Source organism: Ictalurus punctatus, chromosome 1 (assembly GCF_001660625.3).
Source record: "Ictalurus punctatus breed USDA103 chromosome 1, Coco_2.0, whole genome shotgun sequence".
In the NCBI taxonomy this organism is placed as follows: domain Eukaryota; kingdom Metazoa; phylum Chordata; class Actinopteri; order Siluriformes; family Ictaluridae; genus Ictalurus; species Ictalurus punctatus.
In genome coordinates, this window is record NC_030416.2 from 6,020,879 (window position 1) to 6,165,057 (window position 144,179).

Consider the following 144,179-nt stretch of genomic DNA (forward strand, 5'->3'; position numbering starts at 1 on the left):
CTCGGGTTGGATCTGTTTGGTTTTGTCAACTCAAAACTTACTCTGCAAATTGCTTCATGAAACAGGTCTCACCACCATGGTAACCTGCCAAGCTAACTTGCTCCGGAGCAGGTTTTATTCTCGGTAAGAAAACTTTAACCCAATTTGGACCAATCAGCTGCGAGCAAAGTGATATAAATCTGATGCATCAAAGTTAACCCTTTAGTTGTTGTAGAGGTGGATTCACCATTTGTGTAGCTCAGACTGAAAATTATTTTAAGAACAGACACAATCCACTTGCTTTTCCCGATGACTGTCTGTAGGAGAGATATAGATTTTCAGCAAGATGGCATAGTTTATCTATGCCGACTTCTTGAGCGAACAGTTGTCATGGCAACGGCAGCTCACGTAAACACTTACAGACACATACACATATAGAAATCAAAGATACACAAATTGGCCAGTGAAAAAGTGTGGGAGATGAATTTACGTTTTATTAAAAGCGAGTGGGACACATCCCCCCACAGATTCTATTAGCCTGCCTGCAACTGCTTCTGTCTACACCTCTATTATATGACACTGGCTGATTATTTTGTCAATGAGACATTGAAACAGAGCCAAGTCTTCAAACAAACCAAAATGAAGCATGAAAAATTGGTGTAGAACAAAAAGAGTAGAAAAGGCAGCTTTTTTCTCCAGACTTTGTGGTCAAATGAATCTGCCAATAACCATTAGTTAAATCTTGTGTTAAATAAAGGCAAACTGTGCCTAATCAATTGAAAGTTTCATTGGGTACTGGACCACTGGACCAACCCTTCAAGCTTGGGAACCAAAAGGGAAATCAGAAAATTCTATCAGAAAAAAAATATTGGCTTACATAACATTGAGCATGATTTCCAGGCTTTTGTGCAGTCACCTAACTTGTTTTATTGTCAACACAAACATTGCACTGTGTGTGTGTGTGTGTGTGTGTGTGTGTGTGTGTGTGTGTGTGTGTTCTCTGAACTTCATGTTCTGAGCTTGAAATCTGTGTCTTTTCATGAGGGTTATTTGCACCGTCACTTGTTGGTTATGCTCTGCCTCAGCCACCCCGTGCCACACCTTTATACATGCCTCTGCCTGGGATTCGTTCCGTTGGCCCAACTCAGTCCATGTCAGTTATTTTGAAGGGCATCTTGATTAATGGTAATTTGTTCCCAAAAATGAGTCCTCAAAACACAATCAGTTTGGTCCAGAAATTTTATTAGGATGGGCACAAGTAGATATTTGAACATCCTACATGGAGTCAGGCTTTATTAGATTCAGGTATTGTTAAAACATCAAGGCTTCAATAATCACTGACTTGCCAAAAACTATGTCAGGAAATGCCTGGCTTTCCCTCAGTGTCAAAAGAGTGGTCCTCTGCCAGCTGTATGGCTTCATTGAGGGAAAGGCCAGTGAAACTGGATCCACTCTGCTGTTTTTCCTGGGATTCAGTGAAATGCTGCACAAACATGAAAGGCCGGACAAACTCCACTAGCTTCAGGGTCTCGAAGCTTCAGCAGTGTTCCTCCAGTGTCCGACTGACCCACTGAGGTACTTTTTTGTGTCCTGGTACTCCAGCCACATCCACCGTGGCAACTGCTGGGCGGCAAGCTGGAATAATTTAAATCCCAGAAGGAATTCTGAGCCATTTCCACCCTAATCCCACAATGATTGTTGTTTGTACCACTCATCCACAAATTTATGCTGTAAAGTCAAACAGTGCTAAGTGTGTTGAAAGGATCACAGGTATGAACATCAGAGTCTTTTTCAGGGGAGAATTGTGGATTTTGGGATTGTGAGGACTGACACTCATGGCGTGGCAAAAAGTTGAGCTGGTTTCAGATTTATGCAAATTAGAAGTGGCAGCTATATAGTGCTCACCAATCATGATTCAGAAGAAAAGCGCTGTTGTCTGACTGCAAATCTGTGAAGTCATTTCTCCCAAGGCATGGAAAAAAAGTTATTCAAAAAAGCAGTATTCAGTGAAGGTAAAACAGACAGCAGATGTGCTATTTTTATCACCCACCTAGGAAGTTAGGTAATATAAATAAAATACACTCACTCACATTGTAGCAAAGTGTCATTTCTTCAGTGTTGTCACATGAAAAGATATAATCAAATATTTACAAAAATGTGAGGAGTGTACTCACTTTTGTGTGATACTGTATATATATATATATATATATATATATATATATATATATATATATATATATATATATATATATATATATATATATATTGATATCCCACACTTTCATTATGAAAATTTTCATATATAAAACTTGTAGACATGCACGTCTCTTAAGCAGGCTTGGGGAGTAATGGAATACATGTTATTATGTAATCAAGATACAAAAAACTGGTAATTGTAATCTGTTGACCATACCTCCTCTTTTTCCCGGACATGTCCTCTTTTTTGGACTTTAAAAAATCATCAAAATTTGGAAAATATCTGGGATTCGGCTTTAGTTTCATTATGATGTGCCATGGTAACTTGCCAAGCTAACTTGCTCCGGAGCAGGTTTTATTCTTGGTAAGAAAACTCTAACCCAATTTGGACCAATCAGCTGCGAGCGAAGTGATATAAATCTGATGCATCAAAGTTAACCCTTTAGTTGTTGTAGAGGTGGATTCACCATTTGTACAGCTCAGGAAATTATTTTAAGAACAGACACAATCCACTTGCTTTTCCCGATGACTGTCTGTAGGAGAGATATAGATTTTCAGCAAGATGGCATTTAAACTAGATAAACTAGATAAACTATCTATGCCGACTTCTTGAGCGACCAGTTGTCATGGCAACGGCAGCTCACGTAAACACTTACAGACACATACACATATAGAAATCAAAGATACACAAATTGGCCAGTGAAAAAGTGTGGGAGATGAATTTACGTTTTATTAAATGTGAGTGGGACACATCCCCCCACGGATTCTATTCTCCCTGCCTGCAACTGCTTCTGTCTACACCTCTATTATATGACACTGGCTCAGTATTTTGTCAATGAGACATTGAAACAGAGCCAAGATTTCAAACAAACCAAAATGAAGCATGAAAAATTGGTGTAGAACAAAAAGAATAGAAAAGGCAGCTTTTTTCTGCAGACTTGGTGGTCAAATGAATCTGCCAATAACCATTAGTTAAATCTTGTGTTAAATAAAGGCAAACTGTGCCTAATCAATTGAAAGGTTCATTGGGTACTGGACCACTGGACCAACCCTTCAAGCTTGGGAACCAAAAGGGAAATCAGAAAATTCTATCAGAAAGAAAATATTGGCTTACATAACATTGGGCATGCTTTCCAGGCTTTTGTGCAGTCACCTAACTTGTTTTATTGTCAACACAAACATTGCACTGTGTGTGTGTGTGTGTGTGTGTGTTCTCTGAACTTCATGTTCTGAGCTTGAAATCTGTGTCTTTTCATGAGGGTTAATTGCACCGTCACTTGTTGGTTATGCTCTGCCTCAGCCACCCCGAGCCACACCTTTATACATGCCTCTGTCTGAGATTCGTTCCGTTGGCCCAACTCAGTCCATGTCAATTATTTTGAAGGGCATCTTGATTAATGGTAATTTGAGTCCTCAAAACACAATCAGTTTGGTCCAGAAATTTTATTAGGATGGGCACAAGTAGATATTTGAACATCCTACATGGAGTCAAGCTTTATTAGATTAAGCTATCGTTCATCATGATGTGCTTATGATCTAACACTGCATCATCCATCCATCCATCCATCTTCTACTGCTTACTCCTTCTTCAGGGTCGCAGGGGAAATTGGAGCCAATCCCAGGGAGCATCGGGCACAAGGCGGGGTACACCCTGGACAGGGTGCCAGTCCATCGCAGGGCACAATCACATACACATTCACACACCCATTCATACACTATGGACACTTTAGACACGCCAATCAGCCTACCATGCATGTCTTTGGACTGGGGGAGTACCAGGACTCTGGAGTACCCGGAGGAAACCCCTGCAGCACGGGGAGAACATGCAAACTCCGCACACACATGGCCCCGGCGGGAATCGAACCCCGATCCTGGAGGTGTGAGGTGAACGTGCTAACTAAGCCACAGTGCATCATATGTGGGCATATTTGCATTACTTTAACCCCCCTCTGTAATTCCTGCATTCTTGCACACCAATTGGTCGATAATAAAAGGCTTGCGGCAACTGTTGGCCAAATTCCTGCCTCTCAACCACTAGCTTACTCTCAGCGAACCCGCAAAGGTGATGCACTGTTGTGTACGGTGTCCCAGTTGCTTGACAATAGCAGCAAATGACAACTGTCCTGAGTCGAAACAATGCCCATGGCCATATAAGGTCATTTTTTATTTCATGTTATCACATTGCTTGGTATTCCATGGTCATTCAAATGTGTAAAAGATGGCAGAAGGTACATTCGTGGAATCTGATATTTTATTTTCAAAAGAGTTCAAAAGAGTGTAGGAAAATTTTTTAAACGTGGGCAGAGTGAAACCAATTTTATTTATATATATTTATGTGATGCTGTCACGATTTCCGCTCGAGCCACCGCTGCAATACTGCAGCGTGCTCGGAAAACCGAACGCACGCTTTCCGTTCTTCAATGACGGTGACTTTGTTTACTTTGGACACGTGTTTTTGTAATGGTTATGTTCCCTTCCCCCCCCTGTTTTGTCATTGGTTGTTTCCCGAGTGTGTGTCATCATTTTCAGCTGTCCGTGTTTAACCCATGATTACGTTGGTCATATAAACCCCTCGTGTCTCTGTGCACACTGCGTAGTATTCAGTATTCAATACACAGTAGTATTCTTTACCAAGCGGTTGTTCCTCATTTCTCGGTTTGATTGTTTATTGACTTTGTTTCTCGAGTCTGATTCTAACCTCACCATATTTATGCCTGTTTGTTTGTATACCTGACCTTTTGCCTGTTACTAGACCACACTTTGGATTACCGTTTTGGATTTGTCTGCCTACCACTCTATAATAAACGTATTTTACTGCACTTGCATCCGTTTTTCAGTGTATTAAAGTCTGCATTCATAATAACACTGTTTTTAAAAAAAAAAACATCTTTATAAGTACTGCAAATCAACAAAAGCAAAAGACACTAAATATGTGTTCGTGTTTTAATTGCCGGTGATTTCATAGCCTCGCCATGGGAACTAAGTGATCATACATACAGAGTTTAGATTCTTCAGCTATGTTCGTCCTCTTTTTGTATACAATTAAAACTTCACTGAGTTCATCGCTGACATAAGTTCATGCTAAAATTTCTGCTTATATTCATAACACTTCTGTTTCAGCCTTTGGTTTAGCTTAGCCTGATTGTTAGCACAGCAGCGAATGTATGTTATACTACAACATATTTATAAAAATTAATTTGGGGGAAAAAAACAAAATAATCGTAATTTAACAAAAGCACCTGGAAATACACTCCATCCTACATCCGCTTATACGGTCACTGGTTCTGCTAGATACCAGAAATTTAGCACATAACGATTTCTCCAGTGGTGGATAATGCCAGAAATATCAGGGGGGTTTTCCCCTAGTGTTCGGGGGCATTTTCCTGGTGTTGCTGCTTGATTCCTTTGTGTTGTTACCTTATGTTTGCTTTTTAAAATTCGTTGTGTTGTGCACTACTGGGCCACAGTAGAAAACCTTATTGAACATATTTTTAAAACTGTGAAATTTAAAAAACAACCACAAAAAAAAAAACCCCACATTTTTATCACATGAAAGTTGAAGGAAACATCCTGGACTAATCTCAGCTACACACAAATACACACACACAAAACACACATACCGACAGAGAGAGAGAATCTGGAGCTGCAATGATGCAAATGATGATACAAATACAAATAATGTAAATGATACATTACAGGAAACTGATCTGCCCAGCTGTCTTTTCCACAGTGCAAGCATAATACACTCTGACAGACCTTATAGAAGGACACTGTGTGTGTTTGTAAATGATCACTCATAGGAGGCTAAAGTAGGGGCAAAAAAAGAGGGGAGTGTAATATACAGTGAGCTTCTCTGACACCTGTTGGTGAGGGATTTTTGTTAAGCCTGGCATCACCATCACTTATTTTAGCAGACCCTGGGAACACACACATACGTCAGATGAGGGTTTTGAAAGAGCTTTCTTTAATTAATCTTGCCGGTTGTAGTCTGAAACATTTCGTAAACCATTTTGCTCTTGTGATGTGAGATGGGCTGGAGATTTAACCTGTAATTCTTCAATCTACTAAATTGTCTTGCTCAAATGGATATAACTGACGAAAGAGGGGTAGTAGTGAAGTGCAGAAGTAACCTGCCTGATGAAGGTAATGACTGCTAGAACATGAAGTAGCTTATATTGTAGCCACAAGGCTCTGTTGTTTCCATAGCACGTATATTCACTGGTTCACTTTACCAACTGGCTAGAACTGGTGTGTGTGTTGTTTATAAATAGCTCTAGGAAAATGCTTGCTGTGTTATGACACTGACCTTAAAGGTTTATCAAACACATTAACGCTGTAATGACTGCTTACAGCTTTGTAGCTTTGGTTAAAACCCCAAAACTCTAACAAATATCTCAAATAAACAGTATTCTATGCTGGCTAAATACAGTAGAAATGTGTCTTAGCTGATAATATTGGTATCATGAACCTTCCTGGCCTGAAATGCTGGATTGGGATATCGGTCTGGATACAACATAAATCTTGCATAGGAACATGGCTTGTCTTCAAGCTTGCCAGCATTTATCGTCTAATTTTTAACAAAATAGAATTTGAAAACAAATTAATTTTATTCATTTAATACAATATTTCAATTGAAGCTTCTTAAGAAATAGTATAATAGATTATAAGGAATAATTCCTTTCTCTAAAATCCCTCAGGGATATTTATTAATTACTGTAATTCTCCATGTGATTATAACCTTCAGCTGCCCTTTGCAAATCATTTGACAATAATAGCTACTTTTGCCAAAAAATGATTGAGAATTACCTGTGAAGTATTTTACCTAGTGCATGTCATGTTTTACTCTCTGGCTAGGAAGACTTGTTTAATCATGCATCCTTTTTGAACAGCAAATCACAAGGGAGGTAGGGAATAAAATCAGCAGTCAAATGAATGATAATGCTTGTAGCATATGTCTGCTACTAGTGCTCTATTCATGTTTGAAATACGATATGTACTGTATATAGTATAGCTGTATATTGCCCTATCAGTATAACTTTCCTGTGAGGTGAAAACGTCATGTGAATGAAAATGGAAGTCACATGAATGGAAACTAATTTCAACATGGTGGACTGTGTAAATTGTCAGAGACCCTTAACTAGTCATCTTACATAGTTGTTTGTTGATCTATACATAGTTGATTACAACGGCTGGATATACAGCCCCCTCCCATTGGAACAGCAAGGCCAATTCAATTGTTTGTGCTATACACCAAGACATTTGAGTTTAAGATCAAAAGATGAATATGAGATGACATCAGAATTTCAGCTTTCATTTCCTCATATTTACATCTAGATGTGTTAAACAACTTAGAACATGGCACCTTTTGTTTGAACCCACCCATTTTTTGAGTGATCAGAAATATCAGACATTGTGACTGATAGGTGTTTCTTGCTGCACAGGTGTGCCCTGTTAAATTGCTTGTTCAAAGAATTAATAGCTCTGAATGTCTACTCTTGGGCTGAGCCATAGGTTTCACCTGTGAAGACTGCATTTTTTGTTAAAAACGATAAACCAACATGAAGACCAGAGAGCTGTCTATGGGAGAAAAGCAAGCCATTTTGAAGCTGAGAAAACAAGAGAATCTATCAGAGCCATTGCACAAGCATTGGGCATAGCCAACACAATTTGGAATATTGGAACAAGAAGCAATTTGGAACAAGAAGCACTGGTGTACTGAGTAATAGACACTGAATGGGTCACCCAAGGAAAACAACAACAGCTGATGACAGAAACATTGTGAGAGCCCCTGGTTGATCAGGATGATGAGCATGAAAGTCTCTGCATAACATGGGGTCAAGATGTCATGGGCTGGGACCCAGCACCTTTCCTCTAGGGCTATCGCCCTCACGGTCATGAGGTATTGCAATTGAACTTTTTTTGTCGAGAGTTGAGGATTTCCTTGAATGTGGTGGTAGTCCTTCAGAAAAAGGACTTGGTGTGTCTGGTTTTAGTCTTGAGATGTAGGAAGATGGGGGTAGGCCTAGTTTATATGTAACTTCATTGATTCACTGGTAGGCTTTTGAATGGGCAGATGTATCAGTGCAAGAGCTTTCTGCATCCCCGGGTTATGCACATGTCTTTAGTGGTCAGCCATACTCAAACACTTCTTAGTGTGGAGTCTCCCTCTGGCATCGGTCTGCAAATTCATTGGTCACTTTAGGCTGTATGTGTGAGGTGTTGATGTGCCATTTCCCACACCTGTTCACTCCTTCAAGAACCAGTTGTCATCTGCTGGTGAGTTCGTTGGGTCGTCATTCAATGGGAACAGAGGGGTTTGTAGCCAAGGATACATTGGAATGGGGTTAGCTTAATTGTTGAGTGTTGCAGAAGGTTTTGGGCATATTCTGTCCATGGTAGGAATCGTGCCCAGTCTTCTTGATTGTCAGCACAAAACGTCCTCACACACCACTCCATATCCCTCACTCTGGACGTGAATTGGGGTCAATGGTCACACACAATATACTCTGGAATGCAAAAGTATCTAAAATGTGGTTAAAATAAACTCTGCAACCTCAAAAGCTGATGGAAGCCCTGGGAAGGAGTAGTCATAGGAATTTTGAAAAACATGGTCTATGATAATGATAAGTTTACTGTTAACTCAGGTACAGACAGATAAAGCCCCTTACCATTTGCACATTACTTTATCTCCCTGAATACCATTTGCATGCATTTACATACCTTCCTGTTTCATGCAAATATGCCCTTCCACCTAGCCAACCCATTGTCTCTGTTGTGTGTCAAGCATGATATATACGCTGCCTTTCTTGCAATAATGAGAGATCTTGCCATTTGAACTTTGTGTGTCTATGTGTCATTTGGCAAACTCTCCCAAGGCCTCGGTGTGGGAAGTGTGTTGCAGGGCGAGGGCGCCTTATTTCTTGTGTACAGTTGCAATCAAAATTATTCAACCCCCATTGTAAACAGGTTTATTGACAAAATTTACAGACTTTCAGCTGTTTGCAATGAACAAATCAAGCAAAAGCAATTGAAATTGTTCAATACAACGAATGCTTCAAGTGGTTTCAACTGAAAATGCATCTTATAATGATTTCTCCAGTTTCAAAATTATTCAAACCCTTCATGACATCTTTGGTACTCAGTACCCTTTTGCTGTTATGACCTGCTTAAAACGAGATGCATAGCTTCTGGCAGCATTCCTGAGGAATCTTAGGCCATTCCTCATGAGCAATGGCTTCCAGTTCAGTAATATTCTTGGGTTTGCGTGCTACAACCACCTTCTTCAAATCCCACCAGAGATTTTCTATGGGGTTCAAGTCAGGTGACTGTGATGGCCCTGTAGAATCTTCCAGGAGATGTTTGATGAGAGTTCAATCTCTTTGCAGATTTGATGATCTAATTTGTAGGTTCTTATGGTTGGTACAAATGATGAAAGTGTCAAGAGCCCCTTCTAGCCAATGTCGCCATTCTTCCAGAGATAGTTTGACTGCCGGTACTTCTCAGCTGCCAACGTTCTAGTTGTGCTCAGCAGGTGATAACTTCTTTGAAAAGAACGCCTCAGGGTGAAGCTAGAGTTTCTCTCTGAATCTCTGTGACAAGACCAATCCTACCTTGGTCTCTGAACCATCCACCACACCTATGAAAGGTCTGGAGGCTCAGGATGTTTAAGGATTGATCTGAGCTAAAAGTCTCCTTGAGTTAGAATGCTTGGTTAATTTTGGGGTTCCAGTGCAGCACTTTGGGTCCCTACTTGAGCAGGTAGGTTAATGGTGAAGTGATGTTACAGAAACCCATGAGGAAGCTTCTGTAAAAGTTGGTGAACCTACTGTGGTTGGTACAGGCCAGTTGGTTACTGCTGTGACCATGTCTTAGTCCATGAATACACTGTCTGATCTGATGACATAACCAAGAAATGAGACCTTTGGAAGACATTTAAGACATTTATCTCACTTTAATGACTTGACCATTCCAAAACATTAACATTAACATTAACATTTTTCTTCTTTAACCATTATTTGGTAGAATGACTTGTATGCTTAGCGTTGTTGTATTGCTGTATGATCCACTTTCCACTTGAGATATAGTTCACAGATAGATGTTCTAACATTTTCCTTTAGAATTTGCTGGTATAATTCAGAATTCAGATCCCGTTGTGCAGCAATAACTGCAACTAAATGTTTCCAGTAACTGTTAATCAGTCCTGCACATCGGCTTTGAGGAATTGTAGCCCATTCCTCATTAAGGAACAACTTCAACTCTGGGGTGTTGGTGGGTTTCCTCAAATTAACTCCTTGCTTCAGATCCTTTCACAACATTTCTTCAGGTAAGGACTTTGACTTAGCCATTCCAAAAAATTAACACTGTTCTTCTTTAACCATTCTTTGGTAGAATGACTTGTGTGCTTAGAGTCATTGCCTTGCTGCATGACCCACTTTCTCTTGAGATTTAGTTCATAGACAGATGTTCTGACATTTTCTTTTAGAATTCGCTGGTATAACTCAGAATTCATAGATCCATCAATGATGGCAAGCAGTTCTGGCCTAGATGCCGCAAAAAGGCCCATTACCACCATGTTTCACATATAAGATAAGGATCTTATGCTGGAATGCAGCTTTTTCCTTTCATGTGCTACAAACATTACTCTTTTCATTTGAACCAAAAAGATCTATTTTGGTCACATCTGTCCACAAAACATTTTTCTTTGGCAAACTGCAGATGGGTAGCAATGCTCTGTTTGGAGTGCAGTGGCTTTCTCCTTGCAACCCTGCCATGCACATCATTGTTGTTCAGTGTTCTCCTGATGGTGGACTCATGAACTTTAACATTAGCCAATGTGAGAGAGGCCTTTAGTTGCTTACCCTGGGTTCCTTTCTGACCTCACAGAGAATTATTTGTTTTGCTTTTTGGAGTGATCTTTGTTGGTTGACATCTCCTGGGGAAGGTAAAAATTGGCTTGAATTTCCTCCATTTGTACACAATGTGCCTGACTGTGGTTTGGTGGAGTCCAAACTCTTTATGACCTGCTGATCCATCCTGTTGCCCTACTTCTAGTTGGAGTTCTCATCAATTGGAAGTCACATGCTGCTGCTGAGGATGGCCCCACATGGTGCAGCACATGGTGCTGCCTAAAGATCATTGAGATTACTGAGGATGGTACCACTTAAAAACCATAACGATTTTTATGGACCTCAATTCATATGAACAGTTTTGCTATGATGGCTAGGACTACAATTGCTATGATAGCTTTAGGACTGCAATTGCCACAAAGTGTTTTACATTCAAGTCTCCATCAGTGAACAGTGGAAATTTCAACAAAACAGACTTCATGTAAAAACTGTAATGATTTTTTCTGGTTACACAATTGCACTATTCGACCATATAGTATTAGGACATTTATAGAAGATATTTATTTATAATTTCACCAGTGTCACCCAGATGAAGATGAGTTCCCTTTTGAGTCTGGTTCCTCTCAAGATTTCTTCCTCATATAGTCTCAGGGAGTTTTTTTTAGCCACTGTTTCCTCTGGCTTGCTCATTAGGGATAAATTCATACATTTAAAATCTATATCCTGAATTTATATAATTCTTTAAAGCTGCTTTGGGACAATGTCCATTGTTAAAAGCACTATACAAATAAAACTGAATTGAACCAAATTTATGGTTTGGTTTTATAACCTTTTATAGCCTGATGAGCACGAACAACTCTTTTTCTGAGGTTCTCGGAAATCTAATTTTTTCATGCCATGATACACTTCCACAAACATGTGATGTGATTATCAGACTTTCATAGATCCTTGTTTAAAAAAAATAAAACCAGGTGTTCACTCACACCTGATTGTCATCCCATTGTTGAAAAACATCTGTCTCTAATTTCATCTTCAATTTAACTGCTAATCCAAGAGGTTTGCATACTTTTGCCACTCATAGATATGTAATAGTGGATTATTGTCCTCAATAAGTAAATGACCATGTATAATATGTTTGTCTCATTTGTTTAATTGGGTTCTCTTTGTCTACTTTTTGTACTTGTGTAAAAATATGGTGATGTTTCAAGTATTTATGCAGTAATATAGAAAAACTTTCAAGCACCACTGTAGGTGCTGTGAGATGGCAGCCCACTGGCTCTGATCTTGCTGAATACTTCCTTAAGTTCCAGAAAATTAGTGGGAATCTTCACTTTAGCAGTTTCCAGGTTCTCATCTAGCTGCTACACACCTAGATGGAACCAGGAGACAGTGGAAGAGACACTGAGATGACCATCATGTTTTGTGCTTGCATCCATAGTAATTCTAGCACTAGAGTGATCCAGAGTCAATCAGGGTTGAAACAATAGAAACACTCTCTGAGTGCCTGATCTGTACAGTTATGAGAGAGTTTCATAGAGAGAGAAATTTGGTATGACTCACCATGGATGAGTGAGATGAGGGGGCTGCTCACTTGTGGGCCAGTTGTGCAGCCTTGGCTAGTGGTCTGGAATGTGCCACTTGGTGCATTGGGTTGTGAAAGTAGTAGCACAGTCTCCTTCTGATGCCTTTGGCACTCCGCAGATGTTAGCCATACTTGACTAACCTGTTTGGGTTCAGTGATGGAATTCTTGGACCTGATTTTCTTTCAGTTTAGCTTCCCATCAGTTTTTTAGCAATGAGTCTAGACAAATGGACAGATCAATCAAGTAATCCAGGGATGCCTGATCACCCTGACATGCCAGCTCTGTGGGGCTGTTGACATTTAATCCCTGATGATACACATCTTTGAGTGCCATCTCATTCCAGCCACTACCAGTGGCTAATGTGCAGAAGTTAAGCACAAACTCTACAGATCTCAGATTACTGTGCTTCAGGATAAGAAGTCTCTTTCCAATCTCCTAGCCCTCTGGGGAGTGAGTGAGTGAGTGATTGAGTGAACATCCATTGAAAGAGCTGGAGGAATCAGTCACAGGATGATAGGTGCTCACCTCCTTGATTCCAGAATATGGTGGCCCAGATTAGGACTTTATCTGTCAGCAGATGCATTGAGTGATTTTGGTTTGCTTGGATGCTCCTTCTTGGCTTGAAAAGTACAAAGAGAACTATAGCATGAAGCTCTTTCATCCAGTGGGATCACTTGCATACTGCTCTGGGCATGCTATAAGTGAAGACGCAGATACAGATGGTGCCACAGAGGAATCTAGCATAGAATTCATCATGGAGTGGAGCTGTGCTAGCTGTGAGTGGATCATGGCTATCTACTGTTGCTGTTCACCAATGAGGCAACCCTGAATCATCACGGGTTGATGCCAGTGCAGATTACTTGCAAAGGTTAGGCAATCAACACACAACATAATCTAGGCAAAACTATGGGGAAAGTCTAGAAAACCAGAAACACCCTGATTAAAGCCCCAGTTCCAGCTGAAGAAAAACAACCTCAAAGTATGATGAGGCCACCACCATGCTTCCCTATGGGGATGGTGCTCTTTTAATGATGTGCTGTGTGTTTTTTTTGTACCAAACATGTCTTTTGGTATTATGGCCAAAAAGTTTAACTTTTGTCTCATTAGACCATAACACATTATTCCACATGGTTTTAGGAGACTGGATGTATTTTTAAAATTTAATTTTTCGGTTAAAAAGGCTTCCTTCATGCCAGCCTACCCCATAGCCCAGAGATGATGGGTTAGGGTTAGTGTTAAGAATTTGGGAGATTGTTGTCACATGTAGAGACCAACCAGTATTTGCCAGAAATTGCTGCAATTCTTTTAATGTTGCTGCTTGGCAGCCTTCCTGGCCAGTTGTATCCTGATCTTTTCATCAATCTTAATCATCAATCATATTTTCTCCACTTATTGATTATTGTCTTTACAATGTTTCATGGTATATCCAATGCCTTAGAAATTTTTTGTAACCCTCTCCTGATTGATATTTTTCAACATTGAGAGAGCGTACCTGCTTTGTAAGCTCTTTGCAGTCCACAGCTTTTCCAGTTGCATGTTAACAAGATGTCAGGAAAATCCTATAGGAACAGCTGTACTTATTTTGGGTAATCAGTCACTTTAATTGATGGCAGGCATATATTAAGTATTTAATGTGATTAGATGATTAGATGTTTTATTTTAATTTATTTGGTTACAAATAAAAGATCAATACACATACAACTGTCATGATTTCCCCTCGGGCTAGCGTTGTAGCATGCAGCGTGCTTGGAAACCCGAAGCGCGAGCTTGATGCACGCTTTTGGGTTTTCACGCTTTTGGGTGACATTGACTTTGTTTACTTTCGACATGTACATTTGTTATGGTTTATGTGCTGTATCCGTGCCCTGTATTGTCATTGGTTGTTTCCTGTATGTGTCATCACTAGGGTCAGCTGTTTTGTGTTCACCCTTAATTACGTTTGTCATTTAAACCCGTCGTGTCTCTTTGCACTTTGCGAAGTATTGTGTTATCACCGTTTGTACCCTGGTCCTCATTTTGTTTCATAGTCTTTGATCTTGTTTCTTGTTTCTCATTACGTGCTTTTGCCTTACATAGTTTATGCCTGTTTGACAATTGCCTGAGCTATCGCCTGTTTTTGACCACGCTCATTGTCATCATTGTCTCATGATTTGGATTTGTCTTCCTGCATCTCTTTAATAAAAGATCTTATCTGCATTTGCATCCGTCCTAACCTCCATTACGTGTAATTATGTGACAGAATACTTCGCCTCACCATGGATGCAGCAGGAAGAAGGAGGAGACATCATGCTAGGGAAACCAAGGAAACTGTGCTAGCCTTGGATTCAATCCAGTTTCCTCAATGGACTGCCATTGAGCTCCGAGATCCTTATGATGGATTTTTTGGCTATCCTGAGTATTTTCTTGTGGACTGCCAGTTTTATTTTGTTAGCCTAGCAGACCCCAAGCCGGAGGAGAAGCAATGGCTCAGGTTCATGTGGTCCCAGTTCTGTGGACTCACCTGCCAGTGGGTGTGGCTCCTAGTGGCCAAGGGAGCCAGGGAACTTGGGAATGTCACCCAGTTTGTGGGAATATTTGTGACGGCATTCGGGAGTCCAGAATCTAAGGCTGACCTGGAACATCTTTTGGGGGGGTCAGCCTGGCAGATAAATTTGCCCTGCCATTCACCACCTATTATATGCAGTTAAAGAGGGTGGCCCGCACACCAGAGCTCCAACCTTAGACCCACGAGGTGGTCTCACCTGCCGAGCTCCAGCCGGAGGTCAACGTGTTGACCCCCTCCCCAGAGCTCCAACCTGAGACCCATGAGGTGGTCTCATCTGCCGAGCTCCAGCTGGAGGTCAACTTGGCGACCTCATCTCCAGAGTTCCAAGCTGAGACTCACGAGGTGGTCTCATCTCCAGAGCTCCAGCATAAAGGTCCTGTCTGAGGTTGATGAGATGGCCTCCAAAGCCATGTTCCTGTCCGAGGTCAATGAGACGTCCTCTCAAGCCAAATTCCTGTCTGAGGTCGAAGAGACTGCCTTTCAAGCCATGTTCCTGTCCAAGGTTGAAGAGATGACCTCTCAAGCCAAGTTCCTATCCAAGGTAGAAGAGACGGCCTCCCAAGCCACGTTCCTGACCAAGGTCGATGAGGCTACCTCCCATGCCAAGTTCCAGTCTGAGATCGACGAGGTGACCTCCCATGCCAAGTTCCAGTCCAAGGTCGCTAACACGGACAACCAAGTTCTGCTCATGCCTGCGTCTGCTGGCACGGCCAGCCAAGTTCTGCTCACACCCGAGTCTGCTGACATGGCCAACAAAGTTCTGCTCACGCCCGAGTCTGCTGGCATGGTCAACCAAGTTATCACTATTATTCACTATGTGTCTTTGATACCAGTTAATACCAAGCGTTTGTATTTTGCTATTTTATTTATCTGTTTTTTATTCTCGCCTTGCATATTTTGTTTTTTGCCAATCACCTGAATATTGTTTCCTGTTCCTGATTTTTGCTCAGCTTTTTTTTTTTGCTGTATTGGATTTGTTATAAGCATTTCTAATAAAGCTTTTGTGTGCCTGCACATGCGTCCGTTCCTGCCACCTAACAAAATACTTCACTTGCTCATGGATGCAGCAGGTAGCCTCTAGTGGTGTCAGGCATTGGCTGTCCAGGACTGCCTTTTTAATGAACACCAGCATACAGCCATTCTCAGCACACAGCTAGCACAGCTCCAAACCATGATGACTTCCATGCTAACTCCTTTGGCAGTACCCTTTCTATCTGCTCCTCCTCTCATTGCATGCTGTGACAAATATGCAAGTAATCCCAACAAGTGTAAAGGCTTCATGCTCCAGTGTTCATTATAACTTCTCCAGCCTAGCAGGGGTTTCTGAGTGAACCAAAGTTGCTCAGTTCATCAACCTGCTAACTGATAAAGCACTAACCTGGGCCAGACTGGAGAGAGACTCCTAACCCTCAAGCAGGGCAATCTAAGCACTACAGGGTTTGGGGTCAACTTCAGCATATTAGCTGCTGGTTGTGGCTGGAAAGAGCCAGTCCTCAAAGCCGCTTATCATCAAAGTTTGAATGCTAACATCCTCACTGAGCTGGAATGGCAAGATGATCAGGCATCCCTCAATACTCTCACTGACCTGTCCATTCGTCTGGACTTCCTACTGAAGGACCAAGGGTAGACTAAAGTGGACTTGAATCCAGCCTAGGAATTCCACATCACAGAGCCCATGCAACTAGTTCAAGCCAGACTAACCACCATGGAATGTCAAAGGCATCAGAATGAAAGCTTATCGTGGCAACCCCAAGCACCAAGTGGCACACTGCTCCTCAAACCACCTGTAAAGGTTACACAGCAGATCTTTGAGTGAGGTCCATCCACATCTCCATGTCCACTGTGCTATAGAGCTACTGGCAAGTGCCATGACTCCACATAACTGCATCTACCTCCTGTCTGCCAAAGAAACTCATGCAATGGATTAATACATCAAAGAGGCCCTGATACAGAGGTACATTCACCCCTCCACCTTGCCAGCATCCACATGCTTCTTCTTTGTGGTTAAAAAAGGGGGTGGCATATGGCCTTTTACCAAGGACTGAATCAGGTTATGGTCAAGTATCATTACCCCCTGCCACTGGTCCCCTCTATTTTCTCTAAATTGAAACGACATAGTGCCTAAAACCTGGTGAGTATCTGCAAGGGTGATAAGTGGAAGGGCTTTTCTTAGCACCACCTTTGTCACACTGAATACTGTGCGATTCCATATGGGCTATCTTCAGTGCCAGCAGTCTTCCAGTGCCTGATAAGTGATGTTTTCTGAAATATGCTGGGCAAGTTCATCAAAGCATTTATTGATGACATCTTGATCTACCCCCCAAGCAAAGAGCACATATCCACCATGTCCAAAAGGTCCTGTCACAGTTGCTAGAGAACCAATTGTACATGAAATGGGAGAAGTACAAATTCCATGTGTTAAGAATCTTGTTCCTCAGATATATGTCATAATCCTTGAAGGTGTGTTCATGGACCAATACAATGTCACAGCCATCACCAACCCCAGTAGTTCCTGTTCCTACTACTACAAAGGTGCTGCAATGATTCCTTGGGTTTACCAATTTCTACAGGAGGTTCATCGGGTGTTTTAACACCATTACGTCACCCCTGATATCCCTGCTCAAGAAGGGACCCATGGAGCTTAAATGGAACCCTTAGCAAACCAAGCATTCAAATGCCTCAAAGAGGCCTTCACCTCATCCCCCATACTGAAATACTTGACCCCTCCAAGCCTTTCATAGTAGAGGTGGACACCTCTGAAACAGGGGTAGTGGCTGTTCTTTCACAAAGATTTGGGGATAAGAACAAACTCAACCCCTTTGGCCTTCTTCTTGAAAAGCTTTCCCCAGCTGAATGGAATGGAATGGAATGACTTTGGCAACTGGAAACTCCTTGTAGTGAAACTGACCAAAGTACACAAACCTGCCTGCAGGTAAGCTACTAACCTTACCCATGCAAAAGTGACCATGGTCAAATATAGCCATTGGCTTTGTGATTGATGTGTCCTCAGCTATCAGCCCCCTCTGTTACCCTGAAATGCCAACTCAACTGACACACCCCCGTTAGACAACTGGTTTAGGTATGGGAAATAGCATACCAGCACTTCAAACGCAATGCCCAACTAACAAAGGAGTCCACTGATCAACAGCAGTGGGAGACCTCCCAAAATTAACCAGCCGATGGGGTGTAGTTGTCTATGAAAGACATCAGGGTCTTTTGGATGCAGAAAACTAGCACACCACTACATCAGCCCATTTAATATTCTCCAGAGAAGCAACGAGTGAACCTACAAACTTGACCTGTCACTGCCGCCTAGCTCCATTGTTCCATGCCTCCAGGTTAAAGCCAGTCACACCAGGTCCCCTCATTGAAGGCCACCCCTCCACTCCCCAAAAATCCTTGACATTGTAGGAGAATCTGGATACACAAACAAGGAAATCCTCAACTCTCAACAAAAGGATGGAAAACTCTAGTACCTCACTGAGTGGGAGGACTACGGATATGGATACGGATAGTAGGAAGATGCTCGGTTCCAGTCCACAATGTTTTGACCCAGTGCTATGTCAAGAATTTCAAGCTCACCTCGAAAATCACCCAGGACTTAAACCGTGGGGAGGTGGGGGAGGCCTATAAAAATGCCTCTAAATAAAGCTTTTGTGTATCTGTACTTCTGTATGTCTCTGCCACCTGACAATGATCAAAAATATAAACAAAATATCCAAATATCAGATATCAATATTAGATTTCAGTTGAAATTGCAAAGGGAATCATGCTGAAAATGGAGTAAATATATATATAAAACATGAATTATGTATAAAAGCACAGTGGTCACACGACATAATGAGCCTTTATAGGTCACGTACACATTACAGCACAGTGAAATGATTTTTTCTTTGCATATGCCAGCATGTTAGGAGGTTGGGGTCAGAGTGCAGGGTCAGCCATGATACAGCGCCCCTGGAGCAGATAGGATTAAGGCCTTGCTCAAAGGCCGAAAAAGGGCAGATTGGCAGTGCTGGGGCAGGAACCCCTGACCTTCCAATCAGTAACTGAGAGCCCAGCAGTGTTGGGCTTGAACCCCCAACCTTTCAATCAGTAACTCATAACCTTAACCATCAAGCCACCACTACCTGTGTGAAGGTGGTGAAGGTGAAGATTGACAAAGTCTTACAAACCTTCTAGATATTTCCAGTTATTTTTTTAACAGTTTGCTCTGTGTGTAACTCTTGTTAGTTTTGTACAGAATTTGCTGTAAAGTAGATATGTCAGAATTAAAATATGACTCTCAAAGAAGATGGATAGTTATGTGAAAAAATTACTACATCCCATGGAAATTGTTGGCTTTTTTGACATATTTGGAGAAGCAAACATTTGATCCTCTTTAAAACAATGCTTATTAATAAAGTTGATAAACTATCAAATGACATAGTAATTTTCACAATTTAAATGAACAAAAAACAATGACTGCCAATTTGTCCAGGACTGGCAGTCCCAGCAAATCCAGCCAAAGAGCAGACTGATGCAAAAAGAAGTCTCCAAGAACCCCAAAATTTCATTTGAGGAACTTCTAGTAAGTCTTGCAACTGTTGTCAACTGGTGTGAAAGTGCATGCTTCTACAATCAGAAAGAGATTGAGAATTTGACCTGCATGGGAGGCATACCAGGAAAAGGCCTTTGCAAGACTACAGTTTGCCAGTGAGCATATAGGCAAATACCAGACGTTTAGGAATAATGTGCTCTGGACAGATGAATCAAAGATAGAGTTGTTTGGCCACAGTGACAGCAAACATGTTTGCCGCAGGCCAAAGACAGCTTTTCAAGAGCAGCACCTCATACCAAACGTGAAGCACGGTGGTGGAATTGTTATGGTTTGGGGTTGCTTCACTGCACAGGGACTGGACAGCTTGCATTCATTGATTCAACTATGAATTCTGTATTATATCAAACGGTGTTTGAAGATAATGTGAGGCCATGTGTTCAAAAGTTGAAGTTGAACCAAAAGTGAACCTTTCAACAAGATAATATATAATGATCTTAAGCACACTAGTACATCCACCAAGGAATGGCTCAAAAAGAAGAAATGGAGCGTTATGGAATGGCCTAGTCAAATGCCTGATTTGAATCCCAGTGAAATGTTCTGGGATTTGAAACGGGTGGTACATGCAAAATAAAAACCCTCAAACATCTTGCAACTGAAAGAATATTGCATGGAAGAGTGGTCAAAAATTCCAGCAAGCCTGGTGGACAATTATGCAAAATGCCTACAAGAAATTATTTCTGCTAAATAATTTCTGGGGCAATACTAGCTTCTGAGGCCTAGGGTGTACTTACTTTTTCCTCAGAAGAATATCACATCTATTGATATTCTTGTTGAACATATGATTGAAAAAGCTAATTTTCATTGTGGTTTTGCTCAAGTATTTCAACTTCATTAATAGGCTGTTTAAAAAATTACCTTCCAAAAGGTCTTCTCATTGGCAAACTCTAATCTTGCAAAGGCTTTTTCCTGAAATGCCTACGATGCAGCTCAAATTTGTACAATCTCTTTCTGATTGTAGATACTTGCACTTTGACACCAACAGTTGCAAGACTTACTAGCAGATCCTGTGATAAAATTTTTTTTAGAGACTTCTTTTTTCATCAGACGGCCTGCTCTTGGGCTGAATTTTCCAGGACTGCTCGTCCTGGATAAATTGGCAGTCGTTTGAAATCTGTGCCATTTGTAGATTATTTTCCTTACAGTAGAATGATGTATTTCAAATAATTTGGAGATCTTTTTAAATCCCTTGCCAGACTCATAACCATCCACAATCCTTTTTACTAAAGGCCTTAGTTCCGTAAGGTCTTGGCATGATGACACCACACACCTCAATAGCAAAGGAAACACCAGACACTAGATATGAGCGTGGTATAAATAAGACTGGTTCCACCTGCACTCCCTAAGCAGGTTCTAATCACTGGCACCCAATCTTGAACACCTGATTCTAATTTTATGGATTTGAAGGTGTGATAAATGTAGGGGTGTACTTACTTTTTCCATGTGACTGATCAGTTTTTGGTTTAAATTGTGAAAATTACTGAATTTTTTTTTGTGTCACTTGATAGAGTGTATCAACTTTATTAATAGGCACTGTTTCAAAGAGGATCAAATGTGTGCTTGTCCAAATATGTCAAAAAAGCCAACAGTTTCCATGGGGTGTACTTATTTTTTCACATGACGGTATATGGAACTGGTTCCCTTTTATTTGTCGATGATTTAACTGCTGACAAAAGCAGCCAGATGAATTATGATGTGTGTGGGGCTATATTATCTGCTCAGATTCAGCCAAATGCTTCAAAACTTATTGGACAGCGCTTCACTGTCCAGATGGAAAATGACCCAAAGCATACTTTGAAAGTAACCCAAGACCTTTTTAAGGCAGGGAGATGGAATGTTCTCCAATGGCCATGTCAATCACCTGACCTGAATCCAGTAGAGCATGCATTTCAAAACTGAAGGCAAAATGCCCCAAGAACAAGCAGGAACTGAAGACAGCTGCAGTAAAGGCCTGGCAGAGCATCACCAGGGATAACCAACACATATATAAAAAGTGCTGTAATTCCTACACTGTTCACCCAATTTGAATGTAAATACACTTGAATTAGTTGAATTATATACAAATTATTTATTAATTTGAACTCCAATAGACTGTGGTAGACAGCTAAAATAACAATAACTTGTTTAATTAATAATAAATCTATTAGAGTCAGAGAAAATGTAATAAAATAAGAAGGAATCTGGAGCAGTGAAGAGTTTCAGTTCATGAAATGCTGAGCATGCTACTATTCTTTAACTGCCATAAAAAATTTCAACTACATAAACAAATCCCCTACAGATCTACTTCATTATAATTTCCTTTCTCTTATTTCCAGAGCATCTAAAGGACAATCACTTGACATCACTTAAAGGCACAGAGCACCTCCACAGCAAGCAGCTCTCAGGTGGTGCTGTGTTGTGTGCCAACGAGTCCGGTCACCTCAAAACAAGTCACAATGCTGTGCCTTGTCGTCCCTTGTCAGTAGGAGGGGCAAGGAGCTCACAGGAGATTCTGGCTATGCAGCCCTCAGATATGGACAAGAAGAGAGAGGCCTTCCTGGAGCACCTGAAGCAGAAATACCCTCACCATGCCTCAGTCATCATGGGCCACCAGGAGAGACTTCGAGAGCAGGTCAGAGCCCAGAACTCAGATACCCACCACCTTATACCATATTTCTTATGGTAAGATCCTCTATGGATGAGCACTGCTGGTAATGCCTATAATAGGGCAAAATCTACAATACATTTCAGAAATTAGGCTAGTTATAGGAACCTCTATATTCATATATAACAGTGACATGGCCAGAAATTCATTTCAGTGGGTGTAAGGAATATATTAAATGCAATTCCTGCAGGTTCTGTACAGTTATATTGATAAGTGTGATCTGCGCATGTATTTTGGGTGGATAGTAGTAGAAGTGGTGGTGGTTTTCAGAATTTGTCATTTAATTATTTAAGGCAAAATCCAAAGTCTGGCCCCAAGGCCAAATGTGTCCCATAGACAGATGATAACTGGCCAGTGGATTTTCTCTTAGAAAGTATGATTTTTTTCTCTAAGAATGTATGAGGTGGCCTGCAGGCCAATATGTTACAGTATTTCCTTTCACCCGACAGTGGCAGCAGACTGTGTTAACACCGTTAGCTAAAATGTAAGAGGTTTTTTTTGCAACTTATGCAACTTTTTTTTCTCTGACTAGACCTGCAAATTAATATACCATTTACTGGGGTCATGGGTGATTGGTGGGCGTGATATAAGGTCATGGGGAAAAGAAAGTACACCTTCCTTCAAATCTGTTTTATTTATCATGGCCTAGTTAACAATTGTGTAGCATTCAGCAGCTTCTATAAACAAACAAACAACATCAGGTGACAAAAAAGACAGGGTTAGAGTTAGATTTCAATATGTAGTAATTTTTTTCAAAAAGTAAATCAACATTCAGAAACCAGGTGGGAAATTTTAAGTACACCCTTCCTACATCCACAGTCAAGAGAGTCACAGTTAAGAGAGTAATGAGCAGCAATGTGTTAGTAATGAAATGCACAAGATTAATGAATCATCAATAAGTGTGAATACCTTTATAAAAGAAGAACATTTGGCAGTTTGGTGCTCTGGAGCACTCAGATGACCAGGAGTGGGTGTACCAGCAAAATTCAGTACAAGGTCAGACTGTTTAATGCTCAGAGATATAAAGGAAAAAACCCAAGCGCTACATCGTGTGACCTACAGGCCTCTATAAACAAATTAAATGTTTATGTTCATGATAGCGAAATCAGGTCTCTGAAAGCATATTAAATGTTTATTTTTCAGAAAAAAAGCCCCTTCTCTCCATAAAGAATATGGAGCATGACTTTTACAAAATTACATGTAAACAAACTACATATGTTCTGGAACAATACAGTGCCCTCCATTGGTAAATATGAGCAAAGAAGGTTGTGAAAATTTGTCTTTAATGTCTAACCTTTTGGCAAGGCCAAACACAACATCTAACCATAAACACCTCATACCAACTGTCAAACATGGTGATAAAGGGTGATGAATGCCCTCAAACATCAATGAACAATGAACTCAAGCATTATCGTAAAGAAGACTGGGCCAAAATTTCTTCAAAATTGATGCTAGAGACTGATAAACTCCTACAGAAAACATATACTTCAAATTATTGTTCTTAAAGGTGTTTCTACAGGTTACAGAATTATAGGGTATATTTATTTTGTCCCACCTGGTTTCTATATGTTGGTTGACTTGGGTTTTTTTTTTTTTTGGGGGGGGTCCTCAACATCATATAGCCACTGATGGAATAGGGTCAAATATGTAGAAGATGCTGGAAAAGCAAAGAATGCACAGGATGTGGAGGATTTTTCTTGAAGAACAGTGGGCAGTTTAACTGCTGACAAACATGGGTCTCATGAACAATTATCACAAAACATAAAAACAGTTGTTGATCATCCAGGTACAACACACAGTATTAAGAATAGGGCTGCATGATTATGGTCAACATTTTAATCACGATTATTTATCACAATTATTCATTGATTTTAAGGACAACACTTTTTTTTTTTTTTTGCACTTTCACATTTAAAGAAACAGACCACTGCTTTCACCTCCATGTTGTGCTACATTCCTGCTAATGTACAAATCTTTGCCTCAAATTAAACTGGTCTTTAAAGTGCAACATCTCATAGAAGCAAAATATAGGATAAGTAAAAATAAAAATGCCATCAACCAAATGAAAATATGAAATTTGATATAACAATAGGCAACCAAATGAAAACAATTCAGGCCTATGCAGAAAAGGCAATAACAGTGTTTACAGGAGGAGAGATGCAGCCAAATCACCCAATAGAGAGGTGCAAGGATGATGTCATTTTGTACCGGAACCGGAATTTGGCATCACACTGGTTCCCTCGACAAAAATACAATAGGAATTTCCCATAGGCTTTTTGATTATCGCAAAAAATAATCTCTGTGATCAACAAAAGTTTACAATACTAACATGTTTTGTCCATCAAGATAATTTTCACAAATGAACACAACTTTTATGAAGTTTGAAGCCTAAATACAATCACCAGAAATAAAAAGGAGTTGGAGCTTGCGTGAAGGGGCCAATTGCTGCAAGAGAACCACTCCCACACCTACATCAGATTCATCAAACTCTATGATGAAAGGTTCCTTGGAACCTTGGGCAATTGGATGACCAGGGAGCTTGTAAGCCTCCTCTTGAGCTCTTCAAATGCCTCCTGAGCCTCAGTGGTCCAACAAAAATGACCTGGGTTCTTCTGGGTCAGTGTGGTTAGAGGGGCTGAAGTTTTGGACAAATCTACAGAATTTGTTAGGAAACCCCAGGAAGTGCTGGACCAGTCTGAGGGAGGTGGGGTGGAGCCAGTCTGCTCTGATTCTAGTTGGATCCATGCTCAGCATCCCTTGGAGATGATGAATCCCTAGAAGGACAGCATCAAAGACCGTGGGAGCGTTTATTAGCCCAAAGGACATGACCTGATATCTGTAATGCCCAAAAGGTGTAATAAACCCCATCTTCCATTCATCCCGTTGCCATATGTGTATCAGATTGTAGCTGCTAAAAAACTGCTTGCTGCAGGGCCTTGAATGTGGTGATCATGATTGGCAGGTTATGGTGGTCTATGATGGTTATGCCATTGAAACCATGATAGTTTATGCAGGCCACAGCAGAGTCAGTAAAGTCAATAAAGGCCTGAAGAGCTGCCTGCTGCCTTTGTGGAACCGAAATGGATGGAATTTAGCCAGGCTTGTTGAAATTAGACTAATTTATGGAGTGAACTCGCTTCATAGAATACCCCCTGGTCATCTTTAAAAAAATCCTCAAATTTGAGCTGGATAGGAATTATCAGATCTTAGCTCCACCCACTCTGTGATAGCCCCATGCCCCCAAACTTCTCTGAATCTTGAGTTTAAAATTTGGTGTGAATCCATGGAGATAGGTATAAACGGAGGTCAGAGCCAGCTTCAAATGGGTGGGACTTTAACTCCAAGTGGGTTGTACAAACCACCAGAAGACTTTGATTGGTTACTGAAGTGTCTGTCATGTAAATTAAGCTGTAGGACATTTACACCGAAGCATTTTAACTAGGATTGTACAGTTTCTCATGCATGCTGAATTCCCAGATTATTTATAATCAACAAAAGGAAGTGTATTGTATTTGTTAAATGACTTTTTTTTTTTTTTTTAAATCCGTTTTATAATTTGCTTGCTATGTATCCAACAGGTTATGCTGGTAAGGGCAGAAGAGGCAAGCCCCAGGGCTTTTACACCGAAGCATTTTACCCAGGATTGTATAGTTTCTCATGCATGCAATCAAACTGCGCTAATGAGTAATGTCACTGTATATGTAGAGAAAATACATGGCACCTTTTATCACTATAGACTATACATATATGTCAAATTTTGTTTTTATTTCTGAGTAACATATATTTTGTAGTAGATTGTGTTTACCTAAAAACAAAAATCACTGAGCAATAAAAAAAAAATGGTTGGTTATAATGTAGTTACTCATTTACCTCACAGAGTGCAGTTATATCTCGTTTTAAGTTTGTTTCCATCTTGATACTGTTGAATTTTATCATTTATATTTAATATTAGACAGTTATTATATAAACTTCAATCTTCAAATAGAATGGCATTGGACATGCGTACAATAACGATAAAGCTGTAAAAAATTAAATTAAAAGTACAAGAAAAAGTGTTGTTAGTTTTAAATCGGTGCATCATCTATCAACGCACTCCTTTGCACTTGGAGTTGACTGGGCATTTCCGCATACTTGCATTACTTCTGGATTTTCGACTAAATCCCGCCCATTTCTGAAGTCCCGCCGACATGCGGCGTAAGTACCGCCCACTAGGAGGCAAGTACCGCCCACTTGGAGGTCTCTGGGCTGCAGCAAAACATCCTTGAATCCATACAACCGTCCATGAGTTATAGTTGTTTGAGTAAATCAGACTCCTACTCACAAGAACTGAATGGCATGTGGTGACCCTATTGTTTACAAATCTCAACATGATCTTGATTATTGAGGACCAAATTGTACTGAGTATGCTGACATCATTTTTGTGAAAATAGGGCAGGTTTCGCAAAAAGTTTAGCAAATTACCAAAATAAATATCAAAAAGCGGGCATAGCTAAATGGCGCTTGAGACTTTTTTTTGTTGTTGTTGTTGTTAAGGAGAACCTAAGAAATGAATGGAAAAGATCATTTTCACTGGAGAACTGTAGGGGCAGAACGGCAAACACTTCGCTATATCGCCACCATTAGGTCGATCGGGCTCATCTCTGTTCCCTGAGCAGCGGAAGGGAGTAAAAAAAAATATTGGGCACTTCAGATTTTGGGCGAGTTTCAGCTTGTGGTAACCCTGCACACATGCGCGCGCTCTGTAGGTCCTCGCGAATTTTCCGGGAACAAGAATGAGAGCGACGGCATGGCGCATTACTCTACACACGCGTCTGCAGCGGAAAAAAGTTTACAGTCTTACTGAGGAATTATTGTCAAGGTTGTGAGAAAAAGTAAAGGTATAGTGACCATTGTTACTTTTGTGTCTCTTTAATGTGCTGTTCGCGCGTTGCCTGGCTGGTAAGCGGAGAAGAGGCGGATATTTGTAGCTTTTGTTATAGCTGTTGTTGATAAAGCAACCCGAGAGCCACACGACGCGGGAGACGAGATTCACCAAGTCACGGCATATTCCCGTGCGGAAGATAACCTGAATACAACCGCATTACAATCATGTCAGAAATAACACGGCGGAACGTAAAGACATGCAACTTGTTGCTAAGGGTCCAAGTTGGACGAAAACGAACTTTTGGCTAACTTTACCGAGCTCTGCCGTATTAAATAATATGTCCGAATAGTGCGTTACTAGTGGCACAATATGGTCTCGCACTAATTTTAGCACAATATTTGTAGCTTGCGGGTGTCTTCGGACTGGGACGTGTCCTGAAAGTTCCCAGCTCCAGTGTGCAGTGAGCGGCGTCTGTTTAGAATGCCCTGTCCTGCGCATTTCCGGTAGTTAGGTGCACGCAAGCTACGCCACGCAGATATCTTGTATCTTTCTTTTTTTTTTTTTTTTTTGTCTGTCTAACAACAACAACAACAACAAAAAAAAAAACAGGGGCAAAACGAAAGGTTTCAAAGAAATATATCGCATAATGTTTTTTGCATGCAGTTGCTAATTTGATGTCATATTCGTAGCAAAATAAAAAGTGTTTCACATTATGTATTACGAACACTAATGTAATTTGACCTGCATAATCAAATTGAATGTAGGAACTTTCACTGAATGAGTGCTCAATGTTTCCGATGTCCCCCACAGACCAGCATATAGGCCTACAATTTCACACACATGCGACAAGATATAGAATTTTCAAGATATGAGTGGTCACAACAATGCATGCTTAATGTCATATCATGGCCGCCAAAATGAAAGCAAATCATGAATTGAAAAATTAAGCCCTTGACCTTTATATATATATATATATATATATATATATATATATATATATATATATATATATATATATATATATATATATATATATATATATATATAAGTATTTGCACCATCCTGATTTCTTCACAGGTGCATCTCAAAAAATTTGAATATCGTGGAAAAGTTCATTTTTTCCCCGTAATTTAATTTAAAAAGTGGAACTTTAATAATATAGATTCATTACACATGAAGTGAAATATTCCTAGCCTTGTTTGTTTTAATCTTGATGATTACGGCTTACAGCTCACGGAAATCAAAAATCCAGTATCTCAAAATATTAGAATAAAGAATTTATAATATAAAAATGTCGACCTGAGAAGAGCTGTAATCAGCTAATTAACTCAAAACACCTGCAAAGTTGTTCATGTCATCTGCTCATTGTAAACAGCTGCAAAGTCTGTAAATTTTGACAGTAACCCTGATTTGCAATGGAGGTTGAATAATTTTGTACACACATATAAAATAAAATAAAAAAAATTTGTTTCAGCATTTTTGGGGAGAAATAATTGTATTTTATCACTTCAAACAAATTTTCTTATATGATTATTTGATTAATTGACCATAATAATCAAATAGTGGAATACTCAATTACAAAAGTAAATTATAGTTTCAGCCACAAGTTCACAGAGGATGATGACCTATGGCCTATGATAAAAAAAAATCCATTAAGTCCAGTTCTTAATATCCTTGCATTCTTCATATTTTTGCGTTTAGAGCGCTGTAATTTTAGCAGTTTGGGACATACAGCCCCAATTTCGTGGTAAGTATACTGTCAGTCCCTGGAATTGGTGATCATGGTGTTGTGTCTGGGCTTGCATTTATGACTCATGAGTGTAACAAATCCAAGATATAAAGATGAGCAAGTCTTTCGCTACTATTAAATACTAAGGAACATGTTGATAATTCACTACTTGTCCAGTTTGTGTACACAAAATGCAGCCAGCACCTCAGCTGTACTGAATTAAAGTTGACTGAAATTCAGATGTATACATTTTAGTATTTTTAGAGTAACCACTCTTCTTTCCTTCTTTTCAGGTGGCATACCAGTTAAATGCCATACATTTGCATCAGTTATTAAGCTCAAGCTGTGATTTCATGACAGTTGACACGTGCAGTGACAACTGCCGCTGTTGGATTTCGGTACATAAGGATCTCGGTTTAAAATCATTACAAAAGCATGGTTGCAAACACCCATCAGCACTCTTCCACGCTTCTTGCCTATGTTCTGTGGGGTTTCTTTATTGTTTCTGGGAGTCTGTTAACATTGTGTGAATAGATATGTTAGAATGCTTGAGGGTTATTTTGGGTTCATGCACTCTCCTTGTAAGCACCTGTAGGTATAAACCAGTCTTATGTTTGGCTGCCCAATTCTCATGCATGGGTGCATTTCAGACTGGCCTGTGATGCTCAGTTAAGCATGCTGTGTTTGCTACTTTTAGGCAGAAAAAAGTAAAGAAAAGAGCATGCAAGGACGAAAGAACAAATATATTTGACCTCAATCTCAGAGTTTGAAAGTAGGGCTGGAATAAGATGAAGAATTCATATCATAACCCAGTGTCATGTTTTTTGGTATGACATTTGTCTGCTGTGGCCTCAACAACTCTTAATGACATGCGAAGCATTTTCAGTGTGTTGAATTGACTCCAGGGCTTTGGGGTTGACAATTAGTTTTCAATGCCTAGAATCAGTGAATCGACTTTTTTAGGATCAACTTTGATGTGAACAGAAAGTAGAGTGGTGACCCGATGACATGACGCACAAAATACTCACCATCGATTTTAATAGGAACAATTGTACACCTGCTCATTTATGCAGTTATCCAATCAGCCAATCATGTGGCAGCAGCAAAATGTATAAAATCATGCAGATACGGGTCAAAAACTTTAGTTAATGTTCACATCAAACATCAGAATGGGGAAAAGTGTGATCTCTGTGACTAACCGTAGGTTGTTGGTGCCAGATGTTGGCTGGTTTGAGTATTTCAGAAACTGCTGATTTCCTGGGAAATTCACACACAGTCTCGAGAGTTTACCCAGAATGGTGTGAAAAACAAAATATATTGAGTGAGCAACAGTTCTGTGGGTGGAAATGCCTTGTTGATAAGAGAGGTTACATAAAAATGGCCAGATTTGTTTGAGCTGCCAGGAAGGATATAGTAATAATTAGAGCTGCAATAACTAAACGATAAAATCGATAATAATTGATTATGAAAATCTTTGTCAACGAATCTCATTATTGATTAGTTGGTCTGCGCGCGGCATGGGGGAGATTTACTCATTACGCTCTGTTCCGAAAACACTCTTCTGAGACTAAATAGTAAAGCTGTGTCCCAAATGAATTACTGTACACTTACGCTGTGCACTCTGCACTACCGTCTATTGTGTGGATTTTAGAAAGGTAATATCATCTCAAATAGAACACTAGCTTCTTTTTTTTTTTTTTAACTATGCGGAAGTATAAGCTGCTCCCTCAATTGTCCAGCTATAGACCAATATCAAATCTCCTGTTCATCTCTAAGATTTTAGAAAAGGTTGTAGCAAAGCAGTTATGCTCGTACTTAGATAGGAATAACATTCATGAAATGTATCAGTCAGGATTTAGACCTCATCATAGCACAGAGACAGCATTAGTTAAAGTAGTAAATGACCTTCTACTGACCTACGATCAGGGTTGTGTCTCGCTGCTTGTGTTACTCGACCTTAGTGCAGCTTTTGATACTATAGATCACACTATTCTCCTTGATAGATTAGAAAATGTTGTTGGTATTAAGGGAACAGTCCTCTCCTGGCTCAGGTCTTATCTGACCGATCGTTATCAGTTCGTAGATGTAAATGGTGATTTCTCCATGCGTACTGACTTTACTTTTGGAGTTCCACAGGGTTCTGTTTTAGGCCCACTGCTCTTTACTTTATATATGCTACCCCTAGGTCAAATTATTCGTAAACATGGAATTAGCTTCCACTGTTATAATGATGATACACAGTTGTATGTTTCAGCGAAGCCAGAGGACAGACAGAAGCTTAGTAAAGTTGAGGATTGTGTAAAGGACATTAGACGTTGGATGTTAATTAACTTCCTTCTACTTAATTCTGATAAAACCGAAATACTTTTATTAGGCCCACGTGTAGCTAGAAGTAATCTTTCTGATCACATGGTTACTCTGGATGGTCTTTCTGTTTCATCATGTGCAGCAGTTAAAGACCTTGGAGTGATTATTGACTCCAGCCTATCATTTGATGCTCATGTAGATAATATTACTAGGATAGCCTTCTTTCATCTCAGAAATATTTCTAAAATAAGAAACATATTGTCACTACATGATGCAGAAATACTAGTTCATGCATTCGTCACCTCTAGATTAGATTACTGTAATGCCTTACTGTCTGGAATGCAGAATGCAGCTGCTAGAGTCCTAACTAGAACTAGAAGATACGACCACATCACACCGATATTATCAATACTGCATTGGCTCCCAGTGGAATCCCGCATTAACTATAAAATACTTTTATGAACCTATAAAGCACTAAATGGTCTCGCGCCACAATATCTAAGCGACCTTTTGGTTTTCTATGATCCGCCACGCCTACTTAGATCAAAAGATGCAGGCTATTTGACGGTACCTCGAATAGTGAAGGCTACAGCAGGGGGAAGAGCTTTCTCTTATAGAGCCCCACAGTTATGGAACAGTCTTCCTATTAGTGTTCGGGACTCAGACACAGTCTCAGTGTTTAAGTCTAGGCTTAAAGCGTATTTGTTTACTCAAGCCTACCCTGACTAGATTCTGTTCTACTACTTCGCAGTCATAATTATCTTTTTTCTCCCTCTCTCCTTTCGCCGAGCCCCACACGAATTTATGGAGATACTAGAGATCCAGATCCTTTCTGCCTCTGGATGGAGCTCAAATCTTCTCCAGTTCCAGACTGCTGGGACTACGGCTGCTCCTAACGCCATACAGACTTCATATAAATCCATAATGAACTTTTTCACACTATCTGTTGTTACCCAGATGAGGATGGGTTCCCTTCTGAGTCGGGTTCCTCTCAAGGTTTCTTCCTCTTAAAACATCTTAGGGAGTTTTTCATTGCCACCGTCACCACTCAGTGGCTTGCTCAGTTGGGATAAATTCGCACCTTTAATATCTGTATACCGTGTTGATATTTCTGTAAAGCTGCTTTGAGACAATGTCTATTGTAAAAAGCGCTACACAAATAAAATTGAATTGAATTCCTAGGCGACAGCGCATGATGTCATACGCACGTTACCATTAGCAGACACCCAGAGTCACCAACAATGACTTTCTTAAGTTTACTTTCTGTCAGCGTTACCTTTTATTCCCAACATGACCTCAGTCACCATCAGGCGGAGGCGAAATTGTCACGTGACTGAGGAAGAAAGTCCTCTAAGGCAGGGGTGCATTTTATATTAAACACCGTGGAGATCAAACAGTGCTGCATGAGCACAAACATGTTTATATCCAAAATGTTCCACTGTGTGCAAGGGATTGGGGAAACTGGAGCATGCTGCTCAAAAGGTTTAGTTTAATTTAAGTTTGTCATTATATGCTGTATTTGCACGATTGCAGTGTAAATTCTGTCGTTTATTATAACGGAAGTGATGTGTTAGTAACAAGGCCGCGTTGCTGATCACGTGCTGTGTAGACGTGGTGATACAGAGTGTAGCGCGAGTAAGATCTATAATGTCTCATTAAAACATTATGATCACAAATAAACACATGTAAAATAATATGTCTAAAGACTATAACAGAAACCACAAGGTGCGCTGAAAGTGAGTTTTTATTATTAATTTAGGACTATGATTTAATTGTGTTTTTTGTGCATCCATAAAAAATAATGTATAAATACTATAAAATAAGTTTATATATATATATATATTATATATATATATTTTATATATATATATATATATATATATATATATATATATATATATATATATATATATATATATATCTTTTATTTTAGTTTATATTGTATATAAGACCTTAAGCATTATTTTTTATGGATGCACAAAAAGCACCGAATTAAACTACAGGCCTAAATTAATCATATATTTGTGTGTGTGTGTGTATTGGGTTCTTTTCTGTTTTGGACAAACAGTTGTGTAAAGTTTTTGTCTGAAGTTTATATTTATAACACTCAGTTTGGGGATTTTATTTTAAATAAACTAAAAAAGGGGCACTGAAAGTTTGCCCCACCCCATCTGATTAATCGAAAAATAATTGTCCAACTAATCGATTATGGAAATAATCGTTAGTTGCAGTCCTAGTAATAATCACTCTTTACTTCGTGGTGAGCAGAAAAGCATCTCAGCATGCACAAAACTATAGAGCCTTGGGTTGGATGGGTTACAACAGCAGAAGACCACATTGGGTTCCTCTCTTGTCAGCCTTGAACAAGAATCTGAATCTATTGTGGGCACAGGCACACACAAACTGGACAGATTACAAAGATTAGATTAGGAAAAAAATTTTGCCGGTCTTGACCTATCCAGGTTCAGTGAGCCAGTGCGCGTGATAGCCTCAGATTCTTGTTCTTGGCTGACAGGAGTGGAACATGATGTGGTCTTCTGTTGTTGTAGCCTCAAGGTTTCTGAAATTTCTGAGATGATTTTCTGCTCACCACGGCTGTAAAGAGTGCTTGTTTGAGTTACTATAGACTTCTTGTCAGCTCAGAGCAGTGTGTTCATTCTCCTCTGTTCTCTCTCAACAAAGTATTTTAGCCTGCAGACCTTCCACATACAGGATGTGTAAACTCTCGAGAGTTTATGGATATTGCGCTGCTGCCACATGATTGGTTGATTGGATAACTGCATGAATGTACAGGAGTTCCTAATAAAGTGGACGGCGAGTGTATATTGCTTGATGAATTCTTCAGCCAGATTTTACCGTCAGTACAGTAGGGCTGCACAATTAATCGAATATTGATCGCGATTACGATTTTGACTGCCCACGATTACATGAATATGATCGACTGCAATATTGACGTTTAACGTTCGTCCTCCGCTCATAGAAAACTCCACTGCATATCAAATCAAGCGCTTCCTAAACTTATAGCCAGTCACCATAGAGTGGCGTAGGGATGACGTCATTTTGTAATGCCAAAACCCGGAAACAGTGTTAGCATGTTAGCGCTCGCGCTGCCAGCTTTGCTTCGAGAACCAGCACTATTGCAAGGGGAAATCGTGACGCTAACAACTTGCTAAATGGGACTACATACATTGTTGGGGACGTTAAACGTCATCACGCCGAACAGGAAAAAAAAAACTTTGCAGATAAACTAGATCAGGTTTGCTGTGCACAATTCCCAAAAAAAAACATGGATGAAGATTCATCCACAGAGTCAATCTGTATTATGGAAAATGTTTTTAAATCAAGTTTGGTAAAGTTGTCGGAAGCTTGGTGATGGTGACATTGAAATCAAGCGACCGTGGTGTAGTTCGTTTATAGCGTACGGTTAGTTTTTTATTTCTGGTGATTGTATTTAGGCTTCAAACTTCATAAAAGTTGTGTTAATTTGTGAAAATGATCTTGATGGACAAAACGTGTTTGTTTCCCTTCAGTACATTCCGGTTGATGGGCTACTCGGGTCTTTATGCAACCAGGATGTGTGCATATTTCTTTGTTTACAAACACCAAAGATGTCTAAACATGACAAGAATCTCAGGATGTTTGCAAAGTTTTGCGCAATAATAATATTATAATATTGGCAATAAAATAATATATTTTATATAGTTATAAAAAATAATATAATTGGCAATAAACATAACTGGATCATGGCAATGTAATATCAAAATAGTAGGGATGATATCTTACAATCCTAGACTTTTGCTACCATGTCATTAAATTTGCTGGTAAAATTGTTCCTTGGACCACCAATTGGTATTTAAATTATTCTTTCCACAGTAATCTGCATAACCTCTAAACTATTCTTGTTCTAATAACTGGTAGGTGTTGCAATGACTAATCAACTAATAGATTAATACATTCACTAGAGATCCCTGTGGGGAGCTAACCCCCAGCTTGTCCACACAAGTGCATTCTGAAAACTGGTATATGCACTCAAATATTGTAGCATGATACAGTGTTCAAGCACACAGGACTAGATGTTTAGTACAGTACTCTAGTATTTGCTGAGGTGATGTGGGAGACGTAAGGCATCTCAGGACTTGGTTGTGCCTCCATGTGTATCTCCTATGGGTGTATCTCCTATCTTGCTGCTTGAGAGGATGTTAGCTGATTTTCCACAGACTGGGCAATCTAGGTCTTCACCAATCCACTGATTGAGATTTTTGGGAGTTGGGAAAACATCATAAATGGTTCTCACTAGGAAACTAATCTATCTTCCTTCTTTTCCCCACAAATCTCTCCAGCTGATCAGTGTTTTCCCACATTGTCCACTTTCCCTGTTTTTCCTTAGCCACTGCTGTTGAATATCTCATCAACTCCTCTTGGGGCTACACTTCCTCCACTACCATTATTCATCTTTGTTGTTCTGTTGCTGACTTACGCCAACGGGTCTTATTGAGCCTGTGCCAGATTGCATCTGACCAACACTGTCTACCGGACACTGTTTTCTCATTGCTGAGATCTTATCAGTTGGCTGGCAATACTGTCCCGAGATACTGTACTGCTTTAGCACTGTACTGTCTTGTGGTGTTTGCATACATTTGCTTGTGCACTTTATGTAAAAATGTGTAGGTCTTATATAGTTCTATGTTGTCTCATGTAGTTAGTTTGTTGTTTTATGTAGCACCATAGTCCTGGAGGAATGTTGTTTCATTTCACTGTGTACTGTACCCAGCTATATGTGGTTGAGATGACAATAAAAGCCACTTGACACTTGATGATAGATTCAGAGGGAGTCATTTCAAGGCTCACCTTAATGCACTGGAATTCTTCAGTCACCACCATGACAGGCAGCTCCAGAATTCCTTTGGTATACAGATGTTGTTTAAAGTTCTTTGTAGCCCCATCAGTCTGAGCTATGGATACTTTTTTTATGAGCCAGTGGCCACAACTCCAAGAGAGCAAGCCAAACTATAGGCACCAGTGCTTATGGTTTCTTGGCAGCAAGGTCTTATTCATGATTTTCAGATTTATTATTTTGCACATGTATTGAAGCATGGAATGCTTGTAATTGGAAGCATGGAAATGTATTTTCTAGGCTGTATACAGCTGTTAACTAGTGCAGTTTGGCATGTTCTTTGCTGCTAACAGACTAAAAAACACAAATTGGTTTGAGATAAAGCAGTGGTTTAAAATTGGCATCAGGACCTTGTCTGTAAGAAAGGGTATAAAAACATCTAGCAAAGAAACTGCACATTTAACTGTATGTGGAATTTCTATTTTCTGAGGCATAAACATTTTTTTTCACATTGAGACTAATTTAAGTCAGTTTTTCATCTGGGATATTTCTGTTCCTGAGTTCCAAATATCTTTATGCTTCCTTTCCAGTTGCTATTTTCTGTGACTGTACCACATCCATTTTGCTTTGCAAAGGTTTGTGTAGTGACTGCTGTCTCAGGACTTTCTCCCATTTGCTCACTCAGGCACAAGTAAGATTTTATACTTCAGAGAGATACTCATACAAACACTCTCTCCTTACATTGTGAGTTTTTCTTTTTTCACTGTCCTTCTTTTCCTTCCCCCCTCTTTGATTTACATTCAGCATATAGCAAGGTCAGCAGAGAACAAAAATAAAAGAAGCGTTTTCTCCTCTGAGAATGAAAGGCCAAGGGCTGACGTAATGTGCCCTTGAAAGCTGCAACACTTTCTTTTGCTTTTTTTCTTCCCCAAATTCACGTGTTCATTAGTAGCACAATGATAGCTACTGTAATTTTAGCTGTTCTAAATTAAATATGCTGTCATAGTATTTTATGCACATGTGCCTGCATACTGTTTTAGGAGGAAACCATCAATATCAGATTGTACTGTACTCTGACAATAGAGATCTGAATGCTGGTGAAAACGTTCTGTTTCTACATGTATCTAATATATTTATTAGTGTTTACATCCCAACAAGAAGATATACTATATGCCCAAACGTTTATGGGCACATGACCATTACCCTCGATTTTTGAACTTCCCATTCCAGATTTAGTCCCCCTTTGCTGTTATAATATTCTCTACTCTTCTGGGAAGCCTTTCCACTATATTTTGGATTGTGGCTGTGGGGATTTGCCCATTCATCCACAAGAAAATTAGTGTGTTCAGGCATTGATGTCTTGTTAGGAGGCCTGGGGTCAACATTCCAGTTCATCCCAGAGGTGTTCATTGGGGTTAAGGTCAGGGCTCTGTGCAGGCCACTCAAATTCTTCTACTCCAACCTTGGAAAATCAAGTCTACATGGACCTTGCTTTGTGCACAGGGGCATTGTCATGTTGGAACATGTTTGAGCCCCTCAGTTTTATTGAAGGAAAATTGTAATTCTACAGCATGCAAAGACATCATATTCAATTGTGTGCTTCCAACTTTGTGGCAACAGTTTGGGGAAGGCCCACATATGGGTGTGATGATCAGGTGTTTGGGTCATTCCATGTCAGTTTAACCAAAATATTGGTTGCACCTTTCTGTTCATCACAAAGTTTTGCTTTTACATACAACAGTTTTGTTGCTTGGCTCAATTGGTGAAATTAAATGGTGACAGACCCATGGATGTAAAAGCTTGTTGATACATTTTCTAGAGACATATCTCATTTCTAGAGACATAGTCTCTACTTCCTTTGGTCCACCCCAGTACTGGGTTCCAAATGGCAGCCTCAGACATCTTGGACATAATTTCATTCCAGGTTTCATAGCTGCATTCATTCTTTTTGTCAAGAAATCAGCCAGTTCAGTTGGAACAGCACAGGATCCAGCAATCATAAAATCCCTGTGATGCCAGATCTATAATTTAAACAATTGTTTCTACATAGATATTTTGTGCAGTATTTTAGGTATATGGTTTTACAGAAGTTGAAACCATAGCAAATATCAGACTATAACCCAAACCATAACATTTCCACCAAAATGCTTCACAGATTGTATGAGGTCCTTCTCCTGAGGTGCTTTGGTCTGCGCCAAACATGTCTGCTGTTACTGTGGCCAAACAACTCTATCTTTGATTCGTCTGTCCAGAGCACATTATTCTAAAAGCCCTGTTTTTGCCTATATGCTCATTGGCAAGCTGTAGTCTTCCGAAGGCTTTTTCCTGGCTCGCCTTCCATTCAGGTCAAATTTGAGCATCTCTTTCTGATTGTAGAAGCATGCACTTTGACACCAACAGTTGCAAGACTTACTAGCAGGTCCTGTGATTAAATTTTGGGGTTCTTAAAGTTCTTTTTGCATCAGACTCACTTACAGAATTCTTTAGATCTGTGTGAATTCTTTAGACCACACACCTCAATAGCAAAGGGAACACCAAACACTAGATATGAAAGAGGTATACAGTAAATAAGATTGGTTCCACCTGCACTCCCTAAGCAGGTTCTAATCTCTGGCACCCAATCTTGAACACCTGATACTAATTTTATGGTTTTGAAATTGTGATAAATGTAGCGGTGTACTTACTTTTTCCATGTGACTGATACACATGACGTAAAATTGTGAAAATTACTACAAAATGTCAATTTTATGTGTCGTTTGATGGTGTATCACTTTTATTAATAGGTACTGTTTCAAAGGGGATAAAATGTTTGTTTGTCTGAATGTCAGATAAACCAACAGTTCCTATGGGGTGTACCTTTTTTTTCACATGACAGTATTTGTGTAACAGCAATAATAATAAATAAAATTAAATACTTTTGAAAAAAAAAAGACTTGAATTTTGTTAATCACTTGGCAGAGTAACACTTCCTCCTTTGAGTACATTGGTGGGATTGACACAGTTACGCCCAAAATTTCACGTAGCTCATCGTAGAAAGGCCAAGTGTCCTTTATGTCAGCAGACTCTCTGTTTGCTCTTATATTATTGCACATGCTCATGTATATCTGCTGTAACTTTTTTTTTTTACTTTGACCCAATACTGCAGACCAAAAAATGAGCAGAAAATGTTTTTTATTGGTCGTTTCAGGGCGATTTGAGCTTGTTTGTTATGCTCACATATGCATAAAAAAATGCTGCTTCATCGAACTGAGACCACTTAAAAGGCTGAATTGGTCCAAGTGTGGAAACACCCTTAGTGGGGTACTGCCAAGTTTTTTTTTTGTTTTTTTTTTAAACTAGTCTTCCCATGTGCTTAATCCTTCCCTATTACAAACAACAGTCATCAACTTGTGACTGTGACTCCAAATAGGTATCCTGTAACAGGCCCACACTGTGTATGTTTGTCTTCTGGTCATTTGACCCATTGACCCAGATGACCTGGCAGTCCTTGGCCATCGAACCATGGTTACATAATTAATGTTAAATTTTATTCTTATATTACATTTTGTACTGCCATTTTCCTTTGTATCTAGTTGATACCTTAGTAGAGGGTATGATATAAGCTAGTCAACATAATCCCTTTTCAAAACCTTCAAACTGACTGGTGGAATGAACTTCCAACCTCAATCCAGACAGCAGAATCTTGTTACTATCAATAAAACGGCTAAAGACCCACCTCTTCCGTGAACCCCCTTATTTAAGAAAAACAACAAACAAGCAACAACAAAACAATTCTGCATTCACACTGGTTCTTGCTTCTCTAGAACTCAATTAAAAGATATCGTACGGTAGCACTACTTGTATTGTTCTCTGCTTGATGTATCGCTTTGCCTATATTTCCTCATTTGTAAATCGCTTTGGATAAAGCGTCTACTAAATGAATAAGTGTAAATGTAATTTTGAATGGCTTGTATAGCTGTTTTGAACTCTCCAGTATTAACAGACAATACTTGGAAGCCCCACCCCTACCCCCTTTGTGTGTCATGGTCTGACATTTGTGAAAATGTCATCAGCTTTATACAATGGGAGTCCCAAAAATTGATGGTATCATTTTCAGTGAACATTCAGTTTCAGTCAAGCCAAAATATTATATGCATCAGATTCATGCACATTTTTTAATAGCAATAAAGTACACAATACCCTTGATCCGTAATTTTGAACATTTGAAGATGGAAAGACAAATTGTACAGTGAAAGAGATGACCACTTTTACAATAGATTTCTAAGAAATATTAAGTGTTATTTGCATTAATTTACTTCAAGACTTATCTGTTCCTATACTTTTGCTCACTTAAAAAATGGGTGGTCTGATACCAAAGGTTCTATCGTTTTATGTTGTTTAACACACCTAGATGTAAATACCTGGAAATAAAAACTGAAATCCTAAACTCTCGTCTCATATCCATCTTTTGATCTCAAACCCAAATGTCTTTGTTGTATCACACAAATAAATAAATTGGCCTTGCCGTTCCAATAGTTTCACAGGGATATGTGCATTGACTCTATGACCACATTCCTATTAACAACTGGTGAAATTAGGAAACACTTTTAATAGATATACTGAACACTGCTGAGTTTGTTTAAGAATTTCCTTGTATATCTCCAGTTGTCACATTACACTGGTGCTCATTAGAGAATTGGAATTATTAAATGGTTTGTTCATTTTGTCTTATATCTGTGATTTTTTTTTTTTCTCCAATAAACCATTTGTCCTCTCTCTCGCTCTCTCTTGCTGTCTCGCTCCTTCTTTCACTCTCGCTCTTGCTCACTCACTCCTTCTTTCACTCTCTTTGTCGCTCTCTGTATCTGTAGTGTTTGCAGGGGATGTTGTCTTCGCTGCAGTGTGAACTTAACATTCAGAGATATCTGCTAAAAATTGAGTCACTTCATCAACCCAGAGTCAGTAATTGCCAGGGCAGTGAAGTATATGCACCCCAGTTAACCTTTGTGTATGTGGGCATGTGTGGGTGTGTGTATCCATCCCAACCCATGATATGAAAGAAACCAATGCTTTGTTGTCCATGAATGTGTTGTTTGCCTGGTTCAGGGTCCATAAATCTGAGTTCATCACCAAAAACAGTTTGTATTTTGTTAAAAGTTAAACAGTAACGTATTTAATAAGTCTATATGACTCAATAATCAGATTTCATTTAGTTTAGCCCCATGTTCTAGAGTGAGATGGTAGCATCACTACTTCAAGTACCATCAGGCAAATAGGAGAGATGTGCTGATAGATACTGTATTATTTCATTTTCTTACACAATATATTATTATTCTAATGAACACAACTAATTTAAGGTTACCAGTTGCTCTCTAGTTGTTTTAATTGTAAATATTTATTTGGGAGTTTATTTTATTGGAGCTGTCTCTAAAGACAGAGGCAATCTTTGTCCCCTAATTGGTTCAGTTGCATACATGCCTCTGTATAAAAATGAAAGATATCTAATGAAAAATATACAAGTGTGGAATAACCTGATTATTGGGCTGAAATGCTGAAATTGGCTTCAATACGATTTAAGATGATATTGCAGCGTTTCCCAACCTTTTTTCAGTCACGGCACCCTTTGAAAATTAAAAAAAAATTTGTGGCACCGTACACAAGCACCTAATGCTATGCTACATGAGGATGAAGTTGATGGTCCAGAAGCATCTGGAGCTTTTCTTTTAAGAAATCTGTCCATATTCTTTTGCACTACACAAGCATCGTCACGCTAATTATTAGGATAAAACACACACATACTGACATTGACAGGTCAGTGAGGGGGGTCGAGGGGGAGGTAATTAGTCTTTTTTTATATATATATATATATATAGTTTATTATTATTATTATTATTATTATTGTTATTATTATTATTATGCATATGTCTGTCTAGCTTATTATTTCTGTGTCTGTGTTATTATTTCAGACATCAGATATTTATCATGTATATTAAATGTTTTATACACATTTTAGTAATTTAGAAATGTTTGAAGGATTTTTACACGGCACCCCTGCTCTTATCAGAGGGCACCCCAGGGTGCTGCGGCACCGCGGTTGGGAAACACTGATATATTGTATGCCATTTACAGGCCACACGATTAATCTAGTAAGTGCTTAAATAGAATTAAGATGACTTGATTTATGAGTTGAAATAATGAGGACTGTTGTTGGTTGTGCGCTCAGACCTTTTCTCTGCTCTATGTTTGGATGTTGCACTGATTATGATGACTGATTAATGGATGGTTGTGTTTTGCCTCTCTGTTGATGACTGTTATTTTATGCTACTGTAAATGGTCTCTAGGGTGATGTAAATGATCTCAAGATATATGTATTGAGTTGTATGTGTATTTGTGATGGGCCTGTGCATTTTCACACCAGTTTGGTTTTGGAATTAAATTATTAGTGTATGAAATTTGGGTTGAAAGATAAATTTGTTGTGGTGAACTGGATTGCTGAAGCAATGCCTTTCACACTGCTTCCATTAGAATGTTAATAAATGTTAAACTGTATCATTTCTATGTGTCTTTCTCTGTTGTTGCTTTCAGAACCAGAGTGCCAGGGCAGGTGTGGTGTGCTCAAATCCAGTAGCAGTGTTCAGTGATCAGCCAGATCTCAGCTCATTGGTGCCTCTGGACGCTTTAGAGGTCATGTCGGAGTGTGAAGTGCCTGTTGCCTTCACTCGTGGTTCCCGCTCCCGGGCCAGCCTACCTGTGGTGCGCTCTGCTAACCAGACCAAAGACCGCTCACTAGGTACATACATACATACATATATACATACATACACACACACACAGAGTCAATCAAATTGTGTGACATCGCAGGTAGAACTGCAGTTTCATTAAAACACAGTCACTGTAGTTAGACACTGGAAAATTACTAGAGAAGTACATATTAGTAGAAAGTGCAGGACATTCAAATTTAAATATAGATTAAAGTTTAAAGTATACAGTGTATATAATATATGTATACATTATGCAGCCAATGTTCACTTTTCTCTGTCTCTTTCAAAAATGATTTGTTTGTTTGTGTGTGCGCGCGCGTGTTCATGAAAGTCATAAGGGTGAATGCAATTTTGTTATTTTCCATCCAGCCAGTAAGATCAGAGGCTCTACTTATGCACAAATAGGCACATATTATGGGCTAGAGCTAGTTTGTGGTTAGGCACACACACAAGAAATCATTCTGAAGGAGACTGAGGAACATGAACATGAGCTGGTACACACACAAACGTTTCACCCTCTTTCAGGTTTTTATCGTAAGTGCTCAAAACACACCTACCTTCCTTTGACCTTTCTCCATGCACGCACACACATACTTTGAAAGAGAAGCCTCCACTTGGCCCAGAAGCACTGATTGGTTAGTTTAAATGAACAACATCTGGAAAGAGACAGGGAGAGAAAGAGGGAGAAAGAGAGGGAGGGAAGTGGGGGGAGAGATTTCTTCTCTAAATAAAGCTTGTGAAAGAACACTGTGGTGAAACAGACATTGTGGAATCACAACGCTTTGAACAGATAGAATGTCTGTTTTTCCTGCACTGCAGAGAGCGACAGTAAGTGTGCTTTTCTCTCTATTCACTGAAGTTGAAGTTTAGATGTATGCATTCATTGCATAACTATTAACTTTAACAGTCTTTTAAATTATTATAATTTTTTTCAAACTTCAGCTGCATTTTGTTTGTTCTGTTCTAAATCTGGTCTGTAGTAAGTTGTTTGGAGATATGGCCTGTTCCACTCTGACTTTAACATAAATTATCTTTATTGTAGTCTTCAGACGTATTTAACTTTTTGAACTACAGCTTTTAAAACATTATGGTTGCTTTGTCAGGAAAATAACTATTAAGAGTGCAGAAACTGTAGATACTCAATGATCTTCCATATTTTAAACAATAGTCTATTGTGAAGTATTGTTTGGCTGCTCTATAGAAAAAGTTTGTTAATTTCCTGAGCTCTCTGGCTTTTTCCCCCTAATTAATTAAAACTGTATTTTAGATGCATCTGTGATAGGATCCTGAATTACTATCCTGTCTAAGCCTGTCTCTTCAAACAGCGTTTCCCATTTGGCTGTGCTGAACATTTGTTTCTCGTTTATAGAGATAGCAGGAGCACACGCAAGCTGCAGCCTGCAGTCGTTTTGAATTTGTTTCTGATCGTTATGTTTCTGATCTGGCATAAAAGTGTACTGCTCACAATTCTGCGAAATTTCGAAATTAGCATTATTTTTCTGTTTTTTTCTCCCCAGGGTTTAGTTTTATTATCTGTTGAGAAGGCTGTGCTTGAGTAAAAGCATATTTTATTCTGCATATTTGATAGTTTAAGTACAAGAAGTCTATTAGACGAAAATTATTGCACCAATGGCAGCAGGAATGCAGTATCAGTTGTAGGAATAGTGTGGGGAAAAAATGTATTTCCTTTTAGTTTTCTTTCAGGAAAGTTTCAGGTTCATCAGTTTATCATTCGTCAGTAATATGGCGATGGTAAAAGTAAAACATCCAAGTGCACATGGAAGTCACCAGAAAAAATCCCTCAAGCACAGAGAACATGGGAAATGCCAAAAAATAATATGTAGAATAATAAATTGCTATATAATTAACTAATTAGTTTAAATCATTTTGTGTATCAGTTTATTTTCTCTTTTTGTTCATTGGATGTAGGGCTGGAAGACTCGAGTCCAAACGTGGACTGGAGTCTAGTCTGAAGGCACTTTCTGTATTGACATTTGTCTCGCTAAATATTGTCTTGGTCTTGGCAGAGAATTGGTCAATTTTTGTCTAGTTTTGTGTACTTTTGACGTGCACAAAGTTTGACAAGAAGTAATTTCTTCTGGCATGGCTGGATTTATGCACAAGCTCACTTGAGCCGTTATGTAGAGCTCCACTAATGCACTCTTTCACTAAAATGGTGGATGCTAGTAAAGAGCCAGATTCCTAATAACCATTTCACATAAATGCTTTTCAAGGGTTTAGTTGCAATAGTTATTAAATACCACAGCTACATATGGAAGTTTGCATGTTGAATGGCATTGTTTTGTAATAATACAGCTGAAAAATTTCATGAACTTCCATTGCTTCTTGTTTTTAGCAGCCTGTCCACTCCGGAAATCATCCTCACGCTTTTTCCTCATGTATGTATCTCGTAAGCTTTTTTCTCCTTCTTCGTCTTCTTCTACTTCTTCAGATTTCGACGTGTGCGCAACAAGACAGTTTTGGCTTGAGCGCCACCAAGTCGTGGTTTTTATGTAACATCAGCGGCTCCGGGCACGTCAACAAAAGTGCAAATCGCATTGGTCAGCCAGTGTTTAACACGGTGCGTCAAAAAAAAAAAGCAATCCCCGAGACGTGAAAAAAAAAATTGCCGCTTTAACGCCAGGCGGTTTACACGTGGGTGTGAACACTCTTGTTGACAGCCATTGATTTGGTCACAGGACTTTAAACGGACCGCTTAACGTGCTAAAAAAAACGTCCTGGTCTGAACCGGCCTTAAATTAGAGGTTACTGAATGGATAGACAATGCAGGTGTAGCCAGAAGCAAAGATGTGGAAAACGATTTTTATGGTGCATTTTATGATTGACATTTAAAAGTGCATATGGTTTTTGTTAGGGATTAAAGTTATAAAAGGGACATATCTCTTGATCTGCAAGGAGGGATGTTTTTGTTTTTTGCAAACTGGATGTCCGTCCTCGAGGACAACCCCTCTTTCGTTTTTGGAATATCCAGTAGTAATCCCATGCTGATGATTTTAATTTCTTTTTTGGCAGAGGACTGAGATTGGTGATATTAGCCTCGCCTTTCTCTAACATTTTCTCTGCTCTACCACCAAAAGTACATGATACTCGATACCAAAGTCGATATGCCATATTTATATTTTTTTTATACCATATTTATATGGTATTAAAAAATAAAATTAAAAACTTCTGGTGGACATCCTCTGGCTAATACTGGCAAAAATAGAGAGGGGGATTTTAGTTATCAGACACTGTCTGACAATGAGTAATAAAGTGGTCATTTTATTAACTTGTAAACTTGTACAGGCTAAGGTGCACTCCTAAGCACGTGCACACACACACACCTTATACACTAAATGCAAGCATTAGTTTAAATTCACTGATATGGTGGCAGGCCAAAAAGATTTATTAAAAGCATGACCATTTGAATAATTATTAGTGACATTAGGCTACATTTAGCTGACAGGACACGGGCTGAATGGCGATGCATGGTGGACCATTAGGAGGTAGTTTATAACATTGCAATGCGTTAGCCGGTTATTGTTAATGACGCTATCACAAACATTACATGGAGCATAACGTTAGCTGGTTTCATGGCTACAATGCCAGCTGCCTCAAACACACATGATATAGGGCCGTCTTTCAGGTGCTTTGCCAAATTCCAGGTGTTTCCGGTTACACACCGGCCTCAGAGCATCAATTATATATTTGTTGTCATCCACCTTGAATGTGAAGTATTTCCAAATTTGACTCTTACCACCTTTCCTCTCAACGATTCGGGGTGGAGCTAAACTTGTCACCATCTTCTGTAGTTTTTCCTAAGCTATCTAGCTAAACTATCTTCTGATCGCTAAACTATCGTCTGTAGTTTTTCCTGTGTGCTTGTAGGCGTTCTTCTTCTTCTTTACCACTTGTGGACCAACTAAAACACTTACGTATTTGCTGCCCCCTTCAGTTCTGGAAGAATTGCAACCTCTGTACCTTTGCTACCAACGGTACCTATGCTACTACAGAAAAACAAGTACCGTCACGTTTTAAGAATGTTGGTGCCGACTTGGTACCGAAGTATCGGTTCTCGTGATATCCCTAGTGTGTAGCAAGTTGACAAGTGTGATAGGCAATTGAGGAGTAAAAGAGATGCGTATGCACAGGTGCGATTCTTCGACCGGTTCCTTTTCTTTTCTTTTTTTTTTCCATACTGTAAATAAGCAAATGTACTTGGTACGATAACCATCAACTTTCATACTATGGTTTACTGTAAAACCGGTAGACCACTGCAACCCAACCAGAAACATTTAGTTGCAGTTATTGCTGCACAGGGGAGTCACACCAGATACTTAAAGCAAAGGTTCACATACTTTTGCCACTCACATATATGTAATATTGGATCATTTTCCTCAATAAATAAATGACCAAGTATAATATTTTTGTTTAATTGTGTTCTACTTTTAGGACTTGTGTGTAAATCTGATAATAATTTAGATCATATTTTTACAGAAATGTAGAAAAATCTAGTTTCACAATCTTTCAAGCACCACTGTATATTTTTAATATACTTTGGTATATAATGAGTAAATAATTGAGGAAACGAAAGAATAATATTGGTCAATCAAGGACGCTTGCACTAAAGCCACTAAAGCATAAATGACACCCATACATTTGAGAAACAGAAGAGAATTTTGGATTTTTTTAAAGGGGTCATGAATTGAGACATCAAATTTCCTTGATCTTTTGACATATAAAAAGTCATTGTACTATAAAAACATCATGTACGTTTCAGAACTCAAACCTTCCTCATTAGTCCAAAAACAGCTTTTATTAAGCTTTTTACAAAGCTGCCAGAATGGTTCGTTTCATATTTCGTCTCGGTATGACATCATAGTGTGATGGAAGATGTACATCATTGCCTCTTTAGCCCCGCCTACCAATTCGCACATGTAGTTGGAGGGGAGTACTGTAACTACGAGAGAGGGAGAGAGACACACAAACATAGGATTACTCCAGCAAAAAAAATGATAGAGATGCCCCTGAGGATTACAAGACCTTGTGCAGTGCCAAGTTGTGGAAAAACACAGACACACATCTGACTCTGGCTCTGACATGTATGGCTCTATTTCACTGGTTGCCATTTTTCAACATTGGAAGTTTTCAAAACAATCCACACGTGTAATGGCGGGGCGTTGAAAATTACCCAATCATAGCAGTGGCCGTTTACTTACAAGTCTTTAATGTGACACATCTATCAAAATGGAGTGTTTCAAAGACAGTGTTTGTGAAAATTTTTTGTGCATTTAAGGACACTGCAATGAATAGGAGCTGTCTTTGTTTCTATTGTTCACTGTCTCACAGGAATTTCTGAAAGGTTTTTACATGCGTTTCTATGGAATCATAAATATAACGGGATGTATTAATGTACATCTAAAAAAAAAAAATTAAATGTTTGGAAAATTTATTCTGAATATCTCCCCCCCCATTCTCCCCCCTCCCCTCCCTCCCCCCCCCTCCCCCCCTCCCTCTCCCCCTCCCTCTCCCTCATTCAGGTGTGCTATACCTGCAGTATGGTGATGACACAAAGCAAATCCGAATGCCCAATGAGATCACAACTGTAGACACAGTGCAAGCTTTGTTTGTCAGCGCCTTCCCGCAGCAACTTAGCATGAAAATGCTTGAGACACCCAGCACAGCCATCTACATCAAAGATGACATGAGAAACATGTACTATGAGCTGAGTGATGTCAGGTATGTAGTGTATGTGTTATTGATATAATCATTTACCATGCAACATTATGATGCTATACCATAATAGCGAAATGTGAAATACTCACACTGTTAACCTTATGCAATGCTTGTGCTTTATTTGTGTAACACACTAGCTATATGATATTCCAAATGTAAATTTGTGGGGGTAAATTTGTGGAGGCAGCTGGGGTGGTTTACTAGAACTCTATACACCCATGAAATCCCCAGATGCTGATCTGTAATTCATCTAAGATGAAAGCTACTTAACAAATTGTCTGACCAAGCAAATATGTCTTCAACCTAGACTTTACAGGCTAAGACTGTGTCTGAGTCCCAAACACTAATTGGAAGGCTGTTCCACAGCTGTGTGGCTTTGTAGAAGAAAAATCTATGACCCCTGCTGTAGTCTTCATTCTTCATTCTAATTAGGAATCGATGCAAGTGTGGAGGATCATAGTCATAAACCAAAATATGCCTATGTATATTACTGTGGGGTGAGACCATTAAGTGTCATTTAGTATTATTCTGTTATCTGTGAAAAGTTTTACGGGAAGCAAGTGTAGTGTGAATAAAATATGTAGTGTGTAGGGCTGCAACTAATGATTATTTTCGAATACTTGGGCGATGCTTTATTCATTTATTTATTTATTATTAATTTTTTTTTTCCTGATTAATCGGGGGGTTTGAGTACCCTTTTTTCCCCATTTATTTAAAATAAAATCCACACACGGAGTGTTACATATATAAACTTCAGACTAAAACTTTACACAACTGTTTGTCCAATTAAATAAGACTGAAAATAAGCCAGTACACACACACTATTAATTTAGGACTATTTAGTTCAGTGCTTTTTGTGCATCCATAAATACTTGTGTGTGTGTGTGTGTGTGTGTGTGTGTGTGTGTGTGTATATGTGTATGTGTGTGTATATATATATATATATATATATATATATATATATAAGTTTTGTATAATAGTATTTCTGCATTGTTTTATGGGTGCACAAAAAGCACTGATAATAAAACTCCTAAATTATTAATAAAAACCTCCCTTTCACTGCACCTTATGGTTTCTGTTACTCGCTGCCTTTAGACATATCGTTTTACTTGTGTTTACTTTTGATCAGTGTTTTTATTAGACTTTACAGATCTTACACGCGCTCCCACTGTGTATCACCACAATTGAGGAGCAATGTGGCCTCATTACTAATATATCACTTCCGTTATAATAAACGACAGAATCTCCACTAAAAGCACCAAATAGTGGAACCAAGTGTGCAAATACAACATATATTGACAATAAACTTAAATTAAGCTTAATTTTAATTAATCTAATTAATTTTAAGCAACTTTATCAGTTTCCCTTCCACACAGTGGAGCATTTTTGATATAAACATAAGTTTGTGCTCGTGCATCACTTTCGTGTGTCCGTGCTACACAAGCTCCGCTTTGTAAAGTCTTCTCCGCAGTGTTTAATATAAAATGCTACCCTGCCTTAGAGGACTTGGAGGTTGCACACTTTTTCCCGCCGTCACTTGACAATTACGCCTCCGTCTGATGGTGACTGAAGTCATGTTTGGAATAAAAGGTAACATTGACATAAACAGTAAACAAGAAATTTATTTTTGTTGACTCTGGGTATCTGCTAAAGCCAGCGGCGTCGCATTGCATGCGTATGACGCCATGTGCCACTGACTGGGAAACGTCTTATACTTCCGGTTAGTTAAAAAAAACTCCAGTGTTCTATTTGAGATAATATAACCTTTCTAAAATTCATGCACTAGACGGTAGAGTACATAGTATAAGTGTACAATACTTCATTTGGGACAAAACTTTAGTCAAATGTTCTAGTTCTAGTAAGAATCATGGCTTATGCATTTTGGACTAACTGAGGCTTGTTTATGTATTGCTTCTGAAATGGAAATAAGATATGCAATGATATCTTCTGTTAGGTTCCAACTAGAGACTGCATCATTAATCACACCATGGTCTTTACCTGCTGCATATGGTGCAATCAGAAAGCTTTCTTCTAGATGCCTGTGGTCCTTGTGGAGTACTTTTGTCTTGTCAGAATTAAATAAGAGGAACATACTCAGCATCCAGTATCTAATGTCTTAAACATGAGCTTAATAAATAAGTCATCTGGTTTTGCTATAACATATGCATTACTAATTGCAAATTTATTTTGGTCAGTCAGATAAGTCCTGAACCAGCTTCTGTTAACTCCAACTAGTCTATCTACCCTGCCTTTCTAAACATGTCCTCTCTAAAACATTCCACAGCATTTTCTCTAAACAAATGTAATATCTACAGTGTTACTGTTAGCAGCAGATCCTTTAAGTCCTGTAAGTTGCAAGGTGGTGCCTCCATGGATCGGGCTTGTTTGTCCACAGATGCTCGATCTGGGGAATTTGGAGGCCAAGTCAACACCTTGAACTCTGTCATGTTCTTCAAGGCATTCCTGAACATTTTTTGCAGTTTGGCAGGGCACATTATCCTGCTGTAAGAGGCCGTTGTCTTTAAGGAATACCATTTCTATGGAGGGGTGTCCTTGGTCTATAACAATGTTTAAGTAGGTGCTCCGTGTCAAAGTAACATCCACATGAAGGCAAGGACCCTAGGTTTCCCAGCAGAACATCACACTACCTCTGCTGGCTTGTCTTCTTCCCATAGTGCATCCTGGTGCCAGCTCTTCCCCAGGCAAGTGACTCACACGCACCCAGCCGTCCATAAGATGTGAAAGAATGCATGATTCATCGGACCAGGCCACCTTCTTACATTGCTCCATGGTCCAGTTGTTATGGTCCATGTCCAATGTAGGTGCTTTTGGCGGTGGACAGGAGTCAGCATGGGCACTATGAGCAGTCCGGAGCTACGCAACCCCATTCACAGAAAGCTGCAATGCACTGTGTGTTCTGACACCTTTCTTTCATAGCCAGCATTAACTTTTTCACCAATTTGTGCTACAGTAGCTCTTATCTGGTATTGGACCAGACGGGCTAGCCTTCACTCCCCACGCGCATCAATGTGCCTTGGGTACCCATTAAACTATTGCTAGTTCACCGTTTGTCCTTCCTTGAACACTTTTGTTAGATACCAACCACTGCTTAGTGGGAAGAGCCTACAAGAGCTGCCATTTTGGATATGCTCTGACCCAATCGTCTAGCCATCGCAATTTGGCCCTTGTCACAATACGCTTGCCCATTTTTCCTGCTTCCAACACATCAAATTTGAGAACTGTCTGTTCACTTGCTGCCTAATATATCCCATTCTTTGACATTAATATGTGAATACCCAATTGTCATGGCCTGTATTTTTATGGTCACAGCTCTGTAACATCATAAACACATGCGTGTGTAGCAGGAAAAAAAAAATGGTTATAGCTGCACAGCAGAGATAGGATTGCTGCTGCTGCACTTAAACTTCTCAACAGGCACAACACACACACCTCTTTAATCTTTAATAAGCTGGCAACCACCTCGTGCCTTATATAGTGATGCAAGTATGCATGCCATAGTGATCTAAGCTGAACTTTGAAATGCACTCCCTTCTCTCTCTCTCACTTTTTTTTTTTTTTTTTTTAAATTTCTTTCTTTTTTTTTTTTAATCATCAGCCAGTGATACTGAATTATGGTCACATGAGTAGAACCTACCACATAATTACACACGCATGCACACACAGACACGTAAACACAGACAAACGTCTGTCAGAAATTAGAAATAGCATACACACACTTTATTATTGAAAGTGAGAGTTTATTGTACTCTTGCTTGGAGATAGTGGTAAATCACTTTGTCACACAGTTAATGTTAGAATGATCAGAAAGCACGGTCACAGGGCTTTTTAGGGACACTTAACTCATGGACTCCACCTTCAACGAAGAGTCTACCGTTTCGTCTCTCTGCTCTGTGCCTGATGGAATGTTTTGTCTCCTCTCACCTTGTCTCTCTCCTCTTTCTCGCATCGATGTGCCCTCATACTTTATTCACCCTGCAGTAGACAAGTTCAGGAGACAAAATTATTTTCAGCCACATTCTGATGGCGATGTTTGGGAGGCATTTATGGACAGTTTGGATCTCTCCTTCTGCAGGAACATCACAGATCAGTCGTGCCTGAAGGTTTACCACAAGGACCCAGCACAAGCCTTCAGCCATGCACCGCGGCCCAGCAATGGAGACGGCAGGGTGAGTGCTAGCCCTGATCAAATAACCTTCATCAGGAAACAAATGGTGACTCAGTGGTTGCTCATGTCCATCTGCCACGGGGCCCAAAGGTCCAATATCAAGATTGCATTGCTCTTAACAAAAAGCTATCACGATGATGATGCATAATTCATAAAGGTCTGTCCCAATTTTGTCACTGTGACAGCATTTAACACTCCAGATTGAGAAAGAATGTTTCAGGTCATTTGGAACATGTGTCTGTATCAATTTGGAAATATCAACTGGTATGTGAACAGGGTGTATTGAGGTGTAATTTTAATTTCATAGTCAGGGCATAATCAAGCAGCTAAATAATTTTGTTTTGTATGCACTAATGTGTTCTTGTTTCAGTAACTTTTGAAATAATTAACATTTATAGATTACACATTGCGTTTTTAGGGGATTCTGGAGCAAACATGTATAACTTTTCCCATGTACATTATATCTTCTTTGTGTGACATTCGATTCAAGATTTTTTTTTATTTCCATTGGATTTTGGTCACTTTTATTTCCACATTAATAGACTTTCACTACCCTGCAATAAACAGGCCCTCTCTTTGCTCTCTCTGTAAAGAATTTAATTATCAGACTCCCCAGACATGTACTGCTTTGTTTCCTGGGTCTAATTTCAGGGGGATTGGTGTGGACCATGGTTGTCCTCACTCTGTGCTCAGGATAAAAGTCAGAGACCTTTCTCTTACTTTATTTATCCTCATAATCCTCCCTAATCTCCCTCAGTGCTTGGGACCAGTATAACCATTTCCTGGTGTGTGTGTGTGTGTGTGTGTGTAATCTGCAGTGTGTCTAATCTGCAGTCTGGTTTTGACCTAACCTGCATTAATATGTGTTTGATTAAAATTTTGTCTTGCTATATATGTGTGTTGCTGAGAGGAGTGAGCTGTTGTGCAAATATTTGTAGTCTTGTGACTTTACAGGCAGTACAGCCAGCTCTGGTGTTTTATGAAAGAAAACAAATAAGAGGAAGCCTTTGTTTGCACATATACATTACAATACAGTTAAATTCTTTCTTCAAAAATCCTAGCTTGTTACCAAGCACGGGTCAGAGCGCAGGATCAGCCATTATACAGAGCAGATGGCGCAAACTCAAGTGCCCAACAGTGGCAGCTTGGTGGTGCTGGAGCTTGACCCCTTGACCTTCTGATCCCAGAGCCCACTGAGCCACCATTGCCAAGCAGAGACCCACCCAAGGAGATCAGCAGTGTAACAACATAATGAAAGTCTTTACTACAATAGTAACATTGTCTTCTATTTGGTTTTTTTTTTAAGCAAAACAGGCCTTTTTTTTCTAGACAAATCAGCTTCAGGATATTAGTGCAGGTTTAACATTCAGGCATGATGTTTGTACTTGGATCCACATTAAAATGATCATAATCATATCAGTGTTCTACTTATTATCTGAAAATGGTCTTGAAAGCTTTAAGGCTGAAGGTGAAGATTCTGATGAATGAAAGAACTTTTGTGTACTTGTTGCTGGGCTGGTACCATCAAGTTTGCATGTTTTGTATGTTGATTTTATGGATTTTTTTTTTTTATATAAGAGAGTGCATGTAGTGTACCTTTTTAATTAGCTTTTAGAGTAGTCGTCCTTAAAGTTTAATTAGCTTAAATATTTTTTTATTAATTGTTATTTTTAATTTATAAATAATTTACTTGCCTTAAAACAAGAAATAAGGCTCAGAATTTAACAAGATAAATAGCATGATAAGAGACTGACAAATAGCAGAGTATACATTGACAAACTAATCAAGGGTTTAATGCAGAACAATGCATGGTGTCTCATTTATACACGTGGATCGAAGAACTTGTAAATTTGTGTACAGCCAGTACTGCCAGTATGCAAAATAAAATTGCCATATTCAAATGTACAGCATGTGCATAATGCACATTGATAAATCAAATAAAATTATGAACCTCATAGGCAATGAAGTAGATATACAGAATAAAGTACTTCCTCGGGCGCATGGTGGCTTAGTGGTTAGCACGTTCGCCTGTGGTCTGTGTGTGGAGTTTGCATGTTCTCCCCGTGCTGCAGGGGTTTCCTCCGGGTACTCCGGTTTCCTCCCCCAGTCCAAAGACATGCATGGTAGGCTGATTGGCGTGTCCAAAGTGTCCGTAGTGTATGAATGGTATGTGTATGTGATTGCGATGGCACCCTGTCGAGGGTGTACCCCGCCGCGTGCCCGACTCTATCCTGGGATAGGCTCCAGGTTCCCCATGACCCTGAAAAGGATAAGCAGTACAGAAGATGGATGGACTTGAATGTCTTGTCTAAGAAGTATATAAGAAATAAAATAAGTCAACCATCTTCAATAGCACCTTGCTATTGAAAGAATTATGAAAGAATTATGTGTGCTTCCTGACCACTTGGTGACAATGTTTTAAGAAGCTCAACCGTGCGCCATAAATAACCTATACAATAATGCAGTGATAGTATTTTCTGTTCACATATGAAAAGTCCTCATAGCTGAGTGATTTTTGTCACTATATCTGTGCAGTCTATTCTCCAAATTACAATTAGAAGCCCTGTGATTGTGTGAAAATTCCTCATTACTGTTTTCTTTTCTGCCACCATATTTGGAATTGTAATGTGTTGCACCATGAGAGATATGAATGTACGTGTTTTGTTTGCCTCTCCAAAAGTAGGAGTAGTTGCAGGCAGAAATGACTAAAATTGCATGGGAAAAACAAAATGGGCTTAATGACCTGCTCATCGCTCACATCAAAGAGGTATCTGTACCGGTTTCAGTAAATATGCTGTAAAAGTAATGCTTTCTGGCTTAAAAATAAATCACACAACATCCCCCTTAAAAAATGGAAGATTACATACTGTATGTAAGCGTGGATCTGTGACTGAATGTAACCTCACCATAGAACTTTACTGTTTCCACTCGGTCATAGAAGTATGGTTAGATATGTACATAACATTCCTTTCTATTTAATTTTGTTCTTCCCCTCCAGGGCACTTTCATTCTATCCCCTAGATTCAAGTTAGCATAAGTTTCTTAACTGCAAATCAATATATTAGTCATCAAATGTTAAAACTTCCTGATAACACACTTCACCAGATACTAATAGGTAGCACTACTGATATCTTACTTTATTAAGAATGAGAATAATTAAAATGCTGAACCTGCTCTCGACTGAGGAAGAAAATCATTCAAGTGCAGTTGCTGTACTCTGTGATGTGTTTGAACTCATCACAAAGCAGAGACTACATGTTTACCAATAATCCTTGCAATTCACAAACTCTTCAGACTATAGTCGTGACACCTTCATATGCTTTTGTTGCAAATGGCAGTTTGTACAAATTTTTTCGCACCAAATCTTGATTTAAGTGTGTGGAAATGTTATGGCGGTTGGAGGCGTTACATGCCTTTTGAGGATTTTTATTTATTTATTTATTTTTTATAACTAGTTAATGCACTCCCAGTGACAAACGGTCAAGTAGTCTCCAGTGCATAGGCAAAGCAGCCATGCATCTTTAGGGTAGACCAGAAAGAGATGCGTCTTAGTGTATAACCAGTTCACACCAAAAGTCAGAATGTTCCCACTTGTTTGCATACAACTGGGATGTAGATAAGCACACACCCTCTTTAGAGAATGTCTGACACTTGCAAGCAACATGCAAGTATGCTGGGGTTGTTCTCAAGGCCAGACCCATCATTTCAGATTGAAGTGCTGTTCATCTACGACTGCAGGTCTGGGGACTGTGGTTTGTTCATCTCAAGTGGTACACTGGATACATTTTCTGTATTTATTCCATAGCTACCTGCTTATAAATTGGCCAATAATCCTTATGCAGAAGTATGCACAGACCCTGGTGTGGCAGTGGGCACTAAGCTGACTTGTATACCCTTTGGGGATACCCAAACCCAAAGGGAAAGGACTATGAAGTGGATAAATTTCCTGTATTTTAAAGAAATTAAAATGTGGATCTGTGGCCTCATTAATTGTGTTTGCTCACTGCTTGCATTACACTTGATATTCCTAGTGGACAGAAGGCAAATATTTTAAGAACGCTTTAAGCTTCTTGTATCCAGAATGGTGGGGTGTCTACATGCCTTTTTGGAATCAGAAAATAACCCAGCCAGATGCACTCGGTCCCATGTACTGACTGTATTGCCTGTTTCTGTATTAGGTACTGCACTTGAGTCATTATTGCCAGTTGCATGGCCCTCGTGCCTCACATCAACAAAGAAACTTCAAAAGAAATGTATTTTCAGATACAATACCCAGATGCCTCTGTACTTTCAGTGTATCATGCTTTGAAAACGTGGTCACACCCTAATCCGACATAAACCATTTTGGTGTTCTTGGTTTGCCCTGTGGAACTATTGTGACTCACGCTGTAGCCTGTATAACTCCAGCCAGCTGCTCTTGTGATGTCTGAAGCACACATTTGCAGGAATAATGTGATGGCTAGGTACTAAGGGAAACACATTTGTATGGGTCACTGTTTTTCACTGATTTCAGTGAGTCCTGTTTGGGCTCATTCTGATCAAGCTGATGATTTTCAGTCTCTCAATACTGCAACTGTGGTGTTGGGCTACATGATTGGGTTGCAAATTTAGGCATATTGTGTAGTGGTGCAATCATTTAACTTTAAGTTGAGATGATTTTAGTAATGACAGACAATAGTTTGTCTCTGTATATGAAGCTGCTGTACTAAGCCCTTCCAAATTCTGCATGCCACGCCGCCTGACGTTCCCTCCAGAATTTCACGTATTAACATACAGTTCGTCTTCGTTATGGGTGTTTTCATTTTTAATTTTCGAAAGCTTCAAGTGCAGTTAATTATTTGTGAACTAGTGCTGACTGATTTTTATTTGGTTAATTCAAATTACTGTTTTAATGCGATTTTCAAAATGTTTTAATCGAGACTGTACATGTTTATATATACACACATACATACATACATACATACATATACATACATATAGATATAGATATAGAGATATAGATATAGAGATATAGATAGAGATATAGATATAGAGATATAGATTTTATATATATATATATATATATATATATATATATATATATATATATATATATATATATATATATATATATATATATAGAGAGAGAGATGATTTTCTTGTGCTTTTGGGTCAGTAGTGGTGTACGTCTTGGAGTTCTGGCATGGAAACCTTCTGTGTTTAGTACGCACCTTACTGTGCTCACTGAAACCTCTGTGCCTGTCACCACCAAGTCTTGCTGCAGGTCTTTTGCAGTCACTTGAGGGTTTTTCACAACCTGTTTTCTCAGAAATCTGGTTGCAGCCGTTAATAGCTTCCTTTTTCTGCCCTGTCCAGGTATTTCATTTATGCACCTAGTCAGTTCAGGTATTTCATGTGTTGCAGCTCAAGCACACCTGGTGCAAATAATGAAGCCCTTGATTAGTTGCACTAGGTGTGCTTGCGGCAACACCTGTTTTGCATAGTTTATATATATATATATATATATATATATATATATATATATATATATATATATATATATATATATATATATATATATATATAATATATATAATATATATATATAATATATATAATATATATATAATATATATATATAATATATGAGATGCACCGATACTAAATTTCTCAGCCGATACCCATAACCGATTATTCAGAGTGATATCAGCCGATACCGATAGTTCTGCTTTTTATACCTTCGTTTAAATTAATAATAATTAATTTAAAAGAATTCTGAATGAAATGCAAATACAAATGTTATTCTCTCCATTTCATTAAGTTGTTTGACAGTAACTGGTCTCATAAACAGAAAACACATTAATTAACATTAACACGTGAACTACATTCTGAAGATTAAAGTAAGATTTCTTAACTTATTAAATGTTATTAATTCATATTAACATTGACTGAATTGTAAAAACCCTCCTGTTAGTCTCACATTCACTCACCACAAACACAAGCATTTCTACTTCATTGAACAACAAACTGGTAATATGATATAAACTTTTTATATATTAACTTTAACTGGATATGAAAAATACTACTCTACAAATATATTTTTCTGTGCTCTCATATGTGTGTATGTGTATATATATGTATATATATAATATTTAAAATATACTTTTTTTTTTGTCAATTCATCTTCAACTTAAATCTTTCAATGGTGTACTGCTGCTTTAATTCACTTCTGGTGTAAAATTTTATCAGTGCAGAGATTACAAACTGCAGTTTTGTTGTCATTTCACACAAGGGACATCATCTTTACACACAGCACAAAATGTATGTGTTTTCCCGCCCTCTTTTTATTGACATGATATAGTCGGTCCTGGTCATTGGATGTTTTTATATATATATATATATATATATATATATATATATATATATATATATATATATATATATATATATATATATATATATATATATATATATGCGCTGCAACTAACGATTATTTTCATAATCGATTAATTGGCCGATTATTTTATTTTTTTTACACTGTATGAGTGTAAATTTGCTGTTCCTCAAAATAATTCAACACACAGCCATTAATGTCTAAACTGCTGGCAACAAAAGTGAGTACACCCCTAAGTGAAAATGTCCAAATTGGGCCCAAAGTGTCAATATGTTGTGTGGCCACCATTATTTTCCAGCACTGCCTTAATCCTCTTGGGAATGGAGTTCATCAGAGCTTCACAGGTTGCCACTGGAGTCCTCTTCCTTAACTTTTAATTAAATACGTACCGTAAATGCTTTTTTCCATGCTTGTAACACTGGTAAAAAAAAAACAAAAAAAACAGTTGCCTACCAGGAAAAGTCATTGATCGCTATCTTCATCTTCCTCCTGCACACTAAAACCACTAAAGTCGTCGTCTTCAGTGTCAGAATTGAACAGCCTCAGAATTACCGGTACTTCGTCACACACTTCCTCAGTCTCTCTTTCGTTGTCGCTCTCAGTGTCATTTACATCTCGAGGAAAATTCGCCCTTGAGCTTGTGCTGTCCTCTTCATCACACAGCAGTCCAGCCTTTCGAAACCCGCTGGTGATAGTAGATTTTTTGACACTGCTCCACGCTGTTAGGATCCACTGGCAGACTTGAGCAAAAGTTGCTCTTCGCATGCTATTTCCTTCTTCGACAGCCAGATCGATCGCCTTTAACTTGAAAGCTGCATCATATGCATCTCTTCGTGTATTTTCCGTGATGAGGGGGTGTGCATGAAGCGCAAAATGACTGATCTGAAGAATTTAGTGTGAGTGCGTTTGATTTAATTCGAACAGTTTCATTGGTCCACTGTGACCTGTTCGGTAATTTCATTGGTCTGATGTGACTAGGCTAAATGTTTTGGCGGCGTGAAGCTCGTTAGCTCGTAAAGATCCATAAATGTGCTGCATCATTGTTTAAGCCGCAGTGTTCAAAGCGTGTGAAAAAGTAGCGGCTTATAGTCCAGGAATTACGGTGTGTGTGTGTGTGTGTGTGTGTGTGTGTGTGTGTGTGTCATATATATGTGTGTGTGTATATATGTGTGTGTGTGTGTGTGTGTGTGTGTGTGTGTGTGTGTGTGTGTGTGTGTGTAAAATATATATAAAATAATGTGAACATTGCACTGCTGCCACACGACTGGCTGATGGATAATTGCATTGTAGATGTACACGTGTTCATAATGAAGTGCTCTGTAAGTGTATATACAAAGTACGTTTCCAAATAGTACTGTTTGTTAATCAATACAGAATCTTTCAAGAGAGGATGAAGATCTAAGGATCAATTATTTTTTCCATCCCTATGCAATATATGGTAAATTCTACTGGATGTAGATTTTAGGTCTCGTTTGTGTGTGTGTGTTTGTGTGTGTTTGCCTTATTGTATTACCTTGTTTAACAGACTAGGATCACACACCCATCTTTTTACCAGGCGATATTGTTGCCCTCAGTCCCCTAGGACAAATTTTTTGGACTAAATTTCTACAATCCAGGCCAACTTTATTTTTGAGTAATAAGCCATCCACTTTGTAAGGTTATTAAAATAACACAATCATACAATGTATTTTAAAATAAACAATTTCCTGTCATTATTAGCTGTTATGTAATAATTAAGGTAGACACCCCAAAACGACCCCAATTCATCTGTTGCATGTTCATCTGAGTGTGTGTGTACAGAGACTGGCGGCGTAAAGCATTTAATCCATTTAATTTCAGGTATATAAAAAAATATATATATCCTGTGGAATTTTTAAAAAATCATGTTCAGAGAAACTGTGGTATGCACATCAAGACATGTTGGACATTTAAACAAATCATTTTGTCTAGAACAAAGTTAAAGATTTCAGGTGTGTCGTTAACTTTGTGGTCTGCAGTTCCTCTGAACATGTCCACAGGATATTTTTATTGCTGAACTAAAGCAACCAGAGATATCGGCCTCACCTCTAATGGGTGTGGTTCTGCTTTAGCGTCTGACTCAGCACTGAACTAAAGCTTTGATTGTTAGAAAAGAGAGAAGCACAAAGAGTGATTGACTGTCTGACCTTTCAAATAATGCCATGAAAAAGCCACAGGTCGAAAATGAGTTTTTGTTTTTGTCTCTGGTCGGTGCTTAACAACTTTCAATACAGATGTGAAATATGAAAGTTTCGTTCACTTATTTACATTGAAACCAACACAGCATTCTGCACAGCAACTAACATTAGTTCCAGGTGCGTCACACAAAAGTAATATGAAGTAGCAAAAAAGTGATGAGTTGCATGTTTATAATACAGTGGATTTATCATACTGTTCCACGACAATGTAGATTTGTAGATGTGATGTGACCAAGCCCAATATTTAATAGAATGATATTTATATTTCTCATATAAATGTCAAAGTTCTAATCAAAGTTACCTGAATTCAAATGTGTGTATGTCTTATTAAGAATTAAAGAATACTTTAACAATCTAGTACAAACAACAGTACAATGCCAGAACACACACGTTGAGTTTCGTTCCAGATAGTTTCACCTTCATGTATGTTAACACGTTCTGCCAGTGTCACTGCTGACATGGTTATTCCTGTTGCTCCTCATTTCTGAGGCAACAGATAGGAAATGTGATCCGGTCTCTTACTACTGTTCTTAAGCATTCTGGGGAAAAATGATCTAATTTAGCAGCCACAGCCTCACATCAAAGTGTCTCTGTCCAAATATGGAGAAATGGCTGTGGCCCTTCACAGCTGTGGTCGAGTCAGCACGGGCTCTATTGTTTGTGTGTGCTGCCTATGCAAGACTGCATGAGTTAGCATCATTTATGTTGGGTCCCAGACCACATTTACCTACCTAGCGCTCTCTCTCTCTCTCTCTCTCTTAACAGGTCTAACACACAAGTAACAGGTCTGGGTCTGAGAGCAAGCACATGAGCTCAAAAGCCTGCACATGGACAGTTTGCATGGCTCTTTAGGGACATAAATGCTTTGTGTCGTAATGTGTGTTAAAACCTAAGCGTTTAAGAGTGTGGTTTATAAAAGCAAATTGAAACTAAATTGTTCTCCTTTACCCGTGAAGACCGTGAAGACAGTGACAGTATAGGTCTGGCAGAGGATCAACAGGGAAGAAACCCAGCATCTGGTGGTGTGTGTGTGTGTGTATATATGTGTGTGTGTGTATATGTATGTATGTGTGTGTGTGTGTGTGTATGTGTGTGTGTATGTATGTATGTATGTATGTATATATATATATATATATATATATATATATATATATATATATATATATATATATATATATATTACATACACACACACACACACACACACACACAAAGTGCTGTAATTCATGCACCGTTCCCCTGATTTGTATATAAGTACACTTAAAGCTGAAAGTCTGAACTTTCATGTTCAGGCTATATTCATTATTCAATTTCAACCCCAATATGTTGTGGGAGACTTTGTCCGGTGTCCAAATATTTATGGACCTGACTGCATAAAAAGAAATATCTCTTTAAATCATGGGATTCTCCTGCTGGCAGGTGTATGTGTGGTTATGGGAGGCACAGAAATAGTCATTATAATATTATATCGTAACATTAATGTGATATTTTTCTAAATGATTCCTTATGTTCATTAGAGAATGTGAAAAAAGCAGTGGCAGCTCGACTATGTACATCAGTCATAAAACAAATGTTATTGTCATCAAGTTGTAATTCACAACTTAGTGACCAGTGATTTTTAAAAATGTTGCCATTTGACAGACATTAGCTTGTGTTCCATTGATTTGTTTTCCTTCCCTGATGTTGCGGGGAGCTACTTGCTTACGGACCAGTTTAAATCTGTAGAGTTGTTATTACACCTAGTGGTCAAAATGCAAACCGCAACAAGAAGTAATCGAGGAATCGCACTGCCCCACGCGTGTTCTTTGTTCACGTTTGAAGTTATGTCTTCCTGTTCTAACGCTTGATTTATTTCTTTTTTTGTTTAGTTTCAGCCTGTTTGTATGGTTTTGTGAGGAGATGCAGTTGGTTAGTTTTGACTGAATTTCGCTGAAACCTGTAAATCCTCATTAATGATATTAGCTCTGCTGTGTTTCTCACACATAATGACATGGTGACAGGAAACACACCTGTTGTGTCACAGTTGATCAAGGGTGCATCTAAAACTACTCAAAATGAGCTGCTAGAGTGTATGCTGGATGGTTAAGTGTTATTGACACTTGACTGCCTATTACCGGATATTACTGTGTGTCTACTACTACTTATAAATAGTAACCTGTAGCATAAGTCAAGTGTGATGGCCACTTGACTTAATTTTGTCATTATTAATGTTGTCATGAGCCTCTACTGGAGAATAGCATTAAAGTCTTATTTTTAATAGTATCCAGAATTTAAATGAAAAGAAAGTAAGATTAAGTAATGGCCTTGTGTACCCTAAACAGAACAAAAGTTATACCCATTTAGCCAGCTTCAGACTTTTCTATATACACATGTTTCTTGGGACAGTAATATTTTCAGACAAGTAATGTTTAAAATATTGAATTATCATCTTTCTCCCCCCCTCAGATGCACAGAGAGGCGATGTACACAAGTCGAGATGCTCCTCCTCTGATACGTCAGACATCAAACAGCCCATCTATGCCCCCTACTCCCCACTCAATAACTGCTTTGCCTTCGCGCATCCCTTTTGGACCCCGCTCATCAGGCGGAGGAGCCACCATGCCTCGTGAGAGAGCAGGCCATCCACTGGCCACACCCACACGCTCAGCTTCACCATGCCCCAGTGCCATCCTTGAACGGCGTGATGTCAAGCCGGATGAAGATGTCTCTGCCAAAGGCATTGTAAGGGGAGGAGAGGGAATCTACAGTGATCCCTTTCTGTTACATCACCACGCTCCACCCTCAGAAACACTGGACCAAGGCTACCATAGAAGTTCTATCCGTTCTTATGGAATTTCTGGAATGACTATGGAGCCAACTGAGCATAACTCTCTATTTCGGCAGAAAAGTTGGAAGACTCCACCCCCATCGCCGCACAGGATGGGCGACATGAGGATAATTGACATACAGACCAGCCAATCTCAAAGCAATTTGGGTCTTGAAAGATCTTCACCGGTCAGACAATCATTAAGAAAGGAAGGGCCTATTGCAGTGGATAAGGGCAGAAATGCAGTGGGGTCCCCTGTGACTTCTGATCTTCAAGGTCATGGTCCGCCGGAGCTGCGTAGTGAACCTCAGACACGGTAAGTGTCCTTTGTGGAGAAAACAAGGGTGGGAACCTACATAGATATAACTGAACATGCATCTCCTTAACATCATCATGCAATTATGCATACTAACCCTGAATTAATGCTATAACTCTATATTCTTACACAACAAACTGTAGGGGAAATACAAGGTATACACCAACAATATGGTGTGTGTGTGTGCATATTTTTATATAAAATATACATACATACATACATACATAATAGGGTGGCTGTGGCTCAGGTGGTAGAGCGAGTTGTCCACTAATCGTAGGGTTGGCGGTTTGATTCCCGGGTGACATGACTCCACATGCCGAAGTGTCCTTGGGCAAGACACTGAACCCCAAGTTGCTCCCAATGGCAAGCTAGCGCCTTGTATGGCAGCTCTGCTACCATTGGTGTGTGAATGAAACACAGTGCAAAACGCTTTGGGTAACTGCACTATATAAGTGCAGACCATTTACCAATATACAGTATCTCACAAAAGTGAGTACACCCCTCACATTTTTGTAAATATTTGATTATATCTTTTCACTAAAGAAATGACAGTTTGCTACAATGTAAAGTAGTGAGTGTATAGCTTGTGTAACAGTGTAAATTTTTGTGTGTATGTGTGTGTGTGTGTGTGTGTGTATATATATATATATATATATATATATATATATATATATATATATATATATATATATATATATATATATATATATAAAAATCTATCTGCAGTATCTCACAAAAGTGAGTACACCCCTCACATAGGGCTGCACAATTAATCAAATATTGATCGCGATTACGATTTTGACTGCCCACGATTACATGAACATGATCGACTGCGATATTGACATTTAAAGTTCATCCTCCGCTCATAGAAGACTCAGCTGCAGATCAGATCAAGCGCTTCCTAAACCTTCAGCCAATCACATAGAGCGGCACAGGGATGACATCATTTTGTAATGCCAAAACCCGGAAAGGGGGTTAGCATTTTAGCACTCAATTTTAGCTGCCAGTTATGCTTCATTTTCCAGCACTTTGCGCGAGGGGAAATCATGACACTGACATGATGCTAAATGGCACTACAGCGGTTGTCGGACATTAAACATCATCACGCCGAACAGGAAAAAACTCTGCAGGTAAACTCAGGGCTCTACAGTGCGACCATTTCACTTGCATTTGCGACTGAAAAGTACTTTGTGCGACTGTGACTAAATATTTCTTCGCACCGGTGCGAGTGACTCGGAGTTGTGTAATACGATCGGAATAAAAACGACAGGAAGTCGAAAATGTATCTACACCGCGCAACAATTACTTTCACACTGCTTTTCATCACATCAGTCAAACAAACACGTGTGTAAATACTGCAGAGAAGCCATTATGATGAAGATTAACCCTGTACATCAGGGGTGCCCACACTTTTTTGACTTGCGAGCTACTTTTAACATGACCAGTCAAAGAGATCTACCTACACTAAAAATGCGAAACATATATATATATATATATATATATATATATATATATATATATATATATATATATATATATATATATATATATAGAGTATACTTCAAATATGTATACACACACAATATATGTTCATGTATCTTGCATAACTGCATGAGCCCTTATGGCACACTACAATTCACTACATTTTTGGTCATTACCTTACTCTGATGACTTGCACTGAATAGAATCAGCCAGGGTTGCATAGTCCGGACAGTAGCTGCTGGTAGCCAGCCTCAAGCAGGCCTCCAAATGATGATCAGTCATTGTGGAACAGTATTTGGACTTAACAATCTTCATGTGGGAAAAGGCTGACTCAGATAAATAAGTAGAGCCAAATAATGCAGTCAAGGAGGTTGCACATTTCCTCATGTTTGGGTACTTTTCCCCTGTGAGTAAGTTCCAAAACTGTCCATGAGCCCTGGACTTCAGCTGAATGTCAGTCTGTAGACTCAAAATCTCATCCTCCACTTCAGACGAGTTCAGGTGAAACAGCGTTGCAGTTTTCGATGCGAGTGAATCAACCTCGACATTGTCCCTAAATGGGTAGCACATGAATGTAGCGACTGGCTCCAGTAAAGCAAAGTCTTGAAAGCGTCTGTCAAACTCTGACTGACAGCTGTCAATCTGCTCCATGTAGCGTGCAATGTTAAATTGTGCACAAGCCTTCCGTTGCATCTCCAGCTCTGACGCGAGGTTTTGGAAGTTCCCAAAATCATGGCACTGCAGCTTTGAGGACAGAAGTTGCATTTTCCGTTTAAAGGCATTAACTGAGCTGATCATATTGACCATGGTTTTGTCTTTTCCTTGCAGCTCCAAATTAAGCTCATTTAACATGTTGGTCAGATCGATTAAAAATGCCATGTCCAGCAGCCACTGATCGTCATTGAGTTGGGTGTATTCTGCATGTTTAACAGCAAAAAGAAACTCCCTTATCTCCGGACAGAGCTCTCGAAATCTCTGCAGGAATTTACCCCTACTAAGCCATCTCACGTCAGTGTGTAGCAGGAGCTCAGAGTGGTCGCAGTCTGCCTTCTCCAGATGCGCACGGAACAGCCGTCTTTGAAGTGATCTAGCACGTATAGAACAGGCGATCTTTGTTGCCACATCCATGATCTCTTTCATGTTTAGCATTTTTGCAAACAAGGCTTGTTGGTGTATTATGCAGTGGTAGTTAAGGAAGTCAGGGAAAGCATCGTCTTCCCTGCACTTGGCAATGAATCCATTTGCGCTGCCAACCATTGTGGGTGCACCGTCTGTGACTGATATCAATTTGCACACTGGGAGCTGGGTTTTGTCAATGAAGTCTTTAAAAGACTGAAAAATGTCCTCACCCCACATGTGTTCTTTCATGGGCAGTATTGTTAACAGCTCTTCTTTTGCAGTCATATCTGTAAACACCATCCGAATAAAAACGCACAACTGGGCTGCATCACTTACGTCCGTAGACTCGTCCCATTGCAGTGAGAAACACTCGCAATCTGTGATGTCCTTCCAAAGCTGTTGTCAAATCCTCGGCCATGACTTCACAGCGCCGTGTAACTGTACTTCTTGATAGCTGGAGAGCTTTGATTGAAGGTAATATTTCGGTTTTATTTTTAAAGTCCCGAAACAACGAGTCAGCTGCATCTACGAATGCCTCTTTTATCATCTCTCCATCTTGGAATGACTTCTTGTGTTTAATGATGGAGTGACTCACCCGGAACGATGCTTCGGTGGCTGCCTTAGCGTTTGAAGTCAGTCGTGAGAAAAATGACTGCTGTCTGGACAACTGTGATTTTAGTTCCTTCACTTTCCTCTTTCTCAGCTCGCTTTTCAGAGGGAAGTCAGTGTCGTAGTTTTTATGAACAGTCCTAAAGTGCCACTCCACATTTCCCTTTTCTGGAATAGCAATGGTAGTTTGGCAGATCAGACAAACGCATTTCGAATATGACATCGTGAAAAAAAAAATCATCCTCCCATTCCGCATGGAAGTGATAAGTTTTCGGTTTCTTGCGTGATCATGCTACCTCACTCATTTTGTACCCTTTCTTCAATAGGAATAAATTGGAAAGTTAACTCAGTGATTTCGCTCGCTAGCCTTTAGCGCTGGCGTGTTTGATCGCACACGTGTGGTTAGAGAAAAGACGAGATCTCAGACTGGCTGCTCTGTACATCAACGCTAACATCTATTTTTTTTTAAAATGGCAGTCTACCCGCACTTCCTTTGTGATCGACCTGTCAACGCTATCAACGCTAACAACTATTTTTTTTTTAAATGGCAATCTACCCGCACTTCCTTTGTGATCGACCTGTCGATCACAAAGGAAGTGCGGGTAGATTGCCATTTCAAAAAAAAAATAGATGTTAGCGTTGATGTACAGAGCAGCCAGTCTGAGATCTCGTCTCTTCTCTAACCACACGTGTGCGATCAAACACGCCAGCGCTAAAGGCTAGCGAGCGAAATCACTGAGTCTCACATCCGATCTCACATCCGCCATCTTTTATTGATCCCGCAAAATGACCTGGACTTTCACCTGCTTGTGTAGACACAGCGGTGAATTAATAATAATGATAACGCTACATGGTGGGTTTACTTCAAACTTCTTTTTCAATAAATAATTCCTCACCAATCATAATCAAGAGTAGTAACTGTTCAGTCTGACATTAAACTTAGTAGGGTATCTCTTTAGAAGACTATTAGTCTTTTTCCTAATATGGATCATTTTTGTGTTAATCTACTTTTAATTAGGACTCTTAATTGTTTAAGATATTTAAAAATAAATATTTTATGCTTGTTTATTTATCAGTTAACCAACAGTATTCATCATTGCTATTATTTTAACTCGGTTAACAGTAACCATGAGCAAAGAGCTTACATTTAACTGTTTATGACCTCCTGATTTAAAGTTTAAACAAAAAAAGATTGGTATCTGGATTGGTTTCAGTCATAAAAATCCTGATCGGAGCATCAGTAATGAACACCATTGAACTAAAGCGCTCTGCATCTGACGGGTAAATGAACTCACCCAATCACATCCTATATGAGCTTATTCAGATATCCACACAATATACACAGAGCGGTTTGAGAACTGACTCCAGCCCAGAACCATGACAGTGGAAAATGTCTAATAGTGCAACTTTAAATATATTTAAGGGCAGCAGACTTCAAACACTGAACATTGAGGTTTATTGTATTTGTTTACAAGGTAAACAGGTTAACGGTTGTTTTTTGCATACAGTCTGTAAAATTAACTGAAAATATTAAATTTAGTTTATCAGAAGGTGAATTCATTTGTAATGGCTCACACTATGTTCCTAAATTCTGTCATAATTGACAAGCTCAAGTTTTCTCATGCCTACTTGTGTTATATTGTGGCACATTTAATTTTACCATCTTTAAAAAATAAAAATAAAAAACCTCAACTTCAACCGTGCTCCTAAACTTTTGTAGTTTTGTAATTGTAAAGAAATTGTTACCGTACAGCCCTAAAACTGGTTCAGGTATAAATGGTAAATGGCGCACTTATATAGCGCTTTTATCCAAAGTGCTTTACACTGTGTCTCATTCACCCATTCACATACACACTCGCACACCAGTGGTAGCAGAGCTGCCATGCAAGGCGCTAACTTGCCATCGGGAGCAACTTGGGGTTCAGTGTCATGCCCAAGGACACTTTGGCATGTGGAGTCATGTGGCTCAGGAATCGAACCTCCAACCCTACGATTAGTGGACAACCCGCTCTACCACCTGAGCCACAGCCGCCCCCACACTGTGTATGCTGTGCACAATTCCCCTCCAAAAAAAGTGGATGAAGATTCATCCACAGAGTAAATCCGTATTATGGAAAATGTTTTAAATCAAGTTTGGAAAAGTTGTTGAAAGCTTGGTGATGGTGACGTTGAAGTCGAGTGACCGTGGTGTAGTTCGTCTATAGCGTACGGTTAGATGTTTATTTCTGGTGATTGTATTTAGGCTTCAAACTTCATAAAAGTTGTGTTCATTTGTGAAAATTATCTTCATGGACAGAACGTGTTAGTGTTGTAAACTTTTGTTGATCACAGTGCTTATTTTTTCTAATAATCCAAAAGTCTATGTGAAAATCCTATTGGGTTTTGTCGAGGGAACTGGTGTAATGCTAACTTCCTGGTTCTGGTACAAAACGACGTCGTCCCTGCACCAATCTATTGGGTGATTTGTCTGCGTCTCTCCTCCTGTAAACACTGTTATTGCCTTTTCTGCAGACGCCTGAATTCTTTATATTTGGTTGCATATTGTTATATTTGATGCATATTTTCATTTGGTTGATGCCATTTATATTTTTACTTATCCTATATTTTGGGTACAACTTTATTTATGTTTTGCTTCTACGTGATGACGCACTTTAAGGACCAGTCTAATTTGATGTAAAGATTTGTACATTAGCAGGAATGTAGCACAACATGGAGGTGAAAGCAGCGGTCTGTTTATTTAAATGTGAAAGTGCAATAAAAATACGTTGTCCCTAAAATCAATGAATAATCATGATAAATAATTGTGATCTCAATATTGATCAAAATAATCGTGATCATCGTTTTGGCCATAATCGTGCAGCCCTACCCTCACATTTTTGTAAATATTTGATTATATCTTTCCATGTGACAACACTGAAGAAATGACACTTTGGTACAATGTAAAGTAGTGAGTGTACAGCTTGTGTAACAGTGTAAATTTGCTGTCCCCTCAAAATAACTCAGATACAGCCATTAATGTCTAAACCGCTGGCAACAAAAGTGAGTACACCCCTGAGTAAAAATGTCCAAATTGGGCCCACGTAGCCATTTTCCCTCCCCGGTGTCATGTGACTTTGTTAGCGTTACAAGATCTCATGTGTGAATGAGGAACAGGTGTGTTAAATTTGGTGTCATCACTCTCACACTCCCTCATACTGGTCACTGGAAGTGCAACATGGCACTTCATGGCAAAGAACACTCTGAGGATCTGAAAAAAAAGAATATAAAGATGGCCTAGGCTATAAGAAGATTGCCAAGACCCTGACACTGAGCTGCAGCACGGTGCCAAGACCATACAGTGGTTTAACAGGACAGGTTCCACTCGGAACAGGCCTCGCCATGGTCGACCAAAGAAGTTGAGTGCATGTGCTCAGCGTCGTATCCAGAGGTTGTCTTTGAGAAATAGATGTATGAGTGCTGCCAGCATTGCTGCAGAGGTTCAAGGGGTGGGGGGTCAGCCTGTCAGTGCTCAGACCATACGCCTAACACTGCATCAAATTGGTCTGCATGGCTGTCGTCCCAGAAGGAAGCCTCTTCTAAAGATGATGCACAAGAAAGCCATCAGTTTGCTGAAGACAAGCAGACTTAGAACACAGATTATTGGAACCATGTCCTTTGGTCTGATGAGACCAAGATAAACTTATTTGGTTCAGATGGTCTCAGGCGTGTTTGGTGGCAACACTGGTCTGTACTAACAACTAGAAAAAAAGCAGGCTAAGCTCGGCCTCTCCCCAGCAAAAAGAAAATACAGAGGGAGAAGGAACGCAGGGTCTTTCATTAATGCACATTTTGACAAGCAATGAAATTCACTGAGTACACAAATGATGCCCTGTCTGTTTTTTCTTGAAAAAATTTGCCCCCTTCTTCCGAGCTCTCCAATGAACTAGAGATTTAAATTAAGAAAACGACAGATAAACACATGATGCTGCTGGTTGCATTGATTGAGATTACACTTGTTGTGGTTCAAACACCAGAGAGAAATGTGAGCTTTTGCTTTGTGGCCACAACGTGCAGTGAGAGAATGAACAAAGGCTGTTGGATTCCTTTTGGTGGTAGTGTGAGTATTGGGTTGCATGCTTCCGGTAACTGATAGGGGTGTACTAATGAAAGCCCCCCCCCCCCCACCCTTTCTGTGGATGCATGGTGCCTACAGAACTTATGCTGATCAGCCATAACATTTAAAAGCACTCACAGGTGACGTGATTAGCATTGCTTGTCTCGTTAAAATGCCGCCTGTCGAGAGGTGGGATAGGTTAGGCAGCAAGTGAACAGCAAGTTCTCGAAGTTGATGTGTTGGAAGCAGGAAAATGAGTAAGTGTAAGGATCTGGGTGACTTTGACAAAGGCCAAATTGTGATGGCAGGACGACCAGGTCAGAGCATCTCCAAAATGGCAGGTCTTGTGGAGTGTTCCCATTATGCAGTGGATAGTACTTACCCATAGTGTTCCAAGGAAGGACAACCTGTGAACCGTCAGCGGGGTCATGGGCGCCCAAGGCTCACTGATCCGCATGGGGAGTGAAGGCTAGTCCGTCAGGAGCTATTTTACCACAAATTGCTGAAAAAGTTGCTGGCTATGATGGAAAGGTGTCAGAACACACAGTGTAGCGCAGCTCCGATCCATGGAGCCCCTACCTCGCAACTTACAGGACTTAAAGGATCTCTTGCTAATGTCTTGGTGCCAAATACTACAGCACACCTTCAGCGGTCTTGTGGAGTTCATTGTTCAGTGGGTCAGAGCTGTTTTGGTGGCACAAGGTGTACCTACACAATATTAGTCAGGTGGCTTTAATGTTATGGCTAATCAGTGTATCTAATTACATTCAAAATGTATTTGTACAATACTTCTAAATTGCATTGTGTCAAAAGTATAACCCCAATAACATGATCGACTTACTGTTGTGATGAGGACATCAAAAATGGTTATAACATTTTCACACAGATAAAATATTGAAATATTCTAAAGAAGTTTATAAAACATGCTAACATACTTTCTTTCAATATACAACTTTCCATGCGAAATCAAACTGCAAATCTCCCAATTAGGTTTTTGCACCCTGTTAAGCATGCATGGGCGCGCGCGCACACAGTAGTGAGCATGTGCATCTGTGTTTGCTCTCTCTCTGCAGAGAGAAAATGAGGGCTATGGAGGAGCAGATAGCCAGTCTGACTGGCCTTGTGCAGCATGCGCTACTAAAGGGTCCCAGCATTAACAGAGGTGACAGTGAGCATGCCAGGTAAGCTGGGCAATCTGTGTAGTGTAATCTAGTCTGAGTATCTTGCATAACTACTAATCATCAGCATGCACTGGCTGCTCACACTAATTAATGGATCTGTGTGAATGTTTGTGCTTTTTCTCATGTAACCCAGTGTTATGTTGTACTTTTGGGGTGTTGTTTTTGAATGTGTTTGTTATATGCTGTATTTCCTGTTATTTCAGTGACAGATCAGTGAAGTCGGGATCACCTGTACACAGCACATCTAGCACAGGTCAGAGATCTCGTTATCTAGTCTTAATTTACTCTTTATCTTTGACTCTTTGTTTCCTTGTTTATTCTTTTGCTATGTGTGCACTGTATGCGGAAATGCACATCCAAATGCAGATCCCATCAACAGAAGGCACAAATGCATGCCAACAATCTTATGTCATACAAAAATGCAGTATGTCAGGTGTCCTCCCACATGCTACACAAAGCACACACCGTGTAAGTTACTAAATAAATATATGCACACAGTTATGCAAATATGTGCTGATACAAGCATTGTGCTAAGTACTAAGTCCATTACTGGCCAACAGGTGTGAAGTATTTGTTTTAACTCTAATACAATACCTGATTTTAAGTGTGTTCATACGTGTGTAACAATTTATTGCAGTGTTGGGGAAGCTACTTTGAAACTAGCTTTTCAAGCTGCAAGCTATAGTTTGAAGTTAAGCTACTGTCAAGCTACTCTTTTAAAAAAAGTAGTTAGCTACATTATAAGTTACTAACAAAAAAAGTAGCTAACTACATTAAAGCTACTTAAATGGGCAACATTTGTAGTAATTTAAAGATAATTTAGAATAACTATGAATTCATAGAAGCTTTTTTATTATGTTCCCTGGTGCTCTAGCAGTTAAGGATCCCGTGCTCTCACTACAATGGTCCGGGTTCAATTCCTGGTCAGAGAACCCCAGCTACTCGGGGTTTCTCTCAGTGCCTGTCCCAAGCCCGGATAAAATGGGAGGGTTGCGCCAGGAAGGGCATCCGGCATAAAAACTGTGCCAAGTCAAATATCCGGACCAGTGGTCCGCTGTGGCGACCCCGAACGGGAGCAGCCGAAAGAACAATGGAGTCTTGTTTTATTTATAGACCATCCAAAAATACAATAAATACTGGAACTGTATATTAAACTGAAAGTGAGCAATTTAAGTGAGACAGTGTATGTCAAATTCATTTTCAGTGTGAGACACTGTGAAGGTGAAGTTTTAAATAATGTATAATTAGGGCTGTCGATAGATTAAAAAAAAAAATTAACTAATCAATTGCGATTAATCTTTTTTTTTTTTTTTTCTTCTTAAGAGTGAAGCTTTTAATAATGGATATTTAAATGTAAAATCAGAGTTAATGTAGAATCTACACAAAGGAAGGATTTTTAAATTCAGATACTATTGTTTAATAGCATCTTTTTTTTTAAAAAAAATTTGAAACCCAGATTCTCTCCTGTGAACAACAGATTTCCAATAAAACCATCAATGCCCTCAAAATTGACTGTCTGCTCTAAAGGCCCATTTCTTATATGCACTAATAAAAATAATAGCAAAACCCAGGCCTATATTTTAAAGCTCAAGAAACTATCAAGGCCAATAAAATTAGAATAGAAGGCAATAATTTCTTATATGCACTAATATAAATGAAAATTAACAACAAAAATATGTTCCAAGTAGGGATGTCACAATACGAAAAAATCTAGTAGTTGGTACCGATACCACCAAAAGTACACGATACTCGATACCAAAGTCGATACCACGGTGTGGTATAAAAATAAAAGAAAAAAATTACTAATAATGACGATGACTAATAAAACAGGCTACAAGTGCTAAGGTGCACTGCTAAACCCGCGCGCACACACACACACACCTTATACTCTGAATACAAGCATTAGTTTAAATTCACTGATATGGTGGCAGACCAAAAAGATTTATTAAAAGCATGAACATTTGAATAATTATTAGTGACATTAGGCTACATTTAGCTGACAGGACACGGGCTGAATGGCGATGCATGGTGGACAATTAGGAGGTAGTTTATAACACTGCAATGGGTTAGCGTCATTAACAATAACTGGCTATCACAAACGTTACGTGGAGCATAACGTTAGCTGGTTTCACCGCCACAATGCCAGCTGCCTCAAACACACATAATAAAGGGCCGTCTTTCAGGTGCTTTGCCAAATTCCAGGTGTTTCCTCACTTTGTTTGAAATGAACGATAGCATCGGTTGCACACCGGCTTCAGAGCATCAACTATACATTTGTTGTCATCCGCCACGAATGCGAAATCCATATTTGACTCTTACCATCTTTACTCTCAACGAGTCGGGGCGGAGCTAAACTTGTCACCATCTTCTGTAGTTTTTCCTGTGTGCTTGTAGGCGTTCTTCTTCTTCTTCACCACTTGTGGACCGACTAAAACACTTGCGCGTATTTGCTGCCCCCATCAGTTCCGGAAGAATTGCAACCATGGTACCTTTGTTATAAAGGTACCAACGCTACTGTAGAAAAACAAGTATCTTCATGTTTTCTGAATGTTGGTACTGACTTGGTACCAAAGTATCGGTTCTCGTGACATCCCTAGTTCAAGTGTTTTTAACTAGCCAATCACAACTATATTTAGAACTAATGGTTAAATCCTTGGTAACGTTACACCAGACTGCTCAAACGTTCAAACATCTTTACTATAAGATTATTGCAAGTTTAGTAAGAAATTTTAACTTTTATCATTTATAGCATAACATTAGATTAACAACCATGCCACGGTTAAAGCTACAGTGGAGTGAGAGTATACATGTATGTGTGTGTGTGTGTGTGTGTGTGTGTGTGTGTGTATAATGTGTATATATATATGTATATTAGGGCTGCACAATTAATCGGATATCGATTACGATTTTGACTGCCCACAATTACATGAACATGATCGACTGCGATATTGACGTTTAAAGTTCGTCCTCCGCTCATATAAAACTCAGCTGCAAATCAAATCAAGCGCTTCCTAAACTTACAGCCAGTCACCATAGTGGCGCAGAGATGACGTCATTATGTATGCCAAAACCCGGAAGCGAGTTAACATTTGAGCGCTTCAGAGCACGCTGCGAGCTACAGCGCTTGCGCGAGGGGAAATCATGACACTAACAGGTTGCTAAATGGGACTACACACATTGTCGGGGACATTAAACGTCATCACGCCGAACAGGAAAAAACTTAGCAGATAAACTGGATCAGGTTTGCTGTGCACAATTAGCCAAAAAAACATGGATGAAGATTCATCCACAGAGTAAATCCGTATTATGGAAAATGTTTTAAATCAAGTTTGGAAAAGTTGTCGGAAGCTTGGTGACGGTGACGTTGAAGTCGAGCGACCGTGGTGTAGATCGTTTATAGCGTACGGTTAGCTTTTTATTTCTGGTGACTGTATTTAGGCTTCAAACTTCATAAAAGTTGTGTTCATTTGTGAAAATTATCTTGATGGACAAAACGTGTTCGTGTTATAAACTTTTGTTGATCACAGATTACTTTTTGCGATAATCCAAAAGTCTATGTGAAAGTCCAATTGGGTTTTTGTCGAGGGAACTGGTGTGATGATAACTTCCGGTTCTGGTACAAAACGACGTCGTCCCTGCACCAATCTACTGGGTGACTTGTCTGCGTCTCTCCTCCTGTAAACACTGTTCTTGCCTTTTCTGCATACGCCTTGATTGTTTTCTTTTGGTTGCATATTGTTATATTTGATGCGTATTTTCATTTGGTTGATGCCATTTTTATTTTTACTTATCCTATATTTTGGGTACAATTTTATTGATATTTTGCTTCTATGAGATGTTGCACTTTAAAGACCAGTCTAATTTGATGCAAAGATTTGTACATTAGCAGGAATGTAGCACAACATGGAGGTGAAAGCAGCGGTCTGTTTATTTAAATGTGAAAGTGCAATAAAAATACGTTGTCCCTAAAATCAATGAATAATCATGATAAATAATCGTGATCTCAATATTGATCAAAATAATTGTGATCATCATTTTGGCCATGTACCAATACTATCAGAGGAGACTGTGTAAAATGTGTGTGTGTACACATATATACATGAGTGTGTGTGTGTGTGTGTGTGTGTGTGTGTGTGTGTGTGTGTGTGTGTGTGTTTATACGTACATCAAAAGTATGTGGACCACTGACCATCACACCCATATATGGGCCTTACACAATCTGAGTTTTTGAGTGGCCTGCACAGAGCTCTGACTTCAATTCCACTGAACACTTGGGATGAATTGGAATGCTGACTGTGCACCAGGCCTTCTTGCTCAACATCAATGCCTCACCTCACTAATGCTCTTGTGGTCGAATAAGCACAGATCCTCACAGCCACATTCCAAACATTCCAAGAAGGGAGGCTGTTATAGCAGCAAAAGGGAGATCAATTTTGGATGTTCAACAAGGACATATGAGTCTTATGGTCAAGTGTCCATGGACCTTTGGCCATATAGTTTATATGTTTATTGTGAGAGTTAGGTCACTGATTTATTTATTTATTATTTGTATTTGATCAGGAGGTTCATCTCCGTTGCTTGGAAGCAAAATTGGCAAAGTTACACCTGAAAGTAACTCCATCACAGCTCCTCCAATTAGCAACATCCCTCTACAGGTGAACCTCCTAAATTTCAGAAAGAACATCTCTGGGTTACGCCTACAATTGCAGCAGATGAGACAACTCCAGGTACAGTAAATAAGTGCCATTAAATAATAGGGCCAGCCATTTTATGTAACATGCACTACAACTGTTCTGTTTTATATTTGTGTTATCGTGCCTGTATCTGTGTGGATGTGCCTTTTGCAGTTGCAGAATCAGGAGTGTGTGAGTGCTCAGATTAAACATGCGGAGCAGGAGATTAGTGCAAGGCTGGCTGAAGTGCTGAGACGACAGGAGGATCCAGCACAGAGACAACGAGCTCTGGTGGAGGAAGAGCGACACAAATATCTCAGCATGGAAGAAACAGTTCTTAAACAGTTAGGGTGAGACACAGAGCTCTGTTCAGTTGTACTCTGCCCACTGTGGAAGAAAATGTCAGCAAAAACACTAACCACAATGTTATATAGTATAAAGGAAATGGTGATTTTATGTTTTGTCATTTACATATAACAGAATTCACAGTTTGGATTGTGGTGATGTGAATGAATGGGACGAAATGGACATCGGAATACTTACTTAATAATCCTTCATACCACACTGCTCAGACATTCCATGACCGACATGAACACACATTGGTATGTTCAGTGGAAACAAATGCTGACCATTGGTCGGGTTCTGTCGGTGCAGTGTGAACTAGGCTTAAGAGAGTGGGATCTGAAGTCGATCCATGGAAATTGTTATAAATCTCCTCTCCTAACCAAATAAGGAAGTCTTTAAGACACCAGAGATCAGAATCACTTGAAATCACTTGGAATTTAGTTCAGAAACACTGGCTTGGGATTAAGGGCTTTGCGAAGCATGTTCCACAATGCACAGGCTAGTGAGGAATTTAGCATGAAAACTCTGCTTGCTACATGAGCAAACATATACAGGTAGGCTGAGCCTTTTGGGCTTTAAATACACTGCCACATGTGCACTAGGCAGTGTGCAGATGTTCTGCAAGTGTTTAAGTGGTGTTTAGAGGCTACCACATGCTTCCAAATATTGCTTAAGCTGTATGTGAGGGCCCTCCCTTACATTTTAATAAAATGAAATCACACAGTGAGTGTAGTGAAATTTTGCATGGCCTTTAGAGTGGGAAAAAAAGTCATTTGTAATTCGACCCTGAAGGTCTGCACGTGTAACATTTGCAAGCCAACATCATGTCTAACATTTGCAAACTAAAATAGCACGTTATCTTATTTCCTGTGTTTGCTTTAATGAATATGCAGTGTGACTTAATACATATGCACTACCACATAAAATGTATAATACATATAAGGTGCCAATACATATAGATTTCACATTTAAATTCGATTTACTAAGTTCCTTTTTTAAGTCCCCTCTGGAATTCCAAGCCCTCTTCTACCAGTTAATTCAGTAGGTTTTAAAAATGGGGATGTTTATCAAGATTATGTGTATAACAAAATGATCCAAAATTTCTTTAAATGAATGCTAAATACTACTGCAGCAAAGTTGTTTTCTAATGTAAGAGAAATTAATGCAACAGTAATTAATGGCCCTCAGAGTAAAATTTTGTTGTATTGTTATGTGGTAGCACTAAGACAGGAAGGATGTATTGTGGTTGATGCAGAACTCATTTTTAATATCATAGAATTAATCATTAACAAATATTTTCAGCTACAATATAAGAAACAGCACAATGTCTGACTGTTTGGTTCATTTGATCTCAAAAGTAAAACGGGACAGTGTAATGTGTGGATTGTGAATATGAATAAATGCACATATTAGTTAAATAAAGTCTTTGTTTTAGCTGATTACCCAGTGTTTACTCGCACACTAAATGCATAACATTTATTATATGTTGTTATTCTCTTTAACTGTAATAGTTTCAGAAGTGTGGGATCACAGGCCAACTCTTTACATGTAATGGTGCTGCTGGAGAGACTGATTACAGCATGAACAATTCCAGGCAATCAGTCAGCCTCCACCCATAACCAGTATTGATACTTTATGTATGGATTTTCATGCAGTCAGTTATATGTGGAAATAGTAGAGCATTTCACCTTCCTGTGTGTGGGGGTTTATTATTCTTATTTTTTAAATCGTTTTTTTAACTGAAGTTGATGGCACATAATTTGATGGCACATTTTCTCGTAGTCCTCTGCGGCCATCAAAGTGTCAGGAAATAATGCATTAATCGTTTGTCAGCTCGCGCCAAACTGTTTTCTTATCATGACTAGTAATGAACCCAAATCTATTCAATTCAGTTCACTGATGAAAGGGTGATGCCTGGTAATAAGTGGTTATTGGAAAATGCAATCTATAGGATAGCAATGTGGGCCCAACTACAGCTTCAGAAAGAGAGTCACCAGTGCAGTAGTGTCGGGATGAATCGGGCAGGTCTAGAGGTTGAGTCACAGCATCCCTTCAAACAGCTGGAGTACACGTACCGCTTGACACAGACAAATCTACACTTTATACAGTTAGATGTATGTAATCTGGAGTTGTAACTGGATGTCCAAAGTAGAAGTGGCATTAAATCACATTATTTAGACTATAGTTTATTAAATTTTGGTTGGGTTTCAGTTGTTGTTTTTTTAAAAAAAAACTTTTTTATAAAGCTATTTTTTTTGTAAACTGAATTCAGCACTGGTGTGAGTTTGCTTTGCTTATGTCTTACTTATTGTGCACTTCTGTTGGCACACACTACATAACTGGGGCATGGTTGATCAATTTACAGCAAGATTTACTCTAGGATTTACCCCTACTCCTGTGCCTGTGACAACGTTTATAACAAAATTTTACTCCTAGCGTTTAAGTAAGATTTTTTTTCTGTCTTTAAGTATACCTGCCCAAGTTTTTGGAGGAAATATGATTTTGTAAAAAAAAATTTAGATCAAAATAAGTTATTACTGAGACTTCCATCTAATAAATTGTAATAATGATTCTCTGACATCTATGCTGATCTAAATACAAGCATTAAACATGTGTGCAGGGACCTGGAGCAGTATGTAGACTCCGTGAGAAGGGACTCGAGCTCAGCCACAGCTGTGAGTTCAGTCATACTGAAGGAAGTTGAAGAAGGAGCGGAGGGCCTGAGGAAGGTTGGGGAAAGTCTGGCAGCACTTAAAGGTAAAAGACTGTATTTCCAGGAAATGAGGATATACAAGTATGATTCACTACTGTTGTAAAGAAATCCCAGTTGTGTGTCCTGTGAAATATGTTTTGGGGTTTTCTAAAGCAATGTGTACTTTTTAAAAGTCAGATGTAGTGGGTGACCGCTAATGGTAAAAATCAAAAATAAAATGTTGTTCATGTAAGTGTGGTTCTGTGAACTTAAGAATATAACCTTCAGGGGCCGTGTGAAACACATGGATATGACCTTGTGCTTGTGTTCTTACATGCTAACAATACTGTATTTGCAATAAATATAAATAAAAGTATGGTATTTGCAACAGATGAGTTGCTTTCAGAGAGGTCAGTTGTGAATGGGCTCAGATGAGAAGATTTTGTTCATGGCAGGGAGAGATACTCATCCTCAGCTGATTGATTATGCTTGATGGTCTTCACTGCTCCAAACTGCTTAGTCTGAGGTGCTTGGGCCAGATTAAACTGGGAGCCAGGATACACTTTTCCTAGTCAAGCCTGTCTAGCTGATTTAGACATAGCTGTGTAGGTTGTGCAGCGGATGTTCAGGTGTCTTTCTGATGGTCAAATCTGAGGCAGGGAAAACATCTTGAGCCTTCCACGAGATTTAGACACTGACTGCATGAGCACAAGTCTTGTAGCTTGTAGTGCTTTTCCACCAGACAATGCTGCATGCTTTGACTCCTCAGATTACACCTAATGCTACAAGTGAGCCGTGCCTTACTTAAGTAAACATGCTATATTGTGGTGACCCAACCCTGGTGTAGAGAAGAAAATGTTGTGTGGAGATAAACAAGGACACTTTGATTTTTAGTTTACTATTGGCTAGTATTTTTGGCCTGGTTTTAAAGTGTCATTGGGTTGCCTTTGACAGATTTGGCAAAATCATGCTACTGATGAAATGTGATTACTGATTCCTGAAACAAGTGATTCCTGAAGACACCTATAATACCCAATGTGAACATTAATGCTTCTTGGCTGCCACTTGGAATCAGATCACCCTAGACAGATGTCGATATCAAATGTGAATTTGTCTCGATGCATTTGTGCAGGAGACTGGTTGAAGTGTCTCCCAGAACATAGAACTTGCAAATATTGTATAACAAATATTTTATAAGTAGACTTTGAATTCTCTATGTTGCCAGAACAACCAAAATGTGTTAATGTGGAAAAACAAACATTTTAAACTGGTCACCCAGAGGGTGGTAAGACTATGAAATAACTGTCAGTTGCCATTTTAGACAGAATACATCTCCCTGCCATGTATGCATACATCTCACCTCTTGGCAAAATACAGCAGATTATAAAGCAATTTTCTGAAAATGCTATTTCGAGAACTTGTCTGTTAATGTTAAAATCAACACACTGTTCATCATGAAATATATTGCCCAGTGCAACTGGATGCACCACTGTGTAGCACATATCAAACCACTGAAGAAAAAAACCCTGTGGGTGTATCACCACACACAGTCACACTTAAAGTTTATTTATTATACTAGTGTTTATTCAGGGTCTTGCTGTAATGGCTAGGCCCAATGTTTGTGCAATGCTTCTGATTTCCCCTCTTTTCTCAGCTTCAAAATGACTTGCTTTTCTCTCATAGACTTGTTGGCTTATCCTTTTTAACAACAAATGAAGTCTTCACAGGTGAAACTGAAGGCTAAAAGCAAGAGTAGATCTTCAGAGCTATTTATTGTTTAAACAATCAATCTAACCGACACACCTGGGTCATAAGAAACAACTGTCAGTCACATGTTCCAATATTTTTACTTGCCTACAAATTGAGTGGTTTCATACAAAATGTGCTGTGTTCTATGTCGTTTAACATGTCTGCATATAAATTCCAGAAAATAAAAGTTGAAATTCTAAACTCATTCATGTTTTGATCTCAAACCAAAATGTCTTCAGTCTACAGCACAAACAAATGAATTGGCCTTGCCATTCCAATAGTTTTGGAGGGGACTGTATGTCAGCATCTGATATACGTCAGTACATGGTGTCCAGGAGTCTCATTTATCAACAAATGCATATAGTAAGCATGCATAGAACAGGTTGTAAATTTGTGCCAGTATGCACAAGCACATTGTCTTTTATCACACATGAATTATTACATTTGTATTTATGGCATTTTACAGATGCCCTTATCAAGTGTGTCTGAATGTTTTGCTGTCTCTATCAAAAGCACATTCTTATGCTAGTTCACTAGGTCAGGGTTCCTAGAGTACCATTGGTCTATAAAACCCTGTTGAGGAGGGTGGTACAGTATGAAAAGAAATGACAAGGATTTAAAAAACCTAATCTGCAATCCATTGCAACCCTACTCACAGAATAAATGCCATTTACAATTATGGCATTTGGCAGACGCCCTTATTCAGAGCAACTTACATTTCTCATACAACTGAGCAGTTGAAGGTTAAGGGTCTTGCTCAAGGGCCCTGTCAGGTTGGTAGTGCTGGGATTTGAACTCATGGTGTTACAAACAGGAGTCCACTGTCCTAACCACTATATCTACCATATTATTGTACAGATGAAAGAAACTGCGCTATATACCCCACATAAAAGACACTGCTCTATATACCCCCCACACACATCCAATAGATACAAATCTACAAGCTGTCACTGTGTGTTTAACCCTCCATAAAGCTATTGCCCTGTGCTCTAATTTACATATCCCCTGATGCCGCTGTGGCACAGCATGACTTGGACAAACTGGCTGCTCAGTTACCACCTAGCCACGTTCGATACTAACGCAAGTTCAGTCAAGGTATCTTTATGTAGTGTCAACTAACTAGCTTGTCTGGATAACATAAATCAGTACATGAATATCTATGCAAGTTAGCATCCACAAGAATTACTCTTAAAAAAAAAAAGTTTATACTTATAACTTATTTTTTGTTGAGGCTTATCTTATTGATGGCTTGCAGCTTCTTATTTGAGTCAGTTGTTGTAACTACCATCTCAAGTTGACTGGATGAATCAGCTGTTTGATTAGCTTGGCAATGAGCATCTGTCACATACCAATCACACAAACGTTTGTCCAAATACTATTGATTGTCAGATTATTTCTGTTGCCAGTTCACTTTTCCGTTTGAGATCAAGCCACCTTCCCAGTTTTTTTTAGGTTTTTTTTTTTTGGTCAGACACAGAACTCTCACCATAGTTTTTACGTTCATTCTATGTCGTCTAAATGCTTTTTTAACGTACATTCGGCTTAATTTGCTCCACAGAAACACTTGGGTGCTGTGCTTAAGCCTTTCAATGGTAGGGAAAACCCTGATTTATGTGGGAGTGATCACTCCCCTCTGATTGTAAAGTCCATGGAAGTGGATTTTCAACAAAGGACACCAAAATGGCAATTAAAGTAAGCTGCTTCTTTCAGTCACTTGGCTACGAGAAGTCCAATATGCAATCTTAAGGAAATCAAGATCTGATAGTTTCACTGGTACGCTAATCGAAATAGCAAAATAATTGGTTCCGAAGCCATCAACAAAGCCATGTTGCATGACTAATCCATGAGGATAAAGAGAGAAAGGACTTTTAACCAACATCCCATAACAGAAAATCTAATCAGATTGAAAATCAGACTGAAAACACAAGTATGCAAAATTATTAACGAAACATAGAGATGAATTTGGAAAAGATATGTTTCAAGTTTAACTTCACAAACATCAACAAAGAAAATATCAGACATGGTCCCAAAGTTGAAGGAAGGTGGATCCCAAGTACATCATATCAAGAAAGAAAGACTTTTGAGAGAAATTCTTCAGTGGAGACCTGCCACCCTGAGTTCCAAATAATACAGATACACCAGGAACAGATCCTTCTTCACTTCCTTTTGGGTAACATGGAACCATTGACCCAGCCTTTTACAATGGTGGAAATTTTAAAAGCCTTAAATTGTTCCAATGATACTGCTGTTGGATTGGACAAAATTCATTATCAGTTCTTAAAGCATTTATCCCAAAGTACTTTAATGCCATTTTGAGGTCAGGAAATGTTCCATCCCACTGGAAAGGATGCAATAATCATACCCATACCTAATCCAGGCAAAGATCATACCGACCCAAACAATTTTCACCCTATAGTGATGGAGGAAAAAGCACTTTGGATCACCTCAGAAGACTGGAAATATTTGTTCGAAATGGTTTTTTATCAAAAAACAAACAGCATGCTGTAGCTGTTTATCTTTAAAAAGCCTATGATACAAGGGTCCATTTACAGATTAGCCCAGATATGCACCATACCAAATTTCAGCTTATTCTGATTTACAGTTCCTGAGAAACAGAACATAGCTCCACCCCATGAATGACCATGCCCCAAACTTTGCTTATGGTCTCTGAATCTTTCCCTGTATAAGCATTTTTTAAGTTTTATGCAAATCTGTGTAAGCAATTATGAATAATTATATTGATGTTCACACTTTGCTGAGTAGTCTGGCACCAAATTTGTGAAGATGGGCCAAAAATTCTAGGACTAGTTCACAAAATTAGGTTTTGAATATTATGTTAAATATCATAAATTTGAGAGGACAGAGCTACAAGGTTCTTGAGGCTTTTTAATGAAATGCATAATTGTCTTGTGTTTGCAGATCATACGGTTCACTAGACCACAACGTAAAGCCTTGTGCTATGGCATCACCATCAAGCCTGTGTGGGTCCCTTCAGTGAGCAGTGGGGGGCATACTGTACCTTTCCTCCAAATTTGTTCTTTCTATGATTTAGAAAAGAATCATAATAATAAGAGGAAATCCTAACAAAACAATATGGTTCCAGGATCTTTGATGCATGGACCCCAAAAAATACTGTGGTCTACCAATTACCATAATACTGTTGTACAATTATGCGACTATGAATTTGTTATACTCTCCCAACTCCTGTGCTTAGTTTTCTGTTAGGCTGAAAATACTTATAGACATGCAACATAATTATGATGATCTCTCTCTCTCAATCTCTCTCAATCTCTCTCACGTGTATCTGTCTGTCTGTCTATCTGTTGGGGATATTAAGGAGAGTTCCCAGCATTGCAAGGGAGAATGCGGGCTGTGCTCAGAGTGGAGGTGGAGGCTGTGAAGTTTCTCAAAGAGGAGCCACACAAACTGGACAGCATGCTGAAGAGAGTCAAATCACTTACTGAGACTCTCAGCACTTTGCGAAGGTACACGTGTGTGGTATGAGGCTGTGAAGCTGATATGTGATGCATTAAATGATCAAATGTTTTTGGACACCTGACCATCACACCCATACAGTGGATATAAAAAGTCTACACACCCCTGTTAAAATGGCAGGTTTTTGTGATGTAAAAAATATAACCGAGGTAAATCATGTCAGAACATTTCTATTTTTATTGTGAAATTGAAACCAATAAATTAAAATGAAAAACAATAAAATCATTTTAGGAGGAAAAAAATGGAGAATAAAAAAATGTATGATAACCTGGTTGCATAAGTTTTCACACCCTTAATTACTGCTGAAATATAGAGGCCATACTACAAGATACAAGTGGAAGGTTTTAGACTGACCAAGTCAATCACCAGTCCTTACTCAGTTGAGCAGCATTTCACCTCCTAAAAAGTAGACTGAAGGGAGAAAATCCCCAAAACAAACAACAACTGAAAGAAGCTGCAGTACAAGCCTGGAAAAGCAACACAAAAGAAAAATGTTTGGTGATGCCAACATGTTTGAAGATGTCAGTGGGTCACTGGCTTGATGCAATTATTGCAAGCAGGGGATATGCAACCAAATATTAAGTGTTATTCACTGTAATTGTCTTGAAAATATCTGTTCCATTACTTTTGCTCACCTAAAAAAAAAATCGGGTGGTCTGCCACAAAAGTGTCACGTTCTAAGTTGTTTAACACCTCTAAATGTAAATATCAAGAACTGAAGGCTGAAATTATGATCTATCATCAAATATTCATTTTTTTTTTTTTTTATCTCAAACCGAAATATCTTTAGTGTATAGCAAAAACAAAAGGATTGGTCTTGTCATTCCAATACTTTCGGAGGGGACTGAACAGGTCAAGAGCTTCAGTTAATGCTTACATGATCCATCAGAATGGGAGAAATAATTTGATCTGTGACACTGACCATGGTTGTTGGTGGTAGATGGGCTGATTTGAGTTTTTTAGAAACTGCTGCTCTCCAGGGATTTTTATACAAATCAGACTTTAGTGTTTATACAGAATGGTGTGAAAACCAAAACATTCAATCAGTGGAAGTGCTGTGGACAGGAATGCCTGGTTGATGAGAGAGGTTGCGAGAAGAATGGGCAAACTGATTGAAGCTGGCAGGGAGGTTATGGTCACTCAAATAACCACTGCTTACAACTGTGGTGTGCAGAAAAGCATCTCAGAATGCACAGTATGCCTAGCATTGCTAAATGAATAACCATCTGCTAAATGAATAAATGTAAAAAAAAAAAACCACATCTGCTAAATGAATAAATGTAAAAACAAAAAAAAACACATCTGCTAAATGAATAAATGTAAATGTAACATTGAGGGAGATGGGCTACAAAAGCAGAAGACTACATTGGGTTCGACTTGTGTCAAAGGCTATAGTGGGCACAGGTTCACTGAAGCTTGATGATGACAGTAACCAGTCATTTTCCAATCTGCATGGGCTGGCATCCTATTCAGAATGTATTCATACATGAGGTATGAATACATCCTGGATAGGATGCCAGTCCATCCAGATTTGCTCTGTGTTGCCCTCTGGGTCCCTGACCAGGATAAAGCAATTACTGAAGATGAATTGATGTAATGAATTTTTTAATCAATTCTGAAGAATCATGATTGAATGAGTGTCTCTTATATCTGCATGTAAGGATCTACTTAAAAGTTTTTGTTAATACAGCCCTTTACTGTTTTAAAAGTGTGTGTGTGTGTGTGTGTGTGTGTGTGTGTGTGTTCTGTAGGTGTGCCACAAAGGGTTTACTAAAATCTCCAGATTCTGTCATTACCACAATGGTGGATGAGGCAGAGGCAGCACCTCCTGCTGATCTCCACAGCACAGTCACTGTACTCGAGCTTCAAAGACCCTCTGTGATTTCAGAGGTTGTCAGCTCCCAGCCTCTGATACCCCACTGTGCCCAGAGCTCTTTCTCACCCACTCCTGAGTTGCCTACAAAGCAGACCAGCAACATGAGGCATGTTGATATATGCAGCTCAGCTCAGCCAGAACACACATCACCACTGAGCAGCAGCAGCAGTGGAGTGGCTCTTAGCACTGCCCGTTGTAATGGATCTTCCAGCAGTGGAGCTTTAAACCTATTTATTGAGGAGATCATCAGTCACAGCAAGGGCAAAAACAGAGCCCCATCCATTGAGGTGAGCTCCAAAGGAAATGTATATCAAGCAGCAGACACCACAGATTTTCTCATTGCAAAAATCTGTTGAATATATGCAAATGTCCAGTGCTTAGAGCTCAGTTTTCTATTGTCTTCTATTTGCCAAAGTTTTTATTCAAAGACAACCTTTTCATATTTTTTTTTCTGTTTTGTAATGCACCCTCTACCCAGTCCAACCTATTGTACCTATAAAAGTGCATTGCACTAAGCTATACATTAACAAACAAGTGGTGAACAAACAAGTTTAAAAGGTTTAAGTAAAAAAATCAGTAGATGATGACGTTTTCCTGTGGTCAAGATTCCAAGTGCCATAGGGAGGGTTCTAGATTATAGTTGATCCTCTAATAGTACACTTTCTAAAATCTTTCTAATTTTAGACATACTGTGGATATAAAAAGTCTACACACCCTTGTTAAAATGGCAAGTTTTTGTGATGAAAAAACCAAGGTAAATCAGGTCAGAACGTTTCCCACCCTCATTGTGAAATAACAACGAATACAAATTAAGTGAAAAAAACATTTTAGGGAATAATAAGAAAAATACTTATAATAATAGTTAGGAAAAGTCACAATAACAGTGTTGTATAATGTAAGCGTGGACACCCTTTTATAATTTGGGGATGTGGCTGTGTTCAGAATGAAGCAACCACATTCAATCTCCTGTTCAAAAGTAATTAAATAATTCAAATTAAACCCAAATAAGGATCAGCTGTTTCTGTAGGATTTTCTTGACATCTTGGTTTCATCTGACTGCTGATGCCATGGTCTGCAAAGAGTTGACAAAGCCTGTACACTGTCGAAAGGAATTGACCAGGAGAGGAGTACAAAATCATGCATACACAATCATGAATAGCTGTAAATACTAGTAGATTTTAGTGCAAAATATTCAGGTATCTGCTAGTAAGCTGAAGATGAAAAGGAATGTCACCTTTCAGTATGATAGTGACCCAAAAATCATACGTCCAATCAATAAAGGAATAGATTAATGAAAACCTGATCAATGTTTTTGAATGACCTGGCCAGAGCACAGACCTGAATACAACTTTAAAAAATCTCTGGAGTGACCTGAAGCAGGCTGTGCATAGGAGATGCCTTTACAGTTTGACTGATCTAGACTGTTTTTGCAAGATAGAGTGGGGAAATATTGCCAAAGCTGTCCATGTGGGGCCATCCTCAGCAACAGCAAGTGGTTTTCAGGTGATGAGAACCCCAACCAAAAGTAGGGCATCAGGATGGGTCAGGCAGGTAGGGAGGATCACTGGTATCTCAGGAGTAGCATGTATAGCTCGATAGAGAGGGAGAGAGAGATTATTAGTTATGCTAATTGTCATGTAATGGTTGAGGACAATGTACTTTGTGTGCAGAGTGCAAGCAGGGACTCTGGCAAGATTAGCTATGACAGCATAACTAAAAGGGAGAGACAGAAGGCAACACAGACATGAGGACGCCCTGGGACATAAAATGGCCAACCACTTTACCCAAGAAAAAACACTTCACAAAATGCTTGACTAAACAGATACGTTTTCAGCCTAGACTTAAATATCTGAGTCCTGAGCACTAACTGGAAGGTTGTTCCATAACTGTGGGGTTTTGTAAGAGTTCCCCTCTTCCCCCTGCTGTAGCCTTCACTATTCGAGGTACCAACCTGCACCTTTTGATCGAAGTAGGCGTGGCGGATCATAAAAGACCAAAAGTATGTTCAATTACTGCGTGTCAGACTATTCAGTAGGTATATAGGTAAATAGTAGTATTTTATAATCAATGTGAAATTTTACTGGGAGCCAATGCAGTGTGGATAAGATCGGGGTGATGTGGTCGTATCTTCTGGTTCTAGTAAGGACTCTTGCTGCTGTATTCAGGACTAACTGGAGTTTGTTTATACATCCAGACAGTAAGGCATTACAATAATCCAACCTAGAGGTAACAAAAGCATGAGCTAGTTTTACTTGGCATCATGTAGTGACATTATATTTCTTATCTCAGCAATATTTCAGAGATGAAAGAAGGCTATCCTAGTAATACTATCTACATTCACTTCAAATGAACGTCTGGAGTGAAAAAAGGTTTTTTACTGCTGCACATGATGAAACGGAGAAACCATCCAGAGTTACTATATAATTAGAAATCTTCAGAAAGGGCTGTTCCCTTAGTGCCAACTCAGAACATTTAACATTTGATACTTCTCTTTTTTTATGGGGTGAGGGAGTACAATTTTTAAAATTCCCTTCAAGTTTGGGTTGAATATCTTTGGTGGGGGACCAGATACAAACCTGAAATTTTCACAGAAATAAGTCCTCTAGAGCAGCATTATGATGTAAATGGTGGTAGAAGTGTACAATTGATATGCATTAATAGATTTGTTCCAGATATGGTATTCCAGTGTTCGGTTGGGTGTATTACAAATGAACAGTATCATAAACAGAGCTGTGTTGGTGTTTCTCCTGTGATGAAAGCAGATATTACTTCAGAGATATGGAATGGGTACAGGTATGAAAAGTCAGATGAACAGGTTTATGTAAAATATAATGCCACATTACATCCTAAGTGGTAATTCGCCGGTGCTGTATATTTTCTTTCTCAAACAGCACACTGTTTGGTCAGTGTTTTAGATTTAACAAATTAATGTATGTTGATTAATCTAAAGCTAATGCTTGTATATACATTAAAACTCATTTAAAAGTAAAATTTTTTACTTAACGTAGTTATTTCTGATGCTGTGCGCAGTCATGTTGATTTAACATCACTCTGTAAACAGGGAAGAAATGCAGATATGAGAAGAATACCCCAAGCTGACATCTCTGTTGCAGTGGCATTTGATGCCATAAAAGACATGGTTCCCATTTACTCTTGTCAAGAATGAAGGGTTCACTAAGTTGAACAAAAATAGTTACAGCTATAAAATAGCACAACTAATGGTTTTTTTAAAAATACCCTTTATACCACAATAAATAACTTTATAAATAAATTGTGTAATTTTTCAAATGCATTATGTAAAAACAAAAAAAATTGTAATTGACAGTTGTTCATAGAGTTGAAACAAAATCACTTTTTTTTTCTTTTTTTTTTTGCAATATCGCCCAGCCTTATCCGTCTCATTTTTTTATTAATTTACTTTATTGTCTTGATTTTGTGCTTTATTTAGTTTTCTCTCTCTGTCTATCTGTCTGTCTATCTCTCTTTCTCTGTCTAGGCGGCTGAGAAAGAGTGGGAAGAAAAGCGACAGAGCATGTGTCATTATGACGGGGGGGAGTTTGAGAAGATGCTGCAAGAGGCAGAAGCCAACATGCTGAGAGGAATACCAAGTATTGAAGTTGCAGTTGATGGTGGTATTATGCCAAGCCCTGCTGCAGCATCTCCTGCCACTCCTGCCACAGAGGAGCGAGTGGAGAAACCCAAGCCTTCAGCACCCACAACACAAGGTCAGAGGTCATCCTTGCATTCTTGCAGTCACACTAATACGCTTAGTGTGCTAAAAAGGAACAACTATTTTGTACTTAATATTCTTTCACTCAAAATACAGTCCCCTCTGAGAGTGTTGGAATGTGTTGAAATTTTCTATACACTAAAGGAATTTGAGTTTGAGTTCAAAACATGAATATGAGCCCATTGATCTGATCAGAATTTCAGCTTTCATTTCCTGCTGTTTACATCTATATGTATGAAAGAACTTGGAACATGGCAACTTCTGTTCGAACACACCCATTTTCACATGATCAGAAATATTGGAACATTTGACTGACTTCTTGTTGCCCAGGTATACCCTGTTGGATTGATTGTTTAAACAATTAATAGCTCTGAATGTCTACTCATGGTTTGAGTCCTGGGTGTCACCTGTGAAGACTTTATTTGTTGTTAAAAAGATAAACCAACATAAATAACAGAGTTGCCTATGGGAAAAAAAGAAGTAATTTTTTTCTGAAGCTGAGAAAAGGGGGAAAATCGCTCAGAGTCATTAAATAAGCATTGGGCATAGCAATACAACAATTTGGAATGTTCTGTAAAACAAACAAACTACTGGTGTACCAACAACCGGATATCAAACAGGTTGGCCAAGGAAAACATCAGCAGTTGATGACCGAAACGTTGTGAATCTTCGAAGAAAAGTCCAAAATGTATCAGTAACATCAACAACGTCCTCAGGGCAGGGGTGAAGGTATCACAATCAACCGTTTGAAGATTTCAAGTGCAGAAATATAGAGGTCATACAACAAGATGCAAACCACTTATCAGCAGTAAGAATCAGAAAGCCAGATTGGAATTCACAAAGAAATACAGAGATGAGCCACAAAAGTTCTGGAACCAAGATGAACCTCTACCAAAGTGATGGAAAGGCCAAAGTGTGAAGAAAGAAAGGATCTGCTCATGATCCCAAACCTACAAGCTCAACGAGAAAGTATGCTGGAGGTAGTGTCTTGACATGGGCTTGCATGGCTGCTCCTGGAACAGGCTCATTAATCTTTATTTATGATTTAATTTATGATGGTAGAGGCAGAATGAATTCAGAGGTCTACAGAAACATTCTTTCTGCTGATTTACAAAGAAATGCATTCAATCTAATTGGAAGGAACTTTATCATGTAGCAAGAAAATTACCCAAAACACACTGCTAAGGTCCAACACAACAAAGGGCTTCATCAGGGGAAAAAGTGTAAGGTTGTAGACTGGCCAAGTCAATCACCAGACCCTAACCCATTTGAGCAGCATGAAGAGGAGACTGAAAGAAGCTGCAGTAGAAGACTGGAAAACCATCACAAAAGAAGAATGTAACAGTTGAAATTGTCAATTGGTCACCCGCTTGATGAGGTTATTGCAAGCAAAGGATATGCAACCAAATATTAAGTATTATTTACTTCCGTTCAGTACTTTTGCTCAATTAAAAATTGGGTGGTCTGCCACCAAAGGTGCCATGATCTAAGTTGTTTAACCCATCTAGCTGTAAATATCAGGACATGAAAGCTGAAATTCAGATACATCATCGCATATTCATCTTTTGATCTCAAACATCTTGCGTGTATAGAAAATACACTTTAATACTTTTAAAACACAAGAAATGGCCTTGCTGTTTTGGAAGGGACTGTATGTATTTTAATTCATGATGCACATAAGTGAAATTATATTTTATATTTTATATTTTAGAATATATTAAACTATTTTATAATTATTACAGATACATTATTATTGCACGATTGCAAGTAAATTTTGTTAGCATTGTGCCTTACTTTTTTGTTGTTGCAAAAATACACTATATTTGAAAAAAATAGACTAGTGTTTTATTAAAGTAAACTACATTTTAACTAAAATTATATTTGACTGTGATGTATTTATAAAAAATAATACTGTAATATAATTTTATTTCAACTCTGATCAAAGTTTACTTTCAAGTGTTTGAAATTAATATTCTTAACATAAAAGTAGATAAAGTAAAAGTAGATAAAGAGAACCCAATTAAACAAATGAAACAAAAGTATTTAACATGGTCAGTTATTTATATTCAGAAAAATTATCCAATATTATGTACAGTGAGTGGAAAATGTATGTGAACCTTTGCTTTCAGTATCTGGTGTAACCCCCTTGTGCAGTAGTAACTGTAATTAAACATTTCTAGTAACTGTTCATTGGTTCTGCACATTGGCTTGGAGGAATTTAAACCTATTCCTCAGTATAGAACAACTTCAACTCTGGGATGTTGGTGGGTTTCCTCACATGAACTGATTGCTTCAGGTTCTTCCACAACATTTCTGTTATTAAGGTCAGGACTTTGACTTGGCCATTCCAAACCATTAACTTTATTCTTCTTTAACCATTCTTTGGTAGAAAGACTTGTGTGCTTAGGGTCGTTGTCTTGCTGCATAACCCACTTTCTGTTCAGATTCAGTTCATGGACAGGTGTCCTGACATTTTCCTCTAGAATTCACTGGTATCATTCACAATTCATTGTTCTATCAATGATGGCAAGTTGTATATGCACAGATGCAGCAAAACGGGCCCAAACCATGATACCACCACGATGTTTCACAGATGGGATACGGGATGCAGTTGTTTAATTTCTCCAAACATAATGCTTCTAATTTCAACCAAAAAGTTTTTTGGTCTCATCCATCCACAAAACATTTTTCCAATAGCCTTCTGGCTTGTCCACATTGATCTTTAATAAACTGCAGACAGGCAACAATGTTCTTTTTGGAGAGCAGTGACTTTCTCCTTGCAACCCTGCCATGCACACCATTGTTGTTCAGTGTTCTCCTGATGTTGGACTCATGAACATTAACATTAGCCAATGTGAGAGTGGCCTTTATTTGCTTAGAAGTTACCCTGGGTTCCGTTGTGACCTCAGGGACTATTACGTGTCTTGCTCTTTGAGTGGTCTTTGTTGTTGTTCATGCCTGTGGAGGGTAACAGTGGTCTTGAATTTCCACCATTTCTACACAGTCTATCTGACTGTGGATTGGTGGAGCCCAAACTCTTTAGAGATGGTTTTGTAACCTTTTCCAGCCTGATGAGCATCAACAACGATTTTTCGGAGGTTCTCAGAAATCTCCTATGTTTATGCCATGATACACTTTAACAAACATATGTTGTGAAGATCAGACTTTGATAGATCCCTGATCTTTAAATAAAACAGGACACTTACTCACACCTGATCGTCATCCCAGTGATTAAAAACACCTGACTCTAATTTCACCTTCCAATTAACTGCTAATCCTAGAGGTTCACATACTTTTGCCACTCACAGATATGTAATATTGGATCATTTTCCTCAACAAATAAATGACCAAGTATAATATTTTTGTCTCATTTGTTTAACTGCACTCTCAAAACAATAACACATCATATTAATTTTTAACACAACTGCGTGTCTAGTTATGGACAACACATTTTGTGTTGTTTTCTACACAGTGTGTTAGCACATTTAACACATGCATGCATGTTAAACATTTCCACACAGATGTGGTAAATATAATACTAAAATAATGTGTTTATACTTTTTTCTGAACTTATACTAAAATGCAATTTGTTTGTATGAAATTCTACTAAAATGCTCACAAAATAAACAAACAATTGCATGAAATTCAGGTGACATTTATTAAAATCATAAACATTTGACAGATGTAAGAATTGCATCTTCTTACAAATCTCCTTGCCATCTGGGAAGACGAGTCCCACTCCTTTCTATTTGAAAAGCTGTAAAAGAGCAAAAAGAGTATTGGTTGGATGTTAGCTGCAAAATATGGACAAATACCTTTGGGCTTCAACTGGGAGATTGCGTTACAGAATCCCAAATTGTGTAATTTTGGAAATCTTACCTCCACTCTCCCAATGAGCAAAAAGGCGCTGTAGACTCACCAGGAAAATCTAGCTAACTTGTGAATTATTATTTTCCCGCCTTTAGCACCTCAATGCCAAACATTTTCAAAACCTAATTAAGACAACCAACATTACAGAGATAGTGGAAAGCATTACAACCTAACCCCCAATGTCTCTTTTTGCCATGTCAACCTTGTGATGAACTTTTGGCCTCGAAATTACTGAGCTACTAAATTCCGTTAGCCACTGATTGTCTGTACCTGTTAACCAGCATTAATGTTCCGTGGACGTTAATGCTGGTTAACAGGTGCAGACAATCAGTGGAGAAACATGGCCCTAACCTATCCTCCTAATGCTAATTACTACAGCTTGCCTTGTCCAAATCACTTGCTAAATGTAGTTAACATTAGCCCACCCTCTATTACATCATGGTGAATATCTGTAATGCTAGGTTATTGTTAAATTTCGAACAGGGAATGGGAGTGTCTATCATTACCGTGAGAATTTTGTTGTCGGCCAACATGTCAGGAAATGATCAAGTTTACAGGACAAACTGAAAAAAAATCAGGTAATCTATGCACAGCGATTAAAAGGGCGGGGCCTTGGTCGAGCATCAGCTGTGGATGGAGAACAGGCAAGAGGCGGTATATTTAGAATATACCCTACAGTTAAGTGCATTTTTCACACTAAGGTTACCTTGGTTATTTTTTTAAGTGCTGATTTATATCATCAATCATACCTTCTAAACAGTGCTCTGTTGTGCTCACAGACACATTTTATTCAGACCAAATAATACTTCAGATTTGAAGTACTTCAGATTTGTGGTCACAGTAAATGTTACCCGAGAGTGTTTTATTGTTCAAGTGAAGTGTTCGCATTGTAAGGGGGATAAAATTGTAGCTGTAAAGGTGATTTGTCCATAGGTTGCTTCAGCAGAAAAATCCAGGTTTATTATCTCAGAACTAACATTGCCACATATGATTTTTTTTTTTTTCTTTTTTTGTCAGATTTTAAAGGTAAATAGTCCTCATGTACTTATGTAATATACTACATTATGATTTTATTGATTGTGTTGCAGAGGTCAAGCAGCCTGACATGCCCAGCTCTGAGAAGTCCACTAAAACAGGACCTGATAAAGCTCCAAAAGTCCACCTTGAAAAGTCAGCTAAAGCAGCAGGAGTGTTAGGTAAACATGTAAAATCCAACCTGTCAGTCAAAACAAGCTTGGAAAGACCACCAAAGTCTCAGGACAAAGCCACTAAAACAAGTCAAAGCTCAGAGAAGGCCAACAAATCTCCCCCTCCACCTCCCCCACGCAGGAACTACATCACCAGCATGGGAGTCACCACTACCCGCTCAGGAGAGGTCGTTAACAGGAAGGAGTCTGGATCTGCACAGGTTTTGCTTGTTTTTTTTTTGTTTTTTTTTATATGTATGTACGTACAGTGCCTTGCAAAAGTATTTACCCCCCTTGGCATTTTTCCTATTTTGTTGCATTACAACCTGTAATTTAAATGGATTATTTGAATTTCATGTAAAGGACATACACAAAATAGTCCAAATTGGTGAAGTGAGATGAAAAAAATAACCTGTTTTAAAGAATTATAAAAAATTTAAAATGGAAAGGTGGTGCGTGCATATGTATTCACCCCCTTTGCTATGAAGTCCCTAAATAAGATCTGGTGCAACAGTTACCTTCAGAAGTCACAACATATCGATTTGTGGTATGCAACCACACATATAATAATTATTCATTTTAATACTGTTAAACCAAATTTGCCTTGATTAATGTGGAAATTACAACTATAGTTATTCATGCAGCAATATATTGTCAATATTCTAGACTTCTGTCAGATGAATAAATGCTTGCTTTCTTCTCATTCATAGTATATCTTCCAATTAGTTTTTAGATTTAAATTGTTTCTTGCTATTTTTACATCATATTATATTTGACAGCAGAGAAAACCCAATTACATAAAGCCAAATGCTTGTGTTTAAAGACTGTGGTCTTGACATGACTGAAACACCCTGACTCTGCCACTTCTGCTCAAGAATAATCTGGAATAAGAAAAAGAGGTGTGAACTACATGCAGGTGATTTGCATAATCTGTTTGGGGAAGAAAGAAAATTCACTTACCTGACTCTGAATACAGAGGACTTCCCATGCATAAATATTGATGTAACTTAAGTTGGACTCAAGTTGCTAGCTCAGAATACAGTCCTAAATGTTCTAAATGTTGTATAACTAGCTATTTGTCACTAGCTTCTTCAGCTTTAGCTGTCTTAGCTAGCAAATTAGCAGCTTTTTGGTGCAACATGGCACACACTGCTAATTCTCTCGAACCGATTTTGGAAAAGTCTTTTGATGCTCTTACTTATGAGGAGAGACTGAAAAAGGGCAGACCATGCACTGGCACTGCATCCCCAGCCAATGCTATGCACATTCCACATCGTGCCTCACTACTGCAGAACCCATCCACAAACATTTCCCGCACTAATGCCAGAAACCCTGGCCAATTGTTCCCAAGATTTAGTGGATGGATAAGGTGAGGACTAACCGCCACCTCCACTTTGCCCCTGAAATTTAATACTGACTGGCACCAGCGGATATTCTTGACCTGGGCTCTGCCCTGGTCCTGGTGGGAGCGGAAGGTTCTGCCTATGTAGAGAGAGGGAGTTAGAAGAGACGGGGTAAAGGAGCAGGGGAGGAAACCAGGTTCGGGGTGTTGGGTTTGGTGCACCCACACCTGGATTCTAGGGAGCTGGGACCAGGTGAGGAGTAGAAAACAGGGTGAGCGAGCAGGGAAAACGAGAGGCTTACACCAGTGATTACTGCTAAGTGATCCTCTGTCAGCTGCATGGCTTCGTCCAGGGACGTGGGCTGGTGGCACTGGGCCCACACTGGCGTTCCTATCAGGAGTCAAGCAACTAACTGCTGCAGTACTATCAGATTGATGATGCGTTCTGTGTCCTTCTCCTCTGCCATCAACGATTGGTGACAGTTTTTCAGCTTCTTTGCATAGGTGAAGGGGCAGCCAACTGCAGGGAGCTGCAGTCACTGGAAAAAAAACTTGACAGAAAGCAAACACACTCAGCTTTCGCGCTCTAGATTCAAGCTCACACTTATTGGTGTGTGTACATGTCTCGCAAGCTCTGCCAAGCGGTCTCACACTCTCTGTCTGTCTGTGTCTCTCTCTCGCCCATGGATTATAGGAGGCACTGAAAGCCCAGACAGACACAAATAAGTAGCTTGGTGGTAATATGACACAGGTGAGAATCATCACGCATTACCTGCCAGTTCAGCTCGCCTCCTCCCCATTCACAGCTGGGCCTCGACAACACCCCCACCACCACAACATTTTATACACACCCTGTCACCAACAGCAAGCAATAATAGCAAGCTGTTGAGCTGTTGTGCTTCATGCCTTACAGAATTCCAGACCAGGGACTAAATTTGCTACAATAAAATACAAGATAAATCAGTAATGCAGTTTTTGTTGCAAGAAGTTTTAAAAAAAAAATATGTAGAAAGATGGTTGAAAGAATTGTCTGTAACAGATCATCAGTTTGATAGCCCAAGATGGAAAAAAGTACTCGTGTGCCACATATTTGAGTGCAGGTTTGAGTGTTTGTATTGTATAAGTGTGTAGAACCTGGTGGATGGGAAGGACTCGAGAGACAGGGAGACTTTGACAGAGTTATAGGCTTGCTTTATTTTTCCAACTAGCTCTTTTGCATGCGTTCAACACTCAACAGAAAAACGAAAATAAAACACACTTCCAGTATTTTGGGGATTTCACCTCACTCAAGTTTGCCAACACTTTCCACTCTCACACACTGGGGTGTGTGTGTGTGTGTGTGTGTGTGTGTGTGTGTGTGTGTGTGTGTGTGTGTGTGTGTGTGTTGCATGTGACCTCTATCAGATCTGTCCCTCTCTCTACAGTTCATGGTGTTTTCTTTTTTCCCTGTGAAAGGACAAAAAAGGACACATAAGTAAACTCGTTGTGGTCTCACACTCAACCACACCCCCACTGCCACATACCCCTATTGCCCAGGCTGAGAATGCAGCTTTTTGGTCTTGGTCTTTGGTCTCAGGCAGGCCATAATCGCTGCTGGCTTATCAATTTAGGGACGAAATGAAATGATGACAAAACTGCACTTTGAAAGCTCTGTTATCTCTGCACTGCTAAAATTTTACGTGACATGGGAGTCCCCCACCCCTGCTCTGCTTGCACTGAATTAAAGGGCCAGTACACTATTGAATTTAAAGGGCCAGTACACCATATATTTAAATGAGTGACCAAAAAAAGGTATATATTGCACAGAAAAATATTTGTAGAGTACTATATTTCATATGCAGTTAACAGGAACCACGTCTCTCCATGGTTTAAGGAGGTTGAGGTGATATGTTAGTAGTGCATCTCCTCTATCTATTCGTCTGACCTCATAGTTGATTTCCCCCACTCGCTGTGTGATGTCAAAGGGTCACTCTGTGTGACGTCACTTTGCAAGTAATTTAGAGCTTAACGTGGGAAGTAATACGAGCACTTCCCGTATGTAATTCCTATAGCTGAGCTCTTGTCACACAGTCGGGACTGCTGTTCTTGGGTCCAACGCAAATTGGACTCGAGGTGTGGCATTTTGCTTTCAGGTCTAGAATGTACTGAATTTCATTTTTTGCTGTTAGACGATCCCTCCTTCCAATGTTCTCTAATGACATACAAGATGCTGCAGGGCTTGCGCATATTGCACACACACATTTGAATGGGGAGAACTCCATGGAGGCTTGCATGACCTTTAATATTGCAAATAATATAGGTTTGAGACGCTTATCCCAATTCTGAGCTTCATCATGAATGAACTTACGAATCATATTTTTAAGAGTTTGATTAAACCTTTTGACCAGCCAAAATTTATCTGATTTCTTCAACTAGCACTTTTCAGCACACTTTCATCACTCCAACAGAAAAAAACAAAATAAAACACCTTCCCAGTATTTCGGGTGTTTCACCTTGCCCAAGTTCATCAACACAGCTCACACTCCGGCACGTGCAGGTATACGTGTGTGCGTGTGTATGTGACCTCGGTCAGCTCTGTTCCCTTCTCTCTCTTGGATTCACAGCATTTTTTTTCGTATGAAAGGACAAACAAAGCACACTTAAGTAAATTGTCCGTGATGACACACAGGTGAGAATCATCACTCATAACCTGCCAATTCAACCCACCTAATCTTCGTCCACAGCTGATGCTCGACCATGCCTCCTCTGCCACAGAGTGTAAAAAAAATAATAAATAAAAGCATGTTTTGTACAGTGTGATTTAAAACATACAAGAATTGTGGTCTATACAACTGACTTGTATGTCAGTAGCTGGTACGTGAGCATGTATACATAGTCAGGTATATTCATTAATAAGATAACTGTCAGTTATCTGAAATATACTAACAGACATCTATCCCTGGTTTGTGGGCTTGATTTGGCAATAATTAAACTGTGCCTTATGGTTTACAGTTTGATTACTTTACAACCATCTTGTCATGCTTAACTAGGACTAATTGTTTGTTATGGTTTTAGGATTGGTTTTTGCTATGTCTTGCTGTCATTTATAATTATAAATATATTATAAGATGGTTGGTTAAAGAATAGTATTTTACTTTACAGGAAGGTGAAGTTGAGGCCACAAATCCAGCACCTCAGCACAAACCAAGGAGCTCTCCAGAGGTGAAGCCCAAGCTGTGCACTCCTCTTCCTGTCACAGCTTCTGCCATTTTGGAAGAGGAGGATGAGGGGGACAAGATTATGGCAGAACTGCAGGTGAGAGATGTATATATTTTATATACATATAAACCACATTTGAAAATCTGGGATTTTTTTCCCCCATTTTAAAATTAGAAAAATATAGAAGGTTCAGAATCAGACAATCATATGGGAGCTGTGCAGTGCATAAAATCATGCAGATACGGGCCAGCAGCTTCAGGTAATGTTCACATTAACCATCAGAATGGGGGAAAAAATGTGATCTCCGTGATTTTGACCATAGCATGAACATTGATGCAAGACAGGTTTGAGTATTTATATAGCTGCTGATCTCCTGGAACTTTCATGCACAACAGTCTCCGAGTTTACTCAGAATGGTACGATAAAGAAAACCATCCAGAGAGTGGCAGTTCTACAGACGGAAATGGCTTGTTGTTGAGAGAGGTCAACAGAGAATGGCCAGACTGGTTCAAGCTGACAGAAAACACTAACCATTCTGTACAACATATCGAACTTTGAGGCTGATGGGCTAAAACAGCAGAAGACCACTTATGTCAGCCAAGAACAGAAAGCTCAGGCTGCAATGGGCACAGGCTCACCAAAACTAGACAGTTGAAGACTGAAAAAACGTCACCGGGTCTGATGAAACTTGATGTCTTCTGAGTCAGAATTTGGTGCCAAAAGCATGAATCCATGGACCCAACCTGCCTTGTGTCAACCATCCTGGCTGGTGGAGGTGGTGTAGGAAATGTTTTCTTGGTACACTTCCTGCACATTAATATCAAGCAGTCATCGCTTGAATTCCACAGCCTATTTGAGTATTGATGCTGACCATTCATGGCCACATTTACCCATCTTCTAATGGCTACTTCCAGCATGATAATGGACCACCTCTCAAAGTCTTCTCAAACTGGTTTCATGAACATGACAATGAGTTCAGTGTTCTTCAGTGGCTTTTCCAGTCACCAGATCTGAATCCATTAGAACACCTTTGGTATGTTGTAAAACAGGAGATTCGCAGCATGAAAGTGCACCTGGGAAAATTTGCTGGAATTGCAGATTCGAAAGATGTCAAAAGGAATCTTTCCGACATCTTGTGGAATCCATGCCATGAAGAATTGAGGGTTGTTTTGAGAGCAAAGGGAGGCCCTACCCAGTACCCATACGGCTACCAATATGGCTATACACATAAATAAACTTTATACATATGGTGGAATTGGAATTTGTTCATCTGTAATATTGGTGTAATGGGTGGCTTTGCTTGTGCCTGTGGGATGTTTTTGTTCTTGGTTCATAGTGGTGGTGGGGCTTTGTTTCTTACAGACAGAGTCACTCTAAAAATGCCATGTCCTCTTTTGAGCCTCTTGAAATGAATTAAGGCCATTGTCAACCAAAATAGGTGTGCTTTATTTGTTTGATGGCAAAAAAACAGCTACAGTTCGAATTGTCCACCATTTAAAAGATACTTCCACTGAAGTAATACAGATCTCAGAAAATAATAAGCAGTAGTTCCAAAGGTGATTGATTTTCATTGCCTCATTTTTAAGGGCTTAAACTAGTCTAGTTGCAGACATGATCTAAATCTCCACTCAAAATGGTGGCACCCCACATTGTATTGACATTATAATAACACGAACAATGCTCAAAGTACAAGTTCACTTTAGAGATGTTTGGCCGATCTTTATGAGCATGTAATTATCGTGTGTTTATTTGGATTTTGTTTACTGTATATGAGTGCTAGGGTTTAACTTCAGTGTCAATTGTCATTTCTGAAGCTGAATGGCAGTTTTCTACAGTAAGTTGATGTGTGCACAGTAATGAGATGATAGGAATGGTGTTTGTCATACAGACCATGCACTATATATTACTACGGTATCAGAACAGGGACCTAACCCCTTACTTATATTCTCCCCCTCTCAGGTTTTCCAGAAGTGTTTGGTTAAGGATATAGAGCTCAAAGGTTTGGTAGAGCCACAGATCAAAGAGCTAAGATCTGGGGCCTTATTGCCCCTCAAAGATAAGAAGGTAATGGACATGGCATCTTTTAGCTCTCCCACTAGCTGCTTGTCTCTGTCTACTACGTGTCCCTGATGACTGCCCTTAAAAACGCCTGGTGCCATTTTCACTCTGCTTACTGTATTGTACACGCTTAAGATGGACATCTGTGCCGAAACTTTTCACTGATTTTCAGTTGATAGTCTGATTTTCTCTTATTTAATTTAAATTGAACTCATGAATTATACTTTTTAGTTTGTAATCAGACTAGACTACTGTTCCATTACTTTTTTGAAACTGGATTGGCTGTGTCTATTCAATAAACCAACAAAGTCTTCGTCATTGTCATGCGGTCAACTGTTTTAGATTTTTAGATATGCATATCTCAATACATATTTATAAACTTAAAACTGAAAAACTTGACAGTGATAGAAAACTTTGTTTACAACCCTTTTTCATCCTTTTACACATTTTACTGCATTGTCTGAATCTTAATTTCGCCTTCTCTAAAATCAATACTGTGGAAGTAAAATAATTATATTTAGAACAAATGACTGCTATTGCTGGAGAGTTGCACCTTCTGAAAGGACATAGAGAGCATGTGAAACTTCAATTGCACTGATCTTCTCACCTGCTGCATGCCCTGCTGTAAGACTTCTGATTTATCTTCTGGGCTTATTGCCTTTTCATTCTTCTGCATATCTCCTCAGTTACTAAATATATTTTACTGTATCTTCAGATATGATATTTGATATGATGGCTAAAACAAAATGTAAATTGTATGTAAGGTTTATAAAGGTATAATATTTTTCAAGTTTAAAGATTTTGAGATTTCAAGATGGAGAAATATGGGTCTTTGGAAGTTTTAGGGGTTAATATTTTCTTTTACCACAAGCTTTTAAAAGAGAAATATATAGGAGTTAACAGATACATTAAATTAATGGTGGCAATAATTTATCTGCTCAAAATGATGCAAGATGGGCAGTTTACCTGACATGAAAAACATTTGTAAACTCTTAAGATATCACCAGGTAGATAATTTTGTGGAAGGGGTTTTGTGTGACGTGATGTTATTCCTCATAAACCTTTAGCAGAATTCAGAAACCCAGGAGAACAAAGGTCTGTTCATGGATGAAAATGGCAACAACACAGTACGTCAAAATACAGGGGTGAGCATCTATTTTACAACTGTATATTTTTCATGTTTTCTTTTATCCTCCATTTAGTGTCAGTTTCAATCACAGATAAGTGACACAGTGTATGTATTGGTGGAATGTATTCTTTCCAGTAAACATACTATGCCACTATAATGGGTCAGCTTTGTCAAGTACTTACTACTTATTAACTTTTGCTTGTGTAAATTCAGTGGCAGTGCTTTTACTCATTATTATTACTAAAGTATTAGTATTATTAATAAAATACTTGCGTAATTATGAAGCTCCCTGCTAATACTTTCATTCTTTCTTTTTGTCACCTTTAAACCTTAAAGGTCATATATTACGTCACCGCACAGATCGCCAAGGAGCCTCCAGAGGAGTCAACTGACCACAGAGCTGCATCTCAGTCATCCCCATCACAGGTGTCACATGTCAATACTTATGAGAAATCCCAAAACAAGCTGCTGCTATCCTCAGATGGCCTATCTGGTATCCCAAGCCATGGCCAAGACAACATTTGGAGCCTTCCTAGTGAGCTACCATATAAACCACTGACTTGTTCAAGCTCAATGAAGACAAAGGAACATGGCACAGTTAGCCCTACACAGGGGAAAGTCCATGTGGTCAAGGTTCCACAGGTGCAACTTAGCATTGAGGAGACAGTGGAGTCTCCAACGGAAATTTGTACACCAGTCTCACTGGGTGGCCCTGACCCAGTTCACCCCAAGGTACCTGCAAACCACAGTAAGTTGAGTTCAGCAAATCAGCTGGAGGTGTTTCGTTTGCCCAAGACTAGGGAGAGCAAGTATGAAGAAGTGGAAGATGAAAGTGAGACTTTCCTCAGTCCTGACTTGCCAGGAGAAGAACCTCCTCCTCCTCCTCCTCCTCCACTTGATAATATTGCCTTCATGATCACCAACACCAAAGTGCAGGCTTTGTCCACTGGAGAGTACCAGGAGCTTGTAAATGCCAAGAGAGGAAATGTGCAAACTGTGACTGTAGGCAGCAAACCACAGACTAAATATGGCAGTGACAATTCTACTGTCTCTTGTAGCAATGGTTTTGCTGATGCTGAATGTAGTGATTTCAGTAAAAAGCCTGTCATTATCCTTTTTGATGAACCAATGGATATACGCTCAGCCTACAAACGGCTCTCCACTGTTTTTGAGTGTGAAGAAGAGCTGGAAAAAATGTTGGCCGAAGAAAGGATAGAGGAAGAAAGTGAGGAAACTGAGGATGAGGATAAAAGAAATGGGGGAGTACAGGTAGCACAAGATGGGGATAAGATGAATTCTGGGAAAGCACAAAATGGGGCAAACCCTGTTTTTTCTTCATCACTGTTATCTGATAGGGGGACTGTAACACAGGCTACTGGTGATGCCAAACAGGATGTTAAGAAGAAGTTCAAGTTTAAATTCCCTAAAAAGCAGTTGGCAGCTCTAACACAGGCCATCCGCACTGGTACTAAGACAGGCAAGAAGACCTTACAAGTGGTGGTGTATGAAGATGAGGAGGAATCAGATGGTACTATTAAACAACACAAAGAGACAAAGAGATTTGAAATTTCTTGCTCCAAGCAGGATAACTCAAAATCCGAGTCTGTTGCACAGGAACCACATGGAAGGACAGAAGAGATCCGAAAGAGCACATACAAGACACTTGATAGCCTTGAACAGACTATCAAACAACTTGAGACCACAATCAGTGAAATGGGACCAAGGTCTTCTGATGTTCTGCTGCCCACTGAATACTCTAAACCTCAGGACAGCCAGGGTGTAGAGGCTTCAGATAAAGTAGTTCTTCAGAAAACTTTGGTCACCAAAACTTCCAACTCCAGCAAGCGCCCTAGCCTTCGGAAGAAGCACAAACCGCAGCTTCTTCCTCGGCCTGCTGTGATCACCACAACAGGCGTGTCTGTCACCCCAGCTCCTCCTCAGCAGGTCTCTCTCTAGCTCTGACCGCCTTGGTAGTGAAGACTATGGGTTTCTCCATCTCCTATTCCTCACAGTAATCCCAATCTAACCAGTGGCTTTCACAGATCCCTAACCTCCTCTTCTCATTCAGTGCAATGACTATGGGATCTCTACTTTTTAACCCTGTATGTAAATACAATGTCTGTCTAGTCTGGTGTTCTGTGGGTGATTTTATTAGCGCCTATACCACTGCCTTCATATATTCACTGAGTTTCTCACACTGGGTTCAAGCAGTCAGAGATTACTCACAGACTAAGACACACTTTCTAACTTTGTCTTTTTTCCTGAACCTTTTAAATGGGTCCTATGGTACAAGAACAAAACATTTTTTCTGTTGCTGTAGAGGTTTGCATGCATCGTTTCCCCTCCTGGGGCCATATTCACAAAGACTCTTACGGGTAAAAGTAGCTCTTTACATATAGCACTATCCTCTATAGTGTGTTCAGCTTCCCTGTGACGTAGCATGAGCAGTAATTCAAAAATATGTTTGGCTTCATGCGTCTTGTAGGAAGTGGGAGCTAACCTTCACACTCCCTGGTTAGTAGGTGTTGTGTGTAGGGGACAGCTAGTCAGTGGGTGGGACTAGGGAAATGGCCAAATAGAGAAAATGGGGTTAAAAAATAAATACATTTTAAAGCGTGTATTAATCCTAATATTCATTCAACTTCAGTAACCACTTTTTTTCCTGGTCAGGGTCTACTTAGCCACATGAAAACTGCAGTTGTACAGCCAATATTAACTGTCAGTAGCATCCACAATAAATGCCCTCTTCAGAGTGCTATTAACAATTGAATAGATCAGTCAGTCATTGTCAATATTCATTTAGTGAACATATCATCCATAAAACTCTTTTTTTTTTTTAAAAAAAAAAAAAAAAAAAAAAAACATAAAAGATTAACTCTCCCTTTCCTCATAGCATAGGAATTCATTAGTAAAATATACACTTCATACCTGGTGTTCCTTGGATAGGCTCCAGATCCACTCCAACCCTAAAGGAGTTACTGAAGATGAATGAATGAGAAACTCTTAATTAGAAACTTTTAGTGCCACTTAGAACTCTTAGTGGTAAGATATGATTCTTTGTGAACATGGCCCTGATGTATATCCAGTTAAATGTTATGGAATACCAGAGATATTTTGTGCAGAGATTGTTTCTCGTTTACAGACCCTCCAATACACCGCATTTTGAGTTCCTTTATTTTTATTCCTTTTTTTCCCTGTTTGGTTTGAATCCCTCTTGCAGAATGTCAGCGTGACCTCTCCTTCTAGTCGGATGCCGGTGCCCACGTCTGCCAAGACCAGGCAGCAGCCGGGCACCTCAGACAGAGAGAGGGCAACAAAACCTCTAAAGCAGCAAGACTCACAGAGGCAGTTTCGCCAGGTAGTCTTATCATAGGACTATTGACCCACTCAGCCAGGGATCACACGTTTAAAGAACATTTACATAAGAGTGTATGTATCTGATAGAACAAAGAGCTATAATAGGTATTTGAGTAACAAAGAAAGACTTAAAGAGAATTGGAACAACTTTCCATTGTGTGATCAACTCAGTGCTGAGTCATGTTGGATGAGATCTTGATGACTGTGCTTTCATTGGCTGTTACTGAAGGCATGTCACAACTGCAAGGCATGATGTGTCTGTTATCTCATAACATAATAGATAGAACATATATGCTTCTGCTTATTCATTCTGCTTGTGGCTTTGATGCTATGCAGGTTACAAGGACCAAAAAAAAAACAACTTCATTCAAAATCATTTTCTGAGTTGCTGTCACAGCTTATTCTCCTTCATTTCTTACTCTATTACCCGTTACCTATTCTGTGCTTTGGGTAGATGCTGCTTGAACTATTAACTAAAACTACATTATATGTTTTATATTTCTCTTTGGCATCCAAACCTACATAACTGATCTCTTACACTACAAATATCATTGTTTCTCATGAAACAAATTTCCTTGCTAGCCAAGGTGCTCCTCCACTAAACCCAATATCAGACACTTTCCCCTATTCACCTCTCGGGATGAATCCCCTTTCCCAATTCCAGGATCAACCCCCTACTAAACTTCCACCACCCCCTGGAAACCTTCCCACAGTGCACGTCTTCCCCTCTTCTTGGAGCCTCCTCTGGTCTTGTATAACTGGTTGGTTTCTGTCACACTTTGGATCACTCACTTTAAAATATGAATGATATTAAATAAATTAATGTTCTGTCTTTCCCCTAATTTTCACTCTTAGCTTTCATTTACAGCCCTGAACAAAAGGATGTTAATATACTTATCTCTGTGTGTGTGTGTGTGTGTGTGTGTGTGTGTGTGTGTGTGTGTGTGTGACCTTCAGTTAGTTGTTAATATATTTTCTATCTGTGATAATTAACTGTTAACTGATATTAGAGTAATTTAAATGTGTTGAACATCTTCACGTCTTCATCATGATAAATCTTAGGGATGAAAATCCATGTTTTCTGACATCTTTGTTTACAGGCTAACGGAAGTGCTAAAAGATCTGGAGGAGATCCCAAATCCACTTCCCCTACAATGCCTGCCTCTAAAATCCCTGCTTTTTCCTCTAGTGCAGGAAAAGTTGCTTCTCAGCCTGACACTACTAACCCTGTTAACCACTCTGCTGTTCTCTCTTCCTCCTCCTCCAAGTCTTCCATCCCCAACCCTCGCTCAATCCCCAACTCTTCCTCTCATATTCCCTCCCTTTCTAATGGTCCTTTAAAGCTTGCACAGTCCACTCACAACACTAAAAGCCTGTCCTTGTCCACACAGACCCAAAATGGACGATATTCCTCCTCTTCCTCTTCCCACTCTACTCTGTCCCCTACCATGTTGTCACAGGTTTCAAAGAGTATCCGAACCATTCACACACCCAGCTTCATCAGTTACAGTCGGCCACACAGTGGGAGCACTGGGAAATCAGTTGTCCCCACAGCAACAAGCACCAAGGATGCTTCATAGAATGCTCAACTGCTCTGCCATCATTTGCTTCTGTCCTAATGAGGTAGTGCTGCTCCTAATTTGCTCAAATACAGTATACCTTTTTCTTGTTTTATTCTGATTATCTTGCGGTCACATAACATCCAGTTCTGTATACTTTCAGTGTATGTTCAATGTTTTGTTTTTCCATTTAGACTTGTGGCTGTTTCATACACAAATTTTTATTCTCTATTTTTTTTTTTTTTTTTTTTTTGCATCACTCAATTTTAAGTGTTTAAGCTTGAATTTTCTGAAAGTCATGGTAACTGAATACTGATGTACTCAGAAGTGACTGCTTTATAAGTGTTCCTGAATAAACACTAGATAAAACTGGATGTTCTTATTATATTTTGATCTGTTTTACTTTTTAGCTGGACAGATGGTTCCAGCAATAGTGATGATTTGTCTGGTTTAAAGTACCAATAGTGTACCCATAATTCCCTGCCCCAAATCAAATTGGCATTTTTAGTTTGTTTTTTTTTTTTTTAAAAAAAAAAGTTCACTGCCAGTGTATTTCAGATTTTATTAAACAGGTCAGTAGTGATTATGCCTGTTTGCCAAAGTTGTTTTCATTTTCCATCCTCATTATTCAGAATGAATGAATATACTCAAACAGGACCTACCTATATGAAATTCCCTAGCTTTACTGTAAGACTATGGCTTTTAAGTTAATAAATGTGCTCTTATAAATAGTGTACTACCCCTGTATATACAGTACTAACTGTTCCTCAGAGATTTAGTTCAGTTTTGGTTGCATATACCACCAAAGTTTATTTCTGTGTCTTTCTGAATCTGTAGAAAAATCATGCAAGAGCCATGTAAGAGAATAACCATGCCTGCGAAGATTTTGTAAATAGATTTTTTTTTAAGTTTTGTGTAAAGCTTCAAAAACCAAATATCTTAAAATACCTGTGGGCAAGATTCTGTATGGAAACATTAAACATCTGCATGTTTGTCACCTGCATTGTCATCTGCATTTTTTTATATTATTATTTTTTTTTTTTTTAAATAAATTTTCTTCATGCATTTGTAAACAAACCTAGAGTGATGTAAATATATAGTCAAGTCCATAATTACAGTGAGGGGAAAAAAGTATTTGATCCCCTGCTGATTTTGTACGTTTGCCCACTGACAAAGAAATGATCAGTCTATAATTTTAATGGTAGATTTATTTGAACAGTGAGAGACAGAATAACAACACAAAAAAAATCCAGAAAAACGCATGTCAAAAATGTTATCAATTGATTTGCATTTTAATGAGGGAAATAAGTATTTGACCCCTCTGCAAAACATGACTTAGTACTTGGTGGCAAAACCCTTGTTGGCAATCACAGAGGTCAGACATTTCTTGTAGTTGGCCACCAGGTTTGCACACATCTCAGGAGGGATTTTGTCCCACTCCATCTTCTCCAAGTCATTAAGGTTTCGAGGCTGACGTTTGGCAACTCAAACCTTCAGCTCCCTCCATAGATTTTCTATGGGATTAAGGTCTGGAGACTGGCTAGGCCACTACAGGACTTTAATGTGCTTCTTCTTGAGCCACTCCTTTGTTGCCTTGGCCGTGTGTTTTGGGTCACTGTCATGCTGGAATACCCATCCACGACCCATTTTCAGTGCCCTGGCTGAGGGAAGGAGGTTCTCACCCAAGATTTGACGGTACATGGACCCGTCCATCGTCCCTTTGATGCGGTGAAGTTGTCCTTAGCAGAAAAACACCCCCAAAGCATAATGTTTCCCCCTCCATGTTTGACGGTGAGGATGGTGTTCTTGGGGTCATAGGCAGCATTCCTCCTCCTCCAAACACGGCGAGTTGAGTTGATGCCAAAGAGCTCCATTTTGGTCTCATCTGACCACAACACTTTCACCCAGTTGTCCTCTGAATCATTCAGATGTTCATTGGCAAACTTCAGACGGGCATGTATATGTGCTTTCTTGAGCAGCGGACCTTGCGGGCACTACAGGATTTCAGTCCTTCACGGCGTAGTGTGTTACCCATTGTTTTCTTGGTGACTATGGTCCCAGCTGCCTTGAGATCATTGACAAGATCCTCCCGTGTAGTCCTGGGCTGATTCCTCACTGTTCTCATGATCATTGCAACTCCACGAGGTGAGATCTTGCATGGAGCCCCAGGCCGAGGGAGATTGACAGTTCTTTTGTGTTTCTTCCATTTGTGAATAATCGCACCAACTGTTGTCACCTTCTCATCAAGCTGCTTGGCAATGGTCTTGTAGCCCATTCCAGACTTGTGTAGGTCTACAATCTTGTCCATGGTGGAGAGTTTGGAATCTGATTGATTGATTGCTTATGTGGACAGGTGTCTTTTATACAGGTAACAAGCTGAGATTAGGAGCACTCCCTTTAAGAGTGTGCTCCTAATCGCAGCCCGTTACCTGTATAAAAGACACCTGGGAGCCAGAAATCTTTCTGATTGAGAGGGGGTCAAATACTTATTTCCCTCATTAAAATGCAAATCAATTTATAACATTTTTGACATGCGTTTTTCTGGATTTTTTTGTTGTTATTCTGTCTCTCACTGTTCAAATAAATCTACCATTAAAATTATAGACTGATCATTTCTTTGTCAGTGGGCAAACGTACAAAATCAGCAGGGGATCAAATACTTTTTTCCCTCACTGTATTGGCACCCTTACATTACAAAACTTCATCATGAACACCCAGAAACTGCATAACATTTTGTGTCTAGTAAACATTTTTACATTGATGTTGAAATATTCCCCTCTGGCAAAGTCTTAACCTCCTGTCAGAGGCATCCAAATATGGATTGAGAATCCTAATGAGGAAGCCAAAGGAAACAGTGGCAATGGAAAAACTGCCTGAAACAACATGAGGAAGAAACCTGGAGAGGAACCAGATTCAAAAGAGAAAATTCCTCTTCTGGGTTACACGGGATAGTGTGATTTATGAATTATTACTTTTCTACAGCTGTGTACTATAAAATCATATAGTACTGAGTGTGTTTTAAAGAATGGTCATTGAGAATCATGGTCTTTTAAGACTTCATTAGAGTTTTAGCTGTAAAACACTAGTATCCAAGTGAAATCATTCACTGAAGAATGGGTGACTCATAAGCTGGTTTTGGGAAGTGCGCTTTAGGCTGTCCAAGTGGGACCATCCTTAGCAGCAGTGATTTCAAGTGACAGAAGCCCAAAGAAGAAATATAGCATCAGGATGGGCCAGACTGGTCTGGAGGACAGAGGACATCAGGATCAACCACATTTATGCATCAGGACTAGCTTATTAGGTATGCTCTTGTCCTACAACAGTTTAAAATGGTGTACAGTTAGGACCAAAAGTTTAAATGCACCTAGGTTAAAGACATTTGACTTTGCACATTTCACGCTACCATATACATTCACTGTCCACTTTATTATTAATATGTCCACCAACACATTCATGCAGTTATCTAATCAGCCAATCATGTGACAGCAACACAATGCAAAAAATCATGCAGATACAGGTCAAGAGCTTCATGTAATGTTCACATCAAACATCAGATTGAAGAAAAAGTGAAGTCTGTGACTTTGATCGTGGTATGATTGTTGATGCCAAATGAGCTGGTTTGAGTATTTCAGAAACCGTTGATCTCCTGGGATTTTCAGTCATGACAGTCTCTAGAGTTTACACAGAATGGTGTGAACAACAAAAAATACATTGAGTGAGTTACAGTTCTGTGGGTGGAAACACCTTGTTATGAGAGAGATCAGAAGAAAATGGCCAGATTGGTTCAAGCTCTGTTGAAGGATATAGTAACTCAAATAAAGTAGTGCTTGAAAGTTTGTGAACCTTTTTAAAATGTTTTATATTTCTACATAAATATGACCGAAAACAAGTCCTGAAAGTAGATAAAGAGAACACGATTAAACAATTGAGACAAAAAAATATTATGCTTGGTCATTTACTTATTGAGGGAAACGATCCAGTATTACATATCTGAGAGTGGAAATTATGTGAACCGTTGTTTTCAGTATCTGGTGTTACCCTCTCACGTAGCAATAATTGCAACTAAGCATTTCCAGGACTTTTAGCCCATTCCTCAGTACAGAACAACTTCAACTCTAGGATGTTGGTGGGTTTCCTCACATGAACTGCTCACTTCAGGTCCTTCCACAACATTTCTTTTGGATTAAGGGCAGGACTTTGACTCGGCCGTTCCAAAACATTCACTTTATTCTTCTTTAACCATTCTTTGGTAGAATGATTTATGTGTTTAGGATTGTTGTCTTGCTGCATAAGCCACTTTCTCATGAGATTCCGTTCATGGACAGATGTCCTGACATTTTCCTTTAGAATTCGCTGGTATAATTCAGAATTCATTATTCCATCAATGATGGCAAATCGTCCTGGCCCAGATGCAGCAAAACAGGCCCAAACCATGATACTACCACCACCATGTTTCACAGATGGGATAAGGTTCTTATGCAGGAATGCGGTGTTTTCCTTTCTCCAAACATGCAGTAACACTTCTCATTTGAAATCTAAAATTTTATTTTGGTCTCATCCATGCACAAAACATTTTTCCAATAGCCTTCTGGCTTGTTCACGTGATCTTTACCAAACTGCAGACAGGCAGCAATGTTCTTTTTGGAGAGCATTGGCTTGCTCCTTGCAACCCTGCTTTGCATACCATTGTTGTTCAGTGTTCTACTGATGGTGGACTGATAAACATTAACATTAGCAAATGTGAGAGAAACCTTTAGATGCTTAGAAGTTACCCTGGGTTCCTTTGTGACATCAGGGACCTTGTTTGGTGCTCTTGGAGTGGTCTTTGTTGGCAGACCAATCCTGGAGAGGGTAACAATGGTCTTGAATTTCCTCCATCTATACACAATCTGCCTGACTGTGGATTGGTGGAGGTTTTATATCCTTTAATCCTAGAGGTTCATGGATATGCAATTTTGGATCATTTTCCTCAATAAATAAATTATCAAGTATAATAAATTTGTCAAATTTTTTAAATCCGGTTGTCTGTCTACTTTTAGGACTTGTGTGAAAAGCTGTTTTAGGTCATATTTATGCAGATATATTGAAAATTCTAAAGGATTCACAAACTTTCACGCACCACTGAAATCACTCTTTAGAACTGTGGTGAGCAGAAAAACATCTCCGCATGTACAAAACATTGAACCTTGAGCTGGATGGGCTACAACAGCAGATCACCACATCAGGTTAAACTCCTGTCATCTCGGACTAGTCTGAGGACCTTGATCTTTCTTGTTTTCATACCATTCTGTGTAAAATCTAGAGAATGTTGTGTGTATAAAAAAAAAAAAAATAAATAAAAAATCCCAGAAGATCATCAGTATCTGAAATACTCAAATCCAACAACCATGCCATGATTAAAGTCACAGAGATCACATTTTTCCTATTCTGATGTTTGATGTGAACATTAGTTAAAGCTCTGGACAATGATTTTATGCATTGTGGTGATACTACATGATTGGATAATTGCATAAATGAGCAGATGTACAGGTGTTTCTATTAAAGTGGACAGTGAGTGTATTTCCTGTATTAAGTAGGGTATCTATTATATTTCCATAGATCATTTTTAAATAAAAGCTAAGATACAGATTTATTTCGGCTTTTATTTACTATATCGTTGAGTCGAAATTTTACATACATTTAGTATTTGGTGGCTTTGCTTGAACTTGAACTCACTGCTTGATGCAGTTTTCTACAAACATCGTGCAATACTTTGCTGGAATTTTCGCTCATTCCTCCCAATAGAACTGTTAACTTCGTTGGGATTGTGGGCCTGTGTGGCAGCGGGGGTGTGGTCGAGTTTCAGCTGCGGATGGAGAGGAGGCTGGTTGACCGAGTGTGTCCTCACTGCAGCCTGTAACACGATGAAATATTGGATCAGATATAGTACTTCAGACATACTAGATGTTCTAACCCTAACCATAGATGAATTACATGACGGCGCATGCGTGTTACAACATCCAGTACATGGTGGCTCTAATCCAATACGTCATCGCACTACAGGCTGCAGTGAGCATTTGGTTGAACCGGTAGGTAACATATTTACATTTACATTTATTCATTTAGCAAACGCTTTTATCCAAAGCGACTTACAAATGAGAAAATACAAGCAAAGCGATATATCAAGTGGAGAACAATACAAGTAGTGCTACCATACAAGATGTTTAATTGAGTTCCGGAAGATGCAAAGTGCGCAGAGTCGAGGTGTAAGTGCAAATTTATTTATGTATTTATTTTTTAAGGAGTTGGTTAGGTGTTCACGGAAGAGGTGGGTGTTTAGCTGTTTTTTTGAAGATGGTGAGAGATTCTGCGGTCCGGATTGACGCAAGATGATTCTCACCCATGTCTTATTACAACCAGTCTACTGATTTGTGTTTCTTTCTGCTTTCAGGTGATGGTCGCAGCCATAGAGATAGTGAGTGATCAAACTGACGGAGCGTGCAACAGACACACACATGCATGCCAAGGAACTGGAATGGCGCTATAGTCATAAGTTCGTAACAGATCCTTTTCGGTTGTTGTTGTTGTTTTAAAGTGCGTTGAAAAGCACGGTGTAAATAAATGCGAGCCCAGAGCTCTGCTAAAATTCCGCCGACTTCGAGTCTTCCTCCGCACTCCCAGGTTCCACAGCCTCCTTGCTCAGACATACTTTTTCAGTTCAGTCCACTAATGGATTCAGGTCAGGGCTTATGCTTAGGATCACTGTCCTGCTGGAAGATCCACATACAACCAAGTTTTAACTTTCTGGCTGATTTCTTGAGGTGTTGCATCAGTATTTCTACATAATCCTTCTTCCTCATGATGCTATCTATATTTTTAAGTGTAACAGTTTTCCAGGAAAAACACCTCTATGCTTTACAGGTGGGATGGTGTTCTTTGAAATAAAAGCCTTGCCCTTTTTCCACCATACATAGTGCTAATCAATATGGCCAAAAAGTTCAATGTTTGTTATATTTTACCAGAAATTAAAATGACTCGGAAAGACTGGTGATCATCAAAATTCAGTCTGGCTTTTTTATTCTGGTTTTTGAATAGGGGCTTCTTCTTTGCGTGATAGTAATTCAGGACATGGCGATGTTGGACTTTGTTAATGATTGATGCATGTAAATGTTTAATGTTGAAAAATTATCTGCCAATAGAACAAGATTATTTCAAGCTTGAAATCAGTTTTTTTTAAGGGTCTAGAAATGGGTTTAATAATCTTATAATAGAAAATACTAGATACAAATATTTCTATGTTCAAAATATATATGACACACAGTTGGGGAAATAAGTAAATATATTTACTGAAAAAAATGTTGACACGTCCAATGATGGTGTGTGTGTGTGTGTGTGTGTGTGTGTGTGTGTGTGTGTGTATATATATATATATATATATACATACATATATATATATATATATATATATATATATATATATATATATATATATATATATACACACACACACACACATATATATATACATACATATATATATATATATATATATATATATATATACACACACACACACATATATATATATATATATATATATGTGTGTGTGTGTGTATATATATATATATATATATGTGTGTGTGTGTGTGTATATATATATATATATATATATATATATATATATATATATATATATATATGTGTGTGTGTGTGTATATATGTGTGTGTGTGTATGTATGTATGTGTGTGTGTACATATATATATATATATATATATATATATATATATATATATATATATATATATATATATATATATATATACACACACACACACACACACATATATACACACAGTGCATCTGGAAAGTATTCACAGCGCTTCACTTTTCCCACATTTTGTTATGTTACAGCCTTATTCCAAAATGGATTAAATTAATTATTTTCCTCAAAATTCTACAAACAATACCCCACAATGACAACGTGAAAGAAGTTTGTTTGAAATCTTTGCAAATTTATTAAAAATAAGAAAAACAAAAAAAGCACATGTACATAAGTATTCACAGCCTTTGCCATGACACTCAAAATTGAGCTCAGGTGCATCAGGTGCAATGTTATCTTAGTGTATGATATGGAATTTCCACAGTGAAGAAGAATCCTTTATTTATTTATTACATATACATTACAGCACAGTGAAGTTACTTTCTTTGCATATTCCAGCTTGTTAGGAAGTTGGGGTTAGAGCACAGGGTCAGCCACGATACGGCGCCCCTGGAGCAGAGAGGGTTAAGGGCCTTGCTCAGAGGCCCAACAGTCGCAGCTTGGCACTTTATAAAAAGGCATTTGCTCAGTGGTCCCTTTATCAGACAGATCTACCTTCATTCTTATATCCACTAGCCATTTTGTCAGATACACCTACTCCAGACCTGCACCATGTAATTGTAAAATTCTTGACTGTAGCCTATTTTTTTGCTATGCGGTTAGTCAGGAGTCATCATCTAAACCATTCATAAATGGAAAAAAAATACTGCTGGCTACATGTCATGGAAAGCATTTTTAACACAACAATAACAGCATTCTTGGATTCTTCAGTGTTGTACATCTAATGACCTATAGAGTAGTTTTTGCCTGACAAAATGTTCATTGAGTGTAGCTTGAAGGTAAGTACCTAATAAAGTGGACACATATGTATAACAAAATTATGATACATTTGTGAACTACTCTTCACAGTGCAAACATTCACATTTCTAGACTGCCGAGTTTGATTCATCTGCTCTTTATAAATGTTCATCTTGATGACTGAGAGTGGGAGGTTATAGTACATCATGTGAAAAACCACAACAGGAAGGAGGTAGACATAGGTAAAGAAGTGTGATTTTCAAATGCCCTGCTGAAGGTAAAGAGCATTACTCTATCAGAGATCACCATGAAAGAAGAAATATTCAACTTATCAGTAAGTACTTAATTGCTGAAAGTACTGTTAAAATTATTTACATATATATATTCTAAACCTTTGTAAGATTTCAGAGTGTTTCGACAAAAAGGAATAGTAAAATATATGTTTTAATTGAAAAATTGCTGTATATGACATTTTATGTAGCAAATGCTGTGAAAAAAATTAAGCCATGTTCGGAGTAGGAACAGCAGACTTTACCATCATCGAATAACTATAAGCATGAAAAGCAGAAGTAGCTCTTTTTCATTTATAGTTTGTCAGATAATGGTGACGTCAAAATCTCTAAAGTATTGTTTAACCTCCGGTCCAGGGAAAAAAATTGTTAATAGTGGGCCAATTTTAGTTATTCATGAGACACCGCTGATGTAAATAATCAAAGTTAGGATTTAAAAAAAAGCTGACATTTACAAAGGCAAACAATCCCAGATTGTTTGGGCTAGTTGTCTTGGGTCAGATTCTTGAATTTTTATTTTTTTTTATGTTGTCTTTAATGCACAGAAAATCAATTCACTTTTATTTACAAAGTCCTGGCAAGAAACATAAAGAATCGTTGGGATTGTGAAATTCTGTCTGGAATTTCTGTGATTGTACAACTTTATATGTTTAACCCTTAGTTAATATTTTGGTACAAAATACATATATTTAATGCCATGTTAATAACATTTAACTTGCGAGTTAGACAGAACCATAAGTCTCAATAACTACGAAGCGATAAAGTCCTACTAAAGTTATATACATTGATGCATACACTTATATGTACAATCAACTGCCTCTTTTCCATCTCTCTCTCTCTCTCTCTCTCTCACAGACTCTAAGTGATCATATAATTATGAATTTCTCAGTGGAGAAAAAGAATGGCATCTACTCAGCTGGGTCCTATGAAGAAAACATGTTCTTTGCCACCTTATACATCATTGTCTTCATCGTGTCTGTTCCGTGCAATATGCTGGCTCTATGGGTTTTCCTTCAGAGCAAGAGCTCCTCCTCTTCCAAGGTGTTCCTACTGAATCTGGCTATAGCTGACATGTGTTATGTTTTGGTGCTGCCCATGCGTGTGATTTATCATGCTTCAAACGGTGACTGGCCACTTGGAGAGGCATCTTGTCGCCTGGTGGGATTCCTGTTCTTTATAAACCTCTACTGCAGCATGTACCTAATAACTTGCATTAGCCTGGACCGCCTGTTGGCCATCAACCTGCCCTTGAAGTGGCAATCCCTAAGGAGAAGTAAAAATGCTAAAGTGATTTGTGCCATTTTGTGGGCATTGGTGACTTGTTCAATGGTACCTGTGCTCTTCTCTACTCAAACCTCACCCTTTTGGTCATCAGGGAGGAATGTGACTCTTTGTTATCAGCTGTATTTGGAGAAAACATCTTTCAAAGCCCTTGTGTCAACGGCAGTTGCAATTTCTATACCTGTGGTCTCTCTGACGGTGTCTTACATCCTCATTTTTCTCAAGCTCAGAGTGATGACATTTCATCAGAGGACATCTGTCCAAAGTAAAGCATTCAGAATGATCCTGCTGACTCTGGCTACATTCATAGTGGCCTTTGTGCCATATCACATGCACCGTTTCCTGTACATTGAGCGCCACACACAGGGCAAGTTATCTGATTCTGAAATTAGATCTTTGGCCTTTGGTAACCGAATAACTTCTGCTCTCACATGTGTTAGTGGTATAATGGATCCGGTTATGTACTTCTTCCTGGCTCGTAATTACCAGAAGTCACTGCTTAAGCTGTGTGGAAGAGCAACAGAGACAGACAGGCTGCAGTCCACCACCTGAATTTGACACTTTTTTTTTCTCTCTCACTGTATTTAAAAACTTACAAAGATTACATTTAATATATTTTAATCCAATGTACGATAAAGTAATGGGATGTTACGGTCATTGTCATAATAAATAACATAATATTTCAGTTTTGCGTGTGTGTGTGATAACCCGTAAAAGTACAACATGCATTTTTGACATAACCCATTTGCAATTAGTTATGCAATTACTCACCGACTACCACAATGAAAGAAATGGTAGAAGACATAAGTGGAAGTTATTTCCACTTCCAAGTTATTTTGGAAGTTATTTCACCAAGTTTTTGATAGAGACTCCAAAGCGAGTTTATAAGCCACTCTGGATAAGGGCATCTACTAAATGCTGTAAATGTAAATACATAAGCGATTTAAATGTGACCGTATATTCCATATATAAAAGTGAAGTAATCCATGAAATTATATGATATGAAGTCGATCAATCATGGTTTACTTTAGTTAGTCTTCTTATGCCTCAATTTACACACCATCATGTAAACACTCCTACGAATTTATTTATATATATACATAAATTATTATGATTATTATTATGATTATTATTTTTACAAATAAATTGCTGTGTATCCTGCTTGATAAATTAAGCTCTTGAATGACCTTGGTGGTTTTTGACAAAATTTCCCTTTGTAGCTGATGTTTAACTTCCCTTAACCCTTTTTCCTCCGCTGTCCTTTTTTTTGTGTGTGTTGCCCCTCTCTTTGGGCTGGAAATGAGGTGTCATTGAGTCCATGTAACTAAACTCTGTCTTTTCTCTAAATATTACCTCCCAAAACATCAATAAACATAATTTTTCAAAATTGGTTTCTTATATTGGTCATGCAATGCAATGTGTGGAAAAGCAATAGCGTTCCTAGAAACCAAGTACACACAGTATGTGTACTGTTTTTGATTACATATGAATCAGTTTGGATTATATATATATATGACTCATTTAATCAAAGCCAGTGGTTTATAAACCCATCTGGCTCTGTGTTGACACTGTATAAATATATGATTAACACTGTGTCGATTAAGGCATAGATTTACACTGTTCCCTGAGTTAAACAAAAATGTATAAATACTCAAAGTCTGTTTTAGTAATCTACTGTACTTAACATAAAATTGGATTATTCCAAAAGCACAGCCAGTACCCTTCATCTGAAGCTAGGACTACTAATTATTAGATATCTTGCATCTGAAGTACTTATTGTAAATTAAACTATTACTGATAAGGATTTAATATACTTTAACAGAAACTTGGGTGACAGAAAATGATGTTGAACAGAAATTAGTACTTTAAATAAAGCTAGTCTTCCCGGATACAGCTATATACTCATCTAACTAGCAGAGGAGGAGGCATCACAGTTATTTATAATGATACCAAGAAGTCTGGATATGAATTTAACCCCTTATAAGTATTTTTTTATTAATATAACAAAAAAATTAGCTATAAAAAGATTGACTTCCTCACAGTTATTTCGGTAGAAAAAGCAGTGATTGTTGGAGAATTTAATATTAATTTCAGATTCAGAGAGCAATGTTTTTGTCGATTTTTAGAGTCATTTATAGGACCAACTCATTTCGGCAGACACACCCCAGATTTAATACTGACATTTACACTCACCATCCACTTTAGCTGGAACACCTATACACATGCTCATTCATGCAGTTATCCAATCAGCCAATCATGTGGCAACAGCACAACGCATAAAATCATGCAGATGCAGTTTGAGTTCACATCAAACAGTAGAATGGGGGAAAAATAGGATGTCTGTGACTCTGTGGCATGGCTGTTGGTGCATGCTCAATAAATGCCACATAGACAGTAAACTGAGCTCAGAATTGAACCTGGGACCCTGGAGCTATGAGGAGGCAGCGCTACCTACTGCATCATTGTGCATCAGCATATTCTCTCTACACTAATATTCAATTCAATTCTATTCCATTTTATTTATATAGCGCTGTTAACCGTGTTCATTGTCACAAAAATAGGGATATGGATTTAGATCCCTAGATCTTTAGATACTTAGCAAGCCAGACACAATGGTCGCATGGAATAACTCTCTGAGGTAACATGAAGAAACCTTGAGAGGAACCCAAAAGGGAACTCATCCTCTTCTGAATCTTATATTCTTATTCAATACAGTAGCAAAGTTAACTACAAGTAAGACCATCACAAGCACAAATACCAAATACCACAAATGGGGCAGCTGTGGCTCGGGTGGTAGAGCGCATCTAATCATGGGGTTGGTGGTTTGATGCCTCCACATGCCGAAGTGTCCTTGGGCAAGACACTGAACCCCAAGTTGCTCCTGATGGCAAGTTAGCGCCTTGCGTGTATGTGTGTGTGTGAATGGGTGAATGAGAAACAGCGTAAAGTGCTTTGTAGAACCGCTAAGATTAAAAAGCGCTATGTAGTGGTGGGCCTCTTTCCTTGCTTGCTAATTAGGGATCTAAATCTAAATCCTGATTTCTGTGAAGTTGATCTTCACTCAGTGTTAAACGCATTACAGAAATAAAATATAATTTCCAATTTTGTAGTTAATGGCTTGTTGCAAGGGCCCAAGCAATGTCAATCACTCATTTAGGCTACTCTAAACATTCGTTTAACGGAAAGAAAAGAATACAGGAAATACCTTGCTGTGTTGAGGAAAACCACTCTGCATCCCTGATGTCAGTCACTCATGATCCAACATCTGGTGTTTTGCTTGGTGCTAGAAATTTTGGACTTCTATTCTTGCTTCTGTTTAGGTGAGAAGTTACATTCCACTTCTCCCAAACGACTGCCACTTAAACTTTAAATAAATGATTAAAACATTGCCACTAACAGTGGAATAAGATAGGATGAATTTGAAATGGGTTTAAAATTTTTAACTTAATATACAGTACGCCAGCGGTTCTCAAACTGGGGGCCGCCAGATGGTACCAGGAGGGCAGCATAAAAATTCTATTTTTTTTGTTTTGTTTTGTAAGTCAGGATTGTGAACCTTTAAACTATGATGTACATAAAAATGAGAAATATTAATAAATGAAACCAATAATAGAAAGAGGATGTAGTCTCTTAGCTGAGAAAGTTAATACAGAAGAGGCTAGTGGGGGGGGGGGGGGGGGGGGGGGGGTTTGAGAACCTTCTGTACACTGCAGTACACGATAGTGTGCTTACATACGGTCTAATCAGTGGTACCTGTGGGTCTTTGACAAAAATTGTGTCTCACCAGCTGTCTCACCCTTCACCAACGTATCATCATTAAAAACTTCAACACATCACTACAAATCAGTTTTCTGCAGAAAATGCTGTCAATTACATTTCCTTTGTTGTACAGTCTACCGAAGTGAATGAAAAATCAATTTACAATAATATATTTCAAGTTGTTCCAGCCAGTGCAGGTATGCGGTGCTGTACGCATGTCACGACACCAATCAAGGAGCATCAAAAAGTGACTGGACTGAAACGTGCTTTTATTGAAAGCTCTGGTGCTCTGCTGTGTCTCATTTGCACAGAACTTATTGCCTTGTTTCATGTTAAGAGATATTTCGAAATCCACCATACAGCATTTGCAGTAACGTTCCAGGTGGGCAAAAGCCGAAGGCACGCAGAGAGCTCCGACATAAACTGCAGGCCGGACAGCAGCAACTGCAAGCGGGGACAGGGGCAACTGGAAGAGATGACAGGGGCAACTGCAAGCGGGGACAGGGGGGGCAACTGCATGGGGGGGGAGGGGCAACTGGAAGAGAGGACAGGGGCAACTGCAAGCGGGGACAGGGGCAACTGGAAGAGAGGACAGGGGCAATTGCAAGCAGGGACAGGGGCAACTGGAAGAGAGGACAGGGGCAACTGCAAGCGGGGACAGGGGCAACTGGAGATTGTAAGGCCAGGTTCACACACACTCTGTTTGCTGATCCACGGCAGAACACATTCAGAAAAGGACATGAAGGTGGAGGGTGACAGGACTTGAATGAAGTTTCGAGCAACACAGTACAGTAATACAATCTTTCAGAGACGTATTCATGTTTAAACATAATAAATATAAACAACGTAATTAAGATTCCATTCATTACTTCTTTGCAAGTGGCAAAACATTTAAACATGGTACTTCTCTTACATGAAAAGGTAGTATCACAAACATTTTAAATGAAAACACCATCCAAACAAACAGCCGAGGAAACTGCCTCCATTGTCTTTTCTTTTGCATTTAAACCTTTATACAAGAAATCCTGTGGGTCCGACACAACTTTCTCAGACCACCTGCCTGTCACTTGCTGACCTCACCCCCCCACTCACACACAATATAACATGCTGTGTAGTGTGTTTCACATTAAAAATATCATTTAGATATCATTCTGACCGCATTAGTTATTTCTGCAACTTTTAGTAAGTGCTTTGGTTTTCTTTGCTTTATCCAGGGCTTAAAGTAATAAGATGGCTGTGAAAAACAGTGGAATATTTTCATTATATGCATTTATGGTGAATTACATTTTCGTGTCAATCCGTGTTAATTTTGATCACGAACTATCACTTTAATTCAGCGTGTGCAGCACAGCAAAAATAGACTTCTTGTGGAAACAACTGTTCTGTTCCTGCACCGCACCTGCAACCCACTGCTGCACCACTCTGCTCCTGCACCACACTGCTACACCGCACAACTCCACCACTCTGTTCCTGAACTGCTGCACCTCCCTGCTGCACTGCACTGCTCCTGCACTGCACTCCTGCACCGCACCACACCACTCCTGTAATGCACTGCTCCTGCACTGCACCACTCCTGCAATGCACTGCTCCTGCACCTCACTTCTGCACCGCACCACACCTGCAATGCACTACTCCTGCACCTCACCTGCAATGCACTGCTGCACCGCATCGCTCCTGCACTGCACCTGCACTCCACCACACCACTCCTGCAATGCACTGCTCCTGCACCGCACCTCACCACTCCTGCAATGCACTGCTGCACCGCTTCGCTCCTGCACTGCACCTGCACTCCACCACACCACTCCTGCACCGCTCCTGCACCCCACCCCTCCTGCACCGCACTGCTCCTGCACTCCACCACACTACTCCTGCAATGCACTGCTCCTGCACTTCACTGCTGTTTTTTTCTCGTGTTGTATCCATCTACACACACACACACACACACACACACACACACACACACACAGAGGGAGAGACAGAGACAGAAAGAGACAGAGACACATAGAGACAGAGAGAGAGACAGAAAGAGAAAGAGAGATTTTATGTTGCTCAGATGGAAACTCTACCTGAAAGTGAAAGGCCTGCAGAGTTTATTCCCTATTCCAACGTTACCTATTGTTTTTGAGTTGTCTATGGACATAAATAAAGTTATGGTTAAAATATTATAATAGTAAAATATTAGTTTTTCCAATGGCTCGCTGGGGGGAAATGCATTAACCAAAAAGTAAAAATGTCTCTTTGGTGAAAAAAGCTTCCCGACTCCTAGTGTAACATAGAGATTCAGAGTTCGCGGGACGACACTAGTTTGTCCTCAGAGGAGATCCGTAGAGTGAGGCGTGCCCAGTCACCAGGTTTATCCGGAAGAAGCGCAGGACTGTTTATCTCTGAGCAAGCTTAAATATCGAGTACGCTGTTTGGATGAAACTTAAGTGGTAAAATGTTAATGTAAGTCGAATCACCATGTGAGATTATTATCTCACACCATCTGATATTAGACGACATGTCTATTATCTAATATTCTCACTAGCAAGTCTTACTTGGGTTGAGTGTTTTGAGCACAGATTTGAGATAACGGTAGTCCTCATCACCCTGAACAACTGTAAAGGACAGTTATTTACTTGTTTTGCCCCAGGACTCTTCTACAGTGGCACTATTATTATTAATCGTTTAACAAAGTTCACTTAGTGTAATGTTAAGTTCTTTGTCCGATACCAGTCACAGAACCAGAATTTGGACCCTGAACTGGCGGATTTCCTCTCGTCTGGTACCAGGAACAAGTCGCATCGACACCAGCGTTCAGTGAAAGCTTCTTAGTTTAATGATACAGAAAGAATAGTATATAAACATAGAAATATTGATAAAGAATAGAACAGAGAGAGAGAAGAAGAAGAACAGAGAGAGAGAAGAAGAAGAAGAACAGAGAGAAGAAGAAGAACAGAGAGAGAGAAGAAGAACAGAGAGAGAAGAAGAAGAAGAACAGAGAGAGAGAGAAGAAGAACAGAGAAGAAGAAGAACAGAGAGAGAAGAAGAACAGAGACAGAAGAAGAACAACAGAGAGACAGACAGAGAGAGAGAGAAGAAGAAGAACAGAGAGACAGACAGAGAGAGAAGAAGAAGAACACACACACACACAGAGAGAAGAAGAAGAACAGAGACAGACAGAGAGAGAAGAAGAAGAACAGAGAGACAGACAGACAGGGAGAGAGAGAGAGAAGAAGAAGAAGAACAGAGAGAGAGTGGGGGTGGTTATGAATACTCAAACAACACATACCAAGACCAAAACAATTTGGTTCTGGTACATCATGACACAGACTAGAGACCTTCAGGGTTGGTACACAGAGATCATGTCTGAAACTTCTCATGTAGTAAATAAAAAGACAGTTGTACAAGATATGTTCTGGAGTCTGGAACAACCAAATTCACTTATTGCTAGTATATGCTGTCCTATTGTTAATGAAGTACTCATAATTTTTTTTTTAATTGAGTCTTTACTTTGATCTTTCTAAATGAATTTTCAATACGTGACTAATTTCCGAAATTAAAAGAGAAATGACCTAAAGTAAATATTAATTTAAGTTTAATCGTTTAAGTTTAATAAAAGTGTAACTGATCAGTGACCACCTGACATCACGTTCCATATTTAGTTGTAACAATGCAGAGGATCATTCAACGCTTTTACATTTCTAGTCAAAATTGTGTCAGTGTTGCTGAATATGCAAGTGTCTATCATTCTATCATCCGTCTTCTTGTTTCTCCACCATCTCTTTCAGCTGGACCATTGATGCGAATGGGTGTCCCCAGGGTACTAAATAGAGTTTCACAAGAGCATTATGGGTACAGCCTCATCTTTAGTAAGTCCCGGAGATGTGATCGAGGATGGGTACGGGGCTGAGGGTGGAGAAGCTTGTGAGATTCCAGTGGAAGTGAAGCCAAAAGCACGCTTGGTACGCAGCTCATTCCGACGTGGCCCACGGGTCATCGGTGCCAGCTTCAAATCCACAGGCTCTGTGGAGCTGGAATACGCCGCTGAATATGATCGTCTCCGGAAGGACTATGAGATCTTCCGTGTCAGCAAGAACAACGAGATAGCAGCCATGCAGAAGAAGGAGGCCAAGCTGGATGAGGAGAACAAGAGGCTACGTGCCGAGCTGCAGGTACCAGAACAGAACCAGATCTCAACTAATGTGTCTATCACAGTTGTCAGTAATCAAGATCACTTTAGTCTAACAGTATTAACCCAAGGCTCCTAGAATTATGATATGATCATATAATACTTTTTTACCTTTTGTCAGAGGGATTTATTTGTCAACTGATGAATATCAGAAGTGATGGAACCACTGAATCAGAGAAACAGAAAGATTATAACAGTCACTTCCTATTACAAGTTCTCTAAACCTCTGTGTCCTCTATGTGCTGTGGTCGTCAGGCCTTGCAAAAGACCTACCAGAAGATTCTCAGAGAGAAGGAAAGTGCTTTGGAGGCAAAATACCAGGCTATGGAGAGAGCAGCTACCTTTGAACATGACCGAGACAAAGTGAAACGGCAGTTTAAGGTGTGAAACTTCATCTGATCTGTGGTTTGCACTTTCACTGATACAAGAAGGATACAATATTATTATCTCGTGTTATTTATGTTTTTGTCTCAGTTACGTTAATTGTCTCCATTCCAATCAAGGTTCTCTGTCAGAAAAAACAAGTTATATTTAGGTGTAATTTTATTCCTCAAAGTATATTTTTATACCCCAGTGACAAGCTACTATCAGTCCTAGTTTAGTACACATTTATTTCTGGGAGTGTTTATCAATACTATGTGCATTCTAGTTGTTATATTTACCCTTTAGCTGCAGACTACCCTCCCATCTGCTGTCCCATCTACACTTTCATCTGTTCTTACACCACCCTTCTCTCTCTTCTTTCTTGATGAACAGATCTTCCGTGAGACCAAAGAAAAGGAAATTCAGGATTTGTTAAGGGCAAAGCGTGATCTGGAGTCCAAACTGCAGCAGCTGCAGGCTCAGGGTATCCAGCTGTATGAGCCTGTTGACTCCGACTCTGATGACAATCACACAAGTGTTACTAGTAAGATGTACTTATCGATATACATGTGCTCCTGATTTTCAAATGTTGGTAAATGTCCTGGAATTGTTTCAGTTTTTTAGGTCATTATGAAAAATTGATTGGGCTCAGATATGGAAATGTGGTAGTCAGTCTCTAATATGCAATTATTCATTTGCAAGTTAAACATAAAGCACCAAGCTTAAACACTTATTCAGTCAATATCATGTGGTATACACTGCCTGGCACAGCCGATGTCACATCTGCTGTCACATGACTCTGCTTTATCTTAGTTTTCTTAAGATGGACTAGGTGAAATCGAATGTAATGAACTGAACTGAAGAGTTTGGGATACACACAAAATAGAACAAAGATAAATTACAGAAACAGAAGGGCCCTAGAGTGCGAAACCGAAAACATCCATCCTAGATGTCGGGGTGTCTCCATATGATAGGGCAAATGCTTTTTTTTGTTGCTCAATTCTGGAGACCTTTATCTTCTGCCAGAGGCATCTGTGGCCATGAACCAAGGGAGCAAAAATGGCCATGCTCTCAGTGTGGGAGGAAAGGCGTACTCTCACTCCCCTGTCAAGTATAGTGACACTAGACAAATGTGGGCATCTGCAAGCTCGTGTGCAAAAGAGGATGGATTGTTCTTTCCTCTGCATTTGTGTTACGCGACCTGTGATGCAGCACGTACGGCAGTTTGTGGATGTTTTGCTTCACATGTGTTCACAAGACTTCACACTCCCTTTTTGGTAGCTCTTGTTTGATAGGGGAGAGCTGTGAATTTGCAGGTGAGCAAAGAGAAAACAGGGGAAATTTAAATCCTTATAAGAGTTTATCCTCATGCATTTAATCAAATATGTGATTGGTTATTCCCAAATTTTGAGTACATTTACACCTGCATTTATGTGCATGTAATGGCAACCTGTATACTTAAAGACACAGAACATCTTGGTGTAAATGGATTTTATAATTGTTTTTTAATTTGACTTTTGGTCTGCTTTTTTTTCTTCTTCTTCCTCTCTACCCAATCTCTTTGACTCTAGCTGCAGGAACTCAGTGTGAGTACTGGAGTGGAGGCATTCTGGGTAGTGAGCCTTCCATGGGGAGTATGATGCAGCTACAGCAGGGTCACAGAGGGCCCGAGTTTGCCCACAGTCTCATCGATGTGGAGGGACCATTCGCCAATGTCAGCAGAGGTTAAAGTTCCTCGTAGTACACTTAGCTTCAATTTGCAAAAGTGGAAGACAAAATCAAACCATGTACCAAGCCTATATAATCAGAAAGTTTCAACATGAATATTTAACATAGGTTAAATATCAGATGTTTGAAGCATATGCCAACAGCACTGCAAAAGAACCTGTGAAAACATTCTCATTCACATATGCCTTAGTCGTCTAGTGATTTTATTTTATATTCATCTTGTACTTTGAACAGGTTTTAGGCATGTCTCACTGCTTTTACTTACTTTTCCGTGTTACAGCAAGTCTTTCTGAGATACAAACTCGTTACAGCTAAATAGCTCAAGCAAAAACCTCATTTACTTATTGTTTCTTTTCCCTACTTTGCATGTAATGTCATTTTTGCGAATTAGTCTTTGCACATAACTTAGTACATGCACAATATATGTAATCCCATACTCGGATTAGTACTCATAATTTCAGCTCTTTATATTAGGGCCTTTGGATCTTGAAAAATACCAGTTGAATGTCCCAGTTGCATAATCAGTAAATGATGAGATGCAAATCTTACTGCTCAGATATTTATATTGCAGTTATGGCATCATTCAATAAAAGTAAAGTGCAAAAAGACATTCTTATATCGTTATGTTATGTTTTCCTAGGCCTGGAACATCTTAACCATAATTTAACCATGAACTAGACTTAATCATGGTGAGCAGATGTATTTAACTGAGGGCCATTACATTGACACTGAGCGTGTGTTTCAGATGATTGGGATGCAGCAGTGGCAAGCCTGCTGCAAGTTTCTCCTCATGTGTCTCAGGCTTTATGGAGTAACACAGTTCGCTGTTATCTCATCTACACCCAAGAGACCAGAGCAGAACTGCATGCCTTTATACAGGTACACACACACACATTCACACACAACTCCCAACATTGTCAGGCCAACTGAACATGGCATGACCTGTGTTCTCTTTCTGACTCGCAGACATATTCTCCTGGTTTGAAGAGGTTTTGTGAGAATTTGGGCCATTTCTACATAACTGTGTGTTTCCCTGAGGAAAAAGCTGCTCTGTACGCTACTGAACGCCAGCTGGAGCTTGAGAGGAGCTCAGTGTGTGTGCTGCTGCTCAAGTCCTCGGTATCCAGGTGAGGAGCACACACACACACACACACACGTAAATATTGAAACGAAATGTGTATCACAAAGGCCTTTTGAAATTTCATTGCAGACAATGAGCTGGTAAATTAAATGGGCAATCAAACAAAAGAACACTGTGTAAATCTGAGCTCTTTTCCACAGTGAACACGGCGTTATCACAAGCTGGAATGATAATGCAGACATTTTTACTGTAATCACTCTGATTACAGTCTCTAAATATGGTGGAAAATCAATAAGATCTAGAACCCTAAGTTCTTTTGGTTTCCATTCGGGTCATTTCTTATGTTGCATGCTTAGTGGAAAAACATCCTTGTTGTTATTTGTGAATGACGTTGTCTTTTTCCTACTGTATAGTTGTGTAGTGGAAGATGTGGAGGAGGCATTTGTACGCACTCCCGACTCTCGTCCTTTGCTAGTTTATCTAAATACGGGAGAAAAGAAAGTAGAGTGTGAGGGGACTTCCTGTCTGAGCTCGGCCACCAGAGACCTGCTGGAGAAAGTTAACAATGCAGACAAGGCCGCTAAGGTTAAGGTAGGACACACTTCTGCTCAGACAAAAATCCCACGATATACTCTATATAGTATGTCATATCTGAAAATGTGTAACACACTGTACCCTTTAGTAGTTCAAAACCCTGTAGCCACAACCACTTAAAAAATGTAAGATGAGGTTGATGACACTCTACTTCATTTTAGCACTTAGCCTGGGAAAACTTGGAGCTAGTCCAGAGGACTCCTACGTCAGTAAACAATAGATGTACCGAGCTATTTGTCCTGTTTTACGTGTAACTAGGCCACATTTTGCATGGAAAACCTTTGTGTTATGAATGAAACTGATGTACAGTCTTATATGTACTATTTAAGCACTAGGCACATGGCAACATGCAAACCGTGCTTCTCCCTGTTACGTAACGAGACTATAAACAGGAAGTAAGTGCAGGATCAAAGTCTTTATTTCCATCTAAAGTCAATCGTACAGGAAACGGGAAACGAGGTCTAAACAAAAACTAGAACTGAGGCACGAAACACGAAACTATAACAAGAGATGGAAAAGCTATCTCTTAGCACAATTACCCATTTACACACTGAACTAGAACTGAGGCTTGAAACAGGAGCTAGGCATGGAAAACCTACCGCGTGGCACCATTACACATCTAACTCATTTAAACCTATACTCATCTATCGTTTAACTATGGCATGAACCAAGAAACTATAACTAGACATGGAAATCATTTAACTAGGACTCTGGCATTAAACAAGAAACTAGAATTAGACATGGAAATCATTTAACTGAGACTATGGCATGAAACACGAAACCAGAGCAGGACATGGAAACATTACCGCGTGGCACCATTACACCCATTAGTCTATAATACTCCGCCAAGTGCACAACAATGCGAGGGGTTTAAATAACAACTGTGATTACCTTGAGTGCTGACAGCTGGTAACAGTCATTACACTCCCTCGAAAATCAACCAATGGCTAAAGAAGGTGGAGACCAAACAGAAACAAACGTACGTGTCCATTGTAAACAAGTCTCTATGTAACGCATGAGCATGTGCTTGCTCTGGTTCGTGCACGCTCTCCGGCTCTCCGTGCACATCGCCGCCACAGCGCCATCTGAAGGTGAGATCGTGACACTCCCCCTCATACTAATAAATTTAATAAATTTACGTAAGTCTTGCAGAATCTGCAAACTGTTAATAATTAAAAAAAAGAAAGAGGGATCATTAAAATACTGCCCTGAATAAGCTATTTCACAAAACAGGTGTTTACATATAACTGAATTTACACAAATGAACCAGTTCAAAAGTTTACATACGCTTGATTATTAATACTGTGTGTCTTTACCTGGATGATCAGCGACTGTGTTTATGTTTTGTGAGAGTTGTTCATGAGTCCCCTGTTTGTCCTGAGCAGTTAAACTGCCCACTGTTCCTCAGCAAAAACCTCCAGGTCGTGCACACTCTTTACTTTTCCAGCATCACCAACCATCCTGTTCAAAAGTTTACACCCCCCTGGCTCTTTATGTATCGTGTTGCCTTCTTGAGCATCAGTGAATGTTTGCGCCTTTTATAATAGTTGTGTACGAGTCCCTCAGTTGTCCTCAGTGTGAAAAGATGGATCTCAACATCATATGGTCACTGTTGGAAAGGGGTCAAATATGCAGAAGATGCTGGAAAAGTAAAGAATGTGCACGACCTGGAGGTTTTTACTGAGAAACAGTGGGCAGTTTAACTGCTCAGGACAAACACGGGACTCATGAACAACTCTCACAAAACATAAAAACAGTCGTGGATCATCCAGGTAATGACACACAGTATTAATAATCAAGCGTATGTAAACTTTTGAACTGGTTCATTTGTGTAAATTCAGTTATTATTGTGTCTTGTGAACTATATGTAAACATCTGTTATGTGAAAGAGCTTATTCAGGACAGAACTAAATAAAAACCAAATGCAATTTGTATGATCTCTTTCTTTTTTTTCTTTTTTTTTAAATTATTAACATTTTGCAGATTCTGCAAGGTGTATGTAAATTTATGAGCACAGCTGTACATGTGCATTTGGAAGAGGATCAAACAAAAGTGGGTAGTCAGTGCAAAAAAGAATAGAAAGTGCCACTGATTACATTTTCAGTGTACTAAACTTTGGACTATTAACGGCAACTGGTTTTGTGCATGATTTTGCATCCCAAAACCAGGTGTAATTTGCTCACAGCATTATAGGAAGTGTTGATGCATTGGAATTCCTGCAGAATTGGGATACTTTTAAAATCCTGGCACAGGTTAAACTGCTAATAAATGCATCCCTGCTACGTCATGCTCGTCCTCTGGCCATTCTTGTTCAATGTCTCAGATGACCTGCTGGTCCTCCATACAGTCATAGAACTACAGTTAAATATGCAACCTTCTGCTGTGCCACAGAAACCTGTTCATCTGGGGCAGTACGTGGTGGGCACGGAGAGCAAATCAGTAATAGTGGTTGAATAGTCTGTTGAATGCACTGCAGTGTCCTCCATAATACTGTCAGAAAGGGAAGTTCTAGTTATATACATGATACCTTCAGTCCTAGAACTTCTGTGAGATCAGGAACGCTGGCTCATCACTTGCTGTTGGGACTGTCCACACAGCAGCCATATGCTGCTCTCATCAGGCTCTCAGACACATTCTTCTAGTTTGAAGAGGTTTTGTGAAACTCATCAGCCTATGCTAATGAGTTGACCATTCTCTGTACCAGAGGTGTTGATCTCATGCCAAAGGTTTTTCTATCTGTCACTGTGACCAGTATGCCTGCCCTCCTGCATGGCTCTGTGTGTGCCTGTCAGAGATGTTCAGGTCCCAAGCAATTTGTGTGTCCCTTTCTTCAGTTTGCTGAACAAACTACTTACTGTCACGCCATGAAATACACAATAGTTTGACAAAGTTTCAACAAGTTCTAAGTTATAAATGAATGAGCTTGTGATGGTAATAAGATTAGTTTCTCTGCGTTCACAGTCTCCAAGCTGCTACATGCCATCTCAGACAACAGGCCACGTGTCAGTGTTCAGCAACACAGTCAATCATGGCGGCCATCATATTTAACTGTGCAGATTTGACAATAACAAGATTATTGTCAAGATTATAAGACAAAACCAACAGAATTATAAGATTAGAGCACCTTACTGAAACGTCCTCAACTTGACAAGACAATACATGACAATAAGAGTACAAAAGATGATGAGCATGACATAGCAGGGACTTTTATAGGCTTCCCACATCGGGTTTAGGTCACGACTTTGCGACTTGTACTCAGTAAGGAAACGAGCAAACAGGAAAACTCCACTAGTTTAAAAGGAAACTGCCCTGGTGATTGGGAATGAAGGGATGTATGTAGTCGAACCTTATTTAGAATGTCAAAAAATTATAATTACAACGTGTGGGAATATTCATAAACAACCAACATCTTGTTTTAACACATGTAATCATATGGCACAACTGAGCCTGTTTAAGCAGACTGTATAAACACAATAGGTTCTGTAAGGCCATTGGCCCATAAGTAATTTTCTGTAATAGTTTTGGTAGGTGTTTGCACCTGGGTTTATATTTATAGCTGTTTTTAAATGGTTAGGCCTAACAACATAAACTTATATTAAGTTTAAACTCGCACTGCCAACTTATACTGGGGCAGCTGTGGCGGTTCGATTCCCGGCCCACTTGACTCCACATGCCGAGATGTCCTTGGGCAAGACGCTGAACCCCAAGTTGCTCCCGATGGCAAGCTAGCGCCATCTAACTTTAGGTAAAGCAAGTTCTTGTCTGTATACTCCAACATGTCAAAACACTTCAGGCTTGCTCATTAAAGATCTAAATCTACGTCCAGATTTCTGTAAAGCTGCTTTGTGACAATATCTATCGTTAAAATTTTTTAACTCGGTTTAATTGAAGATGGTCGTTATCCTCTTTAGCATTTCACTTTCTACTGATAATTCGAGAAATGTAATTTGTTTGAGTTTCCCATTGCTTTTTGTTCAACTGATTCATGTGTACACTGACCGTGTATGCAGCGTGTGTACATGCTCAGAGATGTGTTTTGATGTGCAGGTGGTGGACCACTCTGGCTCTGCAGAGGAGGGAGCAGCACTTATTTATGCTCAACTAGAAAAGATTATAAAGCAGGTACACACACACACTCTGAAAAACTAGCACAAAAATGTGGGGATTTCATGGAACACACTATAAATGTTTATCGTAGAGTGATGTCTGTGGGAATTGCATTATTTTTTATAACAGGAAGCTTGTGTGTAACCTTCTGACAGTCATACATACAATATAATGCAGTATAATGACATTACTGTCATTGCTGTAAGTTATTAATTATATTTTTATAGAAATAATGTTTTTATAAGATATGGCATTGCTTTTTGCATTGCTCTGAAGATGATCACCACAGTTAAAACATTTTCAGCTGCATTTAGCTCAGTGTCTAACTATGACATTTAAAGCAGGGCTTTTCAATATGAAGGCTATTGACTGATTTTTTTTAATACAGTCATGTGAAAAAATAAGTACACCCCATGGAAATTGTTGGCTTTTTTGACATATTTTGACAAGCAATCATTTGATCGTCTTTGAACACACTGTTAATAAAGTTGATATACAGGAACAAAATCACAAGAAAAATGAGCTTTTTCAATAATTTATTCAACTGAAATATCCAGCGATTTGATATTATTCTGCGGAAAAAGTAAGTACACCCTTGCCCTCGGAAGTTAGTATTGCCCCCAGAAATAACTTCTTGTAGGCGTTTTTCATAATTGTCCACCAGGCTTGCTGGAATTTTTGACCACTGTTCCATGCAATATTCTTTCAGTTGCAAGATGTTTGAGGGTTTTCTTGCACGTTCTGCCCGTTTCAAATCCCCCAGGACTTTTAACATTTCAATGGGATTCAAATCCGGGCTTTGAGTAGGCCATTCCATAACCCTCCATTTCTTCTTTTTGAGCCATTCCTTGGTGGATTTTTTAGTGTGCTTAGGATCATTATCCTGTTGAAAGGTCCACTTTCAGTTCAACTTCAACTTTCAGACAGATGACATCACATTATCTTCAAGCACTCTTTGATATGATGCAGAATTCATAGTTGAATCAGTGAATGCAAGTTGTCCAGTCCCTGAGGAAGCGAAGCACCCCAAACCATCACATTTCCACCACCGTGCTTCACAGTTGGTATGAGGTGCTTCTCCTGAAACGCTGTCTTATCATAGTAATAATAATAATAATACCAAATAATGCCAAGAAAGAAAATACACAGATAAAAACATAAAACATACAAAAAACAGACTTGAATACAAAATGGCTAAAACCATTAAGAAAAAGCTAACTTAAAAAAAATAGTTTTTAGTCTTTTGTGTGCTCCAAACATGTCTGCTGTTACTGTGGCCAAACAACTCTATCTTTGATTCATCTGTCCAGAGCACATTATTCCAAAAGGTGTGGTCTTTGCCTATATGCTCATTGGCAAAGTGTAATCTTACAAAGGCTTTTTCCTGGCTCGCCTCCCATGCAGGTCAAACTTGTGCAATCTCTTTCTGATTGTAGAAGCATGCACTTTGACACCAACAGTTGCAAGACTTACTAGCAGATCCTGTGATGAAAGTTTGGGAGTTCTTGGAGACTTCTTTTTCAGATGGTCTGCTCTTGGGCTGAATTTTCTGGGACGGCCAGTCCTGGACTAATTGGCAGTTGTTTGAAATCTGCGCCATTTGTAGATGATTTTCCTTACAGTAGAATGATGTATTTGAAATAATTTGGAGATCGTTTTACATCCTTTGCCAGACTCGTAGGCATCCACAGCTTTTTTTTTCCTGAAGGCTTTACAGAACTCTTTAGATCTTGGCATGATGACACCACACACCTCAATAACAAAAGGAACACCAGACACTAGATATGGGAGGGATATAAATAAGACCGGTTCCACCTGCACTCCCTAAGCAGGTCCTAATCACTGGCACCCAATCTTCAACACCTGATTCTAATTTTATGGATTTGAAGGTGTGATAATTGTAGGGGTGTACTTAATTTTTCCATGTGACTCATCTGTTTTTTTTGTTCATTTATAAGGTGAAAATTACTACAAAATGTCAATTGTGTGTCATTTGATAGAATTATCAACTTTATTAATATATATACATATGAGCAAGATAGATAGATAAAATATTACTCAAACGTACATTTCATAACTTAAATATTGGTTTTGGTTTTTTCCAATTACAGTCATCTCTGAATGCATTGGACTGTGTTGTTTTTATTTATTTATTTATTTATTTATTTATTTATTTATTTATTTTGCTGTACACTGAAGATATTTGGGTTTGAGATCAGATGATGTATATGAGATGATAGATCCGAATTTCAGCTTTCGTTTCCTGATATTTACCTCTAGATGTGTTAAACAACTTAAACGATGGCACCTTTTGTTTGAACCCATCCATTTTTCCAAGTAATGTTAAATATTGGCACATGTGACTGAGAGGTGTTTCTTGTTGTACAGGTGTGCCCTGTTTAATTGATTTAAACAATTAATAGTGCTGAATGTCTACGCTTGGTTTGAGTTCTAGATGATGCCCAAAATAGAAATATGCCTTTTCAGCATTTTTAAAATGTAAATATTCTGTTTAGTTATGTTATGGGTTTTGGTTCTGTTGGCCATTTCATTTTTTTCTCCTGTATAATGAGAGTATATTAGTATATTTCTATGCTTTTTATTATATCTGTTCACTTAAAACAATTGCCAGCGAATTAATAAATTTTTCTAGCGTTCTTTTTTCTGTGATCCCTTTTCTGTTTCTGTCTCTGTAGGAACTGTTGGGTTTGGAGCTGGAGGACAGCACAGGACTGGAGGATAGAGAAGAATCAGACTCTGGCGATGTGCTGTGGGATTTACATGATGAACAGGAGCAGACTGAGGCCTATCAGCACATTTGCAGTGCTTCAGCTAGTCTCAGCTTTCAGAAGGTTAGTCTATCTGTCCCATCTCTCTCTCTCTCTCTCTCTCTCTCTCTCTCTCTGGTTCAATGATGTCTTAACACGTTTACTTTTTAATTAGGTAACAGGTAATAGAAATATATAATTGAATTGAATGAATTAATTTGGAGGGGTAAAAAAAAAAGGGGGGATGAAAAGAAAGGAAAAAAGAAAGATGACAGCTTGGGTGTTGCTTATGTAATGAAGTGGTAAGAGAAGGAGGGCCATTATATACAACCCCAATTCCGAAAAAGTTGGGACAGTATGGAAAATGCTAATAAAACAAAGAGGGGCGATCTGTAAATGTACTTTGACTTGTACTTAAACAAAAAACATATAAAGACAAGGTATTTGATGTTTTACCTACCGTAATTTCCGGACTATAAGCCGCTACTTTTTTCATACGCTTTGAACACTGCGGCTTAAACAATGATGCGGTTAATTTATGGATTTTTACGGGCTAACGAGCTTCACGCCGCCAAAACATTTAGCCTCGTCACATCAGATGAAATTACCGAACAGGTCACAGTGGACCAATGAAACTGTTCGACTTAAATCAAACGCACTCAAACTAAATTCTTCAGATCAGTCATTTTGCGCTTCATGCACACCCCCTCATCACGGAAAACACACGAAGAGATGCATATGATGCAACTTTCAAGCTAAAGGCAATCGATCTGGCTGTCGAAGAAGGAAATAGCATGCGAAGAGCAACTTTTGCTCAAGTCTGCCAGTGGATCCTAACAGCGTGGAGCAGTGTCAAAAAATCTACAATCACCAACGGGTTTCAAAAGGCTGGACTGCTGCGTGATGAAGAGGACAGCACAAGCTCAAGGGCGAATTTGCCTCGAGACGTAAGTGACATTGAGAGCGACAACGAAAGAGAGACTGAGGAAGTGTGTGACGAAGTACCGGTAATTCTGAGGCTGTTCAATTCCGACACTGAAGAAGGCGACTTTAGTGGTTTTAGTGCGCAGGAGGAAGATGAAGATAGCGATCAATGACTTTTCCTGGTAGGCAACTGTATTTTTTTTTTTCAACCAGCCGTGTTACAGGCACTGTTCGGAAAAATGCATTTACGGTACATATTTAATTAAAAGTTTAAAAAAAGCTTTCTGTGTAAATATCTCATGTTACAACGTGGACACCTGCGGCTTATAGACAAGTGCGGCCTATATATGTACAAATTTTTTTTTCTTTTTAAAGTTAGTGGGTGCAGCTTATATTCAGGTGCGCTCAATAGTCCGAAAATTACGGTAATCAGCTGCATAGTTTTTTGAAGGTAAACATTTATTTGAAATTGATGCATGCAACACTTTCCAAAAGTTGGGACATGGGCAGTTAGTGATGTGACAAGTTGAAATAAGAAGGTGATGTGAAACAGGCATTCGTCTAATCATAGTATATAAGGAGCCTCCAAAAAACGCCCAGTCTTTCAAGAGCAAGGATGGGTCAAGGCTCGCCAGTCTGCAAACAGATGTGTCAGCGAATAATCCAACACTTTGAGAACAACATTCCCCAAAGACAAATCGGTAGGATTTTGGGCATTTCACCTTCTACATGGAGAAGTGGAACTGGAACTCCGTGCCGTGAAATCAAAATGTCATTGCATAGGACGACTATACAGAAAAACAGGCCTCACAGTGCACTCCTTAGCCCTATCTCAACATCAACTTAAATATTAAACAGCCATAAATACCACACACTCTTCATATCTGACTTCTGTCATCAGAAATGCAAATTGCTGACCCAAAACTCTTTTTTCTACAGTTAACAGGTTAATTCACCCGCATGCAAACAATGTTACAGCATCACATGAGCCCTGTTGCTCGTTCCTACATTTTTTCCATGAAAAAAAAATCAACAATATCTGTCACTCCTTTTCCGAATATGACTCTAAAATTCCAAGTTATATTTTTTTGCCTGAGCATTCTATCAACCCTCTCTCCTGCTTTACTCCTACCAGTCCATCTTACATCAGTAATCTAATACAAAAATCACACAATTCATCCTGCCAACTAGACCCTGCTCCAACATCCCTACTTAAAAGATGTCTGTCTGCGGTATCTGCTCCTATCACACATCTGATAAATGCTTCCTTCACCTCAGCTACTGTCCTGGATAACCTTAAAATTGCTGCTGTAACCCCAGTTCTCACGAAACACAATTTTGACCCATCTGTCCGATTAAACTACCGTCCAATTTCAAACCTGCCTTTTGTATCAATGTTACTGGAAAAAGTGGTAACCTTCCAGTTACAGTCTCATTTAGTGGCAAATGACCTTTTTTATCCTTTTCAGTCCAGCTTTCCAAAGTTTCATAGCACTGAAACGGCTCTTGTGCGGGTCGTACATGATCGCGTCCTCTCTGTTGACTCTGTGAGTCTCCGTATTCTAATACTGCTTGACCTGAGTGCTGCATTCGACACTATCTGCCACAAAACACAAGACAGTTTCCTGTCTCACAGACATAGGCATCACTGGAGATGCTCAAGCTTGGTTTCTATTATATCTTATAGATCATAAATATTTTGTTTCTAGTAAAGACTTCAAATCCCCCACTGGCCTCCTCATCCAAGATGTTCCCCAGGGCTCCGTTCTTGGCCCGCTCCTTTTTATAATGTATATGCTTCCTCTCGGTCACGTCGTTCGTCGTCACAATCTCCAATACCACTGCTATGCTGATGACGCACAGATCTATGCAACCACCTGGTCTGACATATCCATCTCAACCAGTACACTAACAGCCTGCATTCATGTAATAAAACAGTTGCTAAACATTAACTTTTCTCAAATTCAATACTCAAAAAACTGAAATGATGATTTTTGGCTCACAAGCTTGCAGACAAAATATTGAAAAAAAGCCTGCATATTGATGGCTTCCTTACAAAACCCTCTGAAAAAAAAAAATAGTGGTATTGCATTGACTTTTGAAGCGCACATAAAAATTTTTTTCACCTCAGACAAATTGTGAGACTGCATACAATTTTTAGCAGGAAGGATGCTGAGTCACTGATTAATGCATTCATAACATCATGACTTGATTACTGCAATTGTCTGTTTTTTGGCTTCCCATCTAAGTTGATTTCCAAATTTACAATACATTCAGAACTCTGCAGCACGCGTTATTACCCATACAAAATGCATCGAACATTACTCCCACTTTGGCTGGTTGCACTGGTCTCCTGTCACATTAAATTTAAACTTCGGCTGCTCACCTTCAAAGCCTTAAATGGTCTAGAACCCCAATACCTTTGTGACTTACTGCACATTTACACACCAACACGCTTCCTTCACTCATTAAACCTAGGACTTCTCTGTGTCCCTAAGTTCCATCTCTCCACTGCTGGTGGCCGCTCATTCAGCGGAGCTGCCCCTAAGGTATGAAACTCACTCCCCCAAACTCTCCAGAATAAATCCTCCATTTCCTTGTTTAAATCACAGTTAAAATCCTTTCTCTTTTCCCAACACCACCTCTCTACTTCTGATGCCTGACTTCCTGGAATTTTTTGGGGGGGCCAAGCACCAAAGGTGCATTGGCACCTATTGTATCCATTAGTTTTCTTCTTCTTCTTCCCCAGTGGGAGTCTATGGCAGCCCTAAAAACTGTTAATAGGAAAATTATGAAATTTGGCACACTCATAGATATGACCATGAATAGAATCTAGATCGATCATGGGCTCTCAATGACTAACGCTATAGCGCCACCAATAGTTTAAAAATTCACTTTTCTAAGGGTTATAATTGTTGAACATTTTGCCCTAAAGAAAATTAATTTAGTTAATAACATTACTCTCCGCATGTTGATCACAACCCATATCTTACATAAAGACTCCACCCATTACAGTAGTCACCATTTTGAAATGTACAGTATTCAGTTTTTTTCACTATCGGGGATAGAGCCGCACAAAAATTACTGAACAGATTTTTAATATTCATATCTGTTCAAAAGTTATGATGTCACAAATTTGACTATTTTGACCCAAAATAGGATCAGAGGCTATATCTCGGCCAGACTTTGATCAATCATGAAGCAACTTGGTGCACTTCATCAGCAGCATGATCCGAGGGTCCATGCCAAATTTGAGAACAGTGCCACCTACAGGTCATTAGATTTGAAAAATCAGTATTTTTGCTTATAACTTTTGAATACTTTAACAGAAATGTATGATCTTGATGTCTACGGATTCATTGGGTCATGCAGAATCCGTGGATGTCAATTTTCGAACAACCTGCCTGTCCGCCATTTTTGATATTTGTGATATATTGTAATATATTTTAAAATATTTGACACATTGGCACAACATTTTGTAGGGATCATTCATGGCATGCGCTCTAGGTACCTGAGAACATAGTGCCACCTAGTATTCTAAAGATACAAGGTTTTTAGTAAAAACACATAACTTGTGAAAAGATTGTCCAAAATTAGGTTTTCTTTGGTGTTATTATATGTGTGGCACACTTTGATAAACAACAAGCATTAATTGTAAAGGTCCTGGGTTCGATTCTTGTGTGGTGCAAGTTCTTAAAAGTTTGTGCAATGTTTTGTCTTTCGATTCCTTTCTTTTGTGGCTCAGCATTGCAGTAAACTTTCAACCTCTTGGCATGCAAATAAATGCCTCTGTTCTGTTAATTTCCTGTTCAATCTTATTCTCAACTGTGCTTCTGAACCTGAGTCTTTTATTCATTCATGTACATTCTATTTCTCCTCTTCGTGTTCAAGCTCTGCACTGCGCTCACTGCGCCTTTGGTGCTTGGTCCCTTTAAACGCTGCTTTCAGGTTTAATGTTTTTTTTGTAACTTTCATGTTACTCAGTGGTAAACAGTCGACTGTAAACTTTTTTGGAGTGTGTTGCAGTCATCAGATTTAAAATGAATGTATATTTTCAACCATTAATTAAATATACAAAGTAAAACATCAAATAATGTGTTTTCAATATAGTACAGGGTGAATTGAATATTCAAATGACTCTTTTTGTTCTTTTTTGTGTGTGCATTTTTCATACTGTTCCAACTTTTTTGGAATTGGGGTTGTAATCCAAATATTTAACCTTCTTGAATATAACTGAAAAGACAATAAGTTATATTAGCAATAGAATGAATTAATAATAACACACATAATGACTGCGTGCCCAGCTTTTAGATTTCAATGTAGATGCTACATTAAAGTGAAAAGTACTACTAATATGCAAGTTAGTAGAAGATGTGCAAGTATCAAATATTTATTGATAAGTCAAAGCATAAATGTCTGTATGAGTACCAACTTGGTCAGTAGGAATGTCATTAGGAATGTAAATTGATAATTACCTGGAACTTCAATGTTATTTTTGTGGACTAATTTTAACATTTAAGCAAGCATTATGGTCTGGCTTGTTTATTGTTTGGTGTGGGTGATTTTTGTAACTTCCACTTCTAATAGCAATGTGATTATTTCAAATTTGTCTCTGTTCTGAAGACTCTCCTGTGGTGTAAAACTTACAACGTGCTGACACCTAACACTCATTCCATTAAAGTAAAATATTTTTAAACCAATTAAATTTGATTTATATATAGCACGTTTATCAATGGATATTGTCATAAAGCAGCTTTGCAGAAACACAGATTTAGATCCCAAATGGGCAAACCTTAGGTTTGACCTCCCAGAGACGACATGAGAAAAAACCTTGCGAGGAACCAGCCTCAAAAGTCATCCTCTTTTGGCTGACACCAGTGCAATTATGAGCCATTACTCCTCCACAACTGTACGCCTTAAGTCAAACAATACTGAGTGTGTTGAAGGGATCTTCAGAATGAGCATCAGAGTCATTTTTTATTTAATTAGCATTTATAGCTTTACATCTATAGTATTAAGTTATCCAGTAAATAATGAATAAATGTCTCCTCACAGAAAAAAAATACACAATATCATCTATTATACATTATTCTTTGTTAAATAACAACACATTTTTATCCGTTAATTGTTAGTCTTAAAGTATGTAGATAATCCCTGTGAAGGGGCTGTAACTATAATAATGTATTTCAAGATGTGCTTTAATATAAACATATCATTTTAAATTACAGACAGAACTACTATAAGAGCTGCTGTTAGAAAATTAGTCAACACCTGG

At 39.0% G+C, this 144,179-nt stretch overlaps 3 protein-coding genes across 14 annotated transcripts in view; all 3 read left to right on the forward strand.

Moving 5' to 3' along the window:
* Positions 1 to 6,075: 6,075 nt before the first annotated feature.
* Positions 6,076 to 110,238, forward strand: si:ch211-285f17.1 (sickle tail protein homolog). Of its 11 annotated transcripts, none has more exons than XM_017467159.3 (22): positions 6,076 to 6,318; positions 22,062 to 22,357; positions 40,975 to 41,061; positions 42,689 to 42,893; positions 48,405 to 48,603; positions 52,694 to 52,787; positions 63,821 to 64,497; positions 72,874 to 72,981; positions 73,185 to 73,234; positions 77,542 to 77,708; positions 77,829 to 78,004; positions 80,620 to 80,756; positions 85,778 to 85,925; positions 87,687 to 88,098; positions 91,308 to 91,536; positions 96,500 to 96,819; positions 101,082 to 101,234; positions 103,098 to 103,202; positions 104,264 to 104,341; positions 104,662 to 106,269; positions 107,546 to 107,683; positions 108,783 to 110,238. In XM_017467159.3, exons 1-22 carry the CDS (start codon positions 6,258 to 6,260, stop codon positions 109,260 to 109,262), a joined length of 5,928 nt encoding a protein of 1,975 aa, XP_017322648.1. In that variant the 5' UTR covers positions 6,076 to 6,257; the 3' UTR covers positions 109,263 to 110,238. The 11 variants fall into 11 exon arrangements, with proteins under 11 accessions (XP_017322648.1, XP_047010036.1, XP_047010048.1 ...); XM_047154080.2 differs by having other exon boundaries at positions 104,267 to 104,341; XM_047154105.2 differs by having other exon boundaries at positions 6,078 to 6,318; positions 104,662 to 104,751.
* Positions 110,239 to 118,043: 7,805 nt separating this feature from the next.
* si:dkey-96n2.3 (uracil nucleotide/cysteinyl leukotriene receptor) lies at positions 118,044 to 120,761 on the forward strand. The gene is made up of 2 exons (XM_017467196.3): positions 118,044 to 118,172; positions 118,984 to 120,761. Exons 1-2 carry the CDS (start codon positions 118,146 to 118,148, stop codon positions 119,959 to 119,961), a joined length of 1,005 nt encoding a protein of 334 aa, XP_017322685.1. The 5' UTR covers positions 118,044 to 118,145; the 3' UTR covers positions 119,962 to 120,761.
* Positions 120,762 to 125,483: 4,722 nt separating this feature from the next.
* nphp3 (nephronophthisis 3) overlaps positions 125,484 to 144,179 on the forward strand; it is a 38,577-nt gene continuing 19,881 nt past the window's right edge. The window contains exons 1-10 of one of the 2 annotated variants that reach the window (XM_017467215.3): positions 125,484 to 125,613; positions 126,939 to 127,322; positions 127,595 to 127,720; positions 128,096 to 128,246; positions 129,274 to 129,426; positions 130,176 to 130,309; positions 130,397 to 130,557; positions 130,925 to 131,102; positions 135,153 to 135,227; positions 137,909 to 138,064. In XM_017467215.3, the coding sequence (XP_017322704.1) occupies positions 126,999 to 127,322; positions 127,595 to 127,720; positions 128,096 to 128,246; positions 129,274 to 129,426; positions 130,176 to 130,309; positions 130,397 to 130,557; positions 130,925 to 131,102; positions 135,153 to 135,227; positions 137,909 to 138,064 (1,458 nt within the window). In that variant the 5' untranslated portion in view covers positions 125,484 to 125,613; positions 126,939 to 126,998. Of the gene's footprint in view, positions 125,614 to 126,168; positions 126,496 to 126,938; positions 127,323 to 127,594; positions 127,721 to 128,095; positions 128,247 to 129,273; positions 129,427 to 130,175; positions 130,310 to 130,396; positions 130,558 to 130,924; positions 131,103 to 135,152; positions 135,228 to 137,908; positions 138,065 to 144,179 lie in introns of those variants that run through there. The other variant, XM_017467223.3, reaches the window with a different exon arrangement.

What these genes read in the sequence shown, in the direction of transcription:
- si:dkey-96n2.3 (XM_017467196.3), top strand. Translation starts at nt 118,146, where the DNA reads ATGAAAGAAGAAATATTCAACTTATCA. An exon ending in AAGAAATATTCAACTTATCA is followed by an intron (nt 118,173 to 118,983) that starts GTAAGTACTTAA and finishes TCTCTCTCACAG; the next exon opens with ACTCTAAGTGATCATATAAT.
- si:ch211-285f17.1 (XM_017467159.3), top strand. Translation starts at nt 6,258, where the DNA reads ATGGATATAACTGACGAAAGAGGGGTAGTAGTGAAGTGCAGAAGTAAC. An exon ending in AAGTAACCTGCCTGATGAAG is followed by an intron (nt 6,319 to 22,061) that starts GTAATGACTGCT and finishes TCTTATTTCCAG; the next exon opens with AGCATCTAAAGGACAATCAC. An exon ending in GACCAAAGACCGCTCACTAG is followed by an intron (nt 42,894 to 48,404) that starts GTACATACATAC and finishes TCCCTCATTCAG; the next exon opens with GTGTGCTATACCTGCAGTAT.